This window comes from Dendropsophus ebraccatus, chromosome 3, assembly GCF_027789765.1.
Source record: "Dendropsophus ebraccatus isolate aDenEbr1 chromosome 3, aDenEbr1.pat, whole genome shotgun sequence".
Classification (NCBI taxonomy): Eukaryota; Metazoa; Chordata; class Amphibia; order Anura; family Hylidae; genus Dendropsophus; species Dendropsophus ebraccatus.
In genome coordinates this window covers 47,534,927-47,679,105 of record NC_091456.1, presented here as the reverse complement: position 1 = coordinate 47,679,105, position 144,179 = coordinate 47,534,927, and the positions used below count along the sequence as shown (strand labels likewise).

General features: G+C 42.1%; 1 protein-coding gene across 8 annotated transcripts; it reads left to right on the top strand.

Moving 5' to 3' along the window:
- Nucleotides 1–50,806: 50,806 nt before the first annotated feature.
- SYK (spleen associated tyrosine kinase) lies at nt 50,807–138,895 on the top strand. Of its 8 annotated transcripts, none has more exons than XM_069961687.1 (16): nt 50,816–50,893; nt 53,088–53,316; nt 63,314–63,358; nt 92,166–92,602; nt 96,756–96,916; nt 114,866–115,004; nt 116,101–116,191; nt 119,237–119,286; nt 123,516–123,584; nt 126,621–126,696; nt 130,730–130,913; nt 131,400–131,609; nt 132,754–132,943; nt 135,698–135,838; nt 137,426–137,538; nt 138,533–138,895. In XM_069961687.1, exons 4-16 carry the CDS (start codon nt 92,201–92,203, stop codon nt 138,603–138,605), a joined length of 1,899 nt encoding a protein of 632 aa, XP_069817788.1. In that variant the 5' UTR covers nt 50,816–50,893; nt 53,088–53,316; nt 63,314–63,358; nt 92,166–92,200; the 3' UTR covers nt 138,606–138,895. The 8 variants fall into 8 exon arrangements, with proteins under 8 accessions (XP_069817783.1, XP_069817788.1, XP_069817785.1 ...); XM_069961684.1 differs by having other exon boundaries at nt 63,314–63,378; XM_069961682.1 differs by lacking the exon at nt 53,088–53,316 and having other exon boundaries at nt 50,807–50,893; nt 63,314–63,378.
- The last annotated feature ends 5,284 nt before the right edge of the window (nt 138,896–144,179 follow it).

The following is a 144,179-nucleotide window of genomic DNA, read 5'->3' as shown; positions in this document are numbered from 1 at the left end:
GCATATTATTACCTATCCATGCTCCCCTGGTGTCCTCCTACCTCATCTTCAGGTTCCCGGCTAAGCAATTTCACCTCCACTTCCAAGACAGAGTCTGAGGGTGACAGCCAGTTCAGCCAATCACTAGCCAAGACGGGACAGCGCTTACGTTATGTTATCCCAGCAACATGTATAAAGTAATTTTTCAGTGGAATATCCCTTTAATGCCCTGTGTACAGTTCATTTAAAGGGAATCTGTCACCCCCCGTGTCGGGGTGAAAGCCGCCCGACCCCCCGCTAGAGCCCCAGATACTTACCCCATCTCGCCAAGTCCCGCTCCTTGAGCCGGTCCCGGGATGGAGATATCCTTGTCAGAAGCGCGCTGCATAAATGAGTCTAACGCCCATAAAGAATGACGGCTCCATTCATTCTCTATGGGTGTTGGACTCATTTATGCAGCGCACACGCCGAGCTTCCGACAAGGATATCTCCGTCCAGCTCCAGGAGCGGGACTTGGCGAGATGGGGTAAGTATCTGGGGCTCTTGCGGGGGGGGGTAACAGTACCCAGGGCATTAAAGGGATATTCCACTGAAAAATTACTTTATACATGTTGCTGGGATAACATAACATAAGCCTTGAGATCCATTGAAATATTAAAATTAATAATATCTTATAGTTGCTTTAATAAGGTCAGAAACTCAAGTGGGCATAAAACTAAGACAATGTAATGGCAGGGTTAATGCATGTATACCTGGTGCTCTTTTCTACCTTACTGTGGTAGTAAACATGTCACAGTCCCTTCAGAGGGTAGTTGTAATGATTCCTGGTGGTCTAGAGAAGTGAAGGGATTAAATGTCAAAATCCCTGGTGGTCTTGGTAAGGGAAAGGATATTAATTCTATTGCCCCTGGTAGTCCTGGTGGTCCTGGGGAGCAATGCTCATACTCCTGAACAAAATGCACTATACACAGAAGGGTATGACCTATGTTACCACTGCAGGTAGGTAGGTATGTAGGTAGGTAGGTAAGAGGGTTGGGGTGGTGGAATAGGTGGCATAGAGAGAAAAAAGTAGACCTCCCTGTTAGGTACAGTAAGTTTTCCCATTTGTAAATGGCTCCAGTAGGTATAAAGCATTAGATCGGTGTCCCAAGTAGATATTACCCATCATTCGGTAGGTGTCGCTTGAAAATAATCTTCTATTTGGTAGGTGTCCTAAACAATTCCTTTCCACTATTTGAGAGGTGTCCCTTTAAGATATTATCCCCCATTAGGCAGGTGGTTCCTATAGATAATCTCCTACATTAGGTAAGCTGTCCCTTGTAGATAATATTCCCCACTAAGTACAGTAAGTGGTCCACGTAGATATTATTTCCCATTAAGTAGGTGATCATTGTAGATGATATCCCCTGTTAGGTAGGTGGTCCCTGTAGATAATATCCCTCATTAGGTAGGTGGTCTGAGTAGATTACTTCACCGTTAGGTTGGTCATTCTTGTAAATACCTTTAGATAGGTGGCCCCTGTAGATAATAACCTCCATTTGGTGGGTGGTCCCTTTACAGTATCGACCAGATAAACATCACTTCTTTTGAATTGGAACGCAAGCACATTCGGATGCGCCTGCATTCGAATTAACTTTAGCAGACATTGTAAAGTGTGGCCGCTGTCATTAAATGATGGCTTGCAACAACGGACATTGTTCAATTAAATTTACACTACCGTTCAAAAGTTTGGGGTCACTCAAACAATTTTGTGTTTTCCATGAAAAGTCACACTTATTCACCACCATATGTTGTGAAATGAATAGAAAATAGAGTCAAGACATTGACAAGGTTAGAAATAATGATTTGTATTGGAAATAACATTGTTTTTACATCAAACTTTGCTTTCGTCAAAGAATCCACCTTTTGCAGCAATTACAGCATTGCACACCTTTGGCATTCTAGCTATTAATCTGTTGAGGTAAGCTGGAGAAATTGCACCCCACGCTTCTAGAAGCAGCTCCCACGAGTTGGATTGGTTGAATGGGCACTTCTGGCGTACCATACGGTCAAGCTGCTCCCACAACAGCTCAATGGGGTTCAGATCTGGTGACTGCGCTGGCCACTCCATTACCTATGATAGAATACCAGCTGCCTGCTTCTGCTGTAAATAGTTCTTGGAGGTGTGTTTAGGGTCATTGTCCTGTTGTAGGATGAAATTGGCTCCAATCAAGCGCTGTCCACTGGGTATGGCATGGCGTTGCAAAATTGAGTGATAGCCTTCCTTATTCAGAATCCCTTTTACCCTGTACAAATCTCCCACCTTACCAGCACCAAAGCAACCCCAGACCATCACATTACCTCCACCATGCTTAACAGATGGTGTCAGGCATTCTTCCAGCATCTTTTCATTTGTTCTGCGTCTCACAAACATTCTTCTTTGTGATCCAAACACCTCAAACTTGGATGCATCCGTCCACAACACTTTTTTCCAGTCTTCTTCAATGTCTGTGTTCTTTTGCCCATCTTAATCTTTTTCTTTTATTAGCCAGTCTCAGATATGGCTTTTTCTTTGCCACTCTGCCCTGAAGCCCAAAATCCCGCAGCCGCCTCTTCACTGTAGATGTTGACACTGGTGTTTTGCGGGTACTATTTAATGAAGATGCCAGTTGGGGACCTGTGAGGCGTCTGTTTCTCAAACTAGAGACTCTAATGTGCTTATCTTCTTGCTTAGTTGTGCAACGCGGCCTCCCACTTCTTTTTCTACTATGGTTAGAGCCTGTTTGTGCTGTCCTCTGAAGGGAGTAGTACACACCGCTGTAGGAAATCTTCAATTTCTTAGCAATTTTTTCGCATGGTATAGCCTTCATTTCTAAGAACAAGAATAGACTGTCGAGTTTCAGATGAAAGTTCTTTTTTTTCTGGCCATTTTGAGCGTTTAATTGACCCCACAAATGTGATGCTCCAGAAACACAATCTGCTCAAAGGAAGGTCAGTTTTGTAGCTTCTGTAATGAGCTAGACTGTTTTCAGATGTGTGAACATGATTGCACAAGGGTTTTTCTAATCATCAATTAGCCTTCTGAGCCAAAGAGCAAACTCATTGTACCATTAGAACACTGTGATAGTTGTTGGAAATGGGCCTCTATACACCTATGTAGATATTGCACCAAAAACCAGACATTTGCAGCTAGAATAGTCATTTACCACATTAGCAATGTATAGAATGTATTTCTTTAAAGTTAGGACTAGTTTAAAGTTATCTTCATTGAAAAGTACAGTGCTTTTCCTTCAAAAAAAAGGACATTTCAATGTGACCCCAAACTTTTGAACGGTAGTGTACATTGTGTGAACATTGCCTAAATATGCGTGAGAAAGATTCAGTTTCACATTACACTCTAAGGGCCAGTTCACACTGAGCAAATTTGGTTGAATCCCGCCTGCTTGTGTCTATGGGAGGGCTTCCGCGACTCTGCTCGCCGCTCAAAGAATTGACATGTAAATTCCGTGGCAGAGCTCTCTGCCGAATTTGCTCAATGTGAACAGGCCGAAAGGTGGTTATTTTGTTATAGTATTCTGGTAGCTCCCTTCTTGACCTTCTTTACTTAACACTGCCAATAAAATACTTAAAGGGATACTCCAGGAAAGCTTACTTTGTATGGAGCTTAACCACTGAAATCCTGACATTACAGCATGGCTGCATTCCAGCCCCGCTATTCTGTCAGGACGCCAGCTTCAGAGGGTGTCTCTTGCTTCAGGCTGTGCCGCCCTCCTCTTCAGACACAGCACTGAGTAGGGCTCTGCTCTGTCGGCTATACTCCTGCTTATCGCAAGTGTATGGCGCAAAGCTGTGTCTGAAGAGAAGGGCCGCACAGTCTAAAGCAAGAGACGCCCTCTTCAGCTGGCATGACGGCACAGAATGGCAGCACTGGCATAGAGCCGTGCCGTGACATCAGACTTCCGGTGGCTGAGCTTCATACAAAGTAAGCTTGCCTGGAGTACCCCTTTAATAGCAGTTTTCAAACTAGAGGTAGACTAACAAAGCTGGGAAGCAGGTTTATATGAGTACAGCTAACGGTTAGTATTACAGCTCCTCCCCATTTCTAAATGAAGCATGGCCACGTGAGTAAGTGGGATGGGGTCAGATGGTGAATTATTATAGTTACTTTAGTTCTGTAAATAAAGGGGTATCCCCACTTAGTCCCTCAATTGCTGGTGTGGGCGCACCTCACTCAGCTTAGCATGTGGGGCAAGGGGCCAACACTGTGCAGCGATGTCTACACATGGCTACATAGTGCCTGATCCCAAAATGTTTAAGTGGCAATCCTCAGCATTGCCACTTAACTCCTTCTTGGCAGGCTGGTCAAGAAGCATAGACATTGTGTCTGGCACTTCAAAGAGCCCGTTTAAAGGCAAAAGTTTTCTGCTCTTAGGTGGGAAACCCCAGGGATTCCTGGGTCCTGTACAGTAAGGCGCTATACACCACTACTTACTGTACAGCCCTGGAAGGTAAGTATTGATGCTTAACCTCTTAAACTCCGTGGGCTGGGTGCTTTCTGCTCAATGCATTGAGCAAATCGATAATGTTTTGATTCCATACTGGAATCTTTTTCAAGGTTATTACTTTGGAGTGGAGCCTTGAGCCTGGGCACCCAGGGGTTGTGTACCCAGAAGCTACAAGCCATTGAGGCTACAAGTCCTCACAGTGCCGTTCAACACTTCTTTTGTACTAGACCTACATTATTTATCTATATTTCATCATTGTCTCTGGTAATATATGACTAAAGGTTGGAATTGGTAACATATTTCTTCATGTGGTTTTCACTCCCACACTGTTCCAATATAACACCTTAACAAAAATTATATTCTACTTCAGTTGTCGTGACAAGAAAACAGAAATTGCAGAGGAGGTCTTTGGACAACTATCTAGAAAATTAATTAGGATAATTGGATCTGGAGCTGGATGGGTGGTAAAATCTGCCAACTATGTGGTAACTTATTTGTTCTCAGATATTTATCCATTTGCAGTTGATTTCACACTTTTCTAATAAGATAAAGATTACTGCAATGACCATTTACATACTGGATTTTAAATTAAATATTATTTAACATGTACAGTCAGGTTGCAAATAGAGGTTCATCTCATATTAGTGGCTAATATATATTTTTAACTTCATATTTTACAATATTCTTTCTAGTTAGAATTGGGTTAAAAGTCACTTGGTTAAACAACCAAGGTATTACAGATTACGGGGATAGGGGAAGAGAGCTAACAACATCTGAGAACAATGCCGATATATTCTAATATCAGCGCTACAGGTAGAGAATACAGCGTGCTGTGTGGGTGGGACCACAATGAAATAATAAAGTACTGCAATTAATTCAATAACACAATGAAACTGCGATGTGTGAACACAGCCTAGATTTTCTGCACCAGTTTTGGGCGGGGAATGGGCAGGTGGGGGACTGTGATGAAGAGCTGAGGGAAAGCAATGCATTCTGTATTAGACAGGTAAGCAATGCTATATGCTTTTACCGCTACCTGGTGTTCCCCTTTAAGTAATAACTTCAACATATAGCATTTAGCTGCTTCCTGTACAATATACTTTAGTGTCTTGGATCTTGTCAACACTGCATTTTTTTTTTTTTTTGCATAATGATAATCAAAGGATGCAAATGGTTTCATATTCTCCCCCAATATTTTTGAAAAAGTGCTCTGGCAGTTTCTGCAGTAGTTTTTTTGTGGCTGAAGTCAAAACCAGGGGAGGTTTGAAGAGGAATAAAAAGCATAAAAGGAAGGACCTATACGTCTCCATCCTGCTGGAGGCTCTTCTGGCTTTAGAGCAAAGGAAAAAAAAGTGCATGAAAAACTGCAAAAACCCTATGCAAAAACATGGGTGGGTAAATAAAACTGTAAACACCAAAGTGGTCTGACTTTGCCCAAGGCAACAATCAGAGCTCAGGTTTTATATTGACAACTCTCATCTTAGGTGTAATTGGTTGCTATGGGCAAAACCAGACCCTTTTGATTTTTACTATTTTCTTTATTACTCCCACTATGTGTGCGCGAATGCATGTGTAACCTCCCAAAGCCTTTTGCATCGGTTTTCTTTTCAAATAAAGCTACAAGTGGATCCAGCAGGGAGGAAAAGTGTAAATCTTCCTTTTATATTCCCCATTTCTCAATAATCCATTGCTTTGGCTTAAATAGGATGAAAAACTACTAGAAAAAGCTACAGTATGTAAAACGCCAAGTCCTGGTCTGACCACAGGTCTAGAGCCTGGTGTGTTTACATTCTTACACATGTTCTTCCAGGTAAGATACACGTATACACATATAACAGTAGAAATCCATAAAAAGCCGAGGAGGGAAAAATGCTTCATGTTATCTCCTTCATCCTAAGGTGCCGTTCAAGGTGGAATCTTGCATATTTTTCATGTGGATTTGTGACAGTAAATTGGCAGCGGAATACAGCAGCCACCAAATACATGAGGATTTAAAGATCTCATTCACATAAATGAAATAAATCCTCTACAAACATTAGTAATCTCCAGGCACTTCAGTGATTATGCTTCTCTGGTCCCCACCAATCACTGTCCTCCTATCCTCCTGTAATGATATGTCGACAAACTGTAGTGGTCACCTGATCACGGAGAACAGAGACCAGCAGGGGCCCATGAAGAATTGTTAGAGAATTGTTAAGATTTGCTGCAGAAATTTTCAGCAGCAAATCTAATACGTGACAATGTACCCTAAAAACTCACACTGTACAGGTTCATAGATCATTGGTTGCTTTGTATAACCTGTACAGTAAAAACTTGTAAAAACATTCTAACAATCTTTCTCTCTCTCTCTCTCTATTTACAGATCTCCTATACAGTATATTATCCTACGTATCCATTTATTATCTATCTCCAATATATAATCCTATCAATCTATCTATCTATCTATCTATCTAGTTATAGATCTCTTGTGTCCCTGTCGTTACAACTTTCAATATCTAAATCAACAGTAGATGTGATATAAAGCAAGTTTGCAATTTACAATTATTTGTTTATTTTTAGTTATCATGGAAAACATGGCACTTCCTGTGTTCCTGTGACTGTTTTTCTCTCAAAGAGTCTTAAAACAGGAAGTCCAGAGTATCCCAGGTCTTCTGAGCACTCACAGAGATAAGGCAGTCATGTGACTGATAGACATATTGAGCCGTGACTCGCTGTACTGGCCGGAATTCCTGGCTTTAGTCTGTTTTTTTACAACCAGCACAAGTCTAAAAATCTGCCTTCAGGAGACTGGACCTGGATTTCTGGTAAGTATAGCTTTGTTTTACAGCATGATAGCAAAAAAAAAAAAAAAAATATTGAATGTAAATTGCAAACTTGTTTTATATCACATCTACTGTTGATTTATATTTTGAAAGTTAAAACAACAGTGACGCTTTAAATATCTATCTATCTTCTATCTATTATCTATCTATCTATTTAAAATCTAAATCAGCAGTAGATGTGATATAAAGCAAGTTTGCAATTTACATTCATTTTTTTTTTACTTATACTGTAAAACAAAGCTGTACTTACTTGTATCCAGGTCCATTCTCCTGAAGGCAGATTATTAGTTTTGTGCTTGTGCTGGTTGAAAAAAAAAAAAAAAAAAAGGCTAAACACATGAAGTCCCTGCCAGTACAGAGAGTCACAGCTCAATGTGTCTGGGAAACAAGGGATTTCCTGTGTTTAGACTCTTGTCGGGATGGAGAGTGACGTTAAGATACAACCAGGTTGGTTGCAGCCAGGGTCAGACACCAAAAAGTGGGCCTGCTCTCTTTGCGGCATCACTCCTTTATATCACATCTACTGTTGATTTAGGTTTTGAAAATTAAAACAACAATGACACTTTAATATCTATCTCCAATATATTATTCTATCAATCTATTTACAGATCTCTAAAATATCACTCTTTCCTCTATCTATTTATGTCTTTTTATGTATTTACTTACTGTACATATCTAGTGTAGAATAAGTTAAGTATCTTGCAATGGAAAGTTGTCCTTGGGCTACTGAAGCAGTAGAAGCCAGATAAGCAGTGAATAAGTGTTTGTAGAATTGCAGTGTCACATAGGGAAAGCTACAGTACATATCTATCTCCAGGCATTCCTGAGGAATGTTCCTCCGCATTCAGAAATGTCAAGATTCTGGCACTGGGATGCATTAATTAATTACCCCTAACTGAATATATTTGCAGTGTTGGTGTATTTTGTTTCATCGAACCATGATGTCAGAGTCAAAGTGATACCACGCATAAGTGCTCACGTGTTATTTTCTGTAACACAAGCTTTTACTATTTTAGTGATTATTATTAACAACATCCACAATAAACATCCACAGACTTGTTTTTATGTAATACTCTGCATAGTAAAAACAATAAATACCATGTTAAAATCCCACACAAACATATCGACTGTGTAATAAATGGAATAATTGTTGCAAAACAAAAAAAAATCCTCTTAGATCTCAAGTATAATCCCTTTGAGACCGGAAAAGTATTTTATTTTTAATTTTTTGTTCTTTTCCTTCCCAGTTTCTAAAAGCCAAAACAGCAGTTAATATGGAGTATAATATATGCTTATCTATTTATCCTTAAAGTGCAACTATAATTTAAGTGACCAAAAAATGAAATTCCTCAAATAAAAAGCCCACGTGATACCCTAACTTGTGTGTATATCTTGTGCGGTTGCTGAGATATCCCCAGTTGTTCGGCTCAAACAAATAAATGAATTTTTCTTCTGGCTGAAACAAAGTGGGTGTGGCCTATCCCTCATCTCCCTCAGTGCACACAGCTAGCTCTACTATGCATCAGTGGGCTGCTGGTGGAGGATCAGGTGATGGAAGATGGGCGATCTGGGAAAGCTGGGTGACCTCTAACTGGCAGAAAGAGGTAATACTACACATGATGTACAGACCATTTGCATTCTGCCAGAGTACCCGCCCATGTAATTCATCCCCCTAACCCACTATTATATGGAGTGTAGGGCAGAGCTGGTATATGTAGTGTAGGGCGGGTCTGTTATATGTAGTGTAGGGCAGGGCTGTTATATGTAGTGTAGGGCAGGGCTGGTATATGTAGTGTAGGGCAGGGCTGGTATATGTAGTGTAGGGCAGGGCTGGTATATGTAGTGTAGGGCAGAGCTGGTATATGTACTATAGGGCAGGGCTGGTATATGTAGTGTAGGGCAGGGCTGGTATATGTACTATAGGGCAGGGCTTGTATATGTAGTGTAGGGCAGGGCTGTTATATGTAGTGTAGGGCAGGGCTGTTATATGTAGTGTAGGGTAGAGCTGGTATATGTAGTGTAGGGCAGGGCTGGTATATGTACTGTAGGGCAGGGCTGGTATATGTAGTGTAGAGCAGGGCTGGTATATGTAGTGTAGGGCAGGGCTGGTATATGTACTATAGGGCAGGGCTGGTATATGTAGTGTAGGGCAGGGCTGGTATATATAGTGTAGGGCAGGGCTGGTATATGTAGTGTAGGGCAGGGCTGGTATATGTAGTGTAGGGCAGGGCTGTTATATGTACTGTAGGGCAGGGCTGGTATATGTAGTGTAGGGCAGGGCTGGTATATGTAGTGTAGGGCAGGGCTGGTATATGTAGTGTAGGGCAGGGCTGTTATATGTAGTGTAGGGCAGGGCTGGTATATGTAGTGTAGGGCAGGGCTGTTATATGTAGTGTAGGGCAGGGCTGGTATATGTAGTGTAGGGCAGGGCTGGTATATGTACTGTAGGGCAGGGCTGGTATATGTACTGTAGGGCTGGGCTGTTATGTGTAGAGTAGGGCAGGGCTGGTATATGTAGTGTAGGGCAGGGCTGGTATATGTACTGTAGGGCAGGGCTGGTATATGTAGTGTAGGGCAGGGCTGTTATATGTACTGTAGGGCAGGGCTGTTATATGTAGTGTAGGGTAGAGCTGGTATATGTAGTGTAGGGCAGGGCTGGTATATGTACTGTAGGGCAGGGCTGGTATATGTAGTGTAGAGCAGGGCTGGTATATGTAGTGTAGGGCAGGGCTGGTATATGTACTATAGGGCAGGGCTGGTATATGTAGTGTAGGGCAGGGCTGGTATATATAGTGTAGGGCAGGGCTGGTATATGTAGTGTAGGGCAGGGCTGGTATATGTAGTGTAGGGCAGGGCTGTTATATGTACTGTAGGGCAGGGCTGGTATATGTAGTGTAGGGCAGGGCTGGTATATGTAGTGTAGGGCAGGGCTGGTATATGTAGTGTAGGGCAGGGCTGTTATATGTAGTGTAGGGCAGGGCTGGTATATGTAGTGTAGGGCAGGGCTGTTATATGTAGTGTAGGGCAGGGCTGGTATATGTAGTGTAGGGCAGGGCTGGTATATGTACTGTAGGGCAGGGCTGGTATATGTAGTGTAGGGCTGGGCTGTTATGTGTAGAGTAGGGCAGGGCTGGTATATGTAGTGTAGGGCAGGGCTGGTATATGTACTGTAGGGCAGGGCTGGTATATGTAGTGTAGGGCAGGGCTGTTATATGTAGTGTAGGGCAGGGCTGTTATATGTAGTGTAGGGTAGAGCTGGTATATGTAGTGTAGGGCAGGGCTGGTATATGTACTGTAGGGCAGGGCTGGTATATGTAGTGTAGAGCAGGGCTGGTATATGTAGTGTAGGGCAGGGCTGGTATATGTACTATAGGGCAGGGCTGGTATATGTAGTGTAGGGCAGGGCTGGTATATGTAGTGTAGGGCAGGGCTGGTATATGTACTGTAGGGCAGGGCTGGTATATGTACTATAGGGCAGGGCTGGTATATGTAGTAGTGATGGGAAATCTAGTTCGTTTTGGTGATTACTTCACTATGAACTAGTTCACTGAAAAGATTAGTTCAAAAGATTAGTTCATTTAGTTCAGTATTTCTCTGGATTCTGCTGAGAAGATATTGAACAGTTCTAGTTCATTACACAGAAGCTGTGGCTCCTAGGAGGAGTTATAGTCTTGTTAAAATGATCAGATATAGTTAATACATCTGATCATTATATAACAAACTTTTGTTAAAGGGGTACTCTGGAGAAAAAAATTCAAAAGTTATTTATTCAAGTTAGTAATTTCCTTTTTTTTCTTTTTTAAATATTCAAGCCTCCCAGTACTTATCAGCTGCTGTATGTCCCACAGAATGTCATGTTGCAAGGAGCTCTGTGTCAGACTGGGAAGATTACATGACTTCATGTGGGGCATACAGCAACTGATAAGTACTGGAAAGCTTACTTTTTTTTTTAAACGTTTAACTTTCATCATTCTCCAGTTCTCTCACTTGCCAGAGCAATATCAGAAAGTTGAGCTGTGATTGGTTGCTATGGGGGCAAAGAAAATCTTCCTCTAAAACAGCCTGCTGATTCTCCAGCCATATCCTATGAGGAGCTGATAGAGAGAGGCATCATGTGACCTGTGAACTAAATGAACTAGATGAACTGCTGAACGAAATGGTTTGAGAGTGAATCAGGACAGTCTAGTTCAATGTGATGCATATGACTGAGCCCAGCACTGCCCCCTGTGGTAGTGTAGAGTACTGACTCATAATGAATGTGTATGAGGGAGCTGAGGAGCAGATCAGCAGCCACCATTGTGAGTACAGAACAGGAGCCAGGGGGTAAAGATTTTAGCAAGACTGATCTTCTAGGCTCCAGGAGGCTGATCTAATCACAAAGACTGGTGAGGAACATGAACCACACATAGAAACTTTCTCTCTCTCTCTCTCTCATACACAAATATGGGCTGTGTCTGTCTACTGTGCAATTTCAATGTTATTAATATTATTACTATTATATTTGTATGTGATGTGTGCGGTATAGTGTTTTACTACCTTATTTTACAGCATGAGGAGCTATAGAGCAAGTGTGAGAGCAGGGAGCTTGTTTCCTTGAGCTGGATGAGGGATCCCTGGCTCCTCCCACTTCCTGTTTAGTTCATAATAAACTAATCTCTGTCAGGATGGTGAACTAGATGAACTAGTTCACTCTGAAGATTAGTTCATTTTGAACTAATCACTCATGAACTACCCATCACTAATATGTAGTGTAGGGCAGGGCTGGTATATGTACAGTAGGGCAGGGCTGGTATATGTAGTGTAGGGCAGGGCTGGTATATGTAGTGTAGGGCAGGGCTGGTATATGTAGTGTAGGGCAGGGCTGGTATATGTAGTGTAGGGCAGGGCTGGTATATGTAATATAGGGCAGGGCTGGTATATGTACAGTAGGGCAGGGCTGGTATATGTAGTGTAGGGCAGGGCTGGTATATGTAGTGTAGGGCAGGGCTGGTATATGTAGTGTAGGGCAGGGCTGTTATATGTAGTGTAGGGCAGGGCTGTTATATGTACAGTAGGGCAGGGCTGGTATATGTAGTGTAGGGCAGGGCTGGTATATGTACTATAGGGCAGGGCTGGTATATGTACAGTAGGGCAGGGCTGGTATATGTAGTGTAGGGCAGGGCTGGTATATGTACAGTAGGGCAGGGCTGGTATATGTAGTGTAGGGCAGGGCTGGTATATGTAGTGTAGGGCAGGGCTGTTATATGTAGTGTAGGGCAGGGCTCGTATATGTAGTGTAGGGCAGGGCTGTTATATGTAGTGTAGGGCAGGGCTGGTATATGTAGTGTAGGGCAGGGCTGTTATATGTAGTGTAGGGCAGGGCTGGTATATGTAGTGTAGGGCAGGGCTGGTATATGTAGTGTAGGGCAGGGCTGTTATATGTAGTGTAGGGCAGGGCTGTTATATGTACTGTAGGGCAGGGCTGGTATATGTAGTGTAGGCCAGGGCTGGTATATGTACTATAGGGCAGGGCTGGTATATGTAGTGTAGGGCAGGGCTGGTATATGTAGTGTAGGGCAGGGCTGGTATATGTACTGTAGGGCAGGGCTGGTATATGTACTGTAGGGCAGGGCTGGTATATGTAGTGTAGGGCAGGGCTGGTATATGTACTATAGGGCAGGGCTGGTATATGTAGTGTAGGGCAGGGCTGGTATATGTAGTGTAGGGCAGGGCTGGTATATGTAGTGTAGGGCAGGGCTGGTATATGTACTGTAGGGCAGGGCTGGTATATGTAGTGTAGGGAAGGGCTGGTATATGTATTAAAGGGCAGGGCTGGTATATGTAGTGTAGGGCAGGGCTGGTATATGTAGTGTAGGGCAGGGCTGGTATATGTACAGTAGGGCAGGGCTGGTATATGTAGTGTAGGGCAGGGCTGGTATATGTAGTGTAGGGCAGGGCTGGTATATGTAGTGTAGGGCAGGGCTGTTATATGTAGTGTAGGGCAGGGCTGATATATGTACTATAGGGCAGGGCTGGTATATGTAGTGTAGGGCAGGGCTGGTATATGTACTATAGGGCAGGGCTGGTATATGTAGTGTAGGGCAGGGCTGGTATATGTAGTGTAGGGCAGGGCTGGTATATGTAGTGTAGGGCAGGGCTGGTATATGTACTGTAGGGCAGGGCTGGTATATGCAGTGTAGGGCAGGGCTGGTATATGTACTATAGGGCAGGGCTGGTATATGTAGTGTAGGGCAGGGCTGGTATATGTACAGTAGGGCAGGGCTGGTATATGTAGTGTAGGGCAGGGCTGGTATATGTAGTGTAGGGTGGGTCTGTTATATGTAGTGTAGGGTAGGTCTGTTATATGTACTGTAGGGCAGGGCTGGTATATGTAGTGTAGGGCGGGTCTGTTATATGTAGTGTAGGGTAGGTCTGTTATATGTACTGTAGGGCAAAGCTGGTATATGTAGTGTAGGGCAGGGCTGTTATATGTAGTGTAGGGCAGGGCTGGTATATGTAGTGTAGGGCAGGGCTGGTATATGTAGTGTAGGGATTACACTGTGAGCTGCCTGTCATGTCCTTTCTTGCTGAGAACCCGTACATAGAGCACGGATCTCCAGGGGGGCGTGGCCAGCAGGAATGGACAAGTAATGCAGAGCCAGGCAGAGGGCTGAGAGCACATTCAGCTAGATGTATTAGGAAAACTGTTCATTTTAGATTATTATTGTATATTGCTAAAATTCTTAAAATGGCCCTAACTAACAAAAAACTAAATGGTCAAAATATTTTATAGTTACACTTTAATATCAAGAGATCGTCTGCTCATCTAGCCTTGTAGTCACTCTGCCTCTAAGTGGAGTGATGCCACAAAAAGGGCAGGCCCACTTCTTGGTGTCTAACCAGGGGCGTAGCTAGGGGTTCAGCCTAGGGGGGGGGCGAGTGAGTCTGAGTGGGCCCCCAACCAACCTTACCCATAGGGAACCTCAGCAGGTGACAAGGCTTTCTGAATAATAAAGGGAATACTCTTCTACATTACTCATAGTGGATAAGGATAAAGAGCAGTGTAAGAGGCTTCTGTACATTTCACATATAGAACCACAAAAAAATCTAAAGTGCTTAAGATTAGAAAAATATAGCTGCCTTCTTCCACAGACAGCACCTCTCTTGTCCTCAGTTTGTGTGTGGTACTCGACTGAAGTGAATAGTGCCAAGCTGTGATACCACACACAACCTAAGAGCAGGGGTGGCGCTGTTTTGGAAGAAATGTTTTTTTTTTCTTAATTCTGGAGAACCCTTTTAACCAGATTATCTTTGCCTAAAAATAATAGTGGTATAGGTAATAAGTTTTTAGACATTAAGGCTATGTTCACACTGCGTATGAGTCCGGCCGCATTTCGTACGCCGGCGTACATGTGCGGCTGAAACTACGGGTGTGGGAAAAATAGACATGCGGCCGGATGCGTACGAACCGCGAACATACGCCCGTAGTACAGTTATGCTTCCCTAGCTTGATTCGAAGCGATCTGAAACTGGTCATTTACTTGGAAATCTTTGCACAGCCCAATAAAATTCACAGAACCTTTTGGATCGAAAAATCAAGTACAATTTGGCTGAAATAAGTACTCCGTACAGGACCGCATGGAAATCCACGGCCGTGAGTTTCAACATTTCCGTCCTCAAACAATGGTCTTGTTCATTTTTCACGGCGCCGTATACGATCCGGCCATAAGCTCATACGTAGTGTGCATTGTGCGGCCGTATATCGTATACTTGCAAGCGAACACATCAACCTCAAAACTATGTGCAGAAACATACGCAGTGTGAACATAGCCTCAAAGGGGTGAGCTGGTTGTGATCCTACATGTACAATCCAAGATATGTGATGAGCTGCTAGATATCCATTTCCTATCTATCTATCTATCTATCTATCTATCTATCTATCTATCTATCTATCTATCTATCTATCTCCTATCTATCTATCTATCTATCTATCTATCTATAATCTATCTATCTATCTATATATTATCTATCTATCTATCTATCTATCTCCTATCTATCTATCTATCTATCTATCTATCTATCTATCTATCTTCTATCTATCTATCTATCTATCTATCTATCTATCTATCTATCTATCATCTATCTATCTATCTATCTATCTATCTATCTCCTATCTATCTATCTATCTATCTATCTATCTATCCAATCTATTATCTATCTATCTATCTTCTATCTATCTATCTATCTATCTATCTATCTATCTATCTATCATCTATCTATCTATCTCCTATCTATCTCCTATCTATCTATCTATCTATCTATCTATCTATCTATCTATCTATCTATCTATCTCCTATCTATCTATCTATCTATCTCCTAACTCTCTATCTATCTATCTACCTATCTATCTATCTATCTATCTATCTATCTATCTATCTCCTATCTATCTCCTATTTATCTATCTACCTATCTATCTATCTATCATCTATCTATCTATCTATCTATCTATCTATCTATCTATCTATCTATCTATCTCCTATCTATCTCCTATCTATCTATCACCTATCTATCTATCTATTTATCTATCTCCTATCTATCTCCTATCTATCTATCTATCTATCTATCTATCTATCTATCTATCTATCTAATTACAGGAGGAGATATAAGAGGACAATGATCACATGTCCTTTAGCACCAGCATCTTCTCAGCCCCGCCCCCTCATGACATCACCACAGGTCCTTCATCCACAAGAATCCTCTCCAGTTCTTAGCCCCGCCCCCTTATGACATCACCACAGGTCCTTCCTCATCGCTCTGCAGGCTGTCTGTAAAAGAAATAGCTTTTGCAGACAGCATTAAGCCTCTGAGACCTCAGTGGGCCCCTGCCAGTGTGGGCCCAGGAGCCACTGCCCCCCCTGCACCCCCCAAATTTCGCTTATGTGTCTAACACTGGCTGCAACCGACCTGGTTTTATCTTAACATAGTCACTCTCCATCCCGACATGCTTCCTTCATGAACTATGACAGGTTCCAGGTTCCTCAGCTGACCTATGATGATAGCTTTAGTAAAATTGTATGTTAGGTCTGAAAGACTTAATATGGTTCACCTCAAATATAAGAGGCATCTAAAGGTGTCCCATATGATGTTGTTCCAGACCTGGTAGACTATTTCGGTAAAGATATCATCACGTCCCCTAAAAACTTGTCTGGAGTTCACCAAACAGTAGATTTTTCGACTAAGACTAAGACTAAAACTCATCTTTGTGGACATCGAGGAAATGTCTGTATGTGTTGCAAAACCAACACATTCCATGATCTGAAGAACAATACCCCCATAGTAAACAACTGGTAAGGATTGAAGGTAAGTTGGCTAAAGGCCCTATTCCATGGGCCGACTAAGAGGAGCAAATGAGTGCTATTAGTGTTCGTTTGCTCCTCATTCCCCGCTCGCTGCCGTCGCTATTCCGCACGACAGCAGCAAGCGGGTGAGTGCGAGAGGGGCACAGGGAGCTGCGGGGGGCTGCCCGGGTGATCGCTAGATCATACGGGCAGCCCATGGCATACAGCAGCGGTCTGCTGACGCCGCTCCTACTCCGTGTGGCGATCGTTGCTGTATGGGTCGTTTGTCTTTCAACATGCTTGAAAGTCAAACGACGCAACGATCAGCCGACATGAATGATGTCGGCTGATCGTTGCCTTCTATTCCACGGGACGATTATCAGCCGCAACGGCAGATATCGTCTGAATGCGGCCGATAATAGTTGTGGAATAGGGCCTTAACACTACATGCAGGACAATTCTTGGTAAAATTCCAGAAATTTGAGACTAGGACAAAGGGTGACATCAAGAAAGTAACCATAAATATCTTGAAAAAGCTACACATGACTGTTTTAGGTGATAATTTAAATATGTTAGAATTGTTGACTTTTCAAAGCTAAATCAATTTTAGAATCTGTGGCATTCGTTCTACTGTGAAGGAGTTGGAGCACCTTGACAAATGGTTAAAAATTCCAGTGTACTATATAACTAGAGACATACCCCAAGATGTTTGTATGTCGCTTATTTACAGGTTATGCTATAAAAATCCAAATGGAGGACCCATTCAGCTGTTTTATGGTATAAACACTCCCTAGTACTTTGTAGCTATTGGACACAGAGTTTGGATGCTGGCCCTGTAAGCTTCCTGGGATGCCATGTTTTTAAAATTAGCAAATTTGATCACCACTTCCTGTAAGTAGGCAATGGGGTGGAGCCACAGTGAATGCAGCCACGGCCTCTGGCTTCTACCCAGCTAAACGCTTCCAGAGAATGTATGAATGTATTTGCACGTTGACAGCCATCATTATGAAAGACGGCTGTCATTTTTAGATAGTGTGAACCTAAAGTCCACTTTAACACCTAAGGAATGGACATTGGCCTGCAAATGGTCTCTGAAGTCATTACTCAGTGCAGCTCAACAAGACAATGGGGGGGATTTATCAACGCAAAAAGTTATATTTTTTGGCATAAAACGGGTAGATGCAAATGAATATATTTGCAAAAGCCTGGTTTGCGAATAAAATTTAAGCATCAGCCCAGTTTACGCCGTTTGTGCCAGAGGGCCGGGGAAGGGGTGGGAAGGCAGCGGAATGGGGGGTGCAGACTCTAGGTCCACTGAATTTATGATTTTGCGCATGAAAAAATGATACAAAAAGCCAGTTCAAAGCTGATGTAGGTTTCCCTCTGTGCGTCCAAGATTTATGTAGAGGCAGTGCGCCTCTACATCAATCTGCGTGCTGTCAGAGCTGCGGGAACATTTTTAAGCATATTGCAAAAAATCACCTGACTTAATAAATGTCCCCAATGTCTTCAAAACAAGGCTATGCTGGTACTATACTCTCTTAAAGCTGAACAAAATCTTCCTTACGTCAGATCCTCATTGTTGGAGACCAACGTGGCCAACGTGTTTTGCTCTTGCATATTATTTGGTCCTGCCCAGTTCTATCCCACTACTGGAAATAGACAACTAAGCTAGTGTGAAACATTTTCAATGTGGGAATAGAACTTACACTTGCACTTGAATTGCTATAGTTAGGGCTGGAATACATTCTGATTGCAAAAAGAGCGCTTCTCTATAAAATATTGACTTCCATTGAGCAAACATTACTATAGCAAGGAAATAAAAACAATAAGCTCCTCCGATGGTTTCGGAATTAATAGAGCAAGTTCAACACATTTGCTCTATGGAAAAGTACATAGCTTATGGCAGAGGATCTCCTGGGACACCCATTAACATGTAGTCTCTTTGGGATCAGAGTCAATATGCACAACATCCTCAGCAAACTCTTGCACTCCAGTTGAGGTAGATCCTGCAACCATGATATCTCTCCCCTTGACATTACGAAGTCCGAAGGGGTAATATATTTTCTGTATTTAAGACTCAACCATAGGAAACCATGGGTGGACCATCCGAAGTTGAACATGCAAATACTTCAACTTGTTTATTGTGTGACCAAGGACTTTCTGATTTTGAATTTGTTGCTATGTTTGTGATGACCAAACGGGTTGTTGAGTGTGATACAACAGCTCAGTCTGGTAAAATACCCGCACTTTGGCCCAGATATATCAAAGAGTGTAAAATATAGACTGGTGTAAACTGCCCAAAGCAACCAATCACAGCTCAGCTTTCAGCTCTGGTAAAATGAAAGAGAAGCTGTATTTGGTTGCTCTGGGCAATTTACACCAGTCTATATTTTACACCCTTTGATAAATCTGGGCCTTTAAAGGACAACTCCAGTCAAAATGTATTTTTAATATGTCATTACATAGGCAAAGTTAAACAAATTGTTACTGTACACTACACATATAGTGCTATTTCCCTCAATTAAGTAGATGAAGGAGGCTTCAATTTCTCTAAAAAAAAATGATGTCACGACCTGGGTGTATGTACCTAAAGTGTGCAGAAGGGAATGCAGTATATGTAGAAATTACATGTAAAAAGTGATAACTTATCATTTTACATGTAATTTCAACATATACTGCACCCCCTGCTGGACTCTTCAGGTATAGACCAGGTCGTGACCACATTTTTTTAGAGAAATTAAAGCCTGCCTGGTCTACTAAATTGAGGGAAATAGCACTATATGTGCATTTCCCATAATTAGTGTACATTAGGAATTTGTCTAACTTTGCTTATGTAATGACATATTAAAAAATAGAACTGAAAATAAAGACAAAAAGAGGCACAGGCGCCTCTTGTGATACCAGAGGCAAACGTGGAGAGTGCAGGGGTGGTATTGTGCTCACCTTAAAGCCACTTGGGCTAGTAGCGTATCACCCTAATTAGGGTATATATCCAAGCCGGGGTCTCTCGCTTGCTAGCTGGATTCACAGGACTGCAAAAGCATGTGGTGCCTCTAAACGGGATGCTCCCAGGGGGGGCCCGTGTGTAAACAAGAGTAAAAAGAAAAATCCCCAAAAATTGGTACCATTACCAGCGCTGTCACTGCCAGAAAATCCAATTCCCCAGGCGGATGAAGAAAAACTTGTTTATTTAGTTGCACAAAGTTGTGCTGCTAAATAAACAAGTTTTTCTTCATCTGCCTGGTGAATTGGATTTTCTGGCAGTGACAGCGCTGGTAATGGTACCAATTTATTTTGGATTTTTCTTTTTACTCATATTAAAAAATAATTTTTTTCCTTTGAGTTTACACAAGGCAATTGTATTGTATTTAAGGTGTTCTTCTGTGTATCAGCACATTACCTAAATACCTGGTTGTTATTTTTGTAGTGTTCTTATAAAACTAAAATACTTCTGTCAGGAGGGGAGGTATGAGACAAGTCTAGACAGTGAGGCCTAAAGCTGAACCCACCCACTGTCCCTACCTATATGCCTCAGTCGGCCCTAGGCGGCAGCGGACAACCACGAAGACGTGCCCTACACTTAATAAGTGTAACACTGAACAAGATAGACAGGCAAACACAATATGGGAGCGTCGACAAGCAAGGTCAGAACCAAACGGACAACGCAATACAAAATCAGAGAGCAAGCAAACGGATAGTCAAAAGGTCTAGCGGGAGGTCAGGTAACAAGTCAAGCAACAGAGAAATTAGGAACGGGGATCGCAGGAATAGACGGGGGAGCTGGGGTCAGGGTATGAACCTTAATTGCCAGCAGGGGATTAACTGGCTCTGCTTTCATTTATGAGCCTCAAGAGCCCGGTCCGGATCCCCATTGGACCGTCGCTCTCATGCTCAAGGTTCTGGACAGGCAGAGGCATATGTCAATCAAAAGACACTGCTCAGCTGCAGCGATCAAGGCTAGCAGTGAGAAGCGTAACTCCTGCATTGCCAGGAGGCTGAAAGGCAAGCGGGTGTGTCAGCCAAAAAGTAAAAACAGGCCCAGTTCACACCAGGCTCACTGCACATTCCTGACAACTTCAATAAAAAAGATAGAAACATAAGGATGCATGAAATATGCACCCACTTTGGTCACTATAGTCATACCCCTGACTGCCTTTTCAGTTATTTTATTTTTAGATTGCACTCAATGTACAGTATATATGTGGATGCATATAAAATGAAGACCACAGAAATGCACAGTACAATGCATGCTTTGTGCTTGTCCAAGGGATTAAGTCATTCATTAAATGTCCTAGGGGGACAGTGGACGGCTAACTGAATACATATTGTTCAGAGCCAATCATATACAAGTAGTGTCAGCATCAAAACACGACATAGACATTTCATTGCACAACAGATGGTTTATGCTCTTTTTTTTTCATGCTACTCAGAATAAAAGTGCCCTCTATTTATGTGTTTATTCTTGCAAGTTAAAAGGCTTCTGGCAGCAAGCTGCTCAAGCCATCTCAATTAATGCAACCATCACATGTAAAGCTTCTCTCCTATATAGTGAGCATAACAATTCCCATTCGTTCTGAAAGGTCATCAATTATGCTTACCAGTAAGTATAAAAATATATCTGGTCTTTCCTCTGGCTATTTAAAGCAGTTATGGCCAAATCTCAGTGTCAGCAAATTTTATTACATGATGGGAACTTTCCCAGTCATAAGCATAGTCCTGAGAGCTGTAACATAATGTTACTGACTTAGAAATGTGTGGTTGGCTGCAAGTAAATGTGACAAGAATCTCAGAAATTGTAAGACACAGCAGGCAGGTCATTTGGTTATCCAAATTTTAGTTGCAGCATCTCTGTCGCAATTTACTTGTCATCGACTTGGTATGTCTCTGAATACGGCAGAACCTCTGTAGGCACCATAACTAAGTTAGGAATATTCACCAGGGTAGCAGATATAGCAGCTGCAATGGGGCCCAGCAGCAAATGGACAAGACTAATGATGGCTATTGAAGACAGAGGAAGACTATGTTCACACTAGGTTTAAGAGCGTCCGGTGTATAGCAACGGACACTGTTAAACTGCCGTCCACGGGCTGCATTTAGGACTTTCCTGCAACTGTTACCTCTGTATCCGCTGCAGGAATGTTCCTATTTTACTATTAATTTGTGGGCACTGTTGGGTGTGCCCGCAAATCAATTAGCCATTCACATCAATGTAATGTGCGCCGCCGCACATTACATTGTGCGAACAGCTATTATTTCCAGATGTTGTTAACTGAACAGCATCCGGAAATAATAGGCAGGTACTTATTTTAACGCCCGTTGTAAAGAATGGGCATTAAAATAACGCTGTGTGTACACAGCGGACTGCATTGCATTGACTTTAATGCAATAGCGCCCTTGCAGTAAAGAACAGACGCTGATTCCATTGCAATCAGCATCCGTTCTCTACTCAAAAATTACATTTTGTGAACATAGCCGAAGGCAGGTATAAACTGAATAGGAACCAATTGCAAAATCTGCCATAGGAACCATGGTGCTGGCAGTGTTTCTGCTATGTGCATAATTTCTGTACTGTGATATCATTATTGTTTTTTTTCCTCCACTGTGATGTCACTATGTACAATACATTATACTTGAACTCTGACATCACCATGTTCATACTGTAACATCCATGCATTATGCCTGTTAAAGTGACATCTCAGAACATTATTCCACTATAAATGCAGCACTGTGTAAATGATCCCTGTACTGCAGATTGATATAGATTACTATGCATAATACTGTAACATACTGTAACTACTGTAACATGACTGTGCTTTAAAATTCTTGCGGTGTTTTCTGACCTTATAGTGTTCCCTTCTTTGAAGATTGAGTTTGCCCATGGCAATAGAGGTTTGAGGAGCACTTCACTCTGCTGCACAGGGATAGACATAGCATAGGGACATTGCAGAGGCCATGGTATCAGTCATAGCAGCATGTGCCTCCTCTCTGGCAGAGAAGACCTCTATCTCCTTCTTACTATTTACTTCCTGTACACAGTGGTGTAGCTACCATAGAGGCAGGGTAGGCAGTTGCTATGGGGCCCGTGCAGGAAGGGGGCCCGAGGGAGAAAGTAAGAGCTGTGTCCTTCTGCTTAAACCCTTATGTACTGCAGTGTGTAAGTGACCCAATGTTTACTTACATGCTGCAACACAAAAAAGGGTTAACAAGCAGAAGACAGAGATCTCTGTTTCACTGCTCTGATAACCTCTGACCTCTGTTCTCCAACTGGCAATCAAGTAGGAAAGTAAAATATGCAAAGCTCCATGCAGAGGTCAGGGGTTATCAGTGCACCAGCAGTAAAGTGTATATATATATATATATATATATATATATATATATATATATATATATATGCGCAGTGCTTTGTGTTGTGCGTAGGGGAGGGTGGCCCCTTAAAATTTTTTGCTATGGGGCCCTGTGAATCCTAGCTACACCGCTCCCTGTACAGTTTTGCCTGCTTGGGTGAATGGCTGAGGCCATTACAATTTTGCTTAAACAGGAGCCTGTTGCAAATGCCGGGAATAGAGAAGAGTCTGTTTCCAGCAGTCTACCTCTTTGGAGATAGTTCTTGTCTGTTACTGCTCACCTCTGCTCAGAGAGTGACAGAAATGATGTACAGATACACAGGAAGTCCATGGACCATAGTCCAAGCAGTGCTGAGCATTCATTTTAGTGATCTGTACCTGAATCCTGACCAATAAAAACTTCTAATTGGTAAGAACTTACAGTATACTCGCCAGCTATGGGGGGAAACTTACTAAGACGGGTATCTTACATACCAGTCCTCAGTAAAGTCCTGCCGCCTTCGCATTTTCATGATTCATTAAGAGATGAGCACTGGCCACAATGGCTGAGTTTTAATACCGATGGCTAAAGAAGTTTGATGCAGCCCTACTTCTGCCTGGAAGACTTGGATACAGTCATAGGCTTTCTCCATGTTTTCCTTTACTCCCTAAGGATGCATCCACCTTTTTCAGCCACTGGTTATCAAAGGCTGAACAACTGGACTTGAGCATGCTCGAACAGACTGGCTGTCTTAAAGGGGTTATCCAGCGAAAATCTTTTTCAAATCAACTGGCTTCAGAAAGTTATATAGATTTGAAATTAACTTCTATTTTAAAAATCTCAAGTCTTTCCATACTTATCAGCTGTTGTATGTCCTGCAGGAAAATTTGTCTTTTCAGTGTGGACAGCGTCTGTCTTGACCAGAGATGTCAGCAGACAGCACTGTGTCAGACTGAAAAGAAAACAACCTTTCCAGCAGGGCATACAGCAGCTGATAATTACTGAAATTTTTAAATAGTAAATTACAAACAAAGTTGAAACAAGTTGATTTGAAAGAAAACGATTTTTGGCGGAAGAAACATAATAACTGTTGTAATGATTCCTATCACATGTTTTAAGTTAAATGTATCCCAATAAAAACTGTGAAAACAAAACACATGTCATTTAGGATATTCCAAGAATCATAAAGATTTACGGACTTTAGCAAATTACCATATTATGGGCAAGGAACTAACACAGAAGCAAAAGATGCGGATACAGAGCAAAAGGAAGACATAATCAATACTGTCAGCGTGCTTCCTACAGCGAGCCAGAAAAGGATATATTTTGTAATTATATTTGACTCTGTTAATGAATGCACAGCAAGCGGAATGTGTGCCAAATTGTGATAAAAAAAGAATAGAAAATGTGTGCTAGCTGAAAAAGCACAGTTCATTGTAAGCCTCTTAAATTATCCTGCTCCTGATAATAGCTATTGCATATCAATGAACATGTGAAGGAAGCTGGCTTTCAACAGGCAAAAGCACTTGGGAAAATAGGTCTTTTGATATGAAAATCGTAACTACCAGACACCAGATGATGAAAACTGGCAGAATTTCCTTGAAACCACTTGTTTAGTTACAGAATGGGGGTCATCCATAAATGGCTGTTGCTCAGCAAACTGCGCCATCATATTTGATGCTCCCGTTGAGCACACAGTGTGCAACTCAACTGTCTTAAATTTAGTTTTTGCTGGTGTGTAGTAGTAGTCCCAAAATAAAACCGATCAAAAATGTATGGCCTACTATATCTGTGTTGTACAGATCCTTTATATAGCACTTATTGCCATTACCTGCTGAACTAGGCTATGTTTACACATTGTTTCTCAACGGACGTTATTTGAGTACCAAATAACGGCTGTGGTATAGCATGTTTCAGAGGCCGTCATTGCAATGATGGCCACTGAAACGTTATTCTCTTTTAAAGTCAAAGGGGGAGATTTATCAATGGGTGTAAAATTTAGACTGGTGCAAACTGCCCACAGCAACCAATCACAGCTCCTCTTTACTTCCAGCACTGCCTAAAGCTGAGCTGTAATTGGTTGCTGTGGGCAGTTTGCACCAGTCTAAATTTTACACCCTTTGATAAATCTCCCCAAAAGTGCTTTAGGCACCAGTCAGAAAGTTATCCCTTCAGTGGTAATGAAGGTGCATTCTCTAGCTTTACCACAAGGTGCCAGTATTGTTTTTATGCATTGTTTTATATTGCACAGCTGTAGTCATTAAAGGGTTACTGTTTCGTACCATATGGTCTGTGCGAGCCAATGAGAGATTCTGTTCTCTATACACACACCCACACCTATGAGAAGTTAGTCTAGTCTATTCTGGAGTGTGGTAGTAGACAGACACTTTGGAGAACGCAGAGACTTTCCTTCTTAAAGCAACATGGAGATCAAGATGCAGTGCGAAACACTTAAGGAGGACAGGTCAGAGAAAACCCCAACATCTCTAAAAGTGCAGGACAGTATCCTAAACTCAGCAACTGATCCGGATAGAGCAAAGCTACTGAAAAGGTCTACGTACTCTATCTCGCAATGCAGGTGACACTGGGACATGCTCGGACACTTAGATCAGCTCAGCTAACCCAGACTGGGGCTTGTGTCACCCATATAGGGTGGGAACTCGACAATACAGGGCAAAAGGTGATTATAGCAAAAAAGGTTGAAACACGGGCACAAGTAGTCTTCTTCTCTCAATTATTCACTTCTCAAGTATTCTTCTAAAGTTCGGGCAAAGCACAGTACTAAATTGGGTTGGGACTCTCACGACAAACTCCTCTCCACATGCAACCAAGTCCGCACTGCTATTCTTCTCACTGCTTCAGTATCTCTCAGCAGAGATTCATTGAACGCAAGTCTGTATCTCAACAGTCATTTATTATCCTGAGAGACTTGCTATTAAGAAAAATTTATTTATTCTACTGGGATTCAGTGATCATTGCACCAGCACCTACACACAAGCTACACCGTCCTTGAGTCCTTCCCCTTTCTGTGGGTGGCGGTACCGACAGTCCGGGTGGGTCATCACTTCACTCCTGATCACCATGATAAGAGCCCAAGGGACCTCTCACAACCTGGCAGGTCACCGACCATTGGGGAGCAATATAACCAGCCACACACTAAAAGAAGTTATACCATCACACCTGTGTGCTGAATTAGCACTGGCGTCATGACAACATCCTAACCGGCTGAGCTATATTCCACCGACCATCCACCATAGAAGTGGCGTCACACCTAACCATCTAGCAAGTGACCGGTCAAGTTATAACAAATGTACTGTGTGTGAACTACTTAAAATAACGTCCGCTGTTCATGCAATAACTGCGAACAGTGGCCATTTGATACACTGTGTGCACCAACGGGCATTGTTTACATAGACTTTAATGTTAATCATTGAAGAATGAAAACAACGGCTGTTATTTTTAATTCAAATGGCAATTGTTATTTTACAGTATGTGAATATTAGGTAGAGTACCTCCATTAGAAACATTGGCCCTTTGGCTGAAATTCATTGCTATTTGTCTATTTAAAGCATGTTTGTGTCAGACAGATTGATAAATCTGGGCCATTGATTCTAAAGGAACATCGTGCCTCACATGGTACTAGTAGTCTCCACTGTAACCACTGCTTGCCAAGTAGGCTTGTGTGCTGTGGCAGAAAGTCTTTCATTCCTCCTGTCATAGGTATAGATTTCCACCCACTAAATGTCAGCTCTGTATTCCTGAATTTTAGTGGCTTGTCTTAATCATTCCATGCGCACGGCCTTCTCTAGTCTGTTTTTAGTGGCTAACCGAAGAGACAAGAAAAACGTTAGGCAGTGATTTGTGTAACGTCTTTGGTGAGAGAAATCCAATCTAGTACACTTTAAAACGTAGTGACACTAATAAAAAAAAATTGTGGCATTACAAAAATAAGTAACCTTTACTGATAAGGCGGTCGCTGACTATTTTAATAGCTTTATCTGCTCAGTGGCTTTAAAAATAACAGCATGTTGGTCATAGAAGAGCCTCCAGTTGTAGGGGTTGAGCTCTAGTGTTTTCAAAGACCGATGTTTCAGAGGAACTTGCCCATTTAACGCTGAACGCTGAAGAGTAGCAGTGAGGTAAAGAGTCCACCAGCAGCCCCCACCCCGACGTACGTTTCGGCTATGCCTTCTTCAAAAGGGGGAAGAAGGCATAGCCGAAACGTACGTCGGGGTGGGGGCTGCTGGTGGACTCTTTACCTCACTGCTACTCTTGGTAATATACCTCTAACTTTACTCACATTCACTATGTATGAGATATAAGGATCTAGGTGTATGCATTTTTTGATCTAGCAGATAGGATATTATTCTCATCTGCATTACACCTTCATGAGTTACCACCATCACCCCCTGCTTGTATGTTCGTTGTTGTGTGTTTTTTAACCTTTTTCCAGAAGTGGTTGACTGCTTCATTCCTTTTCTGCTCTTTGTCATTTCATGTGTTTTTTAATTATTTATCCAATAAAGATTTGTTTGTATTGATATCAGTTTGAGGTTCAGTTGTGTTTTGTTGGTTTGCTGTTGCGTAACTAGAACCCTTATTATGTTGGTTTCCTTTACATTATACTCATTTCCCCATTCAGATGTGAGACAATTATGGTAACTGAGTGAGGGAATACTGCTTAACTGAATTTTGGTGTATATTTATCCCTGGATAGTTCAGTAGATTTGTTGTTGGCTAAAGGATAGATATCAGAGGGTTGTTGTTTATTTGTATTCCGAGCAGAGACTGGTTACAAGTGGTGTGCCACAAGGGTCAGTTCTGGGTCCTATTCTTTTAATATGCTTTTAAATGACATAGGAGAAGGTTTGATTTTTTATTTTTTGTTTTCTGATGACACAAAAGTGTGCATTAGGCTTATAATTTCTATAGGTGTCTGTAATATGGAAAATGATTTATCGTTAATAAATACATTTTTTATAAAGCAATAGAAACTGTAGTTCAATGTTTCCAAATGTAAAATGTACTCGGCAGCTCTGTGTTAGCAAATACTTCAGCAGAGAAGGATTTAGGGGCAGAGATTTCTGGAAGTCTTAAATGAGTTATCAGAGCAAACAGGCGGTAGGGAAAGTCAATCGTATGCTGGGGTGTATAGCTAGAGGTATAACCAGTAGGAAGAAGGAGATTGTGATCCCACTGTATAGAACTCTAGTGAGACCACATCTGGAATACTGTGTACAGTTCTGGAGACCTCACCTAAAAAAGGAAATAGATAAATTAGAACGGGTCCAAAGACTGGCTACAAAAATGGTGGATGGTTTGAAGCGTAAAACCTCAGGTGGTCTTGTTCTGCCAACAGTCTTCTATGTTTCTAACAGAGAAATGGCACAACATAGGGATATAAAAATATGCAATTTTTAGAATTATTTCATGGGTATTGCAAGTATTTGCTAAAATAGATAGGCCAGGAGTGGTCTGGTGACAGGATCCCTTAAAGAGGTCTACAGATTTTTAATAAACTCTAATCAAGGTGAAAGACTACCCATTGAGGTTTCTATTGAAGATGCGTATTGATTTAAAGTGTCACTGTCATAAATTTCCAAATCTAAATGAACAGTAGATGTGAATTGCAGATTTTTAGACTTGTGCTGGTAAAAAAAAAAAAAAAGACTAAACACAGGAATTCCAGCCAGTACAGAGAGTAACAGCTCAATATGTCTGTCAATCACTTGACTGCCTTCTCTGTGAGCGCACAGATGGCCTTGGATACACCAGACTTCCTTTTTTCTGAGAAAAAAAAGTCAGAAAACAGGAAGTGCTGTGTTTTCCATAATAAAAATAAATAATGAATGTAAATTGCAAACTTGCTTTATATCACATCTACTGTTGATTTATAGAGATGAGAGAATACGATTCGATCGAGATGGTATTCGATCAAATATTGCAGTATTCTAAAGATTCAAATTCAATCGAGTAGTGTGGCGAATACTTGGGAAACATTCGAAAGCCCTCCAATCCAATCACCATGCAGGGAGGCCGTGAGGGACCCTGGGAGTACGCACGCAGCATGAAAACGGCGTCTACCCTCATTGGGTGGCTGAACCACATGACCTCAAATCTTAAATACTTGGCTCCCGACTCTCGAACACAAATGCACTTTAAATCCAGCCAGGGAAAGATCATGCAGCAAGGAGAGATAGGTTTTAGTAGCGTTTTGGTTAGGCAGGCTTACTACAGAACCTAAAAGTCCTTTTCAGGGCTAAGATCCAGAGAAAAAGTCAGCTCTGAATCCAAAGCACTTCTCAGTGCTAAGAAATAGATGATAACAACAGCAGCAGCAGCAGCAGCAGGTGTATTCATTCCAGTACCCTGTGTGTACAAGTGACTTATAGTGTCCCTGGATTAGCCCACTAAGGCACATTATACATACTGTTCCAGCAGCCCACTAAGGGCACCTGATATATACTATTCCAGTAGCCCAGTAAAGGTCACGTTATATATACTGTTCCAGTAGCCCACTAAGGACACCCGATATATACTGTTCCAGTAGCCCACTAAAGGCACCTGATATACTGTATACTGTTCCAGTAGCCCAGAAAAAGGCACGTCATACATACTGTTCCAGTAATGTACGTACAGCATGACGCGTAATACGCGCAAATAACATGACGCTCTGTGGACGCACATTGGAATCATGTATGTAACGCTGCGCAAGAAATACGAAGGAAATGTGTGAACATTGCCGTAAACGTTCGCAAAGCGCTTGCCAATATTTTTCCTTCTCAATTTCGGAGAGTTGCATTATACTGCGATTTTGGGGTGTTAGGTGCACCCAGGCATGCTCCCCCTAATGTCCCAAGGTCATTCCGGAGATGTTGGCATAGTTTAGGGAGGTGTCATGGGGGACTTGGTGACCTCCAAGTGGTCGAATTTGGATTTCCAAGTGCCGCTAATTTTTTTCCCATAGACTATAATGGGATCGAATATTCGTTCGAATAGTCGAATCTCGGTGACTACTCGATTCAAATTCACGAAAGTCGAATATTTTACTACTCCCTTATGTCTATTGATTTATATTTTAAAAAGTTATAACGACAAAAAGTCAGTGACTCATAAATGACGTCTTCTTTGATCTGAGGCATCCTTTTCCTCTCCCTTTGACACAGACCACCATGACGATTTCTTCCAGCTACAATTCATCTCTTTTGAACCCACCAGACAAACATCTTAGGCTCCGCACTTTTACAACAACTTCCACTTCTTGTGTCATGTGCAGTAAAGTCAGTAGGTATGTGGGTTGCCCCCTGTATATATCCCCTGCTGTGCTCCCGTTTAGTAATAATGTCCCCCGCTCTGCTGTGCCTCCATATAGTAATAATCCCCCCTGTGCTCTGTCCCCTTAGTAGTAATCCCCCCTGTACAGTCCCCACAGTAATAATCCCCCCTGTACAGTCCCCACAGTAATAATCCCCCCTGTACAGTCCCACAGTAATAATCTCCCCTGTGCAGTTCCCATAGTAATAACCCCTCCTGTGCTCTGTCCCCTTAGTAGTAATTCCCCCATACAGTCCCCACAGTAATTATCCCCCTGGGCTGTTCCCATAGTAATAATCTCCCCTGTGCTGTCCCCATTGTAATAATCCCCCAGGTGTAGTCCCCATAGTAATAATCCCCCCTGTGCTGTCCTCATAGTAATAATTCCTCTGTGCAGCCCCCCCATTATAACAATCCCCCCCTGTGCTGTCCCCATAGTAATAATCCCCCCATGCTTTGTCCACATATAGTAATAATCCCCCATGCTTTGCCCATGGTAATAATCCCCCCCATGCTTTGCCCCATAGTAATAATACCCCCATGCTTTGCCCTATGGTAATAATCCCCCATTCTTTGCCCCATGGTAATAATCCCCCCATGCTTTGTCCATAGTAATAATCCGCCCATGCTTCGCCCCATTGTAATCCCCCCCCCATGCTCTGCCCCATAGTAATACTCCCCCCCCCACCCCCCGCATTGCCAAACACACACAGGCAGACACAAAAAAACAACAACATTATACTCACCTTATTCTAATGTACAGCAGATCCCTTTTTTCCCTCAGGCAGGCGCAGTGATATTACGTCATTGCGCCTGCTGGAGGGAGAAGATGTGTGCGGCGGGTGCGGTGCTGAGCGGGGGTCGTGGCGGCGATATGGGCAGGTGATAGGGTGGAGGGGCAGATGATGGGATGGGAGGCCAGGCGGGGGTGGGGTCCGGGGGATACCAGCAGCGCCCCCTAGCTGTCGGCGCCCCGTGCGGTCGTCCGGCCCGCCTGCCACTAGAAACTGCCCTACCATCTTAAAATCAAATACGTGCAGAGACAAAGGAGGTAAGTCTCCTTTTTCAAGTCCTTTTCAAGTGCTTTTAATTTCTTACACTTGTAAAATGTACACTTATCTTAGTTCTTGTTCAATTTGGTCTCCTTGGGATCATTTATAGTCACAGTAGGAAGTTGGTGACTATATTGCAGACAAGTAGTTGTTAGATTTCTCAAACTGTGAGGCAAGCCGCCCCAAAATGACCCCTAAGTGTATGTGAAGCACAGCTGGAGAACATTTTTACAGAAAAGGACATAATTTTCTGTGTTCTTTTTTTTGACTGCAGCATTCTATGGTTTAACAACATAAATTTACTTTTTTTTATTATTCTAGAGTTCTAGAACATCTAGAGAAGTTCTAGAAACAAATGTATTTGTAATGTGGTATTCGGTCAGTGATGTAGATGTTACTTGTTGTGATGGCAGTGCTGTGATAGCACACAGGTGTGATGTTGGTACCTGCTTTGTATATGGACAGTTTATGTCCCCAATGGTAGGTAACTATTCGGGCTTGTTGCGGGTCCCTTCCAGGTCTTCTTCCAAAGAGTTTCTGCAGCAGCTTCTATGATTTTTATTCCTATGATCATCTCAGCACATGACCCCCCCATGTATTTTATATTACATTATAAGTGCGTAGAGGGAATAAACCCTGCTCTGTATAGCAATTGCACTGTTCAGCAGTGCTAGTACAGAGCAGGGGATCAAAGGCCTTCAATTTGTGTCGGGAACTGCAGCACTTAGAGGCCATATCACCCCTTATTGTTGCCTCTAAACAACAAAGTAATAAAGTAATATAACTTTATTAAAGCAATGTACTAGCAAAAAATAAAAACATTCCCTCATCTGGAAAACCCCCTTTAATAGGAATCTGAGACAGATTTAAACTATTGGATATTTTTTTAAACTTTTGTTACTTAGTATAATTTGAAACTTTTAAAACATTTGAAAAAGAAGGTAAATAAACTTAAAGCGCACTTTGACATGTCAATTGTTTTAATTGGTCAGGGTCTGGGGGCTGAGCACTTCTCTCCTCACCTCACTGCTTTCTCTGTTTTCCCTAGGCTCAGCCATGCATTTCTCCCAGCTCATTCTAACAATCAGTGGGAATCTGAACACCAAAACTTTTGGATGTTCCGTAACATGTCGAAATAGTTTTTAATTGACAAGTGTGCTGCCCCAATATTAAGTGCCTTATGCACCTGTTGCAAAGTTCTCACTCCAGGTTAAGGTGGTAATGTGGTGTTTTATAGTTTTGCCACTAGATATCAGTATCTTTTATATGCATATGTTCTTGTCTGCATAGTTAAAGTCAGTAATGGGTTAATGTTATTGTTGTACCATGTGTTCTGTGCTGACTTATAAGAGGTGCTTTCTCTTCTTCTACCTATCCCTGCTCTCCACACACACTCACCCCCTGTAGGAGGAGTTTGTTAGCCCAGTGTGAGAGGAAGTGAGCAAAGCTAGAGACAACCATTTCTTTACCTACTACCACTACGTTCAGTAAACAGTGCTAAGCACTTTAAAGGGAAAGGAGTCCAGGAACACCCTAACCCACGCAGAGAACGCATCTAAAAAGCTCAGGGCAGTATCCTGAACACAAGAGGAACTAGCCTGAATAAGACAAAGTGACTGCAAGAAAGGTCTACGTATCCTATCTCACAGTGCAGGTAACTGGGACAACCTTTGGACACTTAGCTACACCCAGATAACCACGACTGAGGCTTGTAGTACCGTGACAGGACAGGTAGCTCGACACTGTAGGGTATAAGATGGTCAGACCAAAGTCTAAACACAACTACTCACAAGTAAACTTCTCACTATAAAGTATCTCTTCAAGTTCCAGCAGAGTACACAGCTACATTGGGTTGGGGCCTCTCTGACAAACTCTTTTACTCTGCTCTCCAAGCACTTCTACAATACAACTACCTCTCTTATATTCGACTTCTCCAGCACCTCCTTAAGCACAACAAGTTTAAGCACTAAGAGCAGGGCCATATTTACCACTAGGCACCCGTGGTCTGTTGCCTAGAGCAGCACCTTCCAGGGGCAGCACCAGGGAGCAGGGGGAAAGAAACAACTTTTTTTGTTGTTTTTATTTTCTTAGTCTTCCACTTCCCGTTCAGATTTGCCAGTAAATCTGGTGTCTTTTCCAGGGGAGTAGGGGGTTTGGTTGTGTTGATCAGGTCTGGTATGGCGCTATCCAGTCACAGTATGGCAGTCTTGTTCAGATCTGGTGTGGCAGTGTTAAATGCTATTACCTACCAATCTACCAATCCTGTGGTGAGAATTCCTTCAGACAATATAGAGACTGCTCTAATCATTGATTCAATGTGGAAATGTGTTTATGTTTTATGCAGTTAAAAACCATGAAAAACACAATTTAGACAATGTATCTACATGTAGAGAAATTCATGTGGCCAAAACCACGCTGCCCAAGATGGGACTTCTTCAGGTTTAGTGCCTAGGGCAGCAGCTGTTAATATGGCCCTGACTAAGAGTCTGTATTAAAGATTTATCTATTCTACAAAAGTGTATGGTATTGCTAAAGAACTTGACAGTAAAGCTGTTGTATTTTATACATCACTGGGACTCTGTCATACTTTGTATGCACTGGCACCCATACACAAAAACTGCACACCTCGGGTAATTTTTCCCCTTTCTGTGTGTGGCGGTACCGATAGTCCAGGTGGCTCAGTTGCCACTGAGGATTACTGTGACACCAACCATTTGGGGAACACAGCCAGACACAACATAAACAAAGCAGGTACCAACATCACACCTGTGTGCTGGACAAGCATTATGAAGCTCCACTTACTTCAATGGAACTGAGTTTCAAAACCGCACCCAAACTGCAGACAACAGTAGGGGGGAAAGTGGCCATTTTTTTGTAGCGCTGGATAACCCCTTTAATTAGTTTGAATTACAATGGTTTGTGTGTTCTTATTTGGCAGAAACCCCTTGCTTACACTTGGAGAAGGACGACTACCAAACCAAGATATTGCAGACGGTAGTTCCTCAGGAACAGTGGTGTAGCTACCATGAAATCAGACTATGTGCTGAGGCCACAGGGATGATGCGTGCTGTGTAATGTGACCTGTGACAAAGGACAGAATTGGAAGAACTGCAAGGAGTTGCAGGTACGTGACCAGGCATTCACCAGCTTACATAACAGAGACACCAGCAGCAGCATCAATGACACCAGCTGGGGAGCTGAGAGACTGAAAGAATGCCGGTGCTCTGCCAGGTAAGTGTATAGTGTGCTAGTATGGGATTCAAGGAGGCTCATAAAGTTTTTTGCTATGGGGCACTATGAAAGGAGAATTATGAATACCTAATGTGCCCTGAAATCTGCACTGATTTTTTTTCAACACAGAGCGGAAAAGGAAATGCACAGCGTTGTAGGAAAGACTAGTGCTGTGTAAATTCTGAGCTATAGATTATACATAAATCAGTGAATCATTAATCTGTCAGCAAAGCAGAGTTCTTTGGCACAAACCACTATATAAGCAGAATATGCCTTCTTTAGTTTTAGGACATAGGGATGTAGATTAGGCTAATCCATTACCTTAGTTACTGACTGCTAGAGTGAACTAGCACATATCTTCATCTGTAAATAAGCCCAGTTTACTGCATTTTTTATACAGGATACAGCATCCCAATCAATAACTCTACAATGCATAATTTGCTCTTTTCTGCCACCTAGTGGTCTGAATGGAACAATAGCCTGAAAGGACCTTTGCTTCACTGATCTGTAAATCCTCCCAGTGCTCAGTGACAGTGTCTACTGCAACAAATATATTTCTTGCCGTCACAGATAGCTTGAATGAAATGGGTTATAAATACAACAGTATTTCTACCACATTCAGGAGTGCAAACAATATATGTCTCCCTGAATGGGATGTTGCACTGCATCTGGAAACATCTGTTCAATAATATAAAGTACCAGGTGAAATGACTGCAAAACAGAACTCAGTACAGTACAGTTCTGATATAGAACATCTATATGATATACAATCACTAATCTCCTTTTAAGCCATGAGCACTTATGGCATTTACATATTGGTGGGGGCTGCCATTTACAGCAATAAGTTTTCATATATTCCACTGACCAGGATCTTCACTATGGCAAGAAGGTTTCCTTATTCAGTACAGGACTGATATCCATATATTAGTAATAAGTTAGTAAGTTCTGTAACAGGCAAAGTTCCCCTATAGGATAAAAATCCTTATGTATTACTCTTTTTGGTTAATTTATCAATGTGCATCCATGGCTTACGCTTACGCCATGGACAAGGGTTTACCTTTTCCATGGTGTACACAAGGCATAAGCCTCTCTTGCCTGATGGGGAGGCCTCCTCCCATGCCTAATTTATCATGGTTTAGGCCTGGAAATAGGCATAATTCAGAGCAGAAATCTACACCTACTCTGGAGCAGGCATAGATTCTGCACCCACCGCATGGTAGGCGCTGGTCCTCCAAGATTTTACTAAGAATCAGGTGCTTCTTAAATTGGGGCAGACTGCATGGTGTTGTTTATGGACAGACAGTGGTTTTAGGGCTATCATTACTGTAATTGAGCCCCTGGGAGTTCCCTCCCTGGTGCACAAGTGGCCTGTTTGCCAGGAGTACATATATAGGGCTCACTTTTCATGACTTTACTGGGCAATCATACGACAGAACAGATTTCTGCTATGCTATGACATACTGCTAGAAAAAAGCATACTGGACTGAATAGGCTGGCACTGTACTGGATAATTATTTACATAGTACAGAAATGGCACGTAGGAGAGAAAGGGTTACTGATGCACTGGGCTTGTAATGTGCTATGTGAGCAAAAGAGAAAGAAATAACAGCATCACAGCAAAGAAAGTGTTATACCAAGTGCTGAGTAGCTACTGTTGCTGTTTGAAAACTAAATAGAGGGTGGAAATTACCATGTAACATACAATGTGGACATACATCAGTAAGAACACTGGTATTTGCAACTGACCTGGATGCTATGTGTGGTCAGGGATGTTAGAGAAGCCTTGACTTATGCTTAGGGAACTGTTTAGATAATCTTAAAGAGGTATTCCAAGATAGGGGACAAGTAAGAGATTCCCTGGGGGCTGACCTCTGTACCCCACTAGCCCCCTGCCCCTGGCATTCTCCATATCAGCCTATGGCTCTTATATTTTGAATAGAACCGTGGGTGGATAGAGGACAAGTTAGTTTTATCTTGGAATACCCCTTTAAGCAAGCAAACTGCCTCAAAGATTGTAGGCACACTGCCCAGGTCTTCTAAGGCTCCTTTTCTCCTTCATCTAGCCCACACAAAGCCCAATTCCCACTTTCTATAATTATTCCTGCTCTGTCTGTTACTAGAGACGGTTTTCCCCTGACAACAGACATAAGAAGGCAGCTTACTGAGAAAGGGGACACCCTGTTTTTCTGTGGTAAGGAGTCATTCTTGGTCAGCTATCAAATGAAGGGAAAATTCCTAAAAGGACAGTGACTATTTTTATTTATTAAAGTGCCCTTGATTCCAGAATGCTGTAAAAATAATATGGGTTTAACATACAGAACATAACATAAAATCAAGAACAAAAAATACATGAATAAAGTAATTGAAAGACTAGCACAAGGGAATAGAGGACCCTGCCCATAAGGGATTACGACCTACAATCTACCATTTATGCACTTGTTATATTTTCCATGATAGATGCAGTAACTTTACTTATTAAAGGGAAAACACTTATTTCTATAAGTAGAAAGATCCCTCTGTCTCTACCAAGCACATATAGCTATATAAAAGAGTAGCATCTGGGTGGCACAACATCCATGTACTATTTAAAGTTCCATTATTGTGCTAAAGGGGTTTTCCGGGTATGGTGGTAATTTTATTTAAAAGGAACCAATCAAGACATATATATATGTATGTAGCTGAAAATCCTTGCTAATACAGCTTCCTGCACTTAGTCCTAACAATTTATCAGTTTGCCTGGCCCAGCTATCGGGCAAAAACGTAGTTTTATTTGGTCCCACGCCGTATGCAGATTGTCTGCATCTAGGCATCAGGGCGGTCTTTGTTTTTCAAGTAGTCACAGCTGGTGGGTAGAGATGATTGAACAGCGGAAAATCTTAGGTTCTATCGAACTCGAACCTTGCCGAACCTTCCGCATTTGATTTTCAATGCCTTCCTAGTCCGTGGGGAGCCCGGGTCCCGCCTGGAATTCCGGAATACAGCCTATTACCTAGGCTGAATCCCGGAATTCCAGGTGGTACCCGGGCTGTCTCCTCCTTCCCCACGGACCAGGAAGGTTCGGCAAGGTTTGAGTTCGATAGAACCTAAGATTTTCCTCTGTTCAATCATCTCTACTGGTGGGCTGGGACCTTATAAACATACATGCCCGATAGCTGGTCTGGGCAAACTGATAAAATTTACCTTTTTGTTTTTGTATTAAAATAAAACACATGAAACCCATATGTATGCATATCATATATTATCATTAAATAATTTTTTATAGTGAATATTATTTCTTTACTTACCAACAAGAAGACTGGATGATATGATTTATTCCTAAATTCCTCTTTGCTGATGAACGCTGTATTTTGTTAGTTTTTCATATGAATTATACTTGTTCGTATAGTTCATCTAAACTTATAAGAACATATTTATTACAGTGAGGTTGCATATAAAACAGCCAGGAAATAGCATGCATATATTAGTAGTGTTTAAATTTAGACCAAAAAACAATAAAGGATGGCCAGAACAGATGGATGTACTTCAACAGATTGGGCTCTCTAGCTAGATTGGATCTGAATGAAAGAGATATCAGATTTTAGTAAAGACAAGTGCAAAGTATTTCAGTAGCAGATAGAGATTTAATCAGCATTACCATTCCATTACCATCAAAGAAATTTTTTATTTTGGACAGTCTCTGCAGTGCCGATACAGTGGTCCCCCAACTTACAATGGCTTCAGATTACAATATCATCAACATACAATGGTCTTTTCTGGACCATTGTAACTGGAGACCAGACTCAACATACAATGTTACAGTCAGGATTTGCAGCACATGTGAAAAACTAGATGAATGACCAATAAAAGTGGCAATTTTACTGGTAAAACCCCAGTATTACTGAAGTGTATGCAGTGATTGGCTGTCTAGTATCTCCTGTCTACAGTACAAAACCACTCTTTACCTGTGCCAGGACAGGCTGCTCTTTTGGGCACCAGATAATGGCAGCTTCATTTTTATGCTTAGAAAAAAGGTAGTTTTAGGCTATGTTTACAAACACACACAGCATTTTTCAACCAAAACCAGGAGTGGACAGAAAATACAAAAAGGCTATATTAACACACTGTTGAAATTGAGTGGTTGGCCGTAACTTAAACAAATAACGGATGTGTGTTGTTTTAAAATAACGGCTGTTAGGCTGCATTCACGCTACGGAACCTGCACAGAGACGCTCCCGCGTGACTCTCCGCCCATGCCATAGACTCCATCCTAGGACAGATTCCGCCGTCACTGCTATTTGCCTTCAAAACACCATTAGTTCTTCAAGGTACTTTTTTAAGGTTTTAAAGGGATTCAAAAGGGAAGTTTTTCGAAGCATCTTGGAGAAGTAACCACAGATATTCTGTGGATGTTGGCTTGCACAGATCCTTCCGTCTCAGTCAATTATGTTAAAATCAGGACTTAGAGTGGGGGCATAGTATCATATCTAGGACTCCTCGTTCTTCTTTATGGTAAAGATAGTTATTATTGACATTGGCTGTGTGTTTGAGGTTATTGTCCTGCTGCTAAATTTGGAGGCAATCATACTCCTCCCTGATGGGAGGCATCTTACTTTTCAGCATTTTTCCCACCCCTGCCTAAAACTGTTTGCACAATACTGTTACTTTACAGATGTAATGTACTGGCTAATGAGGAAATCTTTATAGAAACCCTAATCAATCCATCAGTAAAAGCTGCAGGTTATAGTCTCTGCTCCACTAGAAAAAGCATGCCCAGACGCTTCTCAGGTTACTGACATCAGAACAATAACCTCAGCTGTCAGTTAAAACCTATTTAATTTTTTTTGTTTTTATTTTTGTATATTTTTTTCCATCAGGGGATGTATAAACGTCGATGGAGGCAATTGCACAAATCCTAGCCTGATTAGTGATGTGTTTTGTAGAACGCTATTAAATTTTTTAATCTAATTTCTGAATATTTTGTGTAAATATGCTCTGATGGAACGAAATGAACAAAAATTGCAACAAAAAACTAAATATAACACTGAACAATAGTTCATCCTCCATAAAAATGTCCTATGTTCCGGGCACCCTCCGCTCTGTTGAGTAGTGGGCACCTGGAAAAATGCTTGAGTCTCCCATTGATTTCAAAGTAGCTTGTTACTTGAGTCAAGCATAAAAAATGTTCGACTCCAGTAGCGGGGACTCAATCATTTTACTAGCAGTGCAGTGTTAGTAGAACAGGGGTGTCAAACTCAAATACACAGTGGGCCAAAATAAAAAAATTGCACAAAGTCGCGGGCCAACCTTGATAATTATTGAAGCCCGATTGCTGCTGTGCTGTCACTGTCAGAGCAGTGTGCGGTGTTCCTGGCACTGTCAGTGGTGTGCGTCTCCCAGCTCTGTGCACTTTGATAAATGACATGACATAAATTGCTATACAGAAAAAAAAAGACAAATTTGGTGAGCTCTCCTAGAACACCATTCACACTAGGCAGGAGCACGTTGCTATGGCTGAAGTTGCAAACATACAAAACACAGAAAAATGCAACAGCTCACCGCAATGGCAAAATACAGACCCACTACAGACATGAAAATAGTTAAAAGCAGCCCCCCCCCCCCCCAACTACAAAAAAAAACTTCCACAAAAATAATGAGGCTCTTGGTTACCACTTCAAAATGGCATAAACCATGGAGAGCCCATAGTACAGTGTAGGACTGTCCAGAGCATGAGGCCACCGTAACGTGGTGGGGCAGTTTATGCCATTTTCAAGTGGTAACCAAGAGCCTCATTATTTTTGTGGAAGTTTTTTTTGGCAGTTGGGGGGCTGCTTAAACCCCAACCCATACAATAGCAAATCCCCCCAAAATTGCCCCACGTATTAGCCAGCCCTCCCAATAGGGCCCAAATAGTAACCAGCCCCCCAAGTGTCCCATTTAGTAGCCAGCCCTCCCCAATAGTATCATAGAGTAGCCAGCCATCCCGAATAGTTCCCATATAGTAGCCAGCCCACCCCAATAGTATCATAGAGTAGCCAGCCATCCCGAATAGTTCCCATATAGTAGCCAGCCCACCAGCCTGAGTGTCCCATACAGTATAGTAGCCAGCCCTCCCAAATAGTAGCCAGCCCCCGAGTGTCTCATTTAGTAGCCAACCCTCCCAATAGTGCCCAAATACTAGCCAGCCCCCCAATAGTCTCATATAGTAGCCATCCCTTCCCAATAGTCTCATATAGTAGCCATCCCTTGTCCATAGTCTTATATAGTAGCCAGCCTTCCGCAATAGTCTCATATAGTAGCCAGCCCTCCCCAATAGTCTTATATAGTAGCCAGCCCTCCCCAATAGTCTCATATAGTAGGCAGCCCTCCCCCAAGTCTCATATAGTAGACAGTCCTCCCTCATAGTCTGTTATATAGTAGCCAGCCCTCCCCCATAGTCTCTTATATAGTAGCCAGTCCTCCTTCACAGTCTCTTATATAGTAGCCAGTGCTCCCCAATAGTCTCTTATAAAGTAGCCAGCCCTCCCCAATAGTCTCATATAGTAGCCAATCCTCCCCCACAGTCTCTTATATAGTAGCCAGCTCTCCCGCATAGTCTTTTATATAGTAGCCAGCCCCCCCCCCATAGTCTCTTATATAGGAGCAAGTCCTCCCCAAGACTCATATAGTAGTCAGCCCTCCCTCATAGTCTCTTATATAGTAGCCAGTCCTCCATCATAGTCTGTTATATAGTAGCCAGCCCTCCCCAATAGTCTCGAATATAGTAGCCAGTCCTCCTTCACAGTCTCTTATATAGTAGCCAGCCCTCCCCAATAGTCTCTTATAAAGTAGCCAGCCCTCCCCAATAGTCTCTTATAGAGTAGCCAGTCCTCCCCCGTAGTCTCTTATATAGGAGCAAGTCCTCCCCAAGACTCATATAGTAGCCAGCCCTCCCCCACTGTCTCTTCTATAGTAACCAGCCCTCCCCAATAGTTTCATATAGTAGCTAGCCCTCCCCAATAATCTCATATAGTAGCCAGCCCTCCCCATAGTCTCATATAGTAGCCAGCCCTCCCCCATAGTCTCATAAATAGTAGCCATGGCGGGCCAGATGTAATTAAAACTCTGAATTGCCTGGCAGGCCAAAAATAATTGCACCATGGGCCAGATTTAGCCCATGGGCCAGAGTTTGACATGACTGATGTAGAGGATCGCTACTAATAGAGGGAGCTTCCTCTGCAGTCCTCACGCCCACGATGCATCTCTGCCCTTGCTTGGTGCCCATCCCTGTATGCAGCCAGATGACTCATTCATACATAGCTACTGATGGAGGAGCATGTGATGATACATGTCACTGTTCCTCTTCCACATCCATGTGTAACATCACATGCTCTTCTGTCAGCAGCAATGTGTGGAGGAGCACCATTATTAGAGTGAACAGAATACAATGAAAGAGCCCTTTAATAGTAAGTTATCTGCTAAATACACTGAACTGCTTTGAAAAAAAGTCATGTTAAACGGGAACTTTGGATAGGCAAAAAAATTATATTAAAAGTACATTGAAAGTTATATAGATGTGTCTATATAATGTATTACCATATCTGTGCGGTTCTGCCACACTGGTAGCTGATAGAAATCCAGGAAGAGAAGAAAAATGGCCCCTGTGCCAATCCACATTGTCTCCTGCTCCCCCCCCCCCCCTTCAGAAGACAAATATTCCATACCTCTGTCTCACATTGTGTGTGTTTGGTGTTTGCTGAGCGCAGGCTGATGATGCAGAAAGGGGGCAGGGTGTGATGTCATAGGAGGCTTGGCTGGATCCCCCAATCCCCTGAGTGATTCACCATTTCTGACCAGCCCCTCTAGTCTACACCTGAGCAGCAAGGACTGAGAGAAGCAGCTGCTGCAACTTCACTATTTTTTTTATTTATTCCAGTATCGGCATTACAGGTAGTAACCACAATAACATGATAAAGTACTGCAATAAAATAATTCAGTAACACAATGAAACTGCAATGTGTGAACACAGCCTAGATGGCAACTGCTTTGGGTGGGGAATAGGTAGGGTGGGGGACTGTGACCCCCAAGACAAATGGCTTTTTGGTAGTTTCAAAACTGGGTTAGACAGATAAGCAATGCTTTTGTCACGATCGGCAGGTGAAGACAAGACACTCGACAGTGGGCCCTAAATCTGACCCCACCCACTGTCACCTGCCTACTTGCCTCAGTCGACCCTAGGCGGTCGCGGACAACCACGAAGACAATCCCTATACTGTATACGTGCAGAACATAAAACGCAGACAGACAGACAAACAAAATGCGGAGAGTCAACTAGCCGAGTCAGGAACCAAACGAGCAACGCAGTACAAAATCAGAAGCGAGCGGAGAGTCAGGGGACAGGCAAAAGGGTCAGAATCCAGGCAAGACAAAATGGAAAAGGATAGGACAGAATACAAGGGACTGGGGAGCTGGGATCAGAACAAACTAATAGCCAGCGATTAGAGGCTGACACTGCAAACACTTTATACTGGATCAGGAGCCCGGACCAAAGACTGATTGGTCCGGCCTCCTGAATCCAGACACATAGCAGCTGGTGCGCTGCAGGCTGAGTGGCAGAGAGATCCGTCACTCAGCCTGAGCTCAACAGCACTCAGCTGCTTGGCCGGGCGACGTACACTAACGCGAGACCCGCGGCTTCCCTGGTTACTAGGGACGCCGTCGGGTCTCCGTGACGTCACCCGGCTCGGCCGAGGAGGACGGCGCTGCGCTCCAGCCGGACCAGACGACGCTGGAGCGCGGTCAGGTAAGTTACTGACATTACCCCCCCCTTCAGGAGGGGCCTCCGGACCTCTACCTAAGGGACCAGGCTTAGATGGATTTTGCAGATGAAACTGTCTAACTAGACGTGATGCATGCAAATCTCTACTAGCTACCCAAGTGCGCTCCTCTGGTCCAAATCCTTTCCAATGAACTAAATATTGTAAAGAACTCTGAACCCGACGAGAATCCAGAATTCTCTCCACCTCATATTCCAGTTCACCTTGAATGACCAACGGAGCGGGAGGAGCAGACGGAATCACTGGATTAACAAATTTTTTCAATAGAGATTTATGAAAAACATCGTGAATTCTAAGACTCCTAGGCAACAGCAGCTTAAATGAAACTGGATTTATGATTTCTACTATAGGATAAGGACCAATGTATTTTGGAGACAATTTACCAGATGGTGTCTTTAATTTCAAATTTCTAGTGGAGAGCCACACCTTGTCACCTACCCTGTACTCAGGGCCAGATATGCGTCTTTTATTAGATTGTTTTTTTACAATTCTCTTGAGCTTTAACCAGGTTCTGCAGAGCCTGGGCCCAAACTGTGCACAGTTTTCTGTAAATTCCTTCGGCGGATGGATTAGTGGATTCGGACGCATGTACAGAAGAACAACGAGGATGAAACCCAAAATTACAAAAGAACGGCGACATTTTGAGAGACTGACTTTCACGATTGTTCAGGGCAAATTCAGCCAATGGTAAGTATTCTCTCCATTTCTCCTGTGAGCCTGCAACGAAACACCTTAAGAATTGCTCCAGTGACTGATTTACCCTCTCCGTTTGTCCATTGGATTGTGGATGAAAGGCTGAAGAAAATGACAAAGATATACCTAGGCGACCACAAAACTCTTTCCAGAATCTAGATATAAACTGTACCCCCCGGTCAGACACGATATTCTCTGGTACCCCATGCAACCGTAAGACATGACTAATAAAAAGAGAGGCCAAAGTACGAGCATTGGGCAGTTTGTTGAGAGGAATTAAATGACACATCTTCGAGAACCTGTCAACAACCACCCAAATCACCGTTTTACCCTTAGAGGGTGGTAAATCAGTTATAAAATCCATGGAGATGTGGGTCCAAGGTCTAGCAGGCAGAGGCAGGGGTTGAAGAAGTCCCTCCGGTAACCTGCGAGGAACCTTGGACCTGGCGCAAATCTCACAAGCTTCTACAAACAGTTTAGTATCCGTAGCCCAGGATGGCCACCAATAATGACGAGACAGTAGATACTTGGTACCAGCAATACCTGGATGACCTGCCAGTACTGAACAATGTGTTTCTTCCAACACTTTCAACCGAAGATTAGGGGGGAACAAATAGTTTATTTTCCGGGGTGTTTCTAGGTGCCATGGACTGAGACTGAACCACCTGAGCAGCCAGATCGGGCTGCAGAATTGCCACCACCACCCCAGGAGATAAGATGGTTTCGGATTCTCTTACAGGGACCTCTTTAACACTGAAACTACGAGATAACGCATCTGCCTTTACATTCTTGGAACCTGGTCTGAAGGTGATTTCAAAATCAAACCGTGCAAAAAACAATGCCCATCTGGCTTGCCGTGGAGTAAGGCGCTTAGCTTTATCTAAATAAACGAGGTTTTTATGATCGGTAAGAACTTTAATTTTGTGTTTAGCCCCCTCTAAAAAATGTCTCCACTCATCAAATGCCCACTTAATGGCAAGGAGCTCTCTATTGCCAATGTCATAGTTGCATTCGGTCTTGGAGAACTTTCTAGAGAAGTAGGCAACGGGTCGGAGGTTAGTGAGTGTTACGGGACCTTGTGAGAGGACAGCCCCTACACCCACCTCTGATGCGTCTACCTCGACAATGAAAGGTAATTCAAAGTTAGGTTGAATCAACACTGGAGCGACAGAAAAACATGTTTTGAGTTTGTCGAAGGCCAGAATGGCTTCAGGAGTCCAGTTATCCATATCGGAACCCCTTCTAGTGAGATCGGTTAAGGGTTTAGCAATTACTGAGAAGCCTTTAATAAATTTTCTGTAGTAGTTGGCGAAACCCAGAAATCTTTGAAGAGCTTTAAGATTCCTGGGGCGTTCCCACTTTTCAATGGCTGCCACCTTAAGGGGATCCATACCAAAAGAACTAGGGGTGATTTTATATCCCAGAAAAGAGACCTCCTGAACACCAAACTGGCACTTCGACAACTTCGCAAATAACTGATTGTGTCTTAACAGTTCCATAACTCTGCGAACATGATTGACATGTGAAGACCAATCTGGAGAAAAAAACAAGATATCGTCCAAGTACACCACTACAAAACGACCCAGGTACTCACGAAACACATCATTGACGAAGCGTTGGAAAACTGCAGGCGCATTACACAACCCAAAGGCCATGACTAGGTATTCAAAGTGTCCCTCGGGGGTATTGAATGCAGTCTTCCACTCGTCACCCTCCCTTATTCGAATCAAATTATAGGCCCCCCGGAGGTCGATCTTAGAAAACCACCGGGCCCCCCCAATCTGATCAAACAAATCTGGAATCAAAGGGAGCGGGTGTTGATTCTTAATGGTGATTTTATTTAGCTCCCGATAATCAATGCAGGGACGTAATCCACCATCTTTTTTGCCTACGAAGAAAAATCCGGCCCCAAGGGGAGAACAGGAGGGACGGATGTGACCCTTATGTAAGCTTTCCTTAATATAATCCCGCATAGCTTCCCTTTCGGGTCTAGACAAATTAAAGATACGCCCTTTCGGGTATTTAGATTCAGGAACCAAATAGATAGCACAATCGTATGGACGATGAGGGGGTAGTTCATCCACCGATTTTTCATCAAAAACATCACAAAAATCAGACAGAAACTCGGGGATCTCCCCTTCTAATGAAGAACATCCTGTTAAATTTAAAGAAAGACAGTGAGCAGCACACCCGGGCCCCCATTGGACGAGCTCTCTGCTTGCCCAATCGAAAACAGGGTTATGCTGGGTCAACCAGGGCAAACCTAAAATAACATTGGAAGACAAATTGTCCATAACCAGAAAATCAAGACACTCCGAATGGATCGACCCCACTTTTACTTCTAGAGGAGGAGTGATATATTTCACTCTACCTTGAGCCAGTGGTGTAAAGTCCGCCCCAGTAATACTCAGCGGGCATTTAAGCTGAAGTGGACATACCTCCAGACTGGACCAAAACCCGGAATTAATAAAATTAGCGGATGCCCCTGAATCAACATGGGCCATTCCCGAAATACACTTCTCACCCAAACATAGTGAGATGGGGACCATTAATTTATTCTTATCGAGTGGTACCTGTGCGCCTGAGTGACCCCCTCGATAGTCACTCAGGCGCTGGAGTTTTCCGGCGATGATCCAGGCTTGGAAGTACATTCCCGAACACGATGTCCAGCTTTGCCACAGTACAGACACAGATTATATTGCATACGATGGGCCCGTCTAGTTTTCGCATCGGTAGCCCCGATCTGCATGGGTTCCTCCGGAGGTGGTAACGGGGAAGGAGGAGGTTTAGAAGGAGACAGAAAAGAGGTAGGGGTTTTACAGAGTTCAACGATTCCTTTCTCCCTACGTCTGTCCCGCGTACGACGATCCACCCTGATGGCTAACGTCATGGTCTCTTCTAACGTTTCAGGGGGAGGATAAGCTACCAACCAGTCCTTTAGCTGCTCAGATAGGCCCACCCGAAACTGATAGCGCAGAGCAGAGTCGTTCCAACCGGATGGGATACACCACTGGCGGAACTCTGCGCAATAGTCCTCAACTGGCCTTTTACCTTGTTTTAAAGATGTCAATTGTCGCTCGGCTACAGCAGTCCTGTCAGGGTCGTCATACAATAAACCCAAAGCTGAAAAGAAATAATCAACCGAGGTTAACTCTATGGCGTTGGGAGGAAGAGAAAATGCCCACTCCTGTGGTGGCCCCTGCAACAGTGACATGATAATCCCCACTCTTTTGGACTCGTCCCCTGAGGAGCGGGGACGTAGTCGAAAGAACAGTCTGCACCCCTCTCTGAAGGTCCGGAAATTCCTTCTATCACCCTTAAATTTTTCTGGGAGTTGTACCGGTGGTTCAGGGGGGGAAGGGGTGGTCATAGTAACTTGTCGGGGAGCAGCCTCCTGCTCCTGAACCCGTTCAGCAAGGCTCTGTACCATAGAGTTTAGGTTCTGCATTTGCTCCAACAATGCTTTCATAGGATCCATAATAGAAATCCTGGTGCACGTCACGAAACTGTACAGGCTGGCTATTCTGTCACGATCGGCAGGTGAAGACAAGACACTCGACAGTGGGCCCTAAATCTGACCCCACCCACTGTCACCTGCCTACTTGCCTCAGTCGACCCTAGGCGGTCGCGAACAACCACGAAGACAATCCCTATACTGTATACGTGCAGAACATAAAACGCAGACAGACAGACAAACAAAATGCGGAGAGTCAACTAGCCGAGTCAGGAACCAAACGAGCAACGCAGTACAAAATCAGAAGCGAGCGGAGAGTCAGGGGACAGGCAAAAGGGTCAGAATCCAGGCAAGACAAAATGGAAAAGGATAGGACAGAATACAAGGGACTGGGGAGCTGGGATCAGAACAAACTAATAGCCAGCGATTAGAGGCTGACACTGCAAACACTTTATACTGGATCAGGAGCCCGGACCAAAGACTGATTGGTCCGGCCTCCTGAATCCAGACACATAGCAGCTGGTGCGCTGCAGGCTGAGTGGCAGAGAGATCCGTCACTCAGCCTGAGCTCAACAGCACTCAGCTGCTTGGCCGGGCGACGTACACTAACGCGAGACCCGCGGCTTCCCTGGTTACTAGGGACGCCGTCGGGTCTCCGTGACGTCACCCGGCTCGGCCGAGGAGGACGGCGCTGCGCTCCAGCCGGACCAGACGACGCTGGAGCGCGGTCAGGTAAGTTACTGACAGCTTTATCAAGAACATCCTTATAAGCGAGAATAAAGTTTATTGAAATGTTATGCCTATCTCATATTCTTTATTTTTATGTATTATTTACCAATACAAATATCCAATTGTATCTTTTCTGAGGAGGGCTGTATGGCCTTTAAAAAAAAATAGATTTTGAGTCTAAAATAGTTTGGGTTACTAATTGGCCTTTGGGTGTGACTTAATTGAAAAGTCCATAGAATTTAATAGTAAAAACGGAGAAAGAACGTTGACAAAAGAAAAACTGTGTGTGAACAACCAATAAAAAAATGTCGGCTGTTTGCAAAAGATGACCAAAAAAAAATTGTCATGATCATTATTTTGACGTCCGCGGCGTTATTCAATACATTGTGTGCATTGGACGTCTGTCTTTCAATTGACTGCAATGCATTTATCATCCTTAAATGCTTGCTTCCTGTCATTATTTTATTGTAGAAATCTCATAATGTTGCTCATGAAAATTTTTTCTTTTATTTTTAGAGCATTACCTGTTCATTTTTTCCTGTCTTAGATGTGTAGATTTAGCTATTCAGGGAATGGTATGGAATTAGCTGCATTATGTAAATTTTTTCATTATATTTATTTTAATTTAAAACATAAAATATAAAAAATTAAACATTATTATAACGCCCGTCTTCTCGCAATAAAATGATGGCCGTGAAGAAGGATGTTCTTAATCTTTACAAAGCCTAACCCAGGGGGTCCACTATACCATCAGCAAAACAATCACAAAGTAAGAATGACCAATTTGCATATTAAATTTTCTTTATTGATCCAATTACTAGTGATGAGCGGACCGTCAGACTTTTGGACCGATGGCATCTGCACTCTATCATCATGCCTGTGATCCCGCGAATATGCGGCCAGGATATTCCAGGGAATTCCAGATCGATTCCCTGGAATATCCTGGCCACATATTCCCGGGAGTGCAACTATGCGGCCGGGACCACAGGCATGCCGATAGAGTGAACTGCTTTCAGACCAAAAGTCCGAAAGATTCGCTCATCTCTACCAATTACATCTGCACAGGATAATCACTACATTATGGCAAGATACATTATAGCCCGTCTCCAGTGCTTCATCCCCAGCCCAGTGCCCGTGAATACAACTGCCCAATACATGGGAGCCGGGCCGCAGTTCAAAGGAAGGACCGTGGCATCGGCTAACCAGCAGCAGCGCCATTCTAAACATGGGCAATGCTTAAAGCAAATATACCTGATGGTACATTTGCTTTAAGATTGATTCTTGGATCCATAATCCATACGTCACAGAGTCTCTTCTGGCTGGGGTAGTCACAGATTCTAGTATGGATGGAAGTATTATTATCACGCTCAGTCACACAGCAGCCCAATGGTACAGTATGTTCATTTTTGTAAATTGTTGGTAATTAATAACACCTGAGCCTAACATTTATCTTGATAACTGAAAGTAAAGAGCCATGTTTCTCAATTACATGTATATACATAATTATTGATGGTTATAATTAACACTGAATATTGTATTGCGCTTACATTAATGCTTTTTTGTATAGATTTTATACTGAGCTTATAACTATTGTATATTTATGCAATTACCACATGTGACGTTGATTAATTTGTAATCATGTACTTAAACTGTGTAGTGGGAAATATATAGGAGCACTAGGATTGTATACACTTGCCTGAAAAAGACTCTATAGAAGGGTTGAAACTTCACTTGTAAACGTTGGATGAAAACAAGACACAATAATTGGATTTAAACACCTTAAAATTGGGTTTTGTTTAACCCTTGCATCCACATGGTTTTGCATCTTGACAGTGCTATCTTACTGGTGTTATTATATGTTAGTTTCTGCTTACTGCACTTCTGCTATTTATTCAGATACCATTAACGTATATTGGTGGATGGTCTTGAGTGAACAAACATATCAGGAATGACTTATGGAATCAAATCTATGTCTGGAGGAAAGAAGGTAAAGAGGGGGAAATCTTTTTGAAATCGAAATCTTTGAAAGGCCGGGTTCACACATACTGTATCCGCTTCCGATACAGTCCCATTCACTTCAATGGGATGACATACTGACTTTGACATACTTGCAGCAGGATGACAATGTCATGGTATGTCATCCCATTGAAGTGAATGGGAAGGTCTCCACAGCGGATTTCGCTGCAAACTCGCAGCATGAAATCTGCTGCGGATACGGTACGTGTGAAGCTGGTCTTAAAGGACTAAATAAGGTTCAGGAGGAAAGTGTTTTGATAAGAAGCTAGACACAAGAACAAAGCTGAGGTTAGTTGGAAAGAGATCATGTGCAACATATAAAATATTATTTTACTAAAAGCGTAGTAGATGCTTGAAACAAACTTCTAGCAGGTGTGGAAGGTAAATCCACAGTAAGTGAATTTAAACCTGCCTGGGATAAACAATCATAATATAAACAAAATACTATAAGGGCAGACTAGATGGACCAGGTGGCCTTTGTCAGCCAACAGTTCCTTGTGTTTCTATAATAAAAGTTTATTGCCATTTGCATTGAGTCAGTAGACAATCCAATAGGAGTGGTTTGATGCAATCCTGTTTCCTTCTTGCTCGAACATGCTTAACATCTTGGGAGTGAAAGAAAGTCCGGTTTAATGCTGGAAGCAGGATATGTTTGGCAGATGGAGAAGAGTGAAATAAGTAAGGTACGATACATTTACAGTAGGATAATAGGTTACTTTACAGTGGGTACGACTGAGACAAAACATTACTTGTGCCTTAAACTTCTGGTTTCAACATAAGCCAACTTATTTTCTTAAAATTTGTTTACTAGCGTAGTGTCGGTGAACCGTGCCCTTACTACTCTCATAGCAACACACCTGCCTTTCAGGATTTCTCAGTTTTGTTTGAACAAGTTCTCTTTCTCTACTAGTACATACATTATACCTTTTTATTAGTTTTATTATTTATTATTTGTAGTTGTTTCTTTATCTTACAATGTTAAATGGCCTTTTTTTTTATATTAATGAAAAAACATGTTGTACACACCTGTCACCCTGTGGTGTGACGAGTGGAACTTAAAATGGTACAGTTAGAGATCAGCTAATCTATTCACAGATTTGTAAATTAAGCCCGAATCTGTGGTCCAGGATGGTTAGGAGCTACAATATGCCTATGTGGTGTCCTACCACAGGTGTTGCAGTTGTATATACCCTTCGCAAAAGTCTGTACTTATTGTGTTATTATGGTAATGAAAGTAGTACTAAGTTTCACCACTAGATGCTGTATACTGTATTATGTATATGTGTATGGAAGCTGCACAGCTGAAGGATGGAAAGGGTTATTGTTGTTTCTATGTGTCACCAGAATCTGTAGACCAGTAGGATTCCTGTTTCCTTCTTTCCTATCATCCTCCTTTCTTCTTCTGTTGCACTCTTCACCCACTCATAGCGCACCTTATATGCTGGAGGGGAATTTAGTCACATGGGTGGAGGAGGAGCAAGGTCTTTCTTGTTCTGGACATTGTGGTGGAAGGACACAAGCCAGATAGCTCTCCACAGTGATCCTATCTGGGCCCTGGCTCTCTACCAGGTCCCCGTTCTCTAAAAGTCAGTCTTAGCTAGTACCCCACATGGGAAAGATGCAAGACAGCATGCCTCTCACAACTTCTTGACTAGTAACACTAAACCATACTATGCAGTGTTAAACTCTTGAGAGTACAAGCCAGAGACACCCTTAACCCACGCCGTGGACAAGGAGAAGTCACAGTGTAGGACAGTATCCACAAAAGAGCCAAAGAGCTAAGAACTGATCCGGACAGAGCAAAGTTGCAGTAAGCCTAGGAACTCTGTCTCGCAGCGCAGTTGTCAGCAGGAAATCCTTAGCATTCTGCTCATCCTGGGTAACAAGGTCTGATCCTGTGTCACCCATTAGGAAGGTTCAGCCAAGTCTAGTGGGCATAAGGTAGTGTGAAGACAAAAACTCAAGGTCAATACATGGGCACAGGTGTTCTTCTTCTTCTAAGAATCCTTTAACATCCCAGCAAATCACAGTACACATGGGTTGAGATTCTCACAGCATCCTCCTCTCTGCTACTCTGCTTCTTGTATCACTCAGTACAAAACAACCAATACACCTATATCCTACACTGCACCTCTACTACAGATCTGGTTGTTCTATTGTGAAGTGTTTATTGAGAACTTTGTCAAGTGTGTTTCAGAGACTTTCACCAAAGGAACCTAATTCTGTTGAACCTGTATTACCTGCTGCACATTTACAAATAGTAAACCGGCTCAATTATATCCAAAGACCCTGTGATTATTCGCAGCCCACAAACAGCATACACCTTGACCTTGGGACACTTCTTCTTTTTGTGGGTGGGGGTTCCTATCATGCGGAAGGGTCACTATACCACTCTGGCCATCTGTGAATACTCTAACTCAAGGGACCCAGTAGCAACCTGGCAGGACACTGACCACAGGGAAAAAGGATACAACTGGCCTTGTAAAATAAAAGCAGGCGTGCCATCACACCTCTGTGCCCACCAGGCACTGGCATCAAGTGACAACATTCCGGTCTGGCTGTATCTCGGCCATCCACCACTGAAGTGGTGTCACACTACAACACCTAGCAAGTGACCGGCCGCTCCTCCAATATAACATCACACCGGGGGTAAACCACACTTATTCTTCTTGACATCACATGACATAGCGCTGGAGGAACTGACTGTAGCTAAGGCTTATTTTTGGATTTTGACTTTGAAATTAAAGCTACTCTAAAAACCCTGCTAAATGAAAGGAAATTTATATATATTGATTTTTTTATTGATTAGAGAAAGATACTGAAAGTTGTTATGGGGGCTGCGATCTTGCCTGAGGTGTTTTTTTTTTTTTTTAACAGTGACATGCTTTACAGAAAGACTCGTGGACATAGACGACAATAAACAGAATCTGTGACCTTGGGATGAAAGTTAAACATTACTGACAATAATCTGTGAACGTTGAAGAGGTCTATACCGGGAGCTGCTATTGTCTACTTTATGTACTGCTGTCACATGTCGCTATAATGCAGTACAGATTACTTTACAGCAGCCTCCTATTATCACCACAGACAGAACAGGAAGTCTCAGGTTAGTTTTAGCCCCAGTGGTTCAAATGAATACTGCAAGATTTCAGGATTATTTTATTATAATATAGATAGAAAAATGGAAAATTAGTAAAAATGTTACCAAACATTCATTTTCTGATGACACATTCCCTTTAAGGTAGGGCTTAATTTCAGGGTTGGGCTAATTTTTGGAGAAACAGTAGTAGTAGTAGTAAAAAGAGTAATTTGACTACTCACTTTTCATAAATATTAACTAATCCAAACCTTGACAACATAATGTGTTAGAGTTCAGTCTGTGTGTGTGAACTCGGCTGGAAGAATCAGCCGACATCCGACTTCTCTCTGACCTGTTCACACTACTTGTTCTGCTACCAGGGAGCCGACACCCAGTCTCATGCCTTTCTCCTGACTCCTCTCTGGTGCTCGTAGGGTTAAGCCTTCAGGTGTTGCATTCTCCTGATGCTTGCTTCTGTCTGAGTACAGGGGAGGGCTCCCTGGCTGCTATCGGTGTCTCATGCTGCTGTCAAACTCCTTGTCCTATCAAAGGCTGGGGCGGGAGCTCTGGTGAATTACACCTTGTAGTTGCCAGTGTATGTTTGGTCTCCAGCTACACCAGTGTATCTTATTGTTCTGCTAGCTATTTGACGCTTGGACTTGAACTTCGCATTTGCCTCATCCTCTGTACTGTGTTACCTCTTGTGTTTGACCTAGCACCGGACTCTGTTTACCCCTTGTTTGCTGATTCGGATTTTGATGTGACCTCCTGTTGCTGACTCGGACTGCCTGACCTGTTTGTATATACCTGTGTGTACTGTCTACCTCCCCGTATCCCTAGAAGTTAGGGACTGTCGCCCAGTTGCTGCCCTAGGGGTTAGTCTAGGGGGGCAAGCAGGTAGGGATAGGGGTTGCGGGTCTAGACAAGGGACTTCCATCTTCCCGGACCCCAGGACTCCCTGACATAATGTACATACATCTGATGAAAAAAAATATATTGGCTTTGGATTTTATTGAGACATGCGAGAAAACTTGTTTAACAGGTTATACCCTGGGAAGATCCATAAGACATAGTAGAGAAGATTAACATTTCCCAATACTGAAACACATAATACTATAAGGTAGAGATGAGCAAATGTACAGTATTAATGAAGTGAAACACTGTCATTGAACTCCGTGCCCCTTCACTCCAGATGCCGGGAAAAGCTGAATCCAGTCCTGGGAAAATTCTCCAAGCTTCGCTTTGTTAATACTGTAAATTCACTCATCTCTTGTATTCTGACAAGACCTACATAATCTCCTGTCTTTAATTATTGCCATTTAGGCTATATTCTCACTTCAGGAACATATCGGGCAAAGGCAGCCGTCTTGTTCTATAGATGGCTGCTAATAATAATCATAATAACATTTTGTAATGAGTATATTAGGTCTACATTTCTTATTATCTCAATAGTGAAACATGTGTAGTGTCCCACTATAATTTTCTTATTCTTACACACCCAGGTAAAAGTAGTTCTTTTAGGTATAACAGCAGACGTATGTAGTTTGCTGTGCAACCACTAGGTGTCACACTCCCCCAGGGCACAGCTACTGTACAGAAGAATCTCTCCCTCTCCTCTCCCCTCCCTCTCTTCTCCTTGACACTCACCCCCTAAAGAAGGAGAGATGAAAGGGACTGTACCGCAGTAGAGCACAGTGCAAGTAAGCTGCTCTCTACTGATTTTACTTGACTAAGCAGGAAGGATACTGCTAGTTAGCTACCCCCCAGAGACAGAGGCCTAGGACCTGTGCTACCTTTCAGGACGGTCACTGGAGACTGAGAGGCAGAAGGCGGTCAGATAAGATAACTAGGACTTATCTATATGTGTAAGTACGAGGATTCTTCCAAGGCTTTATTTCACACACACCCCGGGAGAGTACTAAAACTAATTAGGCAAGGGCCTCCTATCCGGCCCCTATCTCCTGGTACACAGCTTTCTTCTATCTTCGTCATCTCAAGTTATTGTTGTTCTATTGCACTAAGTACCTAAGCACTGTTATACCTTTTGTATTTCACTGAAGATATTCTTCAAAGTGAAATCAAAGTGTTGTGAAATCAAAGTGTCATTTCTTCCGTCGCACCCTGCACCTCACACTAGTTCTACTTAAAGGTCCGGTCCCGGTGTGTCCGGGGGTGGGTATTACCACTCCTGGTCACCGTGACAAGTCGCCCCAAAACACCAGAGCCCACCAGCTGCACATAACACCTGCACGAGCACCCCGGGCCAAGGCACATGTAACATGACAGCTGCATCTAACTGTCTTATATGCAGCCTTCCCTGGTGTCCCTATGGGAGATCAGTGTAGTTGTATTAAAAGTCCCACATTCCTGATCTCGCTTAGTAAATGGCGTAAGCGCAAAAACCTGCCAAAGTGCAAAAATTGCACATTTTTGGGTGCATCAAATCCAGAAAAATTGCAATAAAAAGCGTTCAAAAAGTCGCATATATGCAATCAAGGTACCGATAGAAAGAACACATTATGGCGCAAAAAATGATACCTCAATCAGCCCCATAGACCAAAGGATAAAAGCATTCTAAGCATGGTAATAGAGGAATTTTAAGAAACATTTTTTTTTTCTTCAAAAAGGTTTTATTTTTTTAAAAGCAATCACATAATATAAAAGTTATGCAAGTTGCATATTGTTTTAATCATATCGACTTGAGGAACATATTTAACATGTCAGTTTTTCCATAGGCTGAACGGCGTATTTCACAGCGCATATAAATTTTTCCTGGTTTCGAAATATGTTTTATGCAAAAATTTAGTTTGCCATTGCAAAGTACAATTAGTGATATACAAAAAATAAGGGCTCATGTGGGTTTTTAGGTGAAAAAATGCAAATGCTATGGCCTTTTAAACACGTGAAACGCAAAAATGAAAATTGTCTATGTTCACACATGTTGGAGTTTCATTGCAGTAAATGCAATGGAATGATGCGGTAGCGCAATGAAACTACAGTGTGTGAACACAGCCCCAAAAAAGCTCTGAAAAGGTCAAATACATTAAATACTTGCAGTACTGGGGATGACATGCCTAACTGAGCATATGAGGAATTTGAATACTTTAACCAGTGTGCTCAGGATTATTCTTCAATGATGTAAAGATAAAGTTATAAGGTCAAGCAAGCATGTAAACCTCATCAAAGCTGGCTGAAGATGAATTTATTCCTGCGGGAAGGATGCCTTTTTGTGCAAGAGAAGATACTTATCAGGCCATGGATATTGCAAACCTTGAATTACTGTGTTTTGCTAAACCTTTGCACATCTCTTAAATGGTTATATTGGGTTAGAAATTATAACTGCTTACTTTAAAAAAAAAAAAAAAAAAAAAAAAAAACACCCCTGTCTTAAATGGAACTGAGATGCAATACCACATATGAACTGGACGCAAGAATGGCGCTGTTTTTGAAAGTAATCAGCCATGTTTTTTTCTAATTCTAAAGCACCTTTTTAATTTAACGTAGCATTGCTAAAGGTTGGAGTACTGTTTATATGTAATGTTAACTCCATTTGACAATATTCTGCTGTGTAAATCCCTTTGTCCACAAATGTAATCACATTTCTACATCCATTAGAATAACCTGATACAGAATATGTAGGAATAGGAAGTTCTCCATTTATGTGCAGAATGTTTCTTTCTTTTCACCATGAGCATTTGGAAATTTCTCCTGCAAACAGGCTGTTTGTGACATCTGTCATGTAGTGGACAGGCAGGAAATTACCCTGAGTCAAGAAATTCTCCCTATGCCACAGCTAAAAATATCTAAAATAGCAGAGCTGCCTTTATGAGTATGTGCAGATCACATGCTGGCTCCTAACCACATGCTTCAAAATGAGGGTTTTTCTTACTCTCCTAAAAACATTTTCAAGTTATCAGGAGTTCTTATTCACTGGCAATTAACTTCTTAAGGACCCATGATGTACCGGTATGCCAGAGGAGCTGAGCTTGCTTCATAAAGGGTGAGGATCGGCCGTTAATGATTGGTCGCAGCGATTACACTGCCGCTCATCATTAACCCCTTCATTGCTACTGATTGCAGCATTTACATGTAAGTGACAGAAGTTGCACACCTTTCACTTTCCGATCGCGACTGCGGTTGTCCCGATCCTTTGCACTGACTGCCAGAGGTCATCTCCGTGCAGTCAGTTCTGCAATTGCCTAATAGACTCTGCCACCGGCAGACTCTATGTGAAGATCACAGATAACATTAATCAATTTAATGCAATGGCATAGCATTGACCAGTGTATGCAATCTAAATATTGCATATAATAGTCCCCTAGGTCGACTTAAAGAGTAAAAATACATAAATAAATAAATAAATTCAAATATGACATAATCCCTCCCCCAAGTTAAAATTACTCCCCTTTCCCATTTTATATATAAAGCATATAAAATAAATAAACATTATATATTGTAGCGTGCGTAATTGTCTTATCTAATAGAGTATAACAACAGCGTTCCTGTACAGTGAACGGTGTAAACAAAAAAAGGAAAAAAGTGCTAGGTTTGCTGACTTTTTGTTACATTATATATTAGGAATGAAGAGCTATCAAAATGTCCCATCTACACAAACATGGTACCAAAGACAACTAAAAATTGTGAAAAAAAAAAAAAAAAAGACCACAAACAGCCCACTGGCGTAGTCTGTGGGGCAAAAATCCACTGTGTCCTTAAGAAGTTAATTAGAAATACTGATGTTATTATTATAATAATAATTATTATTATTATTGTTGTTATTATTACTGTTACAAGAAAGAAACAAAAATCTTATTTCCTTTTTAGTATTAGTATTTTTGCTCAGTATTTTTCAACCAAAACCAGGAGTGGATTGAAAACACAGAAAGGTTATGTTCACACACTGTTGAAATTGGGTGGATGACCACAATTGGCAAATAATTTCCTTTATTTTAAAACAACGACCATTATTAAATGGCGGCCATCCACTCAATTTCAACAGCGTGTGAACATAGCCTTTCTGTGTTTTTACTCCACTCCTGTTTTGGGTTGAAAAATACAGTGTGGGAACATAGACTTAAACATTACATACTGCTTGTTTGGGCATAAATGTATTAAACACAACCAATATACTATAGTAACCTAGCCCCTAGAAACTGCAGCTAAATTTCAGTTCTTCATTTACATTTTTTACTCCCTACCTGCAAAAAACTAAAGCTTCTTATGCCACAAGTTGTACCCATATTTTACCATATAATATACAGTATAAGGTAACAAAATGTTGTACAAGGACTACTCTCACACCTGTAGAAGTCACATACTATTAACAAGTCCTCTTCCCCAAGCCGCATTTACACTAGGCGATGGTCTCAGAACAATAGGACAACCTGAGCCGAGTATTTTGTCTCATTTGTCATTACCTTGTAGTATATATGTAATTGTTTTTGTATTACACTTCAGTTTATTGACCTGAGGACTATGTTGTAATGAGTGATCAATTTTTTGGACAGATGTTTTGTTACATGCTTATAAATGTAATAAATCACTTTGATGTCTAGTTTTAACTTTCTGCTGTGCATGTCTAAGTAGAATTGAGGTAAAGCCTTTTGCTTCCATCTAAGGCACAGCTCTATCGATTCCAGAGACTATGGTGGAGTTTCGTCAAACATGGTGTAAAGTGAAACTGGCTCAGTTGCCCCTAGCAACCAGATTCCACCTTTTATTTTCCAAAGAGTCTGTGAGGAATGAAAGGTGGAATCTGATTGGTTGCTGGGGGCAACTGAGCCAGTTTCACTTCACACTATGTTTGATAAATCCCCCCCCCCCCATGTTTACATACCGTTTTTATTGGACGCCCATAATTTAAAGGAAAATAACATTCACCATTATACAAACAATGGCTGTTAATTTCCATTAAATGGCGGCCATCCAATAAGACCTAGCCTGAATGTGAGATTAATGCTACAATGTATTTTCAGTCTAATGAATTCACTAGTTGGATTTACTTGTATTGTGTATGATGGTTCATTAGTAACCACATGAAGTATGGTGTTCCCAGACAAAAGTTTACAGTACTATAAGTAGAAGTAATAATAACCTTACCAGGTATACCTGTTAAGTACAAATCCAAAAATGTTATATTTTTCCTCTTCACATTATAAGTGAAATTCAAATTAATTGAATTGAAATTAAAGGGGTTGTCCAGTTGTATGGAAATATTCCTTCTAAGACAAAAGGTGGTAAGAGACAATTATCACATGCTCACCAACACACCCTTATGCGACAACCAATAGCTGCAAAATGTTGCAGTGACATCCTGCAGCTATTAGACATCACCACCTATATATGATGGCACCTGCCTCCTCTAATCTCAGAATATATACTTCCAAACATAGAGCAGAGCAGACACAAGATCACTGAACAACCCCTTTAAGGTAGTCAACAAACTACTTGTCTTACATGACATGTGCCACATTTATGACCTCTGGGGTACTTTCTTATCTTCATTATTCCCAGATGATAATGCATATCAGAGCAAAAATCAAGTCATGAGAGGGAATGAACAAAAAAAATTGTTTGCATTGGAAGTTTTTAAAGACCACATTGGCCTCCATAATTCTGTCCTTTAAACAAAACTAAGTAGGCAGGGTAGAGGGGGCTTACTGAGAAAGTAAAAACGAAAAAATCATAAAAGCGGTGGCTGGATCACTGGGTTTCCTCTATGTTACCGGACACTGACTCCACGTTCTGGTGAAAGAAGTTCTTTATTTTCAGCTACGTGTTTCGAGGAGGCCACCCTCCTCTTCATCAGGCATATTCGGACCATACAGCCGATAATCGCTGCATGTAATATAAGCTGATCGTTGTCTTTGAACAGGCTGAAATGCTAAAGATCAGGCTGGCAATAATGCACTGCTCATCACCTGCCGAATATCATCCCTACATTGATTTTTTTTTAATGGCTGGGCCCTAGAGATTGGTCAGGTTGAGGACACAAATATTTTGAAAATCTGGTCTAGGCTTTGTTCCCACAAGGTTTTTTTTCCCCATTATGACCATAATATGTTAAGCGATCATATTTTGGCTTTAAAAAGACCACCATAAAATGTCTGTAAAACATAAGACCGTTATGAGAACATTGCCCAATAGTGCTCTGGATTTCAGACTGGGTTGGAAGTTTCATCTTCCTACAAGACAACACAGGACAAGCTTAGAAGAAACTCTGAGAGTTGTTTCAGCTTAGTACTGAGTAAAGTTTTAATACTTATGTTGATGCAATATTTAACTTTTTCCGTTTAAATAAACTAACAAAGATTTCTAACATTCTGTTTTTACCCTGTTAATATTGGGTATTAACCCCTTCCTGCATCAGAACATAACTGGATGTCCTGGTCTCTGAGGGACGGTTCAGAGGGGGGCCGCCCGGCGAACCTGCTCTGAACCGCCGCGATCACGGGTGCTATGTTATTGCGGGCATGGTCCAATCACCACGCCCGCTAATTATACCTTGAAATGCAGCTGTCAAAACTGACAAACTGTCACAGATCCAGGCTTAGCAATCGATGAATCTGGTTTGCTGCAGACCAGAGTAAGGTCTGGTTCATTTTTTACAGACCCTATCCAATCAGGCCGTAGCCTCATACGTAGTATGCACTGTGCAGCCGCATATCCTATACTTCCAAGCATACGCATGACCCGGAAAAATACCGCCGATTAGTTACAGCCCGCAATACAGCCGCACAGATACATAGTGTGAACATAGCCTAATACAGCAATGATCTAATCGATCATTGCTGTATTAAGTATACTGCAGTGATCTCTATGGGAGATCACTACAGTAATAGTAAAAGTATCCGGGGGACTGAGAGTTAAAGTATACAGTTAAAAAAATATATTTTATTAATAAAAAATCCCCTCCCCTAATAAAAGTTTGAATCACCACCCTTTTCCCATTTTATAAATATAAATAAATAAATAAACATGTTTGTTATCGCTGTGTGCAACCGAAATGTTACATAACTTTATTCCTGATCTCGCACGGTAAATGGTGTAAGTGCAAAAAATGGCCAAAGTGCAAAATTGCAGATTTCTTGTGACAGCAAATCCAGAAAATTGTAATAAAAAGTGATCAAAAGGTCGCATATATGCAATCAAGATACCGATAGAAAGTACAGATCATGGCATGAAAAGTCACAACTCAAACAGCCCTATAGACCATAGGATAAAAGCGTTATAGGGATTGGAATAGAGCAATTAAAAAAATATTGATATATATTGAACTGTATTGATGTAATCGTACTGACTTCACTGCACAAATAATTTTTTTTCTAGTTTCACAGCATATTGTAAGGCAAAATTAAGTCTGCTATTGCAAAGTATAATTAGTGACGCAAAAAATAAGGGCTCATGTGGGTCTGCAGGTGAAAAAATGCAAGCGTTATTGCCTTTTAAACACAAGGAAAAAAGGAAAAAACAAAAGTGAAAATTCGCCCGGTCCTGAAGGGATTAAACTCAGAATGGCGCAACACAACAAAATGTGGAAAAAGTGAAAGGGTTTCTAAATGCATTATATTTTGCCACAGGTTTTGTAACACATTTCTCCCAGATTTCAACCTTTCACATTTTTCTGCTACAAATGGGATTTTAAAAATTCACATGAAATCTGCAATGGTTAAAATAAGTGTACTCCCACACAGGGGTCAGAAGGGTTCATTGCAAATTTCCTTTTGGGTATTCATAGAAAATACACAGCAGGCTGTGTCCAGCTTTTTTCTTAATTTTTGAATTATTTTTTTCACATGCTGCAGCTTTCATCTCTTTGCCAACCAATCCCAGCTCAGGTATTTTACAACTGCTTGGGCGCATCATTCTGACGATGTACCCGGCAGACTCTGGTGGGTCATCAATTTTAAAATCTTGATCTTTAATTGTTCATTTTGGAGCCTGGTAACTAGGCATGAGGGCGGAGACACAGTGGCATGTAGGCACACTGCCACTTTCCAGCCACTCACGCTTGATTGGCAGCCTGAGGGCTACGAACTAAATACAAATCCCAGCGTTCAGACTGCCAATCAAGCATGAGTTCCGCCTCCATGCCTAGTTACTGGGCGTCAGGACAGATGAGTAAAGATTAACATTTTTAAAATTGCCTCCCTACCAGAGACTGCTGGGCACAGGGGCTACTAGGGCCAACTCATTCTTTATTCATTATTGGTTCCCTTTAATCCACATATATATATATATATATATATATATATATATATATATATATATATATATATACATTTATAAATATAAAATCATATATCCACAAGGATTTGTTAGGGATTTTCCGCTGAATATATCCATGCATTTCTACTATGTTGTGTATGAAAGTCCAAGATATTTATGAAAATTCGTCTGCTTCAGCAATGATAACAGCTACTGCATAATGCTATGTTCCCACGTCGGGGGCTTCCCCAAAATGGGACAATTTTTTTTACTATTGAAAATGTACCAAAAGCTGAAAATACAGCTGTAATTTCAGAGGTCATAGAATACTGACAGATCCATGTGCAGCAATATTGGTGCAATTGTTAGCCATGCAATACTGTGAAAAAAAAAAAAGTTTATATTATAATTTTGGATCAAAATCATAATTCTATATTCATCAGCTGTTTATAAAACATGGATTTCAGTAGCTGTCAATGCCTCTCTATTGACGAGTTCTCTAGCATGCTTACTTATTATGCAATGCAATCCCTCTGTGATAAAAGAGTATACAGAGAATGTAAAAGGAAGTAATGTGGCAAACAGCCGTTGAGGAAGTCGGTGCAAACTGAACAAGTTGAGAAAATGAGGAAGCTACCAGTCAGTTCCAGTTGATAGAGTTTTAGAGTGGTCGTCTTAATGACACACAACTCCTTGCCCTTCTCATTTATTAAGAATACTTAATAGCTGTATTTTTTTATGTTTCTTTAAAATCGTTATACCAGCTTTCTGGAGAGACATGGATATTCACAAAGTTTTAACTCTAAACTTGTCTTAGGAGTCAGGAGACCATCTCTCAAGACAAGAAAAGAGCTACTTGAGGGCAAGTATTCCAAATAACAGGTGAGTGCTAATACATTGAGGGTGCGGCGTGAGTTATATAAACAGTGAAGGTGACATATCTTGTAGACGTTTGGTAACTTTGTCCTTGGGTAGGAGTCGAGACAGTTAGATCCATTGTTGTTTGTGGATATGGTTGCAGGCAGATCACAGTGGTTGTGGTGTTCCCTCTTTCTGCTAATAGTCTTAATAGGCGTGGTATTGTCAAGACGGTTAAGTATTTATGAATATGGCACTATTTCGATATTGTGTAAATAAAACAAGTGCCTATAAAAATATCGTAGACCTATACAGACTATGGTACTGTAATTTATTATGATTTAAAGGTAAAGAAATTAGTAGGAATAATACTGTCTCATTCAGTACAATAGGTTACATTGTTCATTTCTCCTTTAGAGCATTTCCTCTCATTTGTAAAAGAAATTGCTGTAAATATGTTTCTGCTTCTGCCATATTGTTACAAATTCTATATTAGCTACATATATGTTATATTTGTTTTGCTGATTGATGGTTAATATGGTCACCATTACGGCTAATACAAGGCTTATCACCCAGCTTTCCTAAAGATCTGTAGTAGCTTGACTTTTGCAAAAATCTCCTGCACAGTTATTATATTATAGATATATAGGCTTTACATAATATAGATTATTAAAATTCCTATTCGCAGTGGGTAACACTATAAATATTGGGGCTGTTTTATTATGATCTACTGTGACTAGTAGTAGTTTATAGTCCTTTGCTAAAGCGAACACTATGATCATTTTAGCTGATTATGCACAGCAACATATTTCAATATCTATTGTTCTTCTTTCTTAAAAAAGGGTTGGCCATTTTATAGTAAAATTGTTCAGTGTACAGTACTAGTAAATGTTCTCACTGCACTTACTGACTGCAGCTCCCTGTGTACCTCATAGAGCTAAAATCAGGTTCCCTTCCCCAGGCTGTGCTGTCCTACTCTGTGGTGATTCTGTCCATAAGATCCCCCCCCCCCCCATGTCCACCACTGAGCCTGTGTATACTTGTGGAGGACACTGGGGAGGGGGAACAGTCACACGCTCCTCCATGTCAGCCATGTTATGGACAGACTCACCACAGAGCAGGACAGCACAGTCTGGAGGAGGGAAGTCTGATTTTAGCTCTGTGAAGTACATATGGATCTGCTGTCAGTAAGTGCTGTGAGTACACTTACTAATACTGTACAATTAATGATTTTACTATAAAGTGCCCAACCCCTTTAAACTGTTATCTGCGGTTAGGACATTTTTTATATAATTCTGCCCTGGTGGAGAACATAATGAACATGTTATGCCTACTTCTCCCTGTCCTGCTGCAGCCGCAACTACTTCTGAGACAAGCTCATCTCAGGAGTGACAGCCCACCCAGCCAATCAGTCACTAAAACGGCTGAGTGGGCCGTCACTCCTGAGATTAGTCGGTCTCAGAAGTAGCTGTGGCTGCAGTCAGTGGGGGATATCGGAGAGGACATAGCAGGACACCGGGGGGGAGCATGGACAGGTAAGCACAACATGTTTGTCATGTTCTCCACCAGGGCAGCTTAATATTTTAAAAAAGTCCTAAGGCTAGATAACCCCTTTAAATGGTACCTATCATTTGGTGACTACAGCAGAATCTTAAAAAAAAACTGTAGGTGGGCAGTCTGACAGGAAGTGCCATAGACTGCATTGTAGCACACTTAAAAGGCAGTCTATGGTGCTTCCGGGAGTTCTGTACCACGTCTCGTGTCAGAAGACGACCACCCACCTGTAGGATTTTTTTGAGGATCCTGCTACCATCGCCAAGTGAGAGGTATTGTTTAATCTAAACATGTTCTTTCAATAAAGTTCCCAAAGGCCACACCCAAATACTTTACATTACATATAGGTGAAATGACAGTACAAATAAATATAAATGATTACAAATCAGTTCTATCACACTAAATAGCTCCAAACTAACCATCTATGAATGAGTCCTCTACTATGGCTGGGATTTAGTGGGATAAAAATTTCATTTAAGTAGCATGTTTCTTGATTCCATTTTTAAAAAAAAACTGTTATAATTGTCCCCGTTTCTAAAATAAAACTTTTCAAAAAGTAAACTTCTTGTGTGTCCACCATATACAAACCTATCTTAGGGTGCCTTCACACCTGGCGACTCGCAGCGTAAGTTACGCTGCGAGTGTGTCAGGTCCTGGCAGATCACTTTCATTACATACACGCAGCGGTCTTAACGACCGCTGCGTGTATGTAATTCTGCCGGCCCCTTAACCCCTTCAGCTCCTGCCCGGCTCCCGCTCCGCTGTATACATTACCTCTCCTTGCTGCACGGGTCCCAGCGTACTGCTCTCCCGCCCGGCCAATCAGTGGCTCCGGCAGGGCAACACACTGATTGTCCGGGCGGGAGAGCAGTATGCCGGGACCCGTGCAGCGAGGAGAGGTAATGTATACAGAGCGGGAGCGGAGCAGGAGCCGGGCGGCAGCTGAAGGGGTTAAGGGGCTGGCAGAATTACATACACGCAGCGGTCGTTGAGACTATGTTCACGCAATGTTTTTCTGCTCTTTTTAAAATGACGTCCGTTATTTTGAGTCTAAAATAACGGACGTCATTTAGCTGTCTTGCCTCCTCTTAGTGCAATGACTGGTGTTTGTACATTATTCTAGTTTGGGATACTAATTTCCCTTTGGATGCTGCTTAATTGAAAAGTCCATTGAATTTAATAGTAAATACGGAAAAAGAACAGTGACAAAACCAAAACTGTGCGTGAACAACTAATAAAAAACGTCCGCTGTTTGCAAAAGACGTCCGAAAATAATGATCATGTTCATTATTTTGACATCCGCAGTAAAAACGTCCGTTATTCAACGCATTGTGCGCATTGAACGTCCATCTTCCTATTGACTTCATTGCATTGCCATTGCAGTCAGTTAAATCGCGGCAAAAACTGACGTTTTTTAAATATCAAAATCGGCCGTCTTTTCTCTATTTTTGACGTTGTGTGAACATAGCCTTGCTTTGCCTTGTCACGCGACTCCATCACACATACAAGTAAATGGGGTCGCATTGTGGCCATGACCATGACTCCGCAGTCGCAAAAAGTCTGTATGTGTGGCTGGGAGCCCCCACCTTCACTCATTCACACATTCAATAATTTTTCTGGACCATATATCATGTCCACAATTCACAGTGCATCCATGGTGCATTTACAATCCATATTTTTTTGCAGATGCACAAATATTGGGAAGGTGATTGTTAAATTAAAGTGATCTGTACTTTTTGCGGACGTTATGGATGTGACATCCGGAACGTCTGCAAAAAATGCACATCACAAAGACTTTTATTGGCTAACTGTTCCACAATTACGGTCCACACTAGGACACATCCTATTTTTAATAAGCATGCCTATAACATTCTTTAATATGTCCCTCTTCTTCCTTTTATTCCACCTTTTTCATTTAACATTTTCCCTTATGATTATTATCATTTTATGCCTACCTTAAATAATTGTCTCAAAATTTTCCTGTGTTGATTACTGATAATAGGATAACATGTTGGACGTTCATTAGGTAAAATGGTGTCATGTAACAAACCTCAGACTGATCTTTACCCTTCTAATGCAATGTATGAGATAACATGGTTTCTCTTGTATTGACCTACTGTACAGGACAAGTACATGACACAGCAATGATTTACTAGGCACGGGTAGAGCTTTGTTTCTGTGTTAGCAGAGACTGACTTTCCTCTGTAACGCTTTTCAGTCATGGTTTATATGTGTTAATATGCAGTCATATGCCGGGTGTATTGCAGGTATAAGCTGCTCATACTAATGTAGTCAAGAAAACAACAAAGACCCTGTGTATTTTACATGTCAGCGCATATTAGCAGGAGCGTTTAACTTACACCTTTCCCACTCTGTAAAAAAACATGATCAAAATTAAGTCCATTTTTATTGGGCGGCCATCATTTAACCCCTTAAGGACCACACCAATTTTCATTTTTCCATTTTTTGTTTTTCCCTCCTTGTCTTCTAAGAGCCCTAATGCTGTTATTTTTTTACCTACAGGGTTGTTTGGGGTCTTATAAATTGCCCCATGATCTTTTATTAGTACCATAATTGTGTAGATGGGAATTTTGATTGCTTTTTACTTATTTTTTTTTCTGCTATATAATGTAACAAAACGTCAGTAATCCTGGTGCTTTTTTTGCTTTTTTTCATTCATATTTATTGTTATATTTTAATACATCAGACAATTTCACACACTTCGATATATAATATGTAGATTTTTTTTTATTATGTGTTTCATAGAGAAAATGGTAAAGAGGGTAATTTAAACTTTGATTGGGGGCTTTGTTATATTTTCAAAAACTCTTGTTTATTTTTTTTTTTTACTTTTTTTTATTTTTTAAGTCCCCCTAGGGGACTATTACATGCAACCACTAGATTTTATACAGTGTGCAATGTTCAACCACTGCATAGCATTGATCAGTGTTATCACACTCTTCACATAGAGCCTACCTGTGGCAGACTCTATGTGAGGATTGCTAAGCTGACTGCACGGAGGTATGTGTTACTGTAGCAGTCTGGATTGAGGGGATCTCAGGGAGGATAAAGGTTATGATGAATACATGGATAAATATCCTGTCACAGGCCATGTAGTAATAACTCTCTCCCTCTTCCTGAGGTAAATACAGCCACAGAGGTTAAATAGAGGGACTGCACCTAGGTGTTGGTGTTGCTATGGTAACTCCCTGAGTATGGTGTGTAGCCCAATAGCTATAATGACCCATCCTAGTGACCCATGGCTCCTTTCTATAATACAAAAAAGAACAACCAATATATTACTAAATCGATTCAATATAATATAGGGTCCATTCTTTGCCCAACCTTAGGGAAACCCCCAACTCCTGTACACTATATTACTCCTCCACCAGTCAGGGAAAACAATAGGGACAGTTAAATGGTGCGATTGCGGCACTGAAGGGGTAATGACGGGCAGAAGCGCTATTGCTGCTGGCCATGATTAACCGGCCTTCAGGCCTTGTGGCATACCAGTACAGCATGGGTACTTAAAGGGGTTGGCCACTTTATATTAAAATTTTTCAGTGTACAGTATTAGTAAGTTTACTCACCGTATATACTGACAGCAGCTCCCTGTGTACCTCATAGAGCTAACATCAGGCCCCCCTCCACCAGGCTGCACTGCCGTGCTCTGCGGTGATTCTGTCCACAAGATGGCCAATGCAGAGGAGCATGTGACCATACCCTGTCCACCACTGAGCTTGTATATGCCTATGGAGGATGCTAGAGGCAGGGCATGGTAATGACGGAACCCCCAAAATATAATTTATGGGGTGAATTTGGGACATATAATGCATGTTTACATAGCTTTTCTAATGTTTTACTATTGTTATTAACAGTAAAGCTTTTTCTTTGCAAAAAGCTATATTCAAAATGGCCCTATTATAACTCCTATAGCGCATTTATTTTTTCACCTAAGGGGCTGTGTGGGCTGTAATTTTTTGCACCATGATCTCTAGTTTTTATAAGTACCATATTTGTTTAGATCGGGTGTATTGATCACTTTCTATAAATTTTTTTTATATATAAAATGTAGTAAAAAATCAGCGATCCTGGTGTTTTTCTTACCGCTTTTTGTTCACGCCATTCACCGTTTGGTAATAATATTGTTTTATTTTAATAGATCTGACGATTACGCACGTTACAGTATATATTATGTTTATTTATTATATTACTTTTATGTGTTTTATTTATAAAATGGGAAAGGGGGGTGATTTAGACTTTTATTGGGGTAGGGGCTTTGGGGCATTTTTAAACACATTTATTTATTTATTTTATTACACTTTTTAAGTCCCTCCCAGGGGACTATTACATACATAGATTTGATTGCATTCACTGATCACTGCTATGCAATAGCATAGCAGGGATCAGTGTTATCTGTGATCTTCTGATAGAGCCTGCCTGTGGCCTGTGGCAGACTCAGAAGGCTGAAGACCTGACTGCACGAAGGAAGGTAAGAAACCTCAGGCAGTCAGGTCATGCCATCGGGATCCCCGCAGACACGCTGTGGGGGTCCCGATCGGTAAGTGACAGGAGATGCTCCTGTCACTTACACTTAAACGCCGCGGCGACCTTAGCTCCCAGCAGGGCATACATTGTCACCCCCTACGTAAAGGCACAGCCTTTAGCATAAATGTACGCCCACAGTCGTTAAGGGGTTAAGGGTTTAAAAACAAATGACAGTTGTTATTTTATAACAATGGCTGCTGTTCATATAATTATTTGTTGCTAAGTGATGGCCGTCCAATAAAAATAGCCGTCATTTTGACGGTGTGTGAACATAGCCTGTAACTGTATTATTTCAGTTTCCAAAAGTAAGTAATGGAAAAGAACCTACAATGCAACCTTATAACGTGTTTTTACCCTTACATTTTGTTTTTATGTAACCTGTAAATCTATTCTTATATATCTACATCTATTGGTGTATATCAGAATGCTTATTTTGTCTGTATAGTTTAATTGGCTCTGTGCCCATCTATTTGCACTTCTACCTCGGCGAGCTCCAGTAGCATTTGCATGCATATAATTATCAGCTTGTAAGTTCTATAAGGTGTAGACTTTACACTTAGTGGACCTTGAAACACCCTGTTTTTCTATCAGGTTATCAGAGACTGTACAGACCACCAGCAGAAGAATTTCTCAGGTGTTCCCATAGTAGCACTTCCTGCGGTCTGTGTAGGTGACTCAGACATATTTTTATTTGTTACATCTTTATGCCTAAAACACTGCTGGGTTGTTTACATAGAAGTTTATATAAAAGTTTTTCAAAAACACCTTGACAACCTATGCTGTAGTATGGCTCAGGCAGGAGTTCTACACTACACTGCTCGGGTGCAATCACACGTACAGGATCTGCAGCAGATTTGATGCTGTGTTCAGTTATTCAGATCTAATCTGCTGTGATAGTGTGTGTTAAGGTACCCTAATGGTGTGTTTACACAGAGAGATTTATTTGACAGATTTTTGAAGCCAAAGCCAGAAATTCGACTTGAGGAGAGGAGAAATCTCCGCCTTTCTGATGCGCCAGCCATGAAGATAATCCGGCTGGTACTGCAGTACCTGCCAGGATGATCTGTGCAGAGACCGGTCGTTCCGTGACCCGACCGGGGTCACAAAACGGCCAGTCGTTCACGTTGTGTGAACATAGCCTTACAATAAAAGGCAATAATGCTTTGGTATACTGTGTATACCAAACCATTACAGAAGTAATCAGCAAATTGCAATGTAATTAGTGTTATTAAACAAAAAATAAACACAAGCAGACTCCATTAAATGTATTATTATTATTATTAATATTATTATTATTATTTATTATTTTTTGTATGGTCAGCATGGGCTTCTGGGCAGAGAGAGCAGGGCATATAGTAAGTTGCATCCAGCTTGTGGTTGCTTACACTATAGCTGACATTGGTAGCACATAGCTAGGCCTGCTTTGGTCACATAGGTAAAATAATAATTTAAATAACTCATTTTTGAGACAACCATTTTATGCATCATGTTACTCTTTGCTTACAGATTGTACATGCAGTAGATAATTTATGTACTGCATGTGAGAATCTATGACAGTTATATAAAATGCCACAATATTTTTTTACACATTGCAATGAAACACACTACAGAATTGGACATGTTAAATAAGTATTCTAGAATTTTGTTACTTAGTAGTGCAACATAGGTTATCAATAAAAAATTATGTAGAAGAACTTGTGTATGCATTATGGGTGGCCTGCTAACTTAGAGCATTACTGCCATTTGCAGTAACTTTTGACATGTCCTCAAACACGTTAAACTTACTGATCGCACTGGGTTTATAAACCCAAGATACAGACAAGGGGAGCAAGCGCCAACCTGCTTTTAGTTTAATGGGCTGGCTATACCTTGTTCCCCTTTGGACAGTGACCTGCTGGGTTGTTGCCCTTGGGTACTTATCACGGTGGTCTGGAGTGGAGTAGTGACCCACCCGGACTATTGGCACTGCGACCCACAGTAAGGGGAGATGACCCAAGGAAGGTGTGTGTGCTGTGTCGGTGCTTAGTAAGGAATCACAGAGTCTCTTTAGCATAAATATAATCTTGTTTACTCTGAAGATACTTGAGGTAGGCAGCAGATAATACAACTTTGCCTTGATACGATAATTTACACTTGATAAGTTATTTAATACTTTGTAGTCCAGATCTGTTCTGAGAGTAGAAGGAGTGATACAGTCATGCTGACTGAGTTGCGTGCTGAGAAGTAGAAGGGAGGATCAAAAGAGTAGAGATGAGGATGTCGAGAGAGTCCAAACACAAGTAGTACTGTGTTCTGCCAGAACTTCAGAGGTAAAAATAAAAGAATACTTGAGAATAGAGAGATCACTTGTGCCTGTGACTCTTTGGTCTTTGCACCACCTATTGCCCACCAGTGTCAAGTGATCTGTCCTAGAGGGTGACACAAGCCACAGACCTTGTCACCTGGGATGAGCAGTATGCTGAGGGTTATATGCTTACACCTACGCTGCGAGATAGAGTTCATAGGCTTCTAGCAACTTTGCTATATCCGGATCAGTTCCTTACTTCTTCATGGATACTGTCCTTCACGGTGTTCCTATGGTCCACGGCGTGGGTTAGGATGATCCCTGACTTATCCTCTCTAGTGGAAGCTTAACACTGCATAGTGTGGAGTGAGGTTGCTTGAGGAGAAACTGTGTCTAGCTGCATGTGCTGTCCATCCAGACCACAAGTTAGACTGGGGACCTGGCAGGAGCCAGGGCCCAACTGGACTGCTGTAGAGAACATTTTAACCTGTGTCCTTCCTCTACAGAATCCAAAAACAAAAGACCCTACATTTCCTCTACCCATGTGACTTTCTTCCTACAGTACATGTAAGGTGTGCTGTGTTTGGGTGAGGAGTGCATATGTGAAAGTAAAGAGAGAGAAGATAGGTGACAAGAAGAAAGAACTCTCATTGGTGTACAGACCCATGTGGTGCATAAACAAACAATAACCCTTTGAGTACCACAGCTGTGCAATATCTAGATACACATAGTTATAACAGTGACACCTTGTGGCAAAACTCTCGTACCACTACATTACCGCTCACTCTTAAAAGTACAGGCTTTTACAAAGGGGGTAACCAATAGTAACAACCATGGTGGGACACCACACATAAGCCTGAGAAAACAGCTGCAGTTTGTGGATACAGAATGGAACTCCAGATCCCCATAATGCAGTAATGTAGTACAACAGGCTAGAATAGAGAAGCTGCTGTCAGTGGTCTGTGTGGTGACACACTGGGTGTGTGTTCAGCATGGACCAATAAGGAAGTGAGAATCACAGAGCTGTGCAGGAGGACGGTGACAGAAACTTTTCTATACAGGAGTGTGAATGGCTGAGTGTAAGTGCAGGCAGATTATAGCAGCAGTGTGTATAGCTGAGTGTAAGTGCAGGCAGATTGTAGCAGAAATGGAGAGGCTGGGAAACAGAAGGGCTGACAGAGGCTGCAGGGAGAATGAAGGTACATAAAAGCAGTGCTCTCTGTCTGGGGAGAGGGGGTTACAGCTATGAAGAGATTACCCCCACAGTCCTGTCCCCTGATGCAAGCTTCAGCCTGAAGTGGATCTGCTATGATTTGGAAGGTGAGGAAGACTTTCTGGGTCAGAGTACTGTGCTGTAGACCAACCTGTGCAGACCATGCCCCTCCAAATCAAACCAAAGCAATGCTCTTAAACCCAGTTGCAATTGTGAAAAACTGTGATCTCTTCTTGCAAAACACTCTTAATCCAAGTTACTCTTAAAGGAGACCTGTCACCCCCCGTGCCGGGGTGACAGGCTCCCGACCCCCCGTTCTAGCCCCCTATACTCACCTGATCCTGCCAGGTCCCGCTTCCTGATCCGGTCGGGTCACGGAGATATCAGCGCCCAAAGCCCGGCGTACGCGCTCATAGGAGAGTCCGACGCTCATAGAGAATGAATGGGGAGTCCGATGCTCCGTCATTCTCTATGGGCATCAGACTCTCCTGTGAGCACGCGCGCCGGGCTTCGGGCGCAGATATCTCCGTGACCCGACCGGATCAGATAGCGGGACCCAGCGCGATCAGGTGAGTATAGGGGGCTGTAACGGGGGGTCAGGAGCCTGTCACCCCGGCACGGGGGGTGACAGGTCCTCTTTAAACCAAGGTACCACTGTATATCTAAATGTATGTTATATTTATATAACATTTAAAATAAAGACAAAAGGAGTAAATTATGTAGTTAAATCAGATACTGATATAGCCTAGTAAATAACATATGATCATTTCTATAAAAGTCCCTCCCCAGCTGCGCACCACCAACAACTAAAGAGGAAGCCTTGCCACCAAGATCCACACCACAGTGTGAGAAGAAGTTCTTGTCTAAATAAACCTTGCATACATTGTTCGCATGTTATACAGAGCCAGAAGTGTGCCTACACTGCCCAGAGTATGATTTATAAAGGATGCATACAGTTCCTACATTTCCCAGATAAAGGATGCACACAGTTCCTTGGTAGCTCCATCTAATTCCCATAGAAAAGGTATTCAAAGTGGTACAGTGACACATGGTACCTTTCATATATCAATTTGAGATTCCAGAACATAGAAAAATGCTTTTATTCTCCAATTAAAAGTGTCAGAGTGGCTTTCCCAAGCTCCTGTTCTTCTGAGGGCTGTAACACCCCCTCCCCTTCCATCCCTGACCCTTCTTGGAGCTCAGTTTACAGCTGACTGTCAATCAAGCAGGGTCAGGGATTAGAGGGATTTCAGCTTGCAATACCATTGAAGGGTACCAACTTATCCCTAGTAGCCAGGTCAACCCCTGACGGTAGTATCTGTCACAGAGATGTGTGTGTCAAGGTATTTATCTTACTAGGTTTGTTGCTTGTTGTATTAGCGTTGTAGATTGTGATACAGATCAGTGACTTTTATGAGCCTCTGGAATCCAGGGTTGGGGCCTTCTATCCTCTCCGCAGGGGGGTGACTCTAGCTAGTGATATGTCCTTGCCCTGCTAACTGACACCACAGAAAATGTGGGCAGGGCAGAATAGAGTGTGTGGGTTTAATCTCTCTGGTGGGGCAGATGTAGATTTGGCTGGACATGAGGAGAGTAAGCTATATTGGAGAAAAGACTAACTGTCAATACCTGTCTGTATTGGTCACGAGTCCCTCTTGTGACAGTATCCCCAGCAGCCATCTCCTTCCTCTGGGTGGCATCCCCAGAGCATTCCCCACCCCATAGATACCATCCCCAGTAGCCAGGTCCTCCCTGTAGGTAGCATGCCCAGTAGCCAGGTCCTCCCTGTAGGTAGCATCCCCAGTAGCCATGTCCTCCCTGTAAGTAGCATCCCCAGTAGCAAGGTCCTCCCCGTAGGTAGCATCCCCAGTAGCAAGGTCCTCCCTGTAAGTAGCATCCCCAGTAACCAGGTCCTCCCTGTAAGTAGCATCCCCAGTAACCAGGTCCTCCCTGTAGGTAGCATCCCCAGTAGCCATGTCCTCCCTGTAAGTAGCATCCCCAGTAACCAGGTCCTCCCTGTAGGTAGCATCCCCAGTGGCCATGTCCTGTCTGTAAGTAGCATCCCCAGTAACCAGGTCCTCCCTGTAGGTTGCATCCCCAGTAGCCATGTCCTCCCTGTAAGTAGCATCCCCAGTAACCAGGTCCTCCCTGTAGGTAGAATCCCCAGTAACCAGGTCCTCCCTGTAGGTAGCATCCCCAGTAACCAGGTCCTCCCTGTAGGTAGCATCCCCAGTAACCAGGTCCTCCCTGTAGGTAGCATCCCCAGTAGCCATGTCCTCCCTGTAAGTAGCATCCCCAGTAGCCGGGTCCTCCCTGTAGTTAGTATCCCTAGTAGCCACATCCTTCACCTAAGGAGGTTAGTATCCCCAAGTAGCCAGATTCCCACTGTAGGTAGTATTCCTAATAGGCCCCCTAACCTACTCACCTACCACCCGGTACAGCGCTCTGTTGTCTTCTTTTCCTTCCCTGCTCTGAGAGAGGGTGCAGGAGTGACCTTATCGTGTGGGCCTTTACCTGAGTGGGAAGGAACATAGACTGGTGGCCACTGAGGGGGTTGGGTACCCAAAGACAGCATATATTTATGAGATACACAATTTGCATAACTCCCATTGACATTACTAAGAGTTATGCAGCATACCCCCTTGAGTAATAAAAACAGTGTAGCTTCCAGGGCTATGCCATTTGTGCAACTCGAATTCAAGTCAATGGGAGTTATGCAAATTGTGTTTTTTAGCTTCCTGACCTCCTCTAGAAGCCGCAAGCATTCTGGAGGGGACCTGCTGCTTTTATAGTTGAATAACGCATTTCTAGCAGGGGCACCTCTGCCATCTAGCCCCCCCCCCCCCCCCCACACACACACACACACATTGCTTTCAGGTGGCCCCCTGGGCGATTGCATCCCTTGCCCAATGCTAGAAATAGCCCTGGCTGGCTGAGAACTGCTACTATGAGAGTAAACATGAATATAAAGAATAATAATGTGGAGACTGATATTTATGTGAAGATTACCCTTTTTCAGTATGAAATCATTAAAATATATTTCCTTGAAGATTTACTGCCTAGCATTTCCTGGCTGTATTTTCTGATATCATCGTGAATTACTTTACTTTCATGCAGAGACTGTTTTCATATGTGAATGAGGCTATTATGTCCTCTCAACATTGCTAAATGAATTTATGGAGACTAATTTGCAAGTGAACTTTGATATAAATTCTCTCTTTGGGGAGTTTATGTTTCCATCTTTATCATTTTACTCTACAGGAGGGAATTTATAGATCTTCTGTTTGAAAAAAAATGTTTAAATCTATTCAAAATAGCTGTATTATATGCATTTTATTGGGCTCATCTTTAGGCAAAATTCAGTTTGCTTTGACATTTATATATTTTTTTACTTATTTATATTATTGTAGTTGTCAACAAGAGATCCATAAATCAATGTTTATTTGCAGGCATACTAAACATTTAGATTAACCCTTCGAAGACCTGCCTCCTTTTGGCCTTAAAGAGAATCTACCAGCAGCAGGCGACCCTAAACTGCTGAAAAATTCTAAAAGGCCATATTACACTGAGCGATAATGGGCCAAATCAGGCTTGATTATTGTTTACCAAGGGCTGCACGGACATCGTTAACGATGTCTGTGCGGCCCTTGCCCTGAATTGTTCATACATTACTTCCACGCTCCCGGTCTTCTCCTACCTTCTTCTTGCTTCCCAGCACTGCGTGCTGTAGCTTCTCTGAGCTGACTGGACGCTCAGCCAATCACTGGTTGGGACTGCCACCGGTGCAGCCAATGATTGGCTGAGCAGCCTGTCATCTCAGAGAATCTGCAGTGCGTGGTGTCGGGAAGCAAGCAGAAGGCAGGAGGAGACCGGGAGTGTGGACAGGTAATCTTCGAACAGTTTAGGGAAGGGCTGCACTGACATCGCTAAGGATGTCAGTGCAGCCCTTGTTAAAGATTATCGAGCTGTCTATTATGCCCAGTATCAGATTGGCGCTGGTTTACACTATTGATCGGGCCGCCATCAGGCTGGCCTGTCTAATAGGACCCTTACAGGGCAGGGGACAGGGATCCCAAGTTAAAAAGTTGTTTCATTTAGCTGGCTTTCATCTATGGCTTTTTGTAATAATTTGTACATTCGGCTTAAATTTACTCATTTTCACAAAGAATATGGGAGTATAGGCACCTTTTTCTGAGACCATGTATGGGCTTCCGAATGCAAAGTTGTTTATTATTATTATTATTATTATTATTATTAATAATATCCACATCTTCAAGTGGCTCTGGCACCGTTTTACATACAAATAAGTGTATTCAAGACTAAACAAAGGTAGTTCTTTTAGACTTTTTAAGTTCTTTCTGTAGTTCTTTTAGTCTAACTAAGATGCTCCATTCCCCTTATTAGTTTAGTTGCCTGCCTTTGTGCATTTACCAGTTCCAGGACATCCTTCCTACGAACAGGTGGCCAAAACTGGACAGCATACTCTAGATGGAGCTGAACCAAAGCTTTATAACACGGCAATATTATATCCCTGTCCCGAGAGTCCATGCCTGTTTTAAAGCATGACAATATCCCGCTGGCCATAGAAGCAGCTAACTGACATTGTGTGCTGTTCTGTAGTCCATTATCTACGAGTACACCCAGATACATACAAATTGGAGGGGTCAGTTGCAGCACAATGACTGGCTGAGCGGAAAGTCTATTGTCATCTATATCCATGAGGCTTTCCAAAGAGCATGTCACTATATCCCCTTAACGACAAAGGGCGTATAGGTACGCCCTATTGCCGGTAAGGGCGTTCAGAGCGGGGCCGCGCGGCGACCCCGCTCTGAACCGCGGCGGTCCCGGGTGCCGCGTGTAGCCCGGGACCGTAGGTATTAGCGGGCACGGCGATCGGACCGTGCCCGCTAATACAGTAATCAGATGCAGCTGTCAAACATGACAGCTGCATCCGATTACCGGATCCAGCATCTCCCTGGTGTCTAGTGGCGGAGATCGCTCCTCCGGGATGTTATCCCGGAGAAGCGATTTCCGTTTCTGAAGCCGGCCGGGGACCGCTCCAAGATGGCGCCGTCCCCGGCTCGGCACTCGTTTGCTTCCGGCTGCAGCAGCCGAAAGCAAACGAGTGCCGATCTCATGGATCTCTGCAGCATCTATGAGATCAAAGTGTATATACTAGAAGTCCCCCAGGGGGGCTTCTAGTATATGTGTAAAAAAAATAAGAAAAGTGTTGTTGTGAATAAAAAGCCCCCTCCCCTAATAAAAGTCTGAATCACCCCCCTTTTCCCAGGTTATAAATAAAAATAAATAAATAAATAAATAAACAAACATGTTTGCTATCGCCGCGTGCGTAATCGCCCAAACTATTAATTAATCACATTCCTGATCTCGTACGGTAAACGGCGTAAGCGCAAAAAAATCCCAAAGTGCAAAATTGCGCATTTTTGGTCGCATCAAATCCAGAAAAATTGTAATAAAAAGCGATCAAAAAGTCGTATATGCGCAATCAAGGTACCGATAGAAAGAACACATCATGGCGCAAAGAATGACACCTGACACAGCCCCAAAGACCAAAGGATAAAAGCGCTATAAGCCTGGGAATGGAGCGGTTTTAAGTGACGTATATTTGTTGACAATGGTTTGAATTTTTTACAGGCCATCCGATACAATATAAGTTATACATGTTACATATCGTTTTAATCGTAACGACTTGAGGAACGTGCATAACAAGTCAGTTTTACCCCAGGGCGAATGGCGTAAAAACACATTTCCCCCAAATAAACAAAATGCTTTTTTTTTTTCAATTTCACCACACTTTGAATTTTTTTCTGGTTTCGCAGTGTACTTTATGCAAAAATTCAGCCTGTCATTGCAAAGTACAATTAGTGACGCAAAAAATAAGGGCTCATGTGGGTTTCTAGGTGGAAAAATGCACAAGGAGGAAAAAACGAAAACGCAAAAATCGAAATTGGCTCTGTCCTTAAGGGGATATGCTGTTAAAAACAATATACAAAAAAAAATTAAAAAATAAAATTGTAACAAAATAGAAACAAATTGGAAAAAAGTTTTTATACCTAAAAAAAAATCTAGGCAATACATTATTTAATATATAAATGCAAAGAAGCCAGGTCAGTGCATGTAGGACCCCTAAATAATGGCGATGGGGAGTTGATCACTGGGAATCAAGAGAAAGATGAGCTATGGGTTCCCTAGTTCTGTATATATAAAATACAGTGCTGGAAACATGTTATGTAATGTACTGAATAGGGATGCTCCGAACCTGGTTCGGTTCGGGTTCGTACGAACTTGAACTCTCGGAGATGATTCCCGCTGTCTGCCCGCTCCGTGGAGAGGGTGGATACAGGGGGAGGACCGCCAGGAAAACTGGGATACAGCCATAGGCTGTATCCCAGTTTTCCAGGTGGTCCTCCCGCTGTATCCACCCGCTGCACGGAGCGGGAAGACAGCGGGAATCTGATGCCGAGCGTTCGGGTTCATACGAACCCGAACCTCGGCAAGTTCGGACCATCCCTAGTACTTAACCAGCATAAATGAAATACATTGAATTTAAGCAAAGCTCCATGACCTGATTGATTACACCCAACAGTTCTGTAATTTCTGTATCCTAGTACGTAATAGTCAAAGATTCTCAAGTGACTGGTATTATACCAAAGGTCTGGCGTAAAGCGAATTTTATTACTGCATGCTGCCTTATGATAAATTATCATAGAGAAAGAGCAAACAGAGAGTAAATACTCATTGGTTGTGCCATAGTCTATAGGTAAATGAGATGTTCTGCAACAGCTTTTGGCTGGGACTTGGCAGGAGTGCTGGTGGAGGGGGGTAGACTGGGTGGGAGGACTGTGAGAGCTGAAGGAAAGCAATACATTGTCAGGATTGTAGTACTAAGAAATTGTTCAACCACCAAGAAGTACAACCACCAAATACAGAACGAAGACCCTCAAAACTAATTTTTGGTGGTTTCAGAACAGGAGCAGACTGTTAAGCAATGCTATATGCTTCAGTAGCTTTTTATTTTTTTCCACCTAATGTTGGAGTACCCCTTTAATATGAATTCTCTTTTTGTATAAGAGGTTAGTGCAGCTGCATGGAAGCTGTGTAACGAAGTACACAGCAAGTGATTTTCACTACTTATTCTATATATATATATAGATCATGTGTGCTTTGTACAGTATGTACAGTGTAACATTATGACATTTCACAAAAATGGGGCTACACATCCTCCCAGTTCAAAAATGCAGATTAAAAAACCTAAACTATGTACTATGTAGTAGCTGCACAATTAGCAGGAAATAAATATTGTCACATTCTGGAAAAGGGGAAGTGGAAAGGCAAGTGATTTTTACTCTAAATGTAGTCACAGTGTATTATTACATCCCTTTTAGCTATTTAAACTACATACATATTATGGCATGTGACCACTTGTACTATAGCTGTGTTTGCTGCTTTTCTATGCTTTCCATTTTTAGGGTGGGTTCAGACTGAGGAATTCTCGCGGAAAATGTCAGCTGAATTCCGTCAGCTGTCCACCCGCACGGGCACGCGCTTTTCCTCCGGCTCCATAGACACCATTCTATGGGCCGGCGTATTCCGCGATCCGCTGAAAGAAGTGACATGACACTTCTTTCAGAGTATAGCGGAATACGCCGGCCCATAGAATGGTGTCTATGGGGCCGGCGGAAAGGCGCCCAGATGTCAAAAAAATCTTATGCAGCATCCATGTTTGGTAAGAAAGGATTCACCTTCGGTAGATTCAGATGATTGGCCGGGACACAGACCCGTCTATACAAAGTCTCACAGCTGCCAATGTGTATCGGAGCAGAACCAAAGCCATGATGAAGAAAGAATGGCCTGTAGGGCTCAGAGAGAGGATTTTGTAAAGGCAGATATACTGTATGTAGAAGGGTTCCAAAACAAACATATTCAGTTTGCAGGGGTGTACAGAGGTAGCAGTTACAAAGTCGTTTTGCCACAGTCAGGAGGTGTGCATGAGGGTAGGCATATACCGTATTTTACGGCGTATAAGATGACTTTTTAACCTTTTAGAAGTTATGGGTCATCTTATACGCAGGGTATGGCCGCCCCATACGGTGGGGGGGCTCAAAAATGGCTGCATCCCCACCGTATGGGGCGACCACTATAACAAAAACAAACAGTAAACTCAGCTCGGCTGCTCAGGAGAGCTTCTGGGATCCCCGACACAGTCAGTGTACGTCACACTGCCTGTGTCGGGAACGGGTCAGAAGAAGCGCGGAGGCTGGGAATGGGCCCTAGGTGAGTTTACTGGGTTTTTTTTAATATAGCTGAAAGTAACCCCTGCCTGACCTGGATGGTTTTCTTGAAAAAAATAATAATACAAATTACAGGCATTAGATTGCACGTGATAAGATGTTGATCCAGTAATTCATTCATATTGCCATTTTAGAATCAGGAAGGAATTTTTCTTCCTGTGATGGGGCAATTGGCATCTGCCTCATAAAGTTTTATCAACACAATAGGGTTATACTGTAGGTTGAACTTTATGGACTCTTGTCTTTCTTCAACTTTATTGTGCTGTTTATGTGGTGTTAAGACTGGTTCTAGATAATCTGGGTGTAGATAATAAAAAATAGCATATTTTTGTCACTCTAAAGGGTGCAAATGTAACATGTTTGTTTAGGGTGCCTTCACACGTACCGACTCGCAGCGTTAATAACGCTGCGAGTCGGCTAGGTCCTAGCAGATCACTGTCATTACATACACGCAGCGGTCTGAACGACCGCTGCTTGTATGTATGTCTGCCGGCCCCTTATCCCTTCTGATGCCGCCCGCCTCCTGCTCCGCTCTGTATACATACCTCCTCGCTCCACGGGGTCCCGGCGTCCTGCTCTCCCACCCGGCCAATCAGTGGCTGCGGCAGGGCAACACACTGATTGGCCGGGCGCGAGAGTAGGACGCTGGGACCCCGTGGAGCGAGGAGGTATGTATACAGAGCGGAGCATTATTAACGCTGCGAGTAAGTACGTGTGAAGGCACCCTTAAAAATCTAATGCCTCTTTCAGAATGTGGCTCTATTTACACCATCTATAAAGTAAAAAAACAGGTGTATTTGCTTTGAAAATTACATACAAATGAAGCAGTGCAAAGTGCATGTACTATTTTATTGTCAAATATGGTGGATTTTAAACCAAATGGATTTTAGGCATATGATTTCCACAGCATGTTGCATTTTGATAGAATGCCATGGACTTGAAAAATGTATCACAAAAGGTGACATACTCATTAACATACTCACTAAATACTGCCTGTGCCAGTAACATACTCACTAAATACTGCCTGTGCCAGTAACATACTCACTAAATACTGCATGTGCCAGTAACATACTCACTAAATAATGCATGTACCAGTAACATACTCACTAGTTACTGCATGTGCCAGTAACATACTCACTAATTACTGCATGTGCCAGTAAAATACTCACTAAATACTGCCTGTGCCAGTAACATACTCACTAAATACTGCCTGTGCCAGTAACATACTCACTAAATACTGCATGTGCCAGTAACATACTCACTAAATACTGCATGTGCCAGTAACATACTCACTAAATAATGCATGTACCAGTAACATACTCACTAGTTACTGCATGTGCCAGTAACATACTCACTAAATACAGCATGTGCCAGTAACATACTCACTAAATACAGCATGTGCCAGTAACATACTCACTAATTACTGCATGTACCAGTAACATACTCACTAATTACTGCATGTACCAGTAACATACTCACTAATTACTGCATGTACCAGTAACATACTCACTAAATAATGCATGTGCCAGTAATATACTCACTAGTTACTGCATGTGCCAGTAACATACTCACTAAATACAGCATGTGCCAGTAATATACTCACTAATTACTGCATGTGCCAGTAACATACTCACTAAATACAGCATGTGCCAGTAACATACTCACTAAATAATGCATGTGCCAGTAACATACTCACTAAATAATGCATGTGCCAGTAACATACTCACTAATTACTGCATGTGCCAGTAACATACTCACTAAATACTGCATGTGCCAGTAACATACTCACTAATTACTGCATGTGCCAGTAAAATACTCAGTAAATACCGCATGTGCCAGTAACATACTCAGTAAATACCGCATGTGCAAGTAACATGCTCACGAAATACTGCATGTGCCAGTAACATACTCAATACTGCATGTGCCAGTAACATACTCACTAAATACCGCATGTGCCAGTAACATACTCACTAATTACTGCATGTGCCAGTAACATACTCACTTAATACCGCATGTGCCAGTAACATACTCACTAAATACCGCATGTGCCAGTAACATACTCACTAATTACTGCATGTGCCAGTAACATACTCACTTAATACCGCATGTGCCAGTAACATACTCACTAATTACTGCATGTGCCAGTAAAATACTCGGTAAATACCGCATGTGCCAGTAACATACTCACTAATTACTGCATGTGCCAGTAAAATACTCAGTAAATACCGCATGTGCCAGTAACATACTCACTTAATACCGCATGTGCCAGTAAAATACTCAGTAAATACTGCATGTGCCAGTAACATACTCACTAAATACCGCATGTGCAAGTAACATACTCACGAAATACTGCATGTGCCAGTAACATACTCACTAAATACCGCATGTGCAAGTAACATACTCACTAAATACCGCATGTGCAAGTAACATACTCACTAAATACCGCATGTGCCAGTAACATACTCACTAAATACCGCATGTGCCAGTAACATACTCACTAAATACCGCATGTGCCAGTAACATACTCACTAAATACTGCATATGCCAGTAACATACTCAATACTGCATGTGCCAGTAACATACTCAGTAAATACCGCATGAGCCAGTAACATACTCACTAAATACCGCATGTGCCAGTCACATACTCACTAAATACCGCATGTGCCACTAACATACCCACTACATACAGCATGTGCCACTTACATACTCACTAAATAGAGCATGTGCCACTTACATACTCACTACATAGAGCATGTGCCACTTACATACTCACTACATAGAGCATGTGCCACTTACATACTCACTAAATACTGCATGTGCCACTAACATACTCACTACATACAGCATGTGCCACTTACATACTCACTACATACAGCATGTGCCACTTACATACTCACTACATACAGCATGTGCCACTTACATACTCACTACATACAGCATGTGCCACTTACATACTCACTACAAACCGTACGTGCAATTAGCATACTTGCTGCATACATCATGTGCCACTAGCATACTTGCAGTAACCCCAGGTTTCTAGGTGTTGTATTAGCTGGGGTGAGATGGTGGTATACCAACAAGGCACTTGTCAGCTGGCCAGGAGAGGTTGCGCCCACCCCTAGGTATATTAACACATGGCTTTTGTAAAAGGACAGGTGCAGGTGTGGTGCAGATGCAAGAAACCATGAAGTACAGCAGTTAACAACCAGGAAAATGTTATAACAGTTAACCCTCTACCTTCAGCTGTGCATACAAACAAGGGAGATTGAAACACCAAGTGCGGAAAGGCACCTATCACCCTAAAGTGTGACACCTGACAGAGTTACCTTTATACAGGTGGTATAACAGATGTAGTGGCACACCTGTACTGGGACGCTACATCAGTAGGCTCTATCTTGTGTAATGTTTTTTAGGGCAAGTCTAATTGGGCAGGAAGACTAAGAAAAACCCTGTGTGATAGGCTATAGTAACACTTCGGGGTATTCCATATTGGTGTGCAATAGAGCCTCATACAGTGGCTTCCATTATATAGAAAGACAAAAAGTACAGTTCACAGTTAACCCTTTAACAGTTTCTCCTTCAGTCGTACAGTATAATATAAACAATACAGTGATGCCTGGTGGTGGGAGCAGCATACTACAAGCTTCAGTCCCAGAGCATATAGATACATAGTACCAACATATACCTGCTGTACAGAAGCAGTAGACACCCACTCTGGGACACTGCATACCCCTACATACTGTACCACATACACCACCAACATACTTGCTACATACAGCATGTGCGACTAGCATAACTGCTACATAAAGTATGCGCCACTAAAATACCCACTACATACAGCATGTGTCACTAACATACCCGCTACATACCACATATGCCACTAATATATGAAAGAAATGCTTAACAAACCCATTAAAACAATGGGATCTGTCATAATATTTCAATAGAATCAGTTACATTATAAGAAACTCATTGCAATTATCATTGCTCCTTTAAAAACAGAATCCATGCTACCAATGGGTCCAGGGCTTTTTAGAATATTCTATGTAGGTGAAAGCATAATATTTGAGAAACTGACAATGTAAATTTCCAACATAATAAGAAGCCAAATTTAAAAAACAAAATTCTACATGGCTTATTTCCTCATATATGTACACAAAGTACTGTAAGCCACTTTTGCATATTGAGAGTGAATGAAACTTGCCGGTATTTGCATTACTGAAACTGAATAGTTTTGCATTTTTTCTTCCTCTTTAAATTCTCAACTAAACGGTTTATGTAAAAGCAGAACTTTGACCTGTCATAGTAATTGATTGGTGGGGCCCAGGTATTGACACTGACCGCTATGACCTAGGGGGCATTCATATGTTCCGCAATTGTGGTCCGTGCACAGAAGATGTGCTACGGGCCGGAACTACGGAACTCCTAGTAACAACATTTATTATGATGCTGGGAGCTCGGAAACAGGATAAATCTTAACATGGATTTGTCAGTAAAGTAGCGCAAAGATTGAAACTGATTCGGGGTTCCCAGCATCATAATGAATGATGATGCAGAGTTCCATGATTCCGGCCCATAGCACATCATCTGTATATTTGGATGGTGCATAGAACGCACGAATGACCCCTATGGGGTAGTAATCCTATGCAACTGAGCTGGAATAAAAAAAAATTATAGTGCAAAAATTTTGCTTGTAAATTAATATTTTATATAAAAAAAATTCTGAATTTCTTTAAATACTTCCTGCTGCTATCATTCTAGTGTCAGGATTTTATTGTGTTTTTTTTTTTTTTTTTTTACTGAACTTCTATGGCTTGTGCACATGGGCAAAAACCTTGTTAGTGGGCAGTGCTGTGGTTTTCTCCATGCCACGTTTAGCTTAGTGCGGTCTCATCCTAAAGCTCCAATTTATTTTCCTTAATTGACATATTAAAGTTAACAGCTAAGGTTTTTCTGTGTAGCAAGTCTTTTGAATTCTTTGCAATGAGGTAAAGGAAATGTAGAAGCAGGTTCGATCATCCGAAACTGCTGCTAGAGTCTTATAGGGCTGTGGCATTCAAGTAACTTCAACTTTTATTAATAGGAGGGTGTCTTGTTCCTTTGCAGTGTAGCACTATAACCCCATTGTGGCTTAAGACTATATATAACTCATCAGGTTTAATTTTATGATTATTTTTATATATGTATTTATTCTTTCCCATTGAATTTCCCATGTAATGCTATATGCACCCGTCTCAGTACTATATGCTATTATTCAACATTCAGGATCCGGCTGTTGGTAGTGCACATGCGGGTTGTAGAAAGGGGGATTGTCCTGACTGGGTGGGCGTCTTTACTGGATGCGCTGCTGTGGAGTTGATGGACCGTGGTGACGTGTTTGCTGCATCCTGTCCTCTCCACGACGTGCGCGCCTGGTGACGTCATATCCGGAGGGATGAACCTGGACTGCATACCGCATGCGCCATATAGAGACCACAGGTGTGTTTGCCATCATACTATTGGTGGGGATCTACTATATAATATCCGTCCTGCTGGGATGACGTCACCCCCTGATGAAGGAGACGAAACGTATGTCGGGGTTTGGCGCCATCCCGGGAGAGCAGAGTACTGTTTAGGGGTATGTGATGCACTTTGCTTCTTTGTTTACATCTGCAACAGTCACTTTACCTATGATGGACTATTAGGTTAAAGTCTAGCAGACAGCTATATACGAATTCACCTAGTCCATCTAAAAATACACGAGTAGAAGGATACAAGGGCACTCACCATTCGATGCAAAAGTCTTTATTGATGATCTTCTAAAAACATAGCAGGCGGCGAGGACGCCGTGCACCTTCGTCAGTCTCCATCTAGTCCATCTAAAGTACTGTAAGATTTACTTATCAGTGATTTACAGCGCATGTGCTCACTTTTCATGAGGTTCCCCTATATGCTCTACCTGAGGTGTAGTCTTCCATGTGTGAATTTTTGACATTTCTTACTGCTATATTTTAATAATAAAGATACAATTTAGATACATGTTGTTTTCTGATCCTTTATACCAATAGTGTATTGCACACAAGGTCTTAGTACTATTCTTTGAAATAAAAAATAATTAAAGTTAAGATTTAGAGAAAATGGTGCTGAGGTACAAATATTACCTTCATTCTTAGTGGCCCGTGTGCCACTATGGGAAAATGACAGCAGGTTAGAATCTTTTGACCTGTAGTAAGTTTCCCTCTAACTTGGGGAGTCTGGCAGCAACTTGTTCCCATCTCCCTCTATTTAGGTTTCATCATCAGGTGCAAAAGCGGTCAGACAAATAAGCTTTTTGCCAACAAGTATCTGATGTGTATGGCTACCTTTACTGCAAAGCAACGCACAAAGGAAGGGGGGGTATCAAAGTCTGCACCTCAAGTAGCCCATCAAAAAGTTGAATATTTTTCGTGAAAGGCTTGTGCAAAAATTGGGTGATTTTTTTTTAACATTCTGCCCCTGGTCACGAAGTGGTCACCAAGTAACTTTAACTTTTATTAATATGAGGCTGTCTTGTTCCTTGGGGGGATCCTTTGGTGAGCCCTCTGTCTACCAATCTGCCTACCCATCGGCTCCTGCAGAATGCAGATTATTCTTCCACCGCTCTGGAGTGATGTTGCTTTGGACCATCATTCACTGCAGAGCGCCATCTGAATATTCATTAGTAAGCATTCTGTAGGAACACATAAGTCTTTAAAGGAGGACATACATTTTCAATAAATGTCAGCCAAATGTTTGTTTACAGGACAGTTATGTCCCCTGACCTTTCCATATGGGGCATGGTTGAATATTTTGCCTACAGGAAGGGGAGGGGTGTGCCATAGCCAGACAGCTGTGGTGCCAACTTATCTCTCCAAGAACCAAAAGGTCGGGTGGCGAAAATTCAACATGCATGATCTTCACTGATATTTGTCAGTGAAAAGTTGGGAGGCCACCACACACTTTAGATAGTTGGCTGAACCTGCCAGTGACCTGGGTCATCAAAGTCTGTAGTATCAGCTTGTATTGTATTAATAATGAGGTGAACCACTTTGGCCACTGCTCCAGCCAATGTTTGCCATTGCACCTGGTGATTTTAAGCCTGTTTGAAAAGACAAATGGAAGTCTATTTCCAGTCAATTCCAGTGGTATTTTAGGACATGGGTAGTGGTTGGTTCAACAAAGGATATGAAATTTTTCCATACCATGCACTTGCTCTTCACAATGATGACATGTAAACGTGACTGTTACAGTATAATATCTAAACCCTGGATGCAGAAGCAAGATTTCTACTGCTAGGCGATGCCAAATTGCTTCCACAATAGTGATGGTCGTATAGGTAAAAACTGGCCAAGCAGGCCAGACAGCCTCTAAAATGTCTGTAATATCGGCATAAAATATGTATCACCTTAATTTAACTATAACCGTCCCATTTTTTGTGGATCCACAAAAATACGGATTTCGGATGCATTATGGGCAGTTTTTTTTTATAGATTATGGTCCTGAAAAACTACTAAACGTGTGAATCAGGCCAAGATTTTATGATGAAAAAATATATTCAACTCACTTTTGAAAAGTTCGCATTGGGCAGTGCACCATACTTAAGCAGCATGTATATATGTCTTGCTTCTGTATTTCCGCAGGAAAGAGCAAAACTATTCTTGTGGTTTGGTCATTACTAGCTTCAGCCGAGGCTAAATGGGACATTATTTTCTACTATTATGTTACTTGTTATCCGCAGATAAAGGTAAGAATTCAGGCTGTTACTGGGGGAATAAAAGCAGCTACAAGAAAAGCGATGTGCACCCTGAGTAAGGTTGGAACAAGATAACAAATTGTGAGAAAAAAGTAGTATCATGGCTTACTTTCATTACTTGTATGTTTACTGCCTATTGATTTGCATGCTCTCTCTAGCAACAGTGAGGTTTTGGGGATTTTGTCATATTAGGAGTAGGGAGGTCTGAAACCCCCAAACTCTTTTCCTGTATAGTAAAAGATAAGAATATTTTTATTGGATGACCAATATTGAATACAGGATTGCAGCAGAGGACAGGAGAGCTTTAGAATTCTTTCAGTACATAAAGTTGTAATAGCTTTAGTGTTTGGAATCAGCCAAGATGTCATAAAACACACATAACATAAATTAATTGGATGAAATATAGAAGTTCCGCTTTCATGGGTTACTGTAATAAGAAGCATTGTTGTCAATCACTGGTAAAGTCACATTGTCCGTAATAGAGGGGATTATTGTGACTGGAATAATCATTTTACAATTCATTGTAAATACAACCGAAATATTTGTATCAGTAACTGAGCCACAGAGATCACTTACCATTTTCTAAGTTTCTAAGTCTATAAAGTTATGTTTTTATAAAGAAGTCCAGCATTTTCTAAAACCCGGCATCTTGCAGGAAAAGGGGGGAATTGATCACAATTACTAACTTACCTCTCCTCATGCCCTCGGTAAGGGGTGGGACCAGCCTCAGGACCCCCGCCAGGCTCCGGGATCTCCGAGGTGTCCACATCACGACCTGGCTGCTGGACTGGCTGCTCAGCCAGCCAGAGACTGGGGCAAGACGGCACTCACCGCGGGTATGAGGAGAGATATACTAAATTAGTAATTGTTTTCCATTTCCCCCCTCCCCCACAGGGTTTCAGGCTTTGGAAAACACCAGATCCTCCCCAGATCATGGGACGATCTTAATAAAAGTTACATCTTCAGGAAGTGTTGATGGCATAGGGAAAATAGTGACAAAACCCCCAAAATATCATTTATGGAGTGAATTTGGGTCAAAAAATGTGATTCCACAAATTTGTGTGTGTGTGTGTGTGGGGGGGGGGGGGTTCATGTTCACATAATTTTTTCTTTATTCCATAGGTCAGTCGGAACACAGTGAAATGCATGTTTACTAGTTTTTAACTATTTTTATTGCCAGTAAAACTTTTTTTTTTGCAAATAGGTGTATTTGAAATGGCCCTATTGTGACTCTTATAGCGCTTTTATTTCTTCACCTACAGGGTCATATGGGGCATCATTTTTTGCGCCATGATCTCAAGTTTTTATTAGTAACATTTTTTTCTAGGTCAGACATAATGATCGCTTTTTATTAATTTTTTATACATAAAATGTCATTTAAAAAAAGCAATCTCTGCGTTTTTTTACTGCTTTTTGTTCACGCCGTTCACTGTGCATGAACAATTGTTTTTTTAAATAGATTATTACACATGCTATGGTATATTATATGTTAAGTAACTTTATTAATTTTATGTGTTTTATGTATAAAATGGGAAGGGGGGAGGGGCTTTGGGACATTTTTTTAAAACTTTTATTTATTTATTTATGTTACACTTTTATAGTCCCTTTAGGGGAATTTTACATACACACATTGGATTACATATTACATACACTGATCACTGCTATGCCATAGGGATCAGTGATACCTGTGATCTTCTAATAGAGCCTTTTTGTGGCCTGTGGCAGACTCTACCAGAAGATCAGACTGCATGGAAGTAAGGAGTATACAGCAGGCCAGCTGTATCTTTCTTCTGCCTAAAATGTATCATGTCGGGAAGCTAGCATTGGACACAATCCACCCTGCAGTCGATCTACTGGAGTGCCCAACCAGCACAAAAAGAAAAATAGATGCTACAATCAGAATCAGAAGGTCTGGTCAAATCTAGCTGTTTCTTATATTGCAACCACTCAAAAGTGTAATGTTTGTGCAATATTGCCTTTGTAAAGCATGCTAGTGCTGGTAGTTCCACAGAAGCAACAGTTTTAAGTTTTGCAGTAGTTGGAGTGAATCCCCTGACCTTGGGTTTTAGCCTCAGTCTGCACTGGATAGATAGTGTTTTGACCGCTGGTACACACTATGGTTAACAATGTCTTGGCCAATGGTACATGGGGTTTCCTTGATTGTATGTCTGCCGATGTAGAAAATCAAGGAGTTGTGTAGTAAACTGAAAACTTTTTTAAAATTTACAAGTTTTGTCAATAAAATGAAGGTACATAGCTTAAACTGTTCCAACAGGTATTAAAAGTAATAGCAGGTGATTGCTGGCAGTAAATAGTTGCTGCAGTTAGGTTTTGAGATGGTTCAGTCCCTGATAATAACATTTGGCTCCTGATGGTAGAAATGTGATCTGTTCGCAATTGCTTGTCAACAAAGAAAATAAAAATTATTATCCTCTCGGACTAAAAGAAACTGTTCCACCATAGCATGTAGTGGCTGCAAGACTGATGCCTTTCAGGCCAGGGCAAGTAAGTACAGAGGATGTCTGCAGTTCCTTTATATTGTAACTTAGCTTTGTTTCATGTGACTCTGGTAGGCCCTGACAACTAACTTAACTTGAGACTGTAGACTTTACTTTGAACTAGAACTCCCTAAAGACCATGAAGTCTAGAAAAGCTGGGTATTTGTAGGGAGCTTATTATACCAGCCATTGCCCTTTCACTAGAAAGTTCTAAGAAGTAAATGCTATTCACCTATAGAAGACAGCAAAGAGCATCCGTTTGTATGCGTAGTATGCAATTAAGTTTAACTCTTTACCTCTGTACCAACTGCCTTGTACAACTAGAACCCCCTAGGGCTGCATGCAACTTTGGTAGCCTCTTTTTGTCATCACCACAGAAAAAGTTCCAAGTGGCCAACTTAGACTCTGTAAATTGCATCCTTAAGGAGAAACATTACCCTTTTGACCCCCAAAATTGAAGTACAACATTTTAAATGTAGTGTGGCACTGCCAAACACTCAGTATTTGAATCCTGGTGGCTGGAGAAGATGGCTGCTTGAAAAACATGGATCCAGCCCATGGATGTACCACTTATAAAAAATATCTTGACTTCTATTAAACTTTATATTGCAAAGAAAAATTATAATTAAAATCTCTGTCTTCATTTTTTTAGGTCTCTGACTGTAACTTCTTAAGTATTTAAGGAACATGGCAGAAGGCGCAAACCATTTGCCATGTTTTTTTGGAAACATAACACGTGAAGAAGCTGAGAACTATCTTAAACAAGCAGGATTGAGTGATGGCTTGTACTTGTTGCGGCAGAGCAGAAGTTACCTTGGAGGTTATGCTCTATCAGTTTCTCATGGTCGGAAATATTATCACTATACTATTGAAAGAGAGTTGAGTGGAACATATGCAATAGCTGGTGGAATATCACATAGCTCTCCAGCCGAGCTCATTAATTACCACACTCAGGAAAGTAGTGGACTAGTATGTTTGTTGAAGAAACCTTGCAGTCGCCCATCTGGTGTTCAACCGAAAATAGGACCTTTTGAAGACCTTAAAGAAAACCTTATCCGAGAGTATGTACAACAAACATGGAATTTACAGGTAAGCTCTGACCCAAGCATAAAATGGTCCTCTAGGCCAAATGCAATAATCAAAGAGTGCTTAAAATTATTTACTATCTTATTAGTGTTTAAATTGGTTAAAGTGAATGTACCACTAGGTACATGACTTTGGGTTTTTTGCATGAACACACCAGCACCAGCATGGGGATGGTGGTTCCTGCACACAGTGCTGGTAAATTCCTGAACATCGACCCAGTATGAAGCACAGGTTGCAGGCCCGCCATCCCCCAGTGCGACGAAAACCCCTCTCCTTTGTGATGCTGCTGCATTGATTCTAATGGAGCCACGTCACAGAGGGGAGGGGGTTTCATCACACTAGGGGCTAGCAGGCCCACCCCAGTGTTTTTATGCCAGGCAGGTTGCTCGGGAACATACCGGCGCAATGTGCGGGAATCGGGCCACAGTTAAAAAAAAAAGACGCCGGTCTGTTCATGTAAAAGGCACAAAGCGATTCGCTTTAAATATGCTTTATTATTGTCAGAGTAAGGCTGGATTCACACGCTGTAACTGTGCGGCTGTATTTTTTATGCGGCTGTAAATGTGCGGGTGAAACTCCGGCCGTGGGAAAAAATAGACATGCGGCTCAAAACATACGGTCATTTACTTGGAAATCTCGTTCAACTAAAAATAACAAATAAAATGTTAAGAAAGTGATGGAAACACCTCTGGATGCATCTGGGAAAGCAGGGAAACAGTTTACAGGAATCGCTATTACCGGGGTTTGCGATCCTCTGCACTATAGCCGATGTCTCTCATGGTTAATATATTGAATTAATAAAACACATTTTCTGTCTAATAAAGTCCCTTTTATTGTTCAATAATTAAATGTAAACGATTCCATCATTTTGCAATTAAATATACTGTTAAAATAAATATATATATAAATAAATGTATATTTATATATATATTTATTTTTTGACAGTATATTGAATTGCACAATGATGGATTCGTTAGAATTAAATTATTGACCAACGAAACTGAATTTATTTAAACGAAAATTTGTTTTCTTAATTAAATATTAATTAGTACAGGAAACTCCATAAGCCGGTAATTCATATGCCGGCAATAGAGCATTCTGTACTAATCATCACTTAACTTTAATGAAAACATCAAATGTTTCTTCTAATTATGTTATCACAATAGCATTATTAGAAGAAACATTTAGAATTATATGTGCGCTCAGCTGATTGGCTGTTCGGCTGAGCGCACATATAATGAGCCGGTCCGCAGTACAGTGACTTCATTGTGCTGCGGACCAGCGAAGAGGACACATCGGGGTGAGTATAGAGCTCTCCCCACCCCCTCCCCGGCACTGCACCCATCCCAGCAAGGAAGGGGGGGTCACTTAACCCCTTCCTTGCTGGGATGGGTGCAGTCTGACATCAGTCTGGCCCCCAGGGGGTTAAGGGGGATGCAATACATCCTCCCTTAACCCCTTGGGGGTCAGACTGTAAGCAGCGATCTGTAAAGATGCTGCATACTGTAAGGAGCACAACACCGCTCACAATGATGGGTGTTGTGCTCCTGTTTGTGTGTTTTTGTGTGTTTCTCCCTTTTTGTTTTTCAGATATCGGTATCCTGGGGATTACGTCGGATTCCATGGACTACGTCGATGACCAGCGTTTTTTTAATGTTTTTTTTAATAAAATGGTCAATGAGGGGTGTGGGGGTGTTTTTATTTGAATAAAAAAATTTGTAAACTTGTGTCTTGTCTTTATTTCTTTACTTTATAGACTTAGTAGTGGAAGCCGTCTAATAGACGGAATCCATTACTAAGTCGGGGCCTAGTGTTAGCCGGTATAAAATGGCTAACACTAACCCCCTATTATTACCCCAGTACCCAATGCCACCAGGGGTACTGGGAAGAGCCGGGTGCCAGTGGTCCCGGAGCGTCAAAATTGGCGCTCCTGGACCGGGCGGCAGCAGGCTGGTAAGATTTAGGCTGGGGAGGGCCTAAACCAATGGCTCTTCCCACCCTGGTGTTACCAGGCTGCTGTCGTTTGGTTTTTAACCCGGCTGGTTATAAAAATAGGGGGGACCCTATGCGTTTTTTTTTAATTATTTATTTATTTAAAAAAAAAAAACGCATAGGGTCCCCCCTATTTTTATAACCAGCCGGGTTAAAAACCAAACGACAGCAGCCTGGTAACACCAGGGTGGGAAGAGCCATTGGTTTAGGCCCTCCCCAGCCTAAATCTTACCAGCCTGCTGCCGCCCGGTCCAGGAGCGCCAATTTTGACGCTCCGGGACCACTGGCACCCGGCTCTTCCCAGTACCCCTGGTGGCATTGGGTACTGGGGTAATAATAGGGGGTTAGTGTTAGCCATTTTATACCGGCTAACACTAGGCCCCGACTTAGTAATGGATTCCGTCTATTAGACGGCTTCCACTACTAAGTCTATAAAGTAAAGAAATAAAGACAAGACACAAGTTTACAAATTTTTTTATTCAAATAAAAACACCCCCACACCCCTCATTGACCATTTTATAAAAAAAAACATTAAAAAAACGCTGGTCATCGACGTAGTCCATGGAATCCGACGTAATCCCCAGGATACCGATATCTGAAAAACAAAAAGGGAGAAACACACAAAAACACACAAACAGGAGCACAACACCCATCATTGTGAGCGGTGTTGTGCTCCTTACAGTATGCAGCATCTTTACAGATCGCTGCTTACAGTCTGACCCCCAAGGGGTTAAGGGAGGATGTATTGCATCCCCCTTAACCCCCTGGGGGCCAGACTGATGTCAGACTGCACCCATCCCAGCAAGGAAGGGGTTAAGTGACCCCCCTTCCTTGCTGGGAGGGGTGCAGTGCTGGGGAGGGATTGGGGAGAGCTCTATACTCACCCTGATGTGTCCTCTTCGCTGGTCCGCAGCACAATGAAGTCACTGTACTGCGGACCGGCTTATTATATGTGCGCTCAGCCGAACAGCCAATCAGCTGAGCGCACATATAATTCTAAATGTTTCTTCTAATAATGCTATTGTGATAACATAATTAGAAGAAACATTTGATGTTTTCATTAAAGTTAAGTGATGATTAGTACAGAATGCTCTTTTGCCGGCATATGAATTAACGGCTTATAGAGCTTCCTGTACTAATTAATATTTAATGAATAAAACACAATTTCGTTGAAATAAATACAGTTTCGTTGGTCAATAATTTATTTCTAACGAATCCATCATTGTGCAATTCAATATACTGTCAAAAAATAAATATATATATAAATATACATTTATTTATATATATATTTTTTTTAACAGTATATTTAATTGCAAAATGATGGATTCGTTAGAAATAAATTATTGATCAACGAAAGTGTCTTGATTACAAAGAAAATGTGTTTGATTAATTTAATATATTAACTATTAGAGGCATCGGCATTCGGCATCATTGCCGGCTATTTTTGAAGTACTCCGTACGGACCGCCTGTCAATCCACGGCCGCATATTCAGCCGCAAACAATGGTCTTGTTCATTTTTTACGGGTCCGTTTACGATAGGGCCGTAGATTCATACATAGTGTGCACTGTGCAGCCGTATATCCTATACTTCCAAGCATACACACGAACCACCAAAAATACCGCCGCACAATTACAGCCGCAAATACAGCCGCACTGTTACAACGTGTGAATCGAGCCTAAAAGTGAATGTACCACTTCCCGTAATAAGTGATATTACGGGATGCTATATTTATGACATATGACCTGGTCGGCATCAGCGTGTAGATCCTGGTGGCACCACCCATTTTTCAAACCGCCTCCCAGTTCCCACCATCTGCGCCGACTTCTCTATATGCAAATAGGGTCACTTGGTGCACTGGAGACAGGCCCAGCGCCCTCAGTGCACCGATATTCCCTCCCCTCAGTGACATAACCAGACTTGATCTGTCAGCTGTAATTCACATTCCAAACTGCTGACACTGTTAAATAGCTGTTAGGACAAGGAGACACATGGTACCTTTCAAACTGAATATTTGTCTGTGATTCCAGAACATTAAAAAATGCTTATTGCAGCACTTAGACAAGAAGATGGGCTTTTTACAGGTAGACTCTATGGCAATTCCCCATCATTAAAATAAAAAGTTAAATAACAAAGTTTTCTTTGAATTATTTTGTGATTTATAGGGTGAAGCTCTTGAACAAGCCATTATCAGCCAAAAACCTCAGCTAGAGAAGTTGATCGCCACAACTGCTCACGAAAGAATGCCTTGGTTTCATGGCAGTATTCCTAGAGAGGAATCTGAGCAACTACTACTGAATGGTGTAAAGGCCAATGGAACTTTTTTGTAAGTAAACCTATGATTGCATATGATTATCTGTTATTCTTGCTCATTTCATGTAATTGATATTAAATCTTTTAATATGGCTTAATTGCCACCCATTTTGGACAACCGACGATTTCAAAACATCACACATTACCTAGGCTGCAGGTCTTCTCCTTCTCCCGTTCCCGCGCTGCAGCATCTTAGGAGCGGCCTGTCTGAGCTGAAAGACCGCTCAGCCAATCACTGTCCGGGACCGCCGCGACTGGGAGAAGACCTGCGCCTGGACAGGTAATGTATGAAACAAGGGCTGCAAGGACATCGGTGACGATGTCCTTGCAGCCCTCGCTAAACGTATATCGGCCGTCAAATAGGCCCAGTAAATGAGCACCCGCGTTTACATAGTTGATCGGGCCCTGCTCGGCCCGTGGAATAAGACCCTAACTGTATGAGGGCCTTTTTCAGCATGGCAAGTTGTACTTTACCTTGCTATGGACTAAAAGGCAAATGCTCATAGCCAACCCAACGGAGTTATATGAAAGTTAGTTGCATCTCAGTCTCATTCACTTCAATGGAGCTCAGTTTCAATATCAGACAAAACCCATGGAGAGTTGTTTTAATGTTTCTAGAACAATGTAGCCATGTTTTTCTAATCATGTACAGTCTTCTACAAGCAATGCATGTGAAGGTTTTCTGAAGGGGAGGGACGTGCTAAAAATAGCAGTGCCACACTAAAACACATTTTATCATCAATAAATAATACTGTCATACTGTTAATAAATCACACTGGGGCAGATTAAAGGGAATCTGTCAGCACATGGGCCCTACTTGTAGCTGGCAGTCCCCTAGTGAGCATGTTACCTTTTGGTTATTTGTCCATGGAGTGGATTATGCACAATCTGAGGTCTCCTACTGTAATGAAGAGTCAATGAGGAGTTGTGCCTCAGTGTTTGTGCCGCACTCTGGTACGCCTCACCTCTCTTTCCTCCTCACTCTTCTTCATGAATAATCAATGCTGCCCGGCCTCTTGCTCACACAGCTAGTATTTTCCAACATAGCATTCATCTGCAATTAGATATAGTTGAACCACCGAGCCTGTGTTTTTTAAACTAATTTGGACCTAATTTTTTAAAAAACTAATTTGGACCTGATTGGGAATTCTTTGCATTCAAACCAAAGAAAACAAACTAGTGCTGGTCTTTAGACAGGTCATTTACCCCTAGGCCAAATGCCCAACACAGGCCAGGTGTTTCAACTTTATCTGATTACAGATCAGTCCGCTGTTGGCAGATACTGAGTGACACAAAAAGCAAATGAATAGCCAGCACCCCACTCACACTTGTTCACACTATGCAGTTTGCACGCTGCCGTTGGTAATGAACAGACAAAAATAGAAAATTGTCTGCAGCAAACTGCAAGTGTCAGCACTCATCGTATATACTCCCCCCCCCCCCCCCCCCCCCCCCCCCCCCCCCCCCCCACACGATAAAAAAAAAAAACTGTTCTCAATTTTTTTGTGTTTTTTTTATTTATTTAAAAAAAAAAATGAGGTTCTTAGCAAACCATTTGATCAAATATAATAGGGAGGAGTGTGGCACAGATGCTGAGCTAAAACTCCTCTTTGACTCTTCATTACAGTTGTAGACTGAAGATTGTGCATAATCCACTGCATGGACAAATTACCAAAAAGTAACATGATTAAAAGTGGACTGCCAACTACAGCACACTGTCAGCACTGCAGGTAGGACCCAGGTGCTGACAGATTCCCTTTAATTAAAACTTTCTAAAAGAAAAATGGTAATTGTTGCCCATAGCGGCTAATCACAACACAGCTTTAATTTTTTAAGCACTAAAAAATTATAAAAAAAAGAAGGAACCAGTAAGCTCAACTCCAGGAGGGTGCACAAGATCAGCGGCAGCCAACCACAATGCCAGGAAAGCGCAGTAGTAGAGATGCTGAGCCAATCACATCTATTATTGCACTATGAAAATATATGCTGCACCATAGAAGACATTAACAGCTACATATAGTAACTCAATGGTGACATATTCTTGGATTTGTTCTTTTCATGTTCCTTTTCCTTTTTCTCTGTCCAGCCCACACTGCCTAAATCACTTCTTACAAACATGACTCACAGCCTAGGATCCTCACTTTTCCAGCACTCTCCCCACCTTTTCCTTGCCCATAGTGCCACAGACAGTATGTCCCCCATGGTGCCCACACAGTATAAGGCTGAGTAAGTGGGTTGATTGGGGAATTGTAGGTAGGCCTCCCAATTTGGTAGGTAGTTTTTCCCAGTAAGTAGGTAGGCGAGTCCCAAAGGACAGTTTTTCCATTAGGCATGTCATTTTTCCAGTACAGTGGTACCTTGGTTTAAAACTAACTTGGATTAAGAGCGTTATGCAAGAAGAGCTCACAGTGTTTCAAAATTGAAAGGTGCTTTAAGAGCATTGCTTTGGTTTAAGAGCTCCCTGTACTGGCTGGGAGCGGAAGTGGGGGAAGGGGCATGGTCTGAATAGCGGGGTCTACAGCACTGTACTCCAACCCAGGAAGTCTCCCTTACCTTCTGAATCATAGCAGATCCACTTTAGGCTGGGGCTTCCATCAGGGGACAGGACTGTGGAGGTAATATCTCCATAGCTGTAACCCCTCTCTCCCCGGACAGAGAGTGCTGCATTATGTGCCCACATCTGCTCCCTGCAGTCTCTGTCAGCCCTTGTGTTTCCCATCCTTTCCATTTCTGCTATAATGTGCCTGCACTTACACTCAGCTATACACACTACCGCTATATTGTGCCTGCACTCACACTCAGCTAAACACACTGCTGCTATAAACTGCATGCAAGCACACTAAGCTATGTACACTACTGTATAGAATAGTTTCTGTCACTGTCCTCCTGCACAGCTTTGATTCTCACTTCCTTATTTGTCCATGCTGAACACACAGCCCTTCCCCATTGCAGTCATGTGACCACACAGACCTCTGACAGCAACCCTGCTTCTCTATTCTAGCCTGTTGTACTACACTACTGCATTATGGGGATCTGCATTTTTATCCTGCATCTACAAACTGCTTTTGTTTTCCAGGTTTATTCAGCTGTTTCACATTGTTTCATCTGTTTTACATGTTGTTCAGAATACAAAATCATTATTTTTGGGGTGTGGAACCAATTGTCTGCATTTCAGTGATTTATAATGGGAAAATTTGCTTTGGTTTAAACGTGGATTTGGATTACAAGCACGGTAATGGAACAAATTATGCTTGTAATCCAAGGCACCAATGTATTTAGGTAGTGCCCCCCCCCCCCAATAGTTAGGTAATTTCCACAATTATGGATCTTCCCTGAGTAGGTAGGAAGATGTCCCCAGGAGATAGGTAGTAGTCCCTATTAGGTAGGTCCACCAATTGGTTTGTAGTTTCCCTCATAACTTAGGCACCTAAGTACAGTAGGTGCCTGTAGCAGGTGGTGTCCCCATTAGATAGGTATTCCCTGTAGTGCCTCTAGTAGGTCATTTCCCTCATTCAGTATGTAGGTTCTCAGGTAGGTAGGTAGGTGGGTGTCTCCAGTAAATAGACAGATCCCCCAATAGCTATGTAGTGTCTCCCATTAGGTTAGTCCCCCAGTACGTAGATAGTTCCACCATTGGGGGCTGCCCAGAACATCTTGATTTTTTTTATTTTTCAATAGTTTTACATAAATAAGATAAAGTTCCTGATTTTACTGAAGATGACCACCAGATATACTCATTTTTCTTCCTGATTTATTGTCTTCTCAAAGGGGAATTCCCATGGAAACTCCAGTGATCGTATGTCCCTATACAGATTCTATATATTAAGTCTTTATAGTAACAGTTACATCTTTGTAGAATTCTGGGAAAGACAGTCTACCTCTCTTTCTCCACGACTCCCTCCAGAGTGGTGGTACAGCTGACAACCACCCAACACAAATTTTTGTGCATCCGAACCAGCTCTGTGCAGGGAGTTCAGGAGGATAAAAGGAAGGATGTCTGTATTCTAAGAAAACAAGTTTTTATAACTGGACAGTGAGATCATTGGAGCTTCCAAATGTATCCTTTAAATCGATGCAGATGGCAGATGACAAACTTTGGCATCTGTCAACCATAAGTTATTATGATGTCTGTTTGACTGCTTTGCACTGCGTTGTCTTCATTGCAATACCAAGCTTTATAAATATGTTGTTTTTTTATATATATATCTTTTATGACATTTTTTTTTACAGTGTGTACCATGCAGTATAAAGCTATGTTCACACAATGTATGTTTTGAATAAATCACAGGCGTTTTTGGGATTTTTCAAAACGGCCCTGATTTATACAAAACATACGTTGTATTGGAATGAATGGAATCTCGGCCGAAGCGTATATACATAGAATACGCTCCGGACGGGAGTCCATCTGGCCGCACGAAAAACTGACATGTCAGTTCACACAATGGAGCGTGCGGCTCCAGCCAGGGGCGGACCCAGACTGCATATGGCCCTTGTGCAAAAAATTGGCCGGGGCCCCCCATAAGCAAACCATTTCACCACTTTCCATTCCCTAGCTAGCTCTCCTGGGGGGGATGCGGGGGGGGGGGGCACACATGCTCAGCAGAGCGTGCCCGTGCGTGCAGCCGCACTTGCTTTTTATTAGCTGCTGCTCAGAGGACGCAAAGACTGCTGCACTGAAGGGCTGTGATTGGTGGAGGCGGAGCGTCCCTGTGTGTGCGGCCGCGCTTGTTTCTTATCAGCTGCTGCTCAGGAAACGCACAACACCCTCTCAAGCAGGCTATGTATATGCAGCAGCCGCGGCGCTGTTTGCATATCTACTGTCTCGGCCGCCCGCTAAGACAGGTGTCATGATGTTAGGGACTAGACTCTACCTAACATCATGACACCTGTCTTAGCGGGCGGGCTCCAGCCCCTGGAGTCCGCCACTGGCTCCGGCCTTACACTCCATTGTGTGCAGCGGTGAATTGGGATGCAGGTGCACCCGAATTCACTAGAAATCAAGATTATCCGGCCGGTTCTGTGTCACGGCCGGGTAACAGAACGGTCGGTGTTATACATAGTGTGAACCTGGCCTAAATAATGAAATAGTTTTATAGCATCACAAACGTCGGGATACCAAACAAGGCACTATGGTATACCTTACTTTCTTTGTTCAGCCTTGCTGAGGTTATAACTAGAAAAGACAGGCAGTGAATAATTGGTTACACGGAAGGGAGACCCCCAGTGGCCAAGAGATGTTTTTCTGGGGTAAGGAGTAGGGGTGAGCAAATTGACAGTAATAGTGAAGAGCTTCGCTAGTCTCAGCCTGCTGCCTTTGAACTCTTCTTTCCGGGTGCCTGGAAAAGCGGGATCCAGTCCTTGGAAACTTCTCCCAATTTCCCAGGATTGGATCCAGTTTTTCCGGGCACGCATAGCGGCACAGGGTGGCACTGAGTTCAAAGGCTAGTCCGAGACTTTCTAAGCGCTTCGCTTTGCTATTATTGTAAATCCGCTCATCCCTAGTAAGGAGTCACTTTTGTAAATTAAGTAATTTTCAAAAATAGTAAAATCACAAAGGCTATTACTGTACATGGAAGGAAGCTGATAGTAACCATGTAAGGTATAGCTTGTTCCATATTTCCATCTGTTCTATGTTGTCACATCCCTACAAGCCATTGTTGTCTGTATGAATAGCTAGAGGGAAATACATCAGTTATTAGACACATTGTATGTGACATATTTTCCATTCAATCAAGTACCCAGTTTAGTGAATCTGGCAACAGACAGTGTTTTTATATGCACTGAGGATATATGGAAAAAAAATATATATATAAACATTGCAGAATATAGGCTTTTCAGGCTGATTTAACGTTAGCATATAAAATGAACAATACACATCCATCAGCAGTCAGTTTATTTATAAAAATGCTGTGCCAGACATGAGCTTGTAAATAATTTACACATCTTTAGCTACACTGCCAGTATATCTTTCAATGTCTGCGGAACTTTTTCTCATTCTTTAGCTGTTTCTAGTACAATATCCTCTAATATAAAGGGATTTGTTCCCAAACCACACAAAATGTTCCCAGAAAAATACACAATAATAACATATGTAAGTAGAAACCTTCCAGCAAAGAGGCAGCGTAATTACTAGAGACGAGCAAATAGTGAAATATTCGAAAATTTTAAATTAGATTCGAATAGCCACCGACATTAGACTATTTGATCGAATATCAAATCCCATTATAGTCTATGGGAGACAAATACTCGGGACTTGGAAATCAATATTCGACCACTTGAAGGTCACCAAGTCTACACCAAGGGCACCTCAGGAAATGATGCCAACACCTCTCAGCCTGTGCCACTATCTCAGCCTGTCTACAATAAACTCCAAAGACAATATAACCGCTATGTATAATGGAAAAAATACTTGGAAAACTTTTCTTCTACATTAGTGTGGACAGAAAGCCAAATATTAAGCAAAATAAACTTTATCATGAACCCCTTTAAATCATGTTGCCCATGACAACCACAGATGGCATAGGCAAAGGGGAAATTAAACAGCACCCACCTTTAGGGTATGTTCACAATAAGTAAAACAGGCGGAATTCCGCAGCGGAAAGTTCCTACCTGTCTCAGTGTTCCATAGCCCATCTATGGGAGAGTGCGCACTCCTCTGCAGCCGCCGTTCTCCACTCAAAGAAGTGACATGTCACTTCTTTGAGTGGAGTGCAGCGGCAGTGGAGGAGCGTGCCCTCTCATTCACTTACATTGGTACTTTGAGCACGGCGGATTTGCTGAGTGTGAACATATCCTTAACTGTCATTGTGTGCTGTGTGTGTGCTGTGTGTGTGTGTGTGTGTGATGTGATGTGATTTTTTTTAGAATGCCAAACAGAAATCAGTAGTGCCAAGATGATAGGTTTTATGGCACACTTGCAGTAAACAGCCGTATACCGGACGTATCAATTGTTTTAGAGTAGAAGTAGATACACTACAGCCTATTGCTCACATTGCACTGCCTGCCTCTCCAAACACACTGTCTCAAAACACCTTCTAAATCTCTGCTTTCTATACTTTTAGCCCTAAGGGTATGTTCACACTGAACATGCTTTAGATCGTTTGGGCTGCCCATTGAAGTCAGCGGTGGTCTGCTGCCACCACTCTTGCACAGAGCAACACCAAATAAATATCAGCCTGAAAAGCCGGTAATTGGCCAAGTAAGGTCAATATTATTTCGTACAACACGGCCTTTATTGTTCAATAGATTACAGTTACGGGTCAGAGAACTTGTTGTGAGATACATTAGTGATAACACATTATATCCACATTTGGTTATTGGTATAATGAACACAGCTAAACAGATAAACATCAATTTATCACTATGATAATAAAGGTTAGTTTCATCTCTAGCATAGTGAAGACATTTGCCCCAATGACTATTATACAGTTAGGGGGACATTTATGAAGTCTGGCGTTTTTTTTTACACTGACCTTACAAATGTCCCCGCAGCTCCAGAGATCAGGGGATTTTTGTAGAGGCGCATTGCCTCTACACAAATCCTGAGGGCACGGAGCCCATCCGTGCGAAAATTCTGAGAGCTCAGAGCTGGCGTAGGTTTCAGCATCCCCCCTCTGCGTGCAGCCGCACCTTCCGTAATGCCCCTCTCCGCCCCACTGGCAAAGGTGGAGCAGATGGGACCGATGCGAATTTTTTTTGGGCAAAAATACCCTTATCAAATATTTTTATGCCAATCAGCCCCATCTGCGCCTATAAAAGGCATTTTCACTTTTTCATACATGTCCCCCTGAGTTTTTTTTTACCTAAGGCTAGATTCACACACACCGGATCCGCAGCGGATTTCGCACCGAGAATTCGCAGTGAAATCCGCTGCAGATGCCTTGCCTGTCATTTTCAATCAGATTACATACTCGCAGCGGGATTGACATCTGCTGTTGTGAAATCCGCTGCGGAACCGATGTGTGTGAATCTGGCCTTAATGTTTTCTTTAATTAATATCTTTATTAGAGATGAGCGAACCGGGTTCGGGTTCGAGTCAATCCGAACCCGAACGATCGCCGTTTGATTAGCGGGGGCTGCTGAACTTGAATAAAGCCCTAAGGCTATGTGGAAATCATGGATATAGTCATTGGCTGTATCCATGTTTTCCTGACAACCTTAGAGCTTTATCCAACTTCAGCAGCCCCAGCTAATCAAATGCCGGACGTTGGGGTTCGGATCGACTCGAACCCGAACCTGGTTCGCTCATCTCTACTCTCTATGTTTGATAATATCTTTACTATTGTATATACCAACATGTCTGTGCTACTACTTCTCTACTATTCTTATCTACTATTTTAAGAAGAAAGCACTATGCATTTGGTAAACTTAGATATAATGTTTACACAGAGTGACCAGGGATATAGCTATAGGGCATGCAGACACGGGAAGCTGCACCAAGGTGCCTGAAGGGGCCTTTTGAAACTTCTTCCCCCATAAAGAATACTAGTATTATAGATGGCACTGTAGATGGGTATCCCTGGGGCCCAGGTGGTTCTGTAATTCTGAACTCTAATATGAACTATAACAGTGATGCAACTTGCTAGCACCAGATTACCATAAATTGCATGATCTCTGAACACTTTGAATTTGTTTGTGGTTTCCGAGCTGGTAAGAATTTTTTTGTTACATCCTGTACTGACCAGTGGTTAGTAGCATTATGTCTAATAGTGAAACTTCCCTCTAAAAATGATAAATGCAGCTTATGAGAAAAGACAGAACACCCTTGTTGAATTCTATAGTTTTTTACGTATCAGAAAATATTTTTAATTTAAAATCATTGGGTTTTTAGAGGGTTTTAAAATAGGTAAATACAACCTTAGATAAACGATAACACCTGACAGATTACACCGTATCAGCATCACCGCACGTCCTGGGCCGCCTAGGGGACTTCAGAGCGGTGGCGCGAGGCGGCCCCGCTCTGAACCGCCGCGGTCCCGGGTGCCGCTTGTAGTCCTGGACCGCGGCTATTAGTGGGCACGGTCCAATCCCTGTGCCCACTAATTAAGTTTTCAGATTTGACAGCTGCATCTGAAAACTTACTGCAGCCGATTCCCTGGTGTCTAGTGGAGCGGATCAAACAATCCCAAAGTGCAAAATTGCGTATTTTTGGTCGCATCAAATCCAGAAACATTGTGATAAAAAGCGATCAAAAAGTCGCATATGCGCAATCAAGGTACCAATAGAAAGAACACACCATGGCGCAAAAAATTACACCTGACACAGCCCCATAGACCACAGGATAAAAGCGCTATAAGCATAGGAATAGAGCGATTTTAAGGAACATATATTTGTTAACAACGGTTTGAATTTTTTACAGGCCATCAGATAAAATAAGAGTTATACATGTTACATATCGCTGTAATCGTACCGACTTGAGGAACATATATAATAAGTCAGTTTTACCCCAGGGCGAGCGGCGTAAAAACGAAAAAAAAAACGTTGAATTTTTTCCTGGTTTCGCAGTGTACTTTATGAAAAAAATCAGCCTGTCATTGCAATGTACAATTAGTGGCACAAAAAGTAAGGGCTCATGTGGGTTTCTAGATGAAAAAATGCAGGTGCTATGGCGTTTTAAGCACAAAGAGGAAAAAAACGGAAGTGCAAAAATGCTAATTGGCCCGGTCCTCTAAGGGTTAATAAAAATTCAAATTAAATTAAAAAGTCATGTTAATTGCAATGCACCTAGGACTTCACTGCATTGAGCGCTTTCACTAGCAGCCGGCAGTGTTGTCGTTTGGCTGGTCTCCCTGAGTTCAGCAGTCTGTTTCTCTTATGTAAATTACATGAATCACTAGCTTGTAGAACCTTTAAACACAATAACATACAGTAATTGTTTCCTGCATTTCTTTATTAGTCTCTCACTCTATCATTGTAGAGGAATTTTGGCCCATTCTTCTTTACAGCATTGCTTCAGTTCATTGAGGTTAGTGGGCACTGGTTTAGGCACAGCTGTTCACATCATTTCAGTTACTTTAAGGTATAGGCAATTGTAACAGCTTGATTGTATTTTTTCAGCCATTTTGATTTAATGTGCTTGGATTTATGGTCTTCTAAGGTGATTGTCAACCATGTTGAATCTTCTACGAGTGAACAGTCATTCTCCATGGCAAATGATGGCCTTTAAAGAGACTCTGTCAGTAGGTTTATGCTGTCCTGTTTAAGTGTGGAATAAACTAGTGACAGAGAAGCTGAACAGAATGATGTATCACTTACATATTTCCGTGCAGCTGATCCAGAGATATCCTCCTAAATAACATGGACAATAAGTAGTCCTCTCCATTATGTGCATGAGCTCAGTAGTCCTCATTATTTATGAGAAGCAGAAAACTGCGCCCACCAGCTGCTTTCCTTACTTTTTTCTAGTTGGAACTAAGGTTCTGTTGTTCACCGAGCACTTTATATGTATACATAAATAAAAAATTGTCTTCACCTTGAACTTTATGTGTGCCGTGGTTCAACTACATTCCTGATGCTATATGGTTGCAGAACCAATCAACACTGAGCACCAATGGTGGTTAGAGGAGTGCAGTTTAGAATACCGTTTCCTGTGAGCCTTGCATACAAAACAGCTACATTAACACATAGTGAGACAGAGCGCTTCTTATCTACCTCAAGGCCTACCCAAACCCTCCATCTCTACATCAGGGACCATTTTACCATCCTTGATGGGCCTGCACTAATTTCATACCATCTGACCCAACACAACATTCCCTGAGTAACCCAGTGACATCTACTGGGGGAAATGCGTTGGAAGATGAAACAGGGACACAATAACAGCTATTACCACCTCTAACTAGGTGGACTACACTCTACCCTAGGTGGTGGGCATCCCTTATCATAACCTTTTTCACTAGAGGATGCAATAATATTTCATACCCTACCTTACCAGGGAAATAGTGTCAAACAGATTTATCCTTATACTCTACAGACTACCCTTTTAATGTATGTAGGATTGGACGTGCATGGCCAAGGGGATACCCAAACCTGGTGGTCCTTAGATTTACAGGCACTACACAGGGCCCAGCTTACTGATCCGTACACCTATCCTTCTAGTGTATATAGATATCCTTCTAGTGTATATGTATATATACTAGAGCCATGGCCGTGGTGATGTTTACATGCAGATTTTTACCTGCATGTAGTTTTATATACACTGTAGGGATCTTCCCGGGGGATGGTGTGTGTGGACACAGTTCACATCAGGCTTTGAGTTATAAAAGGTCAACTTGGCGTTTATTAGCGGCATAAACAGTCCATTAAACGTAAATAGAGCAATACCATGCTTGAAAACAGAACAAACAAAAAAAGGTCTTGCCCGTCTGGGCACTTACTAACACAGGTCACCTATCTGACACTTCCAGAGGTGGTATCGCAGGGTGTGAATAGACCCCAGCAGTGTTAGTACTCCTTGCTCCCAGGAAACACAGCATGCAGGCTGTTCACCCTGGCTGAGAGCAAATCCCCTGTAGCTCTGTGGAGCTTTTGACTTGTTGCAGGCTAATCAGGGCACACCTGACTGCAACAACCGAACTGGATCGGGGGGGAAGGGAATGGCAGGTCCCACTACCAACCTACCCACCATTCCAGTAAATCCGGCCCGGAAAATGTAAAGAACAACTCAGCAGCATAATACTGCTGAGTAAGAGATCTTTCCCGGATTTACCACCTCACCATGTGCCGAAGCCTGGGTGAGATGTACCTCCCCTCGAACACCTTTCCTGTGACATGTCCACATATCCCCCCCCTCTTTTTCAGACCGGAGGGCTGAGCATTTTGTCCCCACAGACAGTGTACCCTTGATAGGGCGTCAGCATTTGCCTGTAACTTTCCTGGCCTGTGTTCCACGGTAAAATTAAAGTTTTGGAGGGACAGAAACCATCTAGTCACCCTCGCATTTTTCTCCTTGTTGAGCTTCATCCATGTTAGGGGGGCATGGTCTGTCACTAACTTGAATTTTCTGCCTAGCAAGTAGTACCTTAGGGACTCTAGGGCCCATTTCACTGCCAGACATTCTCGCTCAACAATGGCGTAGTTTTTTTCGGCCGGGGATAGTTTTCTGCTTAAGTACATCACCGGGTGCTCCTCGCCATTCACGACCTGTGAGAGAACGGCGCCTAACCCTGTATTAGAGGCATCTGTCTGGACCAGAAACTCTTGCCTAAAGTCAGGGGTAACTAGTACAGGTTGTTGACACAAGGCAGATTTAAGGCTTTGAAAAGCCTTCTCGGCCTCTGGAGTCCATGTCACCATTGCTGACTTACCTCCCTTTGTCAGGTCAGTTAGCGGGGCTGCAACTGTGGCAAAGTTTGGCACAAACCTACGGTAATAGCCCGTAATACCCAGGAAAGCTCTGACCTGTTTCTTTGTGAGGGGTTTAGGCCAATTCTGTATTGCCTCGATTTTATTTAGTTGTGGTTTCACTAACCCCCTCCCAATAATGTAGCCCAAGTATTTGGCCTCCTCTAAGGCTAGTGCACACTTCTCTGCATTGATGGTTAACCCCGCATCGCTTATGGCATCTAACACCGCCTGGACCTTACAGAGGTGACTTTCCCAATCAGGGCTAAAAATGACCACATCATCGAGGTAGGCAGCGGAGTAATCACGATGTGGTCGCAGAATCAAGTCCATCAACCTCTGAAAAGTGGCAGGGGCTCCATGTAACCCGAATGGCATCACTACATATTGGAAGAGCCCATCAGGGGTGGAGAATGCAGTCTTCTCTTTAGCCTCAGGAGTGAGGGGGATCTGCCAGTAGCCTTTTGTGAGATCGAGGGTGGTTATGTACCTGGCATTACCCATTCTTTCAATCAACTCATCTACCCTGGGCATGGGGTAGGCATCGAACTTGGAGATCTCATTTAACTTTCTAAAGTCATTACAGAACCTCCAAGTTCCATTGGGCTTTGGGATTAACACAATCGGGCTGGACCATTCGCTCTGGGACACCTCAATGACTCCTAGGTCAAGCATACGTTGTACCTCGGCTGACACCGCCTCCCTCCGTGCTTCTGGTATTCTATAGGGCTTAAGGTTTACCCTGCTTCTAGGCTCAGTTTCAATGTGATGGTGAATGAGATGTGTACGCCCTGGTAGGTCAGAAAACTTGTCTTTATTTTTCTGCAAAAATTCTTTAGTCTCCTGCTTCTGTGACACTGATAGAGTATCACCAATCTTGACCGGAGGGATTGGTTGTGACAAATTATTAACAGAGTTTGTCGCCACCAAGGATTCCCTGTCTTTCCAGGGCTTGATCAAGTTTATGTGATAAACTTGGAAAGGCTTCCTTCTACCTGGTTGGTGTATCTTGTAGTTGACCTCACTGATCTTCTCTACAATTTCATAGGGACCTTGCCACTTGGCTAAGAATTTACTTTCTACAGTGGGAACAAGAATGAGTACCCGGTCACCTGGGCTGAATGTCCTGATTCTCGCAGAACGATTGTAAATTCTGCTTTGGCTCTCTTGCGCCCTCTGGAGGTGTTCCCTTACTAGGGGCATTACAGAGGCTATACGGTCCTGCATTTGTGCTACATGCTCAATAACACTCTTATATGGGGTGGACTCGCTTTCCCAGGTCTCTTTTGCAATATCCAACAAACCCCTAGGGTGACGACCATAGACCAACTCGAAGGGAGAGAACCCTGTGGATGCTTGGGGCACTTCCCTAATAGCAAACATCAGGTAAGGTAGTAAGTGATCCCAATCCCGACCATCTTTTTCCACCACTTTCTTTAACATATGTTTTAGGGTTTTATTAAACCTCTCCACTAATCCATCTGTTTGGGGATGATATACAGAGGTACGTAGGTGTGAGATTTTAAACAGTTTGCATACATCCTTCATCACCTTTGACATAAACGGGGTACCTTGGTCGGTCAAGATCTCCTTGGGGATCCCCACCCTGGAAAACATATAAAACAATTCACGCGCAATTGTTTTAGATGCAGTGTTTCTTAAGGGGACAGCCTCAGGATAGCGGGTTGCGTAGTCTAAGACCACCAAAATGTACTTGTGTCCCCTTGCCGACTTTACAATGGGACCCACTAAGTCCATTGCAATGCGGTCAAAAGGTACCTCTATGATGGGGAGCGAAACCAACGGGCTGCGGAAATGCGACACTGGGGCGCTAAGCTGACATGTGGGGCACGACTCACAGTATTTTTTTATGTCAGCATAAATCGCAGGCCAATAAAACCTCTGGAGGACTCTCTCCTGCGTTTTATCTGTCCCCAAGTGGCCCCCAAGGACATGATTATGGGCCATGTCGAGTACCTGACGCCGGTACGACTTAGGCACCAGAAGCTGTTCCACAACCTCATCATTAATTTTAGTGACTCTATAGTAGAGATCGTTAGTCACAGAAAAATGTGGAAACTTTTTCTCAGCTTCTGGTTCCTGAGGTACCCCATTCATAACAGTGACCTGCTCTCTCGCATTTTTGAGAGTGGGGTCCTGCAACTGTGCAGTACCAAAATTATCCCTAGACACCTCTAAGTCTGGAACATTCTGCGCAGTGGGAGGAGCCTCTTCCTCACCAGCCAAGACCTGCAAAGGAAAAGCATCATTTTCATCCTGTACATTCTTATCATTTACCGTGGGTAATGCAATAGACTTAGGGGTATCCTCACTCCTTTCAGGGGATTGTTGTTTTCCCCATAAAGCCCAGAACAATGGAAAATCACGCCCCAATATCACATTATGCATAAGGTTTTTAACCACACCCACTTCATATTGTACAGTGCCTAGTTCAGTCCCGACATTAGCCAGTACTATAGGGTAAACCTTTGTATCGCCATGTATGCAGACCACACTCATATGTCTTTTTGGCACAAAGTCCCCAGTCACCAGGCTGGCATGCACCAAGGTGACAAGGCTTCCTGAGTCCAGCAACGCCTTAACAGGGAAGTCATTGACCGTAATGTTGCAGACTTGTGGTTCAGTCTCTAGTCCCGTGACTGCAACAAAAGACGGCTCTGCAAATAGCGACTGATGCCGGCTAGCGTCACACTCCATGGGCTCAGTGGTAAGAGGGCAATGGGCAGACATATGTCCCGTCTCATGGCATCTCCAGCACTGGATAGGGCCTGGTCTCCTTGGCAGGGAGTCCTTTTTAGGGCCACTTAGCCACCTGGGACCACCACCAGTCTTTTGCCCTTGAGACACCTCCTGAGCGCTCTTCCCTCTATCAGCACCCCTCCACACTCCCCCAATAGATGGAAGTCTCTTACCAGCTGACGGCACAGATCTGGCACTCCGGGGAGGTGATGGTGCTGCAGGAACATCACGGAGGTAGTCCTCGGTCGCCTGGAACCTCTCGACAAGGTTGACAAGTTCGTCGGCACTCCTAGGGTCACCTTGTCCCACCCAGCGTTGCAGATCAGCAGGGAGTGCTCGTAGGTAGCGATCCATCACGACCCTCTCTAGGATCTGGGCAGGAGTAGAGGTGTCTGGCTCCAACCACTTTCTTGCCAAATGGATCAGGTCGTACATCTGGGACCTCGCTGACTTGTCCAGACTGTAGCTCCAGTTGCGGACCCTCCGGGCACGGACAGCAGCAGTAACTCCTAGTCGGGCGAGTATCTCTGCTCTTAGCCGAGGATAGTCCTTGACCTCTTGCTCACTGAGGTCATAGTAGGCCTTTTGAGGTTCGCCTGTTAAATAGGGCGCAATCACTTCTGCCCACTCAGTGGAGGGTAACTTCTCTCGCTCAGCCACCCGCTCAAAGTCCGTTAAGTAGGCCTCAATATCATCATCAGCAGTCATCTTTTGCAGCGCTCGCTGCACAGCTCTTCTCACAGACACAGTCTCTGGAGCGGCTGCTGCCACCAGCTGGGGATTAGCACCTGCAGACGCCTCTTGCTTCGCTATCAGGTGTTCAATAAGTCTCTGTTGCTGAGCCATCGCTTGCTGATGTGCAGCCATTGCCTGTTCATGGCGAAGGTTAGCGGCCGCCTGGTCCTGCTTAGCGGCTGCCTGAGCCTGTTGTTGTGCGACCAACGCCTGTTGTTGTTGCAAACTCACTTGCATTAACTGCTTCATCATCTCCTCCATGTTGCTTGTCTGTTCTTGGAGTGAAGCAGCAGCCTTCACCCAGGACATACGCAGCTGTAGCCAAGTTGATGCACACCGTTGCCCCTAGCAACCGTTTTGCCCGCATCCTCCACCAATTGTAGGGATCTTCCCGGGGGATGGTGTGTGTGGACACAGTTCACATCAGGCTTTGAGTTATAAAAGGTCAACTTGGCGTTTATTAGCGGCATAAACAGTCCATTAAACGTAAATAGAGCAATACCATGCTTGAAAACAGAACAAACAAAAAAAGGTCTTGCCCGTCTGGGCACTTACTAACACAGGTCACCTATCTGACACTTCCAGAGGTGGTATCGCAGGGTGTGAATAGACCCCAGCAGTGTTAGTACTCCTTGCTCCCAGGAAACACAGCATGCAGGCTGTTCACCCTGGCTGAGAGCAAATCCCCTGTAGCTCTGTGGAGCTTTTGACTTGTTGCAGGCTAATCAGGGCACACCTGACTGCAACAACCGAACTGGATCGGGGGGGAAGGGAATGGCAGGTCCCACTACCAACCTACCCACCATTCCAGTAAATCCGGCCCGGAAAATGTAAAGAACAACTCAGCAGCATAATACTGCTGAGTAAGAGATCTTTCCCGGATTTACCACCTCACCATGTGCCGAAGCCTGGGTGAGATGTACCTCCCCTCGAACACCTTTCCTGTGACATGTCCACAACACTTACCAGTCAACCATAGTTGTCATTTACTATATTTAGATAGCAAAAGCATGGTCAGAGTTGAGATAAAAAAAAGGGAGTGATACATGGAGCAACAGTGCAGGTTACTTTACCAAAACAGTACATTTTACTCCTTCAGGGCCGGTTCACACTGAGCAAACACGGCGCAATCCCGCCGCGCTCAGTGTCCTGCTGTTAAGTGAATGGAGAGGACGCGCACTCGTCCGCTGCCGCCGCTCTCCGCTCAAAGAATGAACATGTTCATTCTTGGAGAGGAGAGGGAGCGGACAGGCACGCGATCTCCCATTCGCTCAAAGCAGGACACCGAGCACGGCGGGATTCCACGGCGGAGAGCTCCACCGCGGAATTGCGCCGTGTTTGCTCAGTGTGAACCGGCCCTTATACTGTATGTATGTGGTATAGACTAATTTTACCAACTTTGATGACACATTACATCATTACACGTAGGTGATCTACAGTGTCTGGAAAAACTCTTCCCAATAGCACATGGCAAATAAAAGGTTGAAAAGGATTCAAGCATTTCCTCCTGTCCATTTACAGCAAACATCTTTATTTTTGGTTATCCCATAGAACAGGAGTAGGGAACCTTGGCTCTCCAGCTGTTGAAAAACTACAACTCCCATCATGCCTGGACAGCCAAAGCTGATGGGAGTTGTATTTTTGCAACAGCTGGAGAGTGCTGGAGAGTAGAGATGATCGAGCATTGGAAAATCTTAGGTTCTATAGAACTCGAACCTTGTCGAACCTTCCGCATTTGATTCCCGATGCCTTCCCGGTCCGTGGGGAAGGATGAGACGGCCCGGGTACCGCCTGGAATTCCAGGATTCAGCCTAGGTAATAGGCTGTATCCCGGAATTCCAGGCGGTACGCGGGCTGTCTCCTCCTTCCCCATGGACCGGTAAGCCATCAGGAATCAAATGCAGAAGGTTCGACAAGGTTCGAGTTCTATAGAACCTAAGATTTTCCAATGTTCGATCATCTCTACTAGAGAGCCAAGGTTCCCTACCCCTGCTGTAGGACATTCTTTAGCATTACAAAAAATTACATCCTGTACCAAGGGATTGAAACTATGTAGCAGTAACTATTTCAAAGAAAATTGTTGTTCATAGAGTATAATATCATTATCAAAGTATTTCTTTTATTTTAGAATAAGAGAACGGGACAACAATGGATCATATGCTTTATGTTTGGTTCACGATCGAAAGGTTTCACATTATCGCATTGATCGAGATAAAACTGGAAAACTATCCATACCAGAGGGGAAGAAATTTGACACTTTGTGGCAGGTATGACTGCATGTTTAGGTGTTACTGTGTTGACTCTTACACAAAAGAAAAACTTATTGAATACAATGCTGTATGATTCGGCCGATTATCACTCCGTGTAATAAATGCAACGATCAGCCGATGACAATGATCATCTGCTGATCGTTGATATAGGTTAGAACCTATTTTTTTCGGGCGCCGACCGCGCTCCGCTGCGTGTAATAGCGGTGCACGGGCGGCGACTAACGATATACATTACCCATCCACATTCCAGGGCTGCTCCTGCCGTCTGCTTCTCCCGCGCGCTCTAGCTTCACAGCGGCCTGTCAGCTGATAGGCCGCTCAGCCAATCACAGGCCGCGGCGGTCCCGGCCTGTGATTGGCTGAGCGGCCTTTCAGCTGACAGGCCGCTCTGAAGCTAGAGCGCGCGCGGGACTAGGGGATAAGCTGACGGCAGGATCAGCCCTGGAACATGGATGGGTAATGTATGCCAGTTTAGCAAGGGCTGCAAGGACATCAGTAATGATGTCCTTGCAGCTCTTGTTAAACGATTATCGGGCTGTGTAATAGGCCCAGTAAACGAGCAACGATCTAGCAGATCGGCGCTCGTTTACAGGTATTATCGGGCCCTGCTCGGCCCATGTAATACCACCCTTACTCTCGCTTCATTTTATTGGTTAACAGTGTCAACTGGGCAGTGCTGCATGGCAGTTGGCCCCCATCTCCTGGCTGCGGAGAAGACCCAACTGTCATGAAGCGCCACCAAGTGGACACTGTCTACTGATTAAATGAAGCTACAGTATATTACATGTGTAGAATGTAAGCTGGAGGATGGAGTGGAGAACCGCACATAGAGAGTGGTGGTGGTGGTGACAGTATCACTTTAAGTTACTTTTCAAGGCACTCACACTGCTAATACCACTAACAGACTTGTGTACTGTAAGAAAAATCTGGTTAGTGGGGCATAAATGTATTTTTTACAATGAACTGGATTTAATATTTTTATTTCATCTTTAATTAGAGCTATTCTTGTATAGGATGATGACGATATACCTATTATCATTATTTTCTTCATATAATTGTTATGTAATGTATATGCATTATGTTACTTTATTAGTTGGTTGAACATTACTCCTACAAACCTGATGGGCTGTTGAGGGTGCTGACAAATCCATGTCCACGATCAGCTGCTAACAGTAATTCTGCAGGTAAGTAATTCACTGCTGTAACTGTACATATTATAGTAATAGAGATGAGCAAATTTCATTAGATTTGGTTCATATTTGGAGTCAGATTCAGTGTTGTAAGTGTTTAAATTGTTCTAAAAGTTGTGTATGACAATCAGAGGTCTTCTGGGACTGCATCTAACCCCTTTTAAAGGGAAGCAATCAGCATAATTGTGCTGATATGGTTCCCAGCTGCACAGTATAGTACAGCTGTCTGCAGGGATGATTGACAAGCAGAGAGGCAACTAACAGGTTTCTCTGCCTGTCAGTCATCGCTGCACTGCACAGAGAGCCGTGACTAGTCACAGGTGGCTCCCCGCCCACATGACTAGTTATCGCCCCTCTCCTGGCCTCACACACCAGAATAAAACTTTTTCTCTGATGTAAAGCTACTGCCACAGACTAGGCTGGTAGCCTCAGGTAGATCTGCTGTGCAGCTGGTAACCATATCAGCACAATTGTGCCGATTGGTTCCCTTTAACCTGTTTAGTACCAAGACAGCATTAATAATGTGAAAGTGACAGCAATATATATGGAAGTGGGTAAAGAGATGGTGGAAGATGATAACAAACAGGCACTTTAAAAACAAACTACACCAAGAGATTTCTTATGTTTTCTAAAATTAAAAAATTAAAAAAAATATACTGTATTTATACAAAATTAAATAATCACTTTATGGGGACAGACGGCTGCCAGTGTATAAATATGATGTTAACAGAAGAGGCCAGAGCATTTAAGCAGTTTTAGCTGTTTAGCTGTTGGTAGTGTGCTGTCTCACCACAGGTGTTACTGGTTTGAACACCCCTCACAAAAACATTGTACTATTAGGAACAATGTGGTAATGAAGGTTTATATTTTAGTTTTACTACAAGATGTCATTGTCTATATATATGTAACTGTTGCACAGCTGTAGTGAACTAAGGGTTATTGTTTTGTTTGTGATCTGCACAATGAGAGTTACTGTTATCTTATATCTATCTCTATCCTCCTATCTTTTTGCACTCTCCTCTCCACCACTCACAGGAGCTGTTACATACACCCTGTAAGAAGTTGTCACATGGGGCGAGGAAGTGTAGACCCACACTTAGTCAGTCCAGAATAGTCTAGTCTGGAATGCGGTAGTAGATAGATGCTTATGACAAAGAGACTTTCTTTCTTTAAAGCAACACTTCTACCTATAATGCAGTGTTGAACAACTAAAGAGAGGACAAGTCAGAGATTACCCCAACCCATGCCGTGAACATCTTAAACACAGTGCAGGACAGTATCCTAACAGTAGTGGAACTGATCCAGATAGAGCAAAGCAGCTAAGAGCCTTCGTACTCTATCTCGCAACACATGTGACACCGGAAAGCTTTGGACACTTTACTCAACTCAGGTAACTAGGACTTGGGCTTGTGTCACTCTGATTGGACAGGGGTAATTCGACACTGCAGGGCAATAGGTGGTTATAGTGACAAAGGTCGAAACACGGGCACAGGTATTCTTCTTCTTTCAAGTATTCTCAAGTATTCTTCTTCTAAAGTTCCAGCAGAGCAAAGTACTACATTGTATTGGGACTCTCACGACCTACTCCTCTCCACTACTTTAAGTTCTCTTTACTCTTCTCGGCACACAACCAAGCCGAAAAGGGGATGATGGCAGAGGGACACTGAGGGACACAGGGCACTGGAGGGACACTGAGCATCCCCCTGCCATCATCCTCTCCAGCAGCCACAGCCGCACAGCTCTGGGAGTTGGGTCGTGACATCATCATGTTGTCCAGGAAGTGAAGCCTTGATGCAGTAGTAAGTGCAAGGAAAAAAGTATATATTGGTAATTTGTATAACTTTTGGGGGGCAATACAATACTTTTATAAAAATTTTCACTGGACTTCTCCTTTAAAATCTTGTGACTCCTGTGATGCTTCTTCTAAAGATCTAGGATACACCATAAATCCCAAGTGAATCCTCACTTCTACTAATGTCTCATCTTTGAAGCCACTGAATAGATGATCATGTGTGCCCCTCTGTCCCTGTACAAAAGTTCTTCCCTGAGTACCTTTTTCACTACTATCTGTCAATCTAGCCAAGAATTTAAGGGGTTATATAGGCGTAAAAAAATATGGCCGCTTTCTCTTATCTCCAGTTTAGGTGTGGTTTTGCAACTCAGCTCCATTAAAGTGAATGAAGTTTAATTGCAGAACCACATTTCAACTGGAGACAAGAAAGGTGCTGTTTCTTGAAGAAAGTTACCATGTTTTTCTATGCCTGGCTAACCCCTCTAGGCACTTAAAGGGGTTATTTAGAGGGGAAAAAAATTCTTTCAAATCAACTGGTGTCAGAAAGTTATATAGATTTGTAATTTATTTCTAAAAAATCTCAAGTCTTCCCATACTCATTAGCTACTATATGTCAGGCAGGAAATGTTGTTTTATTTTCAGTCTGACACAGTGCTCTCTGCTGACATCTCTGGCCAAGACAGGAACTGTCCAAAGCAGGAGAGGTTTTCTATGGGGATTTATAGAAAACTGAGACAGAGTTCCTGTCTCTTCAAGAGATGTCAGCAGAGAGCAGTGTGTCAGACTGAAAATAAAACAACATTTCCTGCAGGACATACAGCAGCTGATAAGTATGGGAAGACTTGAGATATTTTAATAGAAGTAAATTACACATCTATATAACTTTCTGATATCAGTTGACTTGAAAGAAAAAGATTTTCACTGAACAAATCCTTAAAGTGAACTCCTCTCCCATTGTGACCATTCATTCATTTTTGTGCCAAGTGCACCCACGCTAGACCCTCCGACCTTTGATTACAGATTTGCATAGGCCTTTTCACCATCTAGGTGGTAGTGGATCACATTTAACAGATGGCTCATTTCATCCCTTTGCCTGGTGTATCTTCTGCCCTATGGTTTACTTAAATTTTCAGAGACAGATTTTTTTTTTCTAACTCTAGAATCTACTTTTATTTTTAAGTTTGATAATATAATTAACATGCAGTAAGTTATAAATTTGATTAAATATATTTTTAACTATTTTCAAGGACCATTTTCTTCACGTGAAGAGTTTGGGCTTCCAAGGCTGCCTACAAGGGTAAGCAACAGGAAAGATACAGTGCACAAGTTTACAGCAATGAAATATATACCATAATTTGAATTTGAATTTGTTTTAGGCTATGTTCACACACTAAAAAAAAATATACCAAAATACCCTTGTAATTTTGAGTGAAAATAAATAGTGAAAACGTGTGAACTGGTAGAGGAAAAAAGGAAGTGTTCTGCAAAAACTGGTGGTAAATAATGAGTAAATAATTTTCCATTGACTTCAATGGAGTACGTTATTATATTGAAAATATGGCCATGTCTGAACATAGTCTTTACCTGTGAACATAGCCATAACCTGCTACACAACTTTCTTCTGGTTTTACAAGAAAAGCAATCATCTTGCATCCTTCATCTTTACCTTATAAGTGATCGGAATAAGTGAATTACAAACTATGGTTGCATTTGTTGAAAAAAATTTTGAACAAACAATAAAAATGTAATTGCAAATGTAATGTTATATATCTATGAAGTTTATGTTTGTAAACAACCACCTTAAGAACACATGAAATACACTTTAAGGCTATGTTTCCACATAGTATTTTTGCTCAGTATTTTGGTCAGTATTTTACAACCAAAACCAGGAGTGGACTGAAAACACAAAAAGGCTATGTTCACACATTGTTAAAATTGAGTGGATGGCCGCCATTTATTTGCAAATAAATAATTGTTGTTATTTTAAAACCATGGCCATTAAATGACAGCCATCCACTTAATTTTAAGAGTGTGTGCACATAGCTTTTCTGCATTTTTAATCCACTCCTGGTTTTGGTTGCAAAATACTGACCAAAATACTGTGTGAGAACATAGCTTTATACTGAATTCTAAAAATCCTAAAAAATCCCTTCTTCCGATACTTTAAAGTGTCACTGTCGTGACATTTTTTTTTTTTTTTCAGAAATCAATAGTACAGGCGATTTTAAGAAACTTTGTAATTAGGTTTATTAGCCGGAAAATGAATTTTTATCATGAAAAAGCAGTTTGAAGCTCTCCCCCCTGTCTTCATTGTTCTCCTATGGAGAGAGCTAAATAAAACACCAAAACAGGACAACAAATTCATCACCATCTATCTCCTCTGACAGTCACCACTGACCTCTCTGAGCTCTGATTACAGAGTTCACCCAGCTCAGTGCCTGCAATTAGAGATGAGCGAACCTTGAGCATGCTCGAGTCCATCCGAGCCCGAACGATTGGCATTTGATTAGCGGTGGCTGCTGAAGTTGGATAAAGCCCTAAGGCTATGTGGAAAACATGGATATAGTCATTGGCTGTATCCATGTTTTCCGGACAACCTTAGAGCTTTATCCAAGTTCAACAGCCCCCTCTAATCAAATGCCGAAAGTTCGGGTCCGGATGGACTCGAACCCAAACCCGGTTCGCTCATCTCTACCTGCAATCCTCTGTTCTCAGCTTTCTGCTGTCGACTAACTCCCTCTTCCCTCCTCCCCTTTCCCTAGAACAGACTGGGTACGTCTGATGCAACAAGTCACAATTTCCAGATTTTTTGCAGTGAATGGAAAAGAGGAGGGAGGGAGGGGGGCCTGGGAAAAGGCTTTTTGAATGCAGATAATGGCATATTTGGTTAATAAACCCAATTACAAAGTTTCTTAAAATCGCCTGTACTATTGACAGTGACTCTTTAATCACTCAGCTAAAAATTTCAAGCATGCTTGTAGAAGACACAAAGATTAACTAAACCCTGCTACATAATGTGCAATATCTTCTGTATCTTTAGACAGTATATTATTTACTTGTATATTCATGGCAATAGCTACATATTAGTCATCTTCTTCATCTTTTCCACTAATTAAAATCAGATGGATGTTTCAATGTGCAGAAGTATTACTGGACCATAATGTATCTGACCCTGTGGTCTTAATAATTCACACTAACTATCATTGAAGCTCCTGTTGGTGATAACTTTTCATATGTTTCTGCCCATGGTGAAACTAACAATTCATTTCATACTTGTTATGATCTATTCAGTCTTCTTCCTCTAGTCCTGAGCTGCTGCTTTCTGCTGAAGACCCAAAAAAGACAGCTGATGTAAACAAGTCTCTGGCAGACTTTATCTACAACTTTGTAGCTTCTTTGTAGCTCACACACAGTGTTTTGTGTCTTCACAAGAAATCAGATGCTCAAGACTGTGGGAAGGAGAGTGAATAAATAATAAGAAAGTAAGGAATGAACTGTCAGTCTTATCATGGGCAGTAACAAAGGAAAAGTTATTTTTGAGCAGAATATCCCTCTAGGGTTGTGTGTTCACACATTTGATTGCAGTCCTGCATAATTTCAGTGAAAACACAGCATTACTGCAACAAACACTGCAATAAAACTGCAACATGTGCAAACACAACCTAAGCTGCTATAAATGATTGGATCCATTATGCCGTGATTTTGATCTATATGAGACACATTAACAGTGGGACACATGCTGTATTTTCACTGAAATTCATGAACATATTACTTTACTCACATTTACTTTACATTACTTGTCACAATAAAAATGCAGTCCTATCTGCAGGTACCTCTTAGGCCCCGTTCCCACTGAGCAAAACTAGCGGAATTCCACTGCGGAATTGTCCGCCGCAGAATGCCGTTAGCCTCCCGCTCATAATGGGAGTCTATGGGAGGTGCGCGCTCCTGCCCTGTCCGCGCTGAAGAATGAACATGTTTATTCAGAGAGCAGAAAAGGTCCTACCTTTTCTGCTCTCTGGCGCCCCACTTCCACCCTCTGCCCCTCGGTGCTGATAACTTCTTCAGACGAGAGGGGGTGGGAACATGTTGCAGGCATTACGTGCTGGTCAAACAATGCCCAAACACAATTACCAATAGCTGCCCAATGTCACCGTGAAACTGGTAACATTGTGCAGCTATAGGCAATTGACCACAACATGCTACCACTCCCTCTTGTCTGCGAAAGTATCAGCATGGATGGTCAGACATAGAAAGTGCAGCCCCACAATGCAGAAAACGTAGGACCTTTTCTGCTCTCCAGATACCCTTTAAACTGCTGCTCATTCTGGGCGTAGAAGTCCCGTTAACTAGAGATGATTGAACAGCGCTGATGTTCAGGTTCAAACGAACTAGAACCATCGGTACTTGACTCCCGCAGTCTTCCCGTTCCGTGGGGAAGGTGGAGACAGCCCTAGTCCCGTCTGGAAAACAGGAATACAACCTATGGCCCAGGCTGTATTCCTGTTTTCCAGGCGGGGCTCAGGCTGTCTCCACCTTTCCCACGGAACGGGAAGACTGGGAGTCAAATACCGATGGTTCGAGTTCGTACGAACGTGAACATCAGCGCTGTTCGATCCTCTCTACTGTTAACCTCAGAATGAGCAGAGGTTTAGATAAATAAAGTTTTACCTAATCTTTTACCACAAACATTTATATTAATCTGCTCATCACCTCTTGCTCTATAAGATGCTGCCTGCATATAGGTCTCAATTTTTTAAAGTGACAATTCCTCTTTAAAGGTTTAGGCAGGAACAGATAAGTCTAAACCTTTTTTATTTAAAGATTTACTTCCTGCTCTAACTTTAAATTGTGCAGTATTAGGGGTGCATTGCTATAGGTGCCACAAGTAAAATGGCCAGACCTAGTGCCAGAGTGAACCCCAAAGCCCCTGAGCCATGTAAGAAGGTACTGTTATAAAACAATTGTAGATTAGGGCCCTGTTACTGTGCAAATGACAATATTATCTACTAATCCTTCCAATGAATAAAAGCTATACAGCTCTAGTTAGAATGGAAGTAGGAAAAAAATCTTACAACTCCCCTTCCATAAATTTCAGGAATTTGTCTACTTTAGGGCCATGTTCACATGGCGTAAGACACCAGTATGGGTTACCTATTCTGAATGAAAGGGTTCGTGCCAATGCAAAAGCGCATTCAAAGTGCTGTCCGTAACTGTGGGTCCATGGCTGCAGACAGCTCTATGCATGTGTGAATCAGGCCTAAAGCAGTGGGGAATTGGCTTGCTCCAGCAATGGATTTTCACCTACCCATAAATGTCTAGATGGCACTGTTTCTACAAATGCTTTAGTAGAATATTGAGGTTCCTTTCAAACTAACTTAAAACACTATAGCCCTATACCACATACTAGGAGAAACACACCAGTTCATATTTCATACAAGACACCTAAAATAGCGATGACAATGCATTTCATAAAAAGGTATTAATAGCACATTTACTTTTCCTCTCTGACATTACGGTTTCTAGAATTGGTCAGCAGGTGGAATAATCTCAAGATTCAAATCCTACTCCTTTCCCAAGGCTGGCAGCAAAAAGGTGCAGAGTTCACGCTTTTTCAAAGCTTTATAAAACGCTAGCAAGTTTGGCTGCTTTGCTTACACAGCTTGCACAGGGGTGAAGTCTCATGATTAGGTAAAACCATGGCGACATGAAATGCATGTAATTTTCAATAAGGTTGTTAATGAGTACATGATTTTTAATTAAAGTTTTACCCAAGGAAAAAAAAAACATTAAAGAGGAAGTACTTACCTCTCCCGTTGCCCGCAACTCACCATGCCAGAAGGTTCAGAACCCCCGCCAGAAGCCATTTTCCCCAGAGTTGTAATGATGTCAAGACTCGGGGGGGGGGGGGGGGGGATGCCCAACCCGACTGATGGACAGCCAGCTCAGCCAATCAGTGACTGGAGCAGAGCCCTGCCCCAGTCACTGACTGGTTGAGAGGGCTAGGGCTGTCAATCAGCTGGGTTGTAACATTGGCAGCAGAGGAGATCCTGGAGCCCGGCGGGAGTTCTGGGGCAGTCAGATGGCATGGGGAGAGGTAAGGTAATGCTGTTTGTTGTGTCCCCCATGCCCTGCCATTGACACTACCCCCCCCCCCCAACTTGAGACCGGACTTGCAGTTCATCTACAATACTGAGTACATGTTAACAATCTAGTTAAAAGACTCCTCTAATGCATGCCACCATGGTTCTGCCTGTACGCAGCCTGCTGCTTCATGTGACTCTAACCTTAAAGCAGCATTGCAGGATTCAAGCCCCTATTTAAAAGAAATCTGTCAGCACCCGGACCCTACCTGAGGTGCTGATATTGTGCATTAAGTGGCAGCTCAGTAGTCTGCAGGTTACCTTTCCCTTAGGGTCCTATAAACATTTTATACTGTGTGCTTGCGAATATACCACTAAGTACATCACCTTTTTTTATTGTTTGCGTGAATAGACTGGCGCAGGGTTGACGATGCAGCAGTCCTTTTTTTGAACCATGGCTTGGTTCCCGCGCACAGTGCCAGTCTATTACCAAGCACTGGCCAGGCATAAATCACCGTAGGTGGGCCAGTCGGCCCTTAGTGTGATGATCTTCCCTCCCCTCTATGACATGGCGCCATTAATTCTAATGGACACCAGGAACTAGGCAGAGGTTCAAAAAAGGGGCTGTGGCACTGGCATCCCCACGCCAGCGCCAGTCTATTTATGTAAAACTATGTACCTAGTGGTACAGTTGCTTTAAATCTTTTAAACTTGGAGAAACCAGCATTGCTGCTTTATGTCTACTAACCATGTGATTAACTACTAAATCCTTTCAACATTAAGCTTGTATAGTGACTACCTAACAGCTTGCTTTTAAATGTACATGGTCACATTCACATGTGGTAGATTTACTGGGGGGGGGGGGGACGAAATGTTTTTATACCCTAAAAATCTCAAAATCTCTAATATTATCTTTCGTATGAATATTAATACATATTTCATTCATTCCCGTATAATGAATGAAATCAAAAGGATTTTCAGGAGAAATCTGCAAGAGAAGAATGTTAATGGACCTTAAATCCATGTAGATTTTATTTCCAGTTTGTGAATGGTTTTGTACTGGCCACACTGAAAATTTGCCATGTGTGAATTTAGCCTAGCCAAATAGTCTAGATGCTTATTTAAAAAAAAACTACACTAGCTCGGCCTTCTTCACATTTTATTGACTCACAACATTGAATCACAATACATTTTAAGAGAGGAGGAAGGTAAGAGACATACCATCCTACTTGGCGCCTGTGCGTAATAGGAGGTCATCAGCAGGTTAGATTTATCCCCATTAAAAAAAAAAATCATTTTTGTGCCTTCCCTCACTCGATCCGGTACACATAGGATCTGGTATCTAATCATTGATGTTTATAAAATGTGTAATTATTAATATTTATAAATTGTATTTACTTATAGATTAATGTAAAGAATGAAGATCACTTGTATTGGTCAGTGTCAAAAAAGTCTATGTGTAAGGATTCAATGTTGTAACTCAGTAAGACTAAAAAGTGTGTGGGGGGGGGAGTGAATACTAGTTACAGACCCTGTAAATATACAAATATCCTTGATGTATTTAAGTACATCACTATATGAATATTATGATTACTACCACAATAAGACTAATAGGGAATTCATGTAACCAGGTACAGTATGTGAGTACATAATAATATAAAGGTATATTTAGCTTTAAGAGTGTAAACCATTTCTTCTCTGTGCATTTGTGATTTTTTACCATGTTTTTTCTTTTAATACATATGGATTAGAATGTAGATTCGGTAATGGTAACATTACATATATTTCTTTTTAACTTGTTATATAAGCGGTACTTTGTTTTCTGCACATTGTTCTTAAAGAGATCTGCGGGTCTTAAATAGGACTTTTGCAATAATTGTCTATCCCCGGTAAGATGCCATCTGACACTGTCAACTGTTGATTGGTAGAGCCACTGGGGGAGATTTATCAAACATGGTGTAAAGTAAAAACTGGCTCAGTTGCCCCTAGCAACCAATCAGATTCCACCTTTCATTCCTCACAGACTCTTTGGAAAATGAAAGGTGGAATCTGATTGGTTGCTAGGGGCAACTGAGCCAGTTTTACTTTACACCATGCTTGATAAATCTCCCCCACTGTGACTAAATTCACAGTGTGAACAGAGCCAGGGGATAGGGCTCCATTCATTGTGTAGTTGCTATGCCAGGTTACTGCAACTCAGTTCTCACTGAAATGAATAGTAACCTGGCATTGTCGCTACACAATAAACGGAGCCAAGGATCCCATATCCATTTACCTTGTACACCCAGCACAGGGGCTCTGACGAACAGCTGATCAACGGGGGTGCTAGAAGTCCTGAGGATAGGCCATGGATTAAGAGGTTCCAAAAAACGCTTTTATAAAACATCAATAAAGTTAGAAACATATAAATGATTGGGGTAACATTTGAAATTCAAATGTAAGTGTAAATGTAAAGATTTTCAAAATGTTTAGTCATTTTCCTTTATACTTTTTACAGTGATTATGATATGAAGTATTTTATATTCCCTATTTATATTTATTCTACCAGGCTGCTACTGTTACAAGAACTGGAAGCGTTACTTCATCAAACCCTTATGTGTCTAGAGGAAGATTAGGTGAAAGAGGTAGGTAACAACTTCAATATACAGCCCAACAAAGAACGGTCTTGCAAACAACTATGTGCTGCAAACTAAAGGGGTATTCCAGTGCCACAATGTTTTTTCTTTATTATACTGGGGACGTAAAAAAAAAAAATATATATATAAAAATACTTTCCTACCTGGGTTTTCTCTCGTTCCAGTGTCATCTTGTCCCCAGCTCTTCACTGCTTGTTACTGCTTCCAGCCAATCACTGACTAAGGTAGAACACTGCTACAGCCAGTGATTGGCTTAGTGTATATTTCCTGCTGAAATGGCTTATTTAGGAAGCAAGAACAAGTGGTGAAGAGCTGAGGAACGGACTGCACTAGTATGGAAGCCCTGGGGGACCAGAGTAGGTGAGTGGATGATTCTAGAATTTGACCCAAAGTAAAGCCCTATTACACGGTCCAATATGCCAGCTCGCTTATGTGGTAGGCCGCCTGTGGCAGCTGCAACCGGTCATTTGCTAGATGATACTGTGTGACTCCCCTACTGTGGTGGTTGGTCGGTGGAGTATACCTCAGCCAGGTGGTAGGTTGACTTGATGCCAGTGCTAACTCAGCACACAAGTATAAAGGCACACCTGCTTTAGTTTTTTGTGGCTGGCTATACTTTTCCCCAATGGTCGGTGACCTACCGGGTTGTGATGGGTGCCATGGGCGCTTATAGCCGTGGTCCGGAGTAGAGTTATCACCCACCCGGACAGTCAGTACCGCCACCCACAGAAAGGGGAGCTGACTCAAGGACGGTGTAGCTTGTGTGTACGTGCTGGTGTAGTAATCACTGAGTCGCAGTAAAAAAATAACTTTCTTTCTTTACTGATAAATCTTCCATGATACAAGTGAATTATATAATACTAATACGTAGCTGATACAGACTTGACTCCACTAGATCTACACTGAGAGCGGTTGAGGTAGAGAGAAGAGAAACATTGCTGACTTGGTTGCTTGCTGAGAAGAGTAGAGAGTGTTCAGAGGAGTGGAGAGGAGTAGGCCTTGAGAGTCCCAACCCAATGTATTACTGTGCTCTGCCAGAACTTTAGAAGAAGAAGAATACTTGAAGAGAATACTTGAGAGAACAAGAATACTTGTGACCGTGTTTCGACCTTTGTCGCCCTGCAGTGTCGGGGTACCCGTCCTATCAGGCTGACACAAGCCTCAATCCTAGTTACCTGAGTTGAGCGAAAAGTCCGAGCCTTTCCCGGTGTCACCTGCGTTGCGAAATAGAGTACGTAGGCTCTTAGCTGCTTTGCTGCTGCTTTGTTCCTCTACTTTTAGGGTACTGTCCTGCACTATGTTTAAGATGTTCACTGCATGGGTTGGGTTGATCCCTGACTTGTCCTCTCTTCAGGTATTTGGCACTGCATCTTGTGGATAAGTGTTGGTCTAAAGAAAGTCTCTGTGTTCTCCATAGGCGTCTGTCTACTACTACACTCCAGACTAGTAACCAAGTGTGTGTTCGAAGAAAGAAGGATTGACATAGGTGGAAGAGAAGAGTAACTCTCATTGGTGTGCAGATCGCAAACAAAACAATAACCCTTACGTGACTACAGCTGTGCAACAGCTGTTACAAATATACAGACAGTAACCTCTTGTGGCAAAACTCAAATATACACCTTCATTAGCACATTGGGGGAGATTTATTAAAGGGTGTAAATTTTAGACTGGTGCAAACTGCCCACAGCAACCAGTCACAGCTCAGCTTCCAGCTCTGGTGAAAGAAAAGAGTTGCTGTGATTGGTTGCTGTGGCAAGTTTGCACCAGTCTAAGTTTTACACCCTTTGATAAATCTCCCCCATTGTTTCTTACAGTACAAGGCTTTTGTAAGGGGTGTTTAAACTAGCAACACCCGCGGTGAGACACCACACTTACAGAGTCTCGGCTATCTTGCAGCAACGCCTGCATGGACATTGTTAGCGATGTCTGTGCATTCCTTGCCTTTAAGTGTAAACTAAAAAACTTTTTGCATAGCTGACCACGCTCTCTGATGTTCCCCAAACCTTTGCCTGGTCCCGCAGTCACCGCTGGAACTTCAAAGCCGGTCTCTGAAGTGACAGGCAACTCAGCCAAACACTAGCTGTGCGAAGAACATCGGAAAGCATAGAGAGGTAAGTATAACATTTTTTTTTCTTTACACATTCGTCAGCCATGCTTTGCTATTACAGGTAGCTGTGGATGGTTTTTCAATACAGTATGTTGAAAGACATGTTGACATGTCAATACTGCACAGAGCTGTAATCTACCGAATCCGTCTGATTGGGAAAATTTTTGTTCCGTGTAATAGGGCCCAAAATGAAAGGTCAATTTGAAGTTATTTAGCAACATTACCAGCAAGGCAAAGATAAGGACCAATTTTCAAGTTACCTATAGTGGCTTAAAACTTAAAGGGAAATTTGTCACCTCCAAAAAACGCTTCCTAAACTTGTTCCTAAAGTTGATTCTGAATATGCAATTTTTATATGTTCTTGCATTCCTTTTCTATAAGTCCACAAACTAAGGAGTCTAATGGCCCTATTACACCAACAGATTATCTGACAGATTTTTTTTAAGCCAAAGCCAGAAATGGCTTTGAAAAGAGGAGAAATCTCAGTCTTTCCTTTATTACATTTTCCCTGTTTATAGTTCATTCCTGGCTTTAGCTCACCTGTTGGTGTAATAGGGCCCTACGTAGTCCTCTCCATTATATTCTTAAGCTAAGTAGTCCTCTCTATGCATCAAAATGCCAAGTTTGCAGGCTTCCTGCTTGGAAATGCAAAAGAGAAGAGATCTACAAATAACAGTTTTGGAATCAGCATTGTTTATCCAATTTACAGATGACTTTAGTTTAGGGATTGAAGGAAATGGGTTAAAGGAGTCCCTTTAAGACTACAAACCCCTTGATTTGTATGTCCAAATTTAAGAAGCAGGCCGGCCCTAGTACAGACTGCAAATTCGACACAGATCACCATTCACTTATGAATGGGTCATACACATTCGTAATGCTGTCCGTAGTGACGTACATGTGAACAATACTAAGATTTCATTATTTCCGAGACTACGACACAGAGTGGTATTTTAAAATCATCTTTATTTTCATAATATTTTTTCAGAATAAAAATTAGGTTTTAAACCTCTATAGGTAATTGATAAATTTGTCCGTATCCTTTCTTTTCTAGCAACTAATGTTAAACAGAAAAGGTATCACTTATTTTATTATAATAATGGTTTTATTTGTATAGCACCAACGTTATTATCGCATTCCCAACATAATTAAAACCAATTATACTACTGGAACACGACATTAAAGAAAACAATTTAGCTTTAAGCAGTAGTGTAAGGGCCCTATTACACCAAAAGATGTCTGACAGATTATCCGACAGATTTTTTCAGCCAAAGTCCGGAACGGACTATAATCAAAGAACAAGTCATAAAGATAAGGCTGAGATTTCTCCTCTTTTCAAATCCATTCCTGGCTTTGGCTGAAAAAATCTGTAAAATAATCTGTCAGACATTATCTTAATAGGGCCTTAACTATGACAGTAGTAGCCTGTTATGGGGCCTGCAATAGGTGCTCCTGATAATTTTGTGGACAAGCCAGTTTGCACCTACATTATCCTTTTTTTGTCTCCCAGCAATGGCTTCTCTAATAAACTATACCTGCCAGAGCGCCTCCAAAATCTTTTTGGAGAGAGAACTGCAACCTATCACTGCTGTTCAGATGTCAGTTCAGAGGATAAAAAGCTGAACAGAAGTCATAAGGTGTTGCTCCCCTATCCTCACCAACAGAGTGAACTCTCCACAGTCCCACCACCCGCCTGGTTGTAGAGATGAACCTGCTGGCCACAACTGTAATGTCAGTGGGTACAGTATGTGTGCAGCATACATCATCTATGTCATGACTGTAATATAATGTAAATATAGACTGGCAGCACCGTAGCAATGAGAGATTTTAAAGGCATTTTAGAAGGTATTGTTATAATTGCCACATTTCTGGTTATGCTTGAAATAATTATTTGCTTATAAAAAATTATACTAACAGGGGCGGAACCGTCAATTTTTTCAATGCCAATGGACACTGATGTGTACCGGGGAATATATGAAGATCCCGATGAGCTAAGGGCTCAAACTGTCAAAATAAAACCAGAACAACTTTCTTTAGATGCTGGTGAACTGGGTGCTGGAAATTTTGGAACTGTGAAAAAAGGCACTTTAAGAATGACAAAGTAGGTATAACTCCTTATATACTTTACTGCACAACTCATAACACAAATGTACAATTCGCTGCAAAATAGTGTGATAATCACATCAAAAACACAACAAAAATGACATGTGTGAACACAGCCTGAGGCGTGATTACAATGTGCTGCTTCAGGGTATGTTCACAAACGTTGGAGTTTCATTGCAGTTCCGGTTCAGGTGGGGTTTGCAATTAAGCTCTATTCACTTAAATGGAATTGAGTTACAAAATTCCACCCAAACCGGAGACAAGAGTGGTGCTGTCTCTGAAAGAAAGTGGCCATGTTTTTGTATTGCTGGATAACCCCTTTAATTAAAAGGAAAACAGGAGCAGCAAGTTAAACCTGCACATGGGCATAAAGCATTTCAGCAAAAAAAAACGTAGAAACATAGATACACTTTAAGTTGTCTGTTTCATGTATAGTTTTCATGTACAAAAAACTCACATAACAAAATACTCTCAATACCTACAGAACGGAAAGAAAAGTTGCAGTTAAAATTCTGAAAAATGACAGCAATGACCCTTCTGTTCAAGAGGAACTTATAAGAGAAGCTACAGTGATGCAGCAACTGGATAACCCATACATTGTCAGAATGATTGGGATTTGTGAAGCCGATGCTTGGATGTTGGTTATGGAGCTGGCAGAGCTTGGACCCCTGAATAAATTTTTACTTAAAACCAGGTATGTTAAAATAAAAAATAATGACTGATGTAGAGGATTACCTTTACTTAATGTGAATTACAAGAAATCTTCAGGTAATAGCCTAGAAAAAAGGGTAAGGGTTTTCCCCTGTTTCCAGCCCTCTTTACTCACTTATTAAGCCATTGACAGAAAAAAAAATGTGCCTGAAATTGAGATACTTGGATTTTATGGGATGTATAACATAAGACAATGATGTTATACATACAGTAGATGTTATCTTGTTGCTTTTGGGAGATACAAATCAGTCTGTGAATAAACGTGTGGTTTTTAGAGATGAGCGGATTTTGCCGAAGTTCGGGTTCGTATGAACCTGAACTATCGGCATATGACTCCCGCTGTCTGCCGGCTCCGTGCAGCGGGTGGATACAACCTAAGGAACGCCTAGAAAACTGGGATACAGCCATTGGCATAGGCTGTATCCCAGTTTTCTAGGCGTTCCTTAGGCTGTATCCACCCGCTGCACGGAGCCGGCAGACAGCGGGAGTCAGATACCTAGAGTTCAGGTTCATACGAACCCGAACTTCAGGAAACACGGTCATCTCTAGTGGTTTTGCACTGCAACTGGGACCTAGACTTGCCACCAGCAGAGAAGAGCACCCCCAATGTGCTGAAAGGCTAGGCTTCCACATTTTGTTTTTAATATAAACACAAACGCAATGTGGGGATACAGCCCACTTACTTCTCCCCACTCCTGTCCGTATGGTCTTGCATCTTGCTCTGCACGGAAGCCTTTAGTAATCATGTGTTGGTCACCAGAGGCTGTAGTACAGCTGAAGACCAGGGAGGGGTAAATGCTTAGTCTTGACTGGTGTTTTGCTCCTCTACAGCAAGCAGTGATTTCTATAAATCACTGATTATTGTCTGGCACCCAGGGGGTTAAGTTTTGAAACATTTTTAAAAAGATGGATAACCCCTTTAACTTTTAGGTATTTAGAAGGTAAAATTTAAATGAACAGCATGTAAACAAAAAACAAAGGCATAAATCGGACTTAATGGCACCCTTGGAATAAATCCAATGAACACATAAAGAGATCGACTGACACATTACACCTGGGCAGCGTCAGGATCTTTTTCTAGTATCTTTTGTTTCTCAATTAAATTTTTATTTTATTATGACATTTAGGGATATTTCTGAAAAAAATCTAACAGAACTCGTCCATCAAGTTTCCATGGGGATGAAGTACCTGGAGGAGAAAAATTTTGTCCACAGAGATTTAGCAGCGAGAAATGTGCTTTTGGTGACTCAACATTATGCCAAAATTAGTGATTTTGGGCTTTCTAAAGCAATTGGTTCTGATGAAAATTATTATAAAGTAAGTTTTTAATGCAATTAAAATGTATCCTAATATTAGTATCAATAGTAATAGCTTAGACTGGTTAAATTAACACAACAGTAAAATGAAAGCTAACCCCTATAATATGAAAGATGCTAAGACAAGTCTGGTTACTATGGGCCACAAAAACTGACCTTGCAGGAGAATGTTTTGTTCATTGCTCAATATACCTAAAATAGTTAGGGGGAATGCAGTATTACATGTGGAAATCAAGTTGCTGTCCATGTAATATGTGGAGTGCACTAAAGATCGGGCACTACTTGTTAGGGGGGGATCCCTTCAATGGCTTGCATGTGCCTGAACAGGACAAATGGAAAATGGATGCTGTGATTAGTCAACTCCTTTACAACTAAGTTTATACTAGTATTTTTTAATGAAGTTTTTTTTATTTTATATTCTGCATAGAGCCCTAAAATTATAGTAGTTTGCATGACATTTCAATCTGTTTTTGGAATGCAGTTATATGGGACCCAAAAGTAAGCTGTCAAAAAGATGAGTTTAGGTATTTATACTTTAAGAGTACCTGTCATTAAAAATAACTTTGGAAGTTATTACCCACAGGGAGTCTCATAGCTGACACCTGCTGCAATCAGGAGATATAGCTGGGGAGAGAGCATGGCGGCCGAGAGAGCATGGCGGCCGGACCATCCACTCCCCAGCTGCTCGCTAATTCCTGATGACATGTCAAATTTATTATTATTATCAGATACTATTTGACCTTTTTAGTTACTTTAGTAGTAAACCCACACCATGAAAGCCAACAATCATGTGCCTTACAGGTCTTATACAGGTTAAGGCTATGTTCACACAACGTATAATTTCATTAAACAATGGCTGTAGTTGCAGTTTTGCAACCATGGACGTTATATAATTAAATTTCCGATTACATTGATTGTATTGGATTCCCTTCCGAAATGTTTACACTCCTTGTGGCCGGACAAAAACTGACATGTTAGTTTTGTGTGCCCGCTAGTCATTGAATGTCAGCTCTTTCTTAATCTAAAGAGATGAAGTTCATCTGGACAGTACTGCAGTACCGACCAAGATGAACTTCATTCACACCGGCCGTTTTGTGACACAGCCATGTCACAGAACGGCTAATGCCATACTGTGTGTAAACCCAGCCTAAAGGACATTACTTTCAGAGTGCTGTACTTAAAGAAAATGGTTTAAAGACAGATGAAGGGTATACCTGTCATGCCACCATTAAGAAGGTATGATGGTATACGGGGCAGCTTCCGGCTGCTATCAGCAGCCAGGGACCACCACTATAAGTCGTTGCAAACCAATTGATTTTGTTGGCTAATTGTAATTAACCATTTAAATGCTGCTGCTGGCAAAACCACATTTAATTGCCGTTAAAAAGGCTTCTATGCTGGTCAAGTGAGGGTATCACCTCCTCATGATGTGAGAGAAGCCAATTACTCATACTTAACGGGCCGGGCTTCAGTGACATAATGATGCTGGTTCCAGCTCAGTGCTCTATTACTAGGGGCTTCTACAGCTCTTATATAACATCGATCAATGCTCTAAGCGGACTAAAAAAAAAAAAAAGAACGTTTTTTCATGAATAAAAAATCCTTTCCCTTATTAAAAGTTGAAATCACCCCCTTCCATTTTTTTAAATAAAAAATAAATATATTTGCTGTCTCTGCATGGGGAATCTGGCAAACTATTAAATTATCATATTCCTGATATTGCATGGTAAACATCTTAAGCACATAAACCCGCCAAAGTGGAAAATTGCAGATTTTTGGTCACATTACATCCAGAAAAATTGATAAAAAAAAGTTCCATATACACCAGCAAGATACCAATAGAAAGTACATGTCAAAATGTCCTATAGTCCGGGGAAAAAAAGCTTTATAAGGATGGTAATAGAGCAATTTTAAACACATTTAGTTTTTACTTTTTTTTTTTTTTTTTTTTTTTTTTTAAAGGTTTTCATTTTTTAAAAGGAATCAAATAAAATAAAAGTTATATAAGTTGCCTATTGTTTTAATTGTACTGACTTGGACAACATATTTTTAGATAGCACTACAGGGTGAAAGGCGTAAAGGTGAATCCCCCCCCCCCCCCATCTTCCCCCCATGACAAGAAACAAATTTAATACACATAAAGTAAATACATTACAGACTGGTGAAGAATGAGTCTGTTAAAGGCCCTATTACATTGAACGGTTATTGGCCTAATTTGGCTGATAATTGTTCCATGTAATAGAAGGCAACGATCAGCCAACATGAACGATGACGGCTGATCATTGCAGTCGTTTGGCTTTCAACATGTTGAAAGACAAACAACTGTGATAGCATCGATCTGCTGCCGTCCCTCCGTGGAAGACCGCCGCTATCCTCTATGGGCTGCCTAGACAATCTAGCGATTACCCGGGCAGCCCCCCGCACCTCCCGACAGCCTCCCCTGCACTTACCCGGTTGCTGCCACCACGTGTCAGCGCTCAATTGCTCCTCAAGTCGCCCTGTGTAATAGGGGCTTAAGACAGTAACTGAGGGAAATAGCGGGCCATGTAGCAGTGCATCCGGAGAGGTTATGCACTATTTTTTCTTTGTGATTTTGATATAAGACAGAATCCTAATGTTAGAAGTGATTTCTGAAAAATGAACATCACAACTATAATGGTTACGAGCGTTCCTTGTATTAGAATATAGGCAGAAGAGATTCTCTATTGTTAAGTGTCTATTTTTTTATTTTTATTATTATGTTATTTCTTTCAAGGCAAAGAGTTGTGGAAAGTGGCCAGTCAAGTGGTATGCACCAGAATGTATAAATTTCTATAAATTTTCAAGCAAAAGTGATGTATGGAGTTTTGGTGTGCTTATGTGGGAGGCATTTTCATATGGACAAAAACCTTATAAAGTAAGTTTTACATGTATGTCTAATGTACAGTATCTACATTTTTACCAAAATATTGATATTAGTTATGAGCAAAGCGAATCCGTCAAAGCTGGATCCGTTACGAAGTGTACAAAAAAGTGTGCAAAAATTGTGTCACTTCGCGTTCCACCATACACTACGGCTTCATCAGGAGGGTCCTGAGGAAGCCCTGAGGTACGGCAGAACGTGTGGGGTGCTCTTTCCCCTTCTGGCTCCTTACCTTTTTTTCACACATGTTATTCTCCATTATGTATGTTATCATCAGCTATTTGTAAGGGATCAATGTTTTGTGTTCACTGGGGCTAGCTGTATGTTTGGGGATACCCATGCTTGGACGCAAGCAGGGTACAGGAGTCTATATTTTAAGTGACTTTAATTCTTTGTTGGTGGTTTTTCTAGGAAGCTTGTCTCCCTTTCACCTGCTCCCTTTTAGTATTTTGTATAGGAGGATTCTCAATAAAGTTTATTTTTGATGTGCAACTTATGGCCATAATGTTGCACACAATGTATGTTCAGCATAAATCACAACCGTTGTTGCAGTTGCAATTATATAAAACATACGTTGCATTGGAATGAACTGAATCCCAACCAGAGCGTATACATAGAGGGAGGATTTACAAAGACCGGCGTACAAGTACGCCGGTCTTATATTAGGCCCGCCCCCTTCTTCCAGACAGGATTCACTAAGAGGCGTACGTCTCTTAGTAAATCCAGCCGGCCGGGCGCATGAATCTGCGCCCGGCGTACCAAATCTACACCTGCTTCCAGCAAGAGTAAATCATAATAAATGAGGAGCGGGAGGAGGCCACGCCTCCTCCCCCTTATCACACACACCCAAGCACCGCCAACCCGCCCATCGGGCAAGCCAGGCGTAAGGGAGCTGTACGCCAGGGAGAAGGGGCGAATCTGCACCTTCTCTCTGACGTAAGCTTCGTAAGTCGCCCCCCCCCCCCCTAGTATACACTCTGGCTGGGATTCCATCCAGCTGCACGAAAAACCGGCATGTCCTTTTCTGCAGTGAACATGGCCTATATATGCATATGCTGTTTCTTTGTTTTGAGATGCAGCAAAATAACACTTGTAGACTGACACTTGCGTAAAAGCAGAAAAATCGGACACATAAACCTGGCGGGATGAGAAACTAAAACCCTAATGTGTAGAGGTTTTTAAAACCAGACAAATCTGGGCCAATACGTTACTGCTCACTGTACAGCTACAGTATGCCGCTTTGCAATTGTGCATCAGTAAAATCTTTTGATTAATAAATATTCTAGGACTATGCATATCCTATTGTTTTATGAATAAACACTTTACAATCTACTTAAAAATATCATCAAGCATATCTGTCTCCTACTCAGGACACACTCCGATGTTCTGCCATGTGAATATTCATTGATAGTCAGCCTGTCATCTCCCTGATAGCAGATGACAACCCCAAGGAGAGATGACAGGCTGCATTTTCTAGAATAATTGCTCGTCTATGTCTGTACCATGTGTACATGACTGAGATTAATAGATGAAATATATGTGTAATGTTGTGTATTTATTTGTGTTTCAATATTTCTATAGGGAATGAAAGGAGGAGAAGTGTCCCAAATGATTGAAAGTGGAAAACGTATGGAGTGCCCTCCCAGGTGCCCGCCAGAAGTTTATGAATTAATGAAATTATGCTGGACCTACAAGTGAGTATGAACTCAAAAGTGACATGCATTACAGAATACAGAAACAGTTCAAGTATCACTTATTTATATAATGTCGCTAACATTTTATTTTACAGGATTCTAAGATTTGTTAATAAATAGGCCCAAACACAAAAGCTAAGTGGAATAATATAGTTCACTGACAATACAAAGACAAAGCAAGAGGTTACAATTACAAACAAAAAGTAAACATAAGCAATGTATTCTTAGCTATGAATACAGATAACACCTGTCTGGGGTGAGGCCCTCCGTTGGATGGATATCCAACGCACACTCGGTTACAGAGTAGTTTCTTCCAAACATGACTGCACCTAAGCAGCCATGTTGCACATCTAGTTCTTGAAGGGCACTATGACAGATTATGGACTGGTAGGCTATGTGTATGTAAATAAGCTCTTAAATGGGTTTTCAAGGAAGTACATTTTCTTACATAGTATCACTAAGGATCGCATTAAAGGGGTACTCTGGAGACTAAAAATATATTTCTAATACATTGCTTTATAATATCACTTTATTAAAATAATGTACTGTTTTTTATTTACATAAATACTCCAATTGACTGGCACAGAGTGTCATGCACAGCAGGGCCCCTCATATATTGTATATTCTTATTTACAAATACAAGATTACACAGTAATATATTTATTACTTTGTTAACGCAATGTTTAAGAAAAATATTTTTATTCTACACCTTTAAATAATAAAAAAAAAACTTACCTTACCACTAAGTGGGCAATTCCAAGTGCCAACCCCAACACTGAAGCCATGCTCAGCAGGACCTGGGGTCTGTAAGAACAGCAGCAGCGGGGGAGAAGGAAGGTTTTTTTATTATCTATTCAACATGACACTGAACACAATTATTTTAAACAAAATTACTTCCCAAAATCCAACGTTCTACATGGTATTAGATACAATTTGATCAATCGTGTTCTATCCATGTCAAATAACAAGCTGTATCTTCTATTATATCTTACAGAGTTGAAGATCGTCCTAATTTTGTCAGTGTTGAGCTTCAACTCCGAAATTACTATTATGATACTGCCCATTAGGCGCTGAAAGAAATTTTTGTAAAGATGATTTCTGCCACATATTTGCTTCCCAGGAACTAAGAAAACTGTACAAATTGTTATTTTTATTTACAGACTGCTTTTGTCAAAAACTTATTTTTTAGGGAAGAAAAAACTTGTTGTATTACTCATATAAAATACATTAACTGCTGAGCTACTGTAGAAGAATCTTAAAGCTATGAGTGTTTCTATGTAGAGAACTGAGTAGTTATATTACGTTCTGTTCCATCTTTTTTTTTTTTTTGTATAAATTACATAATAAAGTGATCAAAAAGGCTTTTCTGGATGTAACATTCTTTATTGGTCAAATTAATCTTTCTATTGCAAAAACTCAGAAGTATATCTATTTTATAGTCTCCTGCTTTAGTGTCCTTACAAAAGATTTAAAGGCTTCACATTTTTTATAGTTTTAAAAGGGTTATCAAGTGCTACAAAAACATGGCCACTTTCTTTCAGAGACAACACGACTCTTGTCTCCAGTTCAAGTGCGGTTTGCAATTAAGCTCCATTCACTTCAATAGAACTGAGCAGCAAAACCCGCCCAAGCTGGAGACAAGAGAGGGTCTGTCTCTGGAAGAAAGTGGCCATGTTTTTGTAATGCTGGATAACACCTTTAATTGAAAGGAAAACAGGAACAGCAAGTTAAAAGACACTTTAATTTATCTATACTGTGAAATAATTAAAAAAAAATGCTTTTTTTCACAGGTCCTACACTATGTATCTCTATAGTAACAGACAACAAACAAACAAACCATCTACAGTCTTACGGTCCCCATATATTTTATATTTTTTTCGGCCATACCCGACAAATGTACAGGTCTTAGAGACATTCAGAAAGAAGTTAGGTCCAGCAGCACTAGACAGTCCCTAGCACGATGTAGGATGCACGCGGGGGCCCACTCTCTCAGTAAGTGGCCACACAAATCAGAAGGAAATCCCGGCACTGCCACTACTAGTAGGCGGGGTGACCAATTAGCTTGATTCACTGCAGCCGCTAATGGGTATATCGGTGAACTCAGCAGTGGTGATTTGTTGCAATGTAGTATGTCACAATTCGCATTGATGGTGAGTGCCGTTCATTTATCCTGTTACTTGCATCAATGTGAATCTCAGTAAGTGGGTGTGCATACAGGAATGAAACAAATCCAACAGCATCCAATCTTAAAAGGAATCTTCAAATCTTTATTGGGTTCACTTTGAAGATTCTTTTCAAGATTGGGTGCTGTTGGATTCGTTTCATTCATGTCATAGAGACATGGCAAAAGTTTTGATCGGGTCAGGTCGGAGTGTTCAGACCCATACCAGCCGGGAGAAGACCACGCTAAGAACAGTCCTCTCCCAGCTCTGTGTCACATGATCAGTCTGTATTATAATGGAGCCCGATGGAGATGGACTGATCACACTGACACCTCTCCCAGCTCATGCTCCCGATCAGTACGGGTCTGAACATTCATACTGATCAAAACTTTTGACATGTCTCTGACATGTCAAATGTTTTCTGAAACAGCAGTAACACTTTAAGGACCACTTATACAACTTTTCTTCTCAGACACAAACAAAAACATGGCTGTGGCACCAGCACACTTGTCAGTTGGGGGATTTTAACTTCCCCGTCTCACATTTAGCTGTTCTCTCTCTTGCTTGCTCTCATATTCAACTGGTTTCCCATCACAGTGGGTTTATATAGGGGCCTAATTAGCATATTTCTGGAAACATCCCTCTAACGGCAGTAGTAATGTAGGAAAGTCGGTAGGTAACACTGTTGCCCAAGCAGCGAGGTGTCTGTGTATGGTATAGCTTGTAACCCATTGCTCTGCATGTCCTTTCTTCTCAGCAGACATTTTGGACAATTATAGGCTTTTAACTTTGTCAGAATAGTTTGAAAAAGGGAATTTTTTTTGTTCCAGCCTGAATGTGTTGCAGTATACATAACAAGGTCTGATATGGTTTTACATGTTGTCACACATGTCAAACGTTAAGGACTCCTGAGACCCATGGTGACTGGGCCAGCCATCTTTTCACTGATTCACTCTATAGACCAGCCCTCCAGCTGTTGCAAAACTACAATTCCCATCATGCCTGGACAGCCAAATGCTTTAGCTTCGGCTGCCCAGGCATGATGGAAATTGTAGTTTTGCAACAGCCGGAGGGCCGAAGGTATCCCATCCATGCTATAGACTATAATGGAGCATATTAGTCGAATTGACAGCCAGGGAGTGAAGCGTATAATAATGCACTTCATCCATCTATATCTCATGTTCACAGCAGGTCTCAATACACCAAAAAAACAAGCAAGGCCCAATAGCACAGTGAGTGGACAGTCCATTTGGCAATGTAGAAACTTATTAAAGCCATTGATCTCAGGTGAAGGTGAAGATGAAAGAGTCCAACAGCATCCAATACTGTGAAAATTATTCAAAGCTTTGTTGCATTCCCAGTTACACGCAAGCAACATTTGACCCCATTGGGTCTTTGTCAAGCAACCTTTCAAGGTTTTTCACTATATTGGATGCTGTTTGACTCTTTTGTGTTCTGTGTCTAACAACATGTCAAATAATTATTTGCCAGTAACACTTTAATGCATATGGATTTAGAATAGGATGTAAATAAAATGTATAGGTGTTTCACTATCTATGGGGTATATATTTTTTATGCATGTTTGACTAATTTAATTCTGCGATCGAACAGCCATCTTAATATTTTATGAGCAGCGGCTAGACCTAGAACGCATAGATTTAGAATATAAATACCCAGCTTTCAGGCATGTCTGTGTCTTATTACATAATTTACTAGCAGATGTTGAGTCATTTCCATATGAAGGGCCTCTTTATGTTTTCTGCTGCTGCTGTTTTTCAGTGATTATTCTCTACAACATTTGTGCCAGTCGTTTGACTTTAATAACTGCGGCAATTAACATTTATACGTAAAACATTACAGAACCTTCCACATTCATCCTGAAATTGTCTGATTGCAATTAAGCCTGGATCTCCTGTGCATCACATTGTATAATTAACAGATGTAAGAGTAGAGAATTGATATTTCTGCTACTACATGTTTAGCAACACCATTGCATATGGCATGTCCCTAAATTAAAGGGGTTATCCAGCATTTAAAAACATGGCCGCTTTCTTCCAAAGACAATATAACTCTCGTCTCCAGTTCAGGAGTGATTTGCACTTAAGCTCCATTTACTTAAATGGAACTGAGTTGCAAAACTGCACCTCAACTGGAGACAAGAGTGGTGCTCTGGAAGAAAATGGCCATGTTTTTCTAATGTTGGATAACCCCTTTAATCTAGAGCAAACCTACTACTGGGACTCTTAGGGGGAGTCTGGATTTACCAAGAGACGTACGCCTCTTAGTATAGCCAGTCATCCTTGCGTCAAGTCCAGGCATTGCGCAAAAACCTACACCTGCTCTGGAACGCCTGTTTCCAGGCATAGACCTTAATTAATTAGGCATGAGGAGGCCACGCCTCCGCCCCACCTTGCCACCCCTTCCTGCCCCTTCAGGGGCACACCCTTAATAATATTCCCCTTAGCTTCTATTAAACCCAAAGACATAACAAGTAACCACGGCAACACTCATAGCAACGCTTGAAATGGATTTCCACTCCACCATGACCACGTTCAGTAGCAGGTTCAGAAAATGAAATGCTTACAATAATTTTGGTAAAGTTATAGCATTAGGGTAATAGGGTATAGATTCTGTGAAGTCACAGTTCATTGAAAATATATACAAATAGAAGGCTTCTAAAAGAGAAGATAGTTGGCCATCTTAAAACCAAAAACCACTTGATGTACACAAACCAGCATGGTTTTACTGAGGGCAGATCATGTCAGACTAATCTCATCGATTTCTTTAACTATGTCGCGAAAGTGGTGAATGAAGGTGGTGCTGTGGATATCACCAATCTGGACTTTGATACTGATTGAGAAGTTATTGAAAACTGGGTTAAATCATTGGATGGTTTAATGGATTTGTTGTTGGCTGAAGGATAGATATCAGAGGGTTGTTGCTAATGGAGTGTATGCTGAGCAAAGACTGATTACAAGTGGTGGCCACAGGGGTCTCTTCTGGGTCTTATCTTTTTTCTTCAATATATTTGTAAGTGGCATACCAGAGGGTTTGGTAGAACAGCCCGGGTACCGCCTGGAATTCCGTGATTCAGCCAAGGTAATAGGCTATATCCGGGAACTCCAGGTGGGACCCAGGCTGTCTCGTCCTTCCCCATGGACCGGGAAGGCATTGGGAATCAAATGCGGACGGTTCGGCAAGGTTCGAGTTTGATAGAACCTAAGATTTTCTGCTGTTCGATCATCTTTATTAGCAAAGACTTCCAAAGACTTCTGAAGAAAGGTAGTGATTTCTCACAGCCTTAAGGGTATATTCACACGAACGGACTCGCAGCGAGATTCTCGCTGCGACTCCAGCAGGTCCTGGCAGTTCCCACACACTATATACTCGCTGCGGTCTGAATGACCGCAGTGAGTATGTAATTCTGCCGCCCTTAACCCCTTCTGCACCCGCCCGGCTCCCCCTCTGTAAGCATACATTACCTCTCATTATCACGCTTTTCCATCAGACGTGCCCTGTCTGTTTTATGGAGAGGGGAGGAGGAGGAGGAGGAGGGAACAGAGAGCAGAGAACAAAGGATTACACCGCTGGAGCTATGTGAAAGGCAGTATACAGAGGTCAGAGAGGTCAGTACTGACTTCAGAGAAGATAGCCCGGTGATGTAGCTGTAAATTAACTCTTTGTTGTCCTGTTTTGGTGGCTCATCTCCCTCAAACCCTTCCATAAGAGGACCATAAAGACAGGGGGGAGAGCTTTAAACTGCTATTTTATGATAAAAATGCATTTTTCGGCTAATAAAACCCAATGATAAAGTTTCTTAAAAACGCCTGTACTATTGATTTCTGCAAAGAAAAAAAAAGTAAACGACAGTGACACTTTAAAGGGGTACTCCAGCAAAAAACTTTTTCCCAGTACTTGAAACACATTACAAAGTTATATAACTTTGTAATATGCTTCAATCACCTATCTGCCCCCTTCCCTATCTTTCCCCACCTCAACCCCCCACCAGGAAGTGAAGTAAACTCATTCTTACCCAATGACTTTTGAACCCAGGCTGCTCTGTGGAAGCCATTTTGTGACAATGACATAATCAAGAGGGAGGTGGGGCTAAGCCCTACTAAGCCAGCCTCCCTTTGTCAGATGACTCAGGTTGCTCAGCTCTGATTTGGCTGAGCAAGCTGTAAGCCATTTAACAGTTCTACAGAGTCAGTTAGACATCACAGGAGACAAAGTGCATCATGGGAAAGCCCAAACCAGGAAGTAAAGAAAAAATGAAGCCACCAACTAGAGCTTCAGGGACTTGCAAACAGCGAAATTCAAACAGAGACAGACTCTGGAGGGATGGTAAATGTAAAAAACTATGTTTATGATTGATTGTTTCTTTTTTATCAGCGCTGGAGTAACCTCTTTAAGTACTCCAAGTTTCAGTTAGAAAGGTCTCCATGGGAGAAAGCCACTCATTGTATACCTACTCCACCT

Coding starts and splice junctions, on each gene's coding strand:
- SYK (XM_069961682.1), top strand. CDS start 92,201: ATGGCAGAAGGCGCAAACCATTTGCCATGTTTTTTTGGAAACATAACA. Junction 115,005..116,100: donor AATTTGACACTTTGTGGCAG/GTATGACTGCAT, acceptor TTACTTTATTAG/TTGGTTGAACATTACTCCTA. Junction 126,697..130,729: donor AGGAAGATTAGGTGAAAGAG/GTAGGTAACAAC, acceptor TTATACTAACAG/GGGCGGAACCGTCAATTTTT.